The sequence below is a fragment of the Mauremys reevesii genome, linkage group 8 (genome assembly GCF_016161935.1).
Source record: "Mauremys reevesii isolate NIE-2019 linkage group 8, ASM1616193v1, whole genome shotgun sequence".
NCBI lineage: Eukaryota > Metazoa > Chordata > Testudines > Geoemydidae > Mauremys > Mauremys reevesii.
Genome location: NC_052630.1, coordinates 13939441 through 14074734, shown reverse-complemented (window position 1 = coordinate 14074734; position 135294 = coordinate 13939441). Strand labels below are relative to the sequence as shown.

The following is a 135294-nucleotide window of genomic DNA, read 5'->3' as shown; positions in this document are numbered from 1 at the left end:
ACAAAATAAAAAGCTTCACAAGAGGAGGATAACTAGTGTAAATGAACCCTCACCATCCTATACACTCCTGATTCTTAATTTATTGCTTCACATGCTGCTAGTGCTGTGCAGTCCAGTCAAATTAACTCCCTGGCACAGCTGCAGGTAGAGGAATGGAGCTCTGCCCCAATGTATGAACTATAATGGTGAACAATGTTCAGTAAAACAAATTTACTTGCTAGAAATGGTGGCATCATATTCCCATTGCTGTAGCGCAACAGTGAAGGGCCTCCCTTGTGTTGCCGGAGATGTTACTCCTGAGTGCCCATGTTGCTGAGGGGGAAGCTTCCTTGATGGTTTGCCTTCCCACCACCATTGTGAGATGGCATGGTGTGAGGTACGGTTACCACCTGGCAGGTATTTGACCTGCCTGGCTGGGTTTTTTTATGGATTTACCAGAAAAATAATTTAGTCTGCCAGGTTATCTTTTTTAAGGATTTGCCTAAGGATTTGCATTATGATCGTAATACACTTGGATATCTAATGTCAAAAGTCTCTGTGCAGCTAAAGATGCTGCAGTGTTCCCACTTCTGCAGTTTAAGCGATAACTGCTTAAACGTGTTTGAAAATACAGTAGCAACATGCGTGTGTGTGAGAGAGGGTTTGAGTCATGCGAGAGTGATACCATCACGTGTTATCTCTTGGGTGACCATATTTCCCAAGGGGAAAATGGGATACCCCCATCTGCTCGCCCGAACTGCCACCCCCCCGGCACAAGGCCGTTCAGTCACTGGAACCCTGCCACTCCCCCCTCCCCTCCCCATGCAAGGCTGTTGCTGGTCACCTGAACCCTGCCCACCTCCACAAGGTTGTTGGCCGGTCGCTGGAACCCTGCCGGATCTCTGAATGCTGGAAAGTTTCCTTCCCCCGCCCCAGCCCTACCTCCCCCTTGCACAGGGCTGGCATCTCTACTCGCTTCCCTTTCCTCCATATCGCATCCTGCTCTTTTGCAAAAGTGGGCATTTGTCCTGATTGCTCTTGCCAACTGATCAAGTTACCTTGTGGTTGGGGGTTGGAGTTGCAGCAGGCTTGGGGCGGGGTGGTGGGCAGAGAGGGATGGTACTGCGTTTTTTTGCGTTTCAAAAGTGGTAACCCTAGTGGGAGGAGGCACAGGTTTCTTTCTGATGGGTCTTTAAAATTGAGCTTTCAGCTAGGGAAAGGCTGATCTTTGTGCTACAACCACTTAAACATTTTTCCTTGTCTGAATCAAGATCTATCAAAGAAGGACCCTTCCCTGTATTTTGGACATTTGCAAAGCTCTAATACAAGTCCATGACCCCAATTACCATATAAAGCAGTTAGTCTGGATAAAGCCTTAGCCTTCACTGTGGCAAAGGGGAAGCCACTAGAAAGGCAGTATCTCCCCAGTGAAATAGGAGCAGACTCTCTGGAACTACATGCAGGCCTAAACAATTCAAGGAACTTGAGGACACTCCATGAGTCAACAGCCTTGGTGGTTTCTTCCAGCTGAATTTATTTTTTTAATAACTGCTATTAGTTATACCAATCCACACACTAGCATGAGGCTGCTAGATGACCTGGTTTGCTAGGGCTGTGACTACAAACTTATTTTTCTGTATGAGACTGGAGTCCATCAATAGTTTTAATACTAAAAAGCCTAAGTTAAACTATTAATCTATACCTTCCCTCTGAAATTCCATTGCATGCTTTAAAAGAAATGAAATGAATTGAACTAATGAGGTAGTTTTATGCAGTCTGTTTTATTAAAGTCATTTCAGAACAAACAGCTAAAAATACACAGGAGACTGTGTCTGTTACATAATCTCGCTTGTACAGCACGTGTTTATTTGATTTATCAAATGTGCATTCTATGGGCCTGATTCTTCATTGCCCTGCATCTTGTGTAGTCATTTCCATCAGTACAAAATTGGTGTAAAACACTACCATTGTGATCTGGTAGTGTTTTACACTCATGTTACACTGATATAAAGGACTATCCACAGTGCAAGGCATCAGAGCATCAGGTGCAATAGCTTTTTTCTCCTTTAAGCAAATATGAGCTATATTAGGAACCAGTAACTAGTTCCTTAAATAAACAGATGTGTAAAAGAAGCTATTTTCCACTAACCTTTCTCTACAGCATGAATTGAATTTACTTGCCTTTTCCTCTAAAATGATTCAGTCCAACTGACCTGTCCAGACAACTGAGGATCCTAATTTGAATTTATTTATGCTTGTTAATTTTAATACTAGAGGGGGTGGGAGTAGGAGTTGGAAGAAGAAAATATGTACATGACCACACCAAGGTGATGTCAAATTTGGAAAGAATTGGCTCAAATGAATATTTTTCTACAGCCACATCCCAAAAGTGTGTCAATTTTTAAATCTTGGGGAAAACCCTGGGTACATGAACTAAAGCCACCCTCACCCCCCTGGTAATTTTATCTTGCGTAATTAGAACTTCCTCTCCAGATCACCCTCAGCCTCATTAACCTCGGAAACATTAGAAGGGATTAAAACCTCAAATGAATATGTGCCTAAATATGTTCTTTAACGTGATAAGCACTAACATGCTTTCCTTAAATATCTGGCACACCTGTCTTCCTTTTGCATGTTTTGTTTTTTCCTTAAGTGAAAATATTTATCATGGCCACTGCAGGGAAAATCCCAGTGTTCATTAGGTTTGAGTTCCCTGTGACCTCTTTATAGTATCTCAGGGTAATAATTTACGCAGTGTGTTGTGTATCTTTATCTTATTTGAGAATTCCCCTTAAAAACTCAAGTGCCATCAAATAAATGATAGTATGTACTGCTCTTCTCCAAAAACATTTCTCCTCTGGGTGGCTTAAAAATAAGTATTTTCATCTTATCACTTGAAGGTATAGGGGCTGATTCTTATACAAACCAGCGAGAAGAAAAAGTAGTAACTCCACTGAAGTCAATGGAGTTACACTGGTGTGAAATCAGGGTCAGATCAGAATAGGGCCCCTGTGGTGCGCCGATTGTCTGGTCCCCCAAAGATGGCATCTCTTTGAGCAGACTAGTATGTTGAGTCGTGCTACAATTCATTTTCCTTCATAATATGATGTGCTCATCCCCTTTATATAGTCAAAAAAAAGTTTCCTTGGGCCTGATACTATATCCACTGAAAAGATTGCCTCCTTTGCTCATATGAGAAAACCAGATTCAAACATACCTTCAAGCCCAATCCCCTTGAGAGAATGATGCATAGTTATATATGATGTTCTTCACTCAGTATATTTCATAGCCAACATACCTCCCCTGGCCCAGAAACCATCAAAGAAGATACACGATAGAACTCGCACAGCATTGAGTCCTAACCTTACAGAACTGGCAATATGTGTAATTAAGTAATGCGGTACTGAAAGGCAAATGTTCAGGGTAAAATATTTGATTCTATAGTGTACATTATAGAGAAAAAGTGGTAATCCCTTTGCTGCTCAAGTAGGCTTTTACAGTACATTATGCAATTGCTACTATCTCAGCAATAGTAAGGTCCAGTGTCATTACTGCCTTGGGTATGATTTTGCTGCATATAACAAAGTAATTTGTCTTTAATAATTCTTCTAGAATGAAACAAATTGAGTTAATTTCTTTTCCATGTGTGAAAAGCACAATCTTGTGATCTATATGTAAATAAACTCCTATAAGATGAATGTAAACTCAGAAAGAATATACTATTTTTGCATGACAACAGACCACTTAAAGATGTGTTGATGTCTCACAGAAAACTTTAAAAAAACATTTTGAGGGACAACTCTATCAAAATTCTGCATTTCTCTTGTTCTCTTGTTCTGTTATTATAAGGGAACAGATATATGAAAACAGGATCTTTGTTGCTTTTTGGAGTTCTGTTCCTCTTTTCCTAGGGTTCCATTCTTGCAAGAAGTAGAGTATCTACTGTCAGTTGCTAAGCTGACTTTGCTCCTGTCTGGAAATTGAGGGCACTCACCACTCATTTTGGAGAAGGTACTAAAGAACTAAAGCTCTATCAGGCCCATGCTCCTTAATTAAAAAATTATTACTGGCATAAATGGGCACAATTCCACTGACTCCAGTGAAATTGTGCATTACACCAGCAGTAATTTGGGCCAAGAGAATGTCTGTGAATCTCAATTAGTTGCCATAATTATGATGTCACACAGATCATTGTATCTTAAAATGAGGAATTAACAAGAGGAGATTAATTTTTAAGGAATAAAATCCCAGATGAAATTCTGGCCTCACTGAAATCAATGGGAGTTTTAACACCGACTTCAGTGAAGCCAGGATTTCATTCCTGTCTTTAAGAAAAGACTTTAACATTCAACAGTGAGGGGAGAACACCAGAAAATTGTACCTAAGTGGAACTGTTCCTAAACAGAATGTTTTCCATGAGACATCAGAGCCTCTTTAACCCCTTCACTTTAGTATACTATTTTGTTGTGCATTTAAAAAACATAACTGCAACAAACACACAAATAAATCAGACATTTTCCTACGTGTTGCTTATTCGATTTTCAACTGAAGTGAAGGGATTAAAATCTATGACTTATAAATATGTGTAAAAAGGCATCTTAACTGTAATGAAAGATTTTTCAGTTTTGGTATAATAGCATGTATATCAAAAATATAAAAGGCATCTATGTAAACTTTTGTAAAGAACTAAACTGTCACATTTCTCAAAATTGCTCATAAAACATTCTTGTGCATTGACTTACAATAAAATCTTTTATAAAATCTTATTCCAACACTCTGTCCACATGATCAGAAACTAGTCATTCAGAATGTGTGCCTATACTAAACATACAGAAGGAAAGAAAAAACAGTGAGCAAGGGAATATTGGAACCTGAGATAAATATTAGCAATCTTCAATGAACTGGATGTTTCAAATTTCTCCAAAAGATGGCCATACAACAGCCTTTCTGTAATGGTTTCAGCTCACTGTTGTTTTAAAACAAACAATAAAATAACCAAATGTGTAAGCTTGTTTAATAGAATTAACTATTGGGAATGCATAGTATTTTTTCAGAACTTGTGCTTAAAACAATAAAGTTTAAAATTATTCAGTCTCGTTCCAATTTTTGTGTGCATGTACACACTTAATATTACAGCTTCAAAGAATTCAAAAAAATTGTTGCAAAAGTTAGTAAAATGAAATGTATCTAGCTAAATATAATCAGAGTGCTCTGTTAGACTAACGCATTTTGATCAGAAAAGTATTGTAACATAAAAACTTGGATTCAAGTAGCACTCAACTGGCTCATAAGAATTCCAAGCAGTGAAATTACAAGGCTAAGCCTATATGCATATGAATTTATGAACCAAGAACAGTGAAGTGGAACAGAGATGCTGTCCAGACTGTTCTCTTCAAAAGGATCCCTCCCTGCTGGACAAGGCAGGATTCCTCAGTGCAGGCTAAGGGGATGTACGTGCTTTGTTGTTTCTCTGGGCAACAGCACACTGGGGTCCTGGCTAGCACTTCCATGCATTGCTGGCCCTTGAGAACAGGGCAGGCAGGGTATAGCAGTAAGGCTGAACTGAAATGTGATACAAAAATCTATTTAAGAACCCCAAACATTTAATTTAAATTAAATATATTTTTAAGCAAATTACAGTATTTGAAAAAGAGTGTCTTTCATCTATGTGACCCAAGAATTTTGTGCTTGCTGTGCTACAGCGGCTGACATCACATACACCTCAAACTCTACTTTGTTATTAGTGACCCAGAAGAGATGCAGAAACCTACATTCAGGCCATGGCAAACAAAGAGCCTTTCAATTCACCTTTAAAATAATTCTGTGCATGTAGTCATACAGTGCAGGATGTGCAGCTATGGTCTCTTACAGTAAATACACTCTTGGGTGGCCTAATTAAAAGCAATACTCTGTATAGTTAGCCACCACCTCAGCAGCTCTGGTGCAACTCATCTAGATAAGGGTGTTAAGTTCTCCAAAGTGCCTGACAGATACTGAGAGACTGGAGGAAGCTCAGAGGAGAGCAACAAAAATGATGAAGGAAGCAGAAGGAACAACTTAAGATAGAAGCTTTCCGTGACTAGGTCTATCTCAGGAGAAGAGGCCTTGGAGCCTCTTAAACAAGTGTATGTGTGGCTGTGGGGAAGTGAGGGCTCACAAGCAGACTTGAGGTGACACCCCATCATATGTACTTCACATAGGGGCCCAAACAGTCCGGTGAAGCCTAGGTCCAGCCCTGCTGGATGTCAATGATCCTGTTGTAGAGAAAAAAAAACAAGCTAGTTCAGTTATTCCTGAGTCAGAATGATAGTCCCTTGTTTTCAATGAACAAATCAAGAACGTACAGGTCTCTATGAAAAAACAAGGAATTTGCCAGAATGTGTCATCCAATCCATATGCTCTCTCTCATCTTAAATTACACATCTGAATCAACTACAGATTCCTCAGTGTTACGTTTTACACTCACAGGCAGCCGCCATGTATTTTCAGTCTATATTACGTTTATTTTAATTAAGGAATATAGCCAAGAAGTTTGGCATTAATTATGCTACCATCCTTTCATTCTTTACTGGTTACATCCCCTATTAACCTTTCCAAGATTTTGCTCAGGATTGATGTCAGGATAATCAGCCTATATTTATCTGGGTCATCCCGTTTGCCCTCTTTTAAATACACGCATAACGTTTGGCAAGACATTTCAACATAGGCACAATGTGGCACTGGATTTCAGAAGACAACTAGGGTACTCTTTATCTACCCCACTGCACCAGGTTTACAACAAACCAGTAGAGTTTACACCAGTTTTACACTTCTGTGGGGAAGTATGGACCAGCAGATAAAGCACTGGACTGGCTTCTATTCCTGGCTCTGCTATTGGTCTGCTGGGTGACCTTGGGCAAGTCACTTCATCTTTCTGTGCCTCAGTTTCCTAATCTGTAAAATAGGGATAATTATACTGACCGCCTCTGTAAAGTGCTTTGAGATCTGCTGATGAAAACAGCTTTCTAAGACCTAGGTATTATTATTATAACTTCATTAGTTAAAACTCAAGTAATAATTGGTCCCCTAACAATCAAACCCCTTATATTTAGAGATGCAGTATGCAGAAAACAGAAACATACCATCACCCCTATCGTTAGAGTTATTAAACACACTTATGCATCTATCACTACATTAAAAAGTAAATATACTGAACATCAGAATACAATGGCAGTAAAAACTCCTATCAGATTCTGTTGTCATTCACAAACAGTGCAAATCTCTAACATGAATGGATGTCTAATTATTGTTGCTCCACATGCTGAATTGGATACAAAGGCCTCCTCTTCTGGGATGGGCCATTTAGGAAGGGGCAGAGTGGGGAATTAGGGCTAGCAGGCCCTCTCTCAAGTCACTGCTGCTGCACATATATAATTCCATTTTATTACTATTGTCCAATTATACTCAAAAAAGGAGAATTTGAGGCAACGATGACCACAAAAGAGCGCATCCTGAGTGACCAGAAAGCACCATTTCAGAGAAGAATTGCTGATGTTCTTGGGGACAAGAAAAAACAATTACGATCTTTTGGGGGCATAACAGACCTTTCAGGTCAGACTAGCATAGCCTTTTTTTTTTTCTCAGACTATCTCTGGACAAAGGCGGGAATGGGGGCAGGTTGGTGGGGAAAGTCTGAACTGAGTGGGACACAGACTAGTCTTTCACTGCAGATATGAATCCAATCTGTGGTTTGGAATTACAGTCTGTACCCCCAGAAGGGATTGGCTGACTTTGAAGCTATCATAATAAATACATTCAGTTTATTGGCACAGCTCAATTGCCAAATATGCAACTGCACTAAAGTGCACAAGACACTGAACACAGAGCTAACAGTGCCACCTTCTGCCCAAAATCAAAACAACAAAAACAATACCACGTTTCCAAAGTATTGTAGTTTTACCCATGAAACCTTATGCCCAAATAAATCTGTTAGTCTTGAAGGTGCCACTGGACTCCTTGTTGTTTTTGTGGCTGCAGACTAACACCGCTACCCCCTGATACTTAAAGTATTGTAGAGTACCTCCAGCTAAATATTACAATCCATTATTTGGCTACAGTAGTTTTCATAGCCCAGTCACACTACAATAGGTACTTAATTAATGCAGTAACAGAATTACTCACTGCTACTGAAAATCAATAGGAGGCAGGTGGGTTGACGGTGGAAGTGGGGCTGTTGGGAAGAGCGAGAAGCTGGCTGGGTCTAGGCGAGGGGAGTTGTTAGGAGGCTGGATTTGGGAGAGGGTTCTTAGGGGGCTGGGTGGGAGTAGGATTTAAGTAGGTCGGGTGAGGGCTGGCTCTAGGCGAGGTGGGTTGTTAGGGCATTAAGGGCTCTTAGAGGAGGTGGGTTGTTAGGGGGCTGAATCTAGGCGAGGTGGGTTGTTAGGGCATTAGGTGGGGAGCTCTCAGAGCAGGTGGGTTGTTAGGGGGCTGGATCTAGGCGAGGTGGGTTGTTAGGGCATTAGGTGGGGAGCTCTCGGAGGGGGTGGGTTGTTAGGGGACTGGATCTAGGAGAGGTGAGGTTTTAGGGCATTGGGTGGGGGGATCTAGGCGAGGTAGTTGTTAGGGGGTTTGGGGGCTGGATCTAGGAGTGGTGTGTTGTTGGAGTTGGGGGCTGGATTTAAGGGTATGTTAGGGCTCTAGAAGAGGTGGGGGTTTAGGGCATTGGGGGGGATCTAGGCGAGGTGGTTGTTAGGGGGTTCAGGGGCTGGATCTAGGAGTGGTGTGTTGTTGGAGGTGGGGGCTGGATTTAAGGGTATGTTAGGGGTAGGAGGGTGGCTCTAGGAGAGGTGGAGTTTAGGGCATTAGGTGGGGGGATCTAAGCGAGGTGGTTGTTAGGTGTTTGGGGGCTGGATCTAGGAGTGGTGTGCTGTTGGTGGGGGGCTGGATCTAAGGGTATGTTAGGGGTAGGAGGGTGGCTCTAGGAGAGGTGGGCTGTTGTGGGGGGGCTGGATCTAGGAGAGGTGGTGGTTTAGGGCATTGGGGGGATCTAGGCGAGGTGGTTGTTAGGGGGTTCAGGGGCTGGATCTAGGAGTGGTGTGTTGTTGGAGGTGGGGGCTGGATTTAAGGGTATGTTAGGGGTAGCAGGGTGGCTCTAGGAGAGGTGGGCTGTTGGGGGGGGGCTGGATCTAGGACAGACAGGTTGCCGGGGGAGGGGGTCGAGGGGGCGGGACCTAGAAGGAGATCGCTAGAGTGCGCGGCTTGGCAGCGCGGGTGCGCGAGTCCGCAGGTGGGCGGAGCACGGCCCGCCGGCAGGGGGTGGGGCGTGGCGGGAGGCGGATTGGTAGCTGGGGGAGGGCGGGCATTGTGGGCGGGACTGAGGGGGTCGCCTTGGCCTATTGGGCGGCGACCGTTGCTTATAAAAGGAGCTTCCCGGCTCCGCTTTCTTTAACTGCCGCCAGAGGGCGGTTAGCCCTGTGGGTGGACGGGGCGGGGAGCGCTCTCCAGCGGGAGGGGGATTGCTGGGGTGGGGGGGGGTGTGCCCCGTCTCTACCCCTGGGTAGAAATCGGGGGGGGGGCTGTCCCCCCTGTGGTGAGTCTGGGGGATGCCCCTGTCCCAGAAGTGGGTTGGGGGATGGCCTGGGGGGAGGGAAAGGAAGGGGGTGTCCCTTTGGTGGGCAAGGGGGATGGCCTAGGGTGGGAGGAGGAGGAGGGGTATTCCCCTACCCCGGGGCAGGTTTTGAGGATGACCTAAAGCTCCTCCTGACTCTTCTGATTCTCGCTTGCAGGCACTGCTGGGAGGCGAAAGGAAAAAAAGATGGAGTGGTCCAAACTGCGCACCTATGCCCGACGGAGACAGAAGACTGTGTACTGCTCCTCCCCCGTACCAGGGGTGGCTGTATCGGTTCCCCAAGGCAGCAGAAAAGCCAGTACCCTCCAGCCCTGCCGACGCCTCTTCCAGTCCCATGCCCAAAGTAGTAACTGTTACTCCGTCTTGTCACCTTCTCTGAGTTTCCTTTAACATTCATGGACATGTTAGAGGTTTAACTACCACTAAAATGTGTGATAGGCAAAAATATAGTTTGAGGTTGGGTGGGCTTATTAAGATGGTGAGGGATAACCCTATTAAGAGATGTTTACATGCCAGATCCTGGCTTTGGGGAGGGAAGGGGGTTGTCTGTGTCCTCACTAGAGGTATTACTTGCTGCCTTTCACCCTTCCCACATTAATTAGGGGGCTGTGCCTCTCTCAAGGCCCAATTTGATTTTTATGTGCATTTTGGACTTTTTGATGAAATATAAACAGTTTACTTCCAGAATAAAGAAGGTCTAAACCAAGACAGTGAATGCTCTGAGTCCTGGAACCTTAACATCCCCCTTTATCCTATAATGGATCTCTTGTTCTTCAGGGTGCATTCTATTAGATAACATTAAGTGCCAATAGCCAATTTTCCTTCCTGCTTGACAGGTGGGATATCAAGGCATATTTCTCATCTCTCCATTCTGGGTCTTGGTTCCCCATTGGGTCCAACAGTTTTAGGCTCTGATAGTTTGAGATGTGCAAGGAGTGATCTAGATATCAGCTGTGTACATTCCCTGGCCACCACTGCTCTGTTTGTCCTGTAAGCTTCATGTTCTGACTCTCCTGCTAATAAGAAAAGGGAAAATGTAGGCCTGAGTCTTGTCAAAATATAGATGCACATTGAAGTACTGTGCTCACCACACAAAAAAAAATCAGTAAGTTATATGTTGAATTAAAATGGCTCATCCTCATCTTCCCCTAGGACAGTCCAAATGTTGTTAAACTGCTGTTGTAAATGTGTTGTAAATTTTTAAATTGGGATTTAAAAAGGAAAACCCACTTGCTGGTCATGTGCTCTTGATGTATGTAACATCAAGAGTCAGCAGGCTGTAGAGAGGAAAGGGTGTCTTTGTGAGTCTGAGTATTCCAAGCAGCAAGAGGCAGTGCATTCAAGTGTGTGTTTGTGGAAGCTTTAGCTGACAGGTAGGAAAGCATAGTTAATAAAACTTTGCAGATGGGGAAACTGGGGTTCAGTGACTTGGTCACAAGGTGGAGGTGGACCTGGGAATAGAACTCAGCAATCTTGATTTGCTCTCTACTTTAATCAATAGTCAGCTCTTCTAGACTGATTAAAATAGTTGTTTGCTATTCATAGATGTTTCCCATGAAGGGATATAATTTGTTTTCCTTTGCCAAGATGTGACCCTTCTTGAAACACATGACAAACGCCTTAATCACCAAGAAGAGGCACTTCAAAAACTGAATTCATACTAATCCTCAGAAGAGAGTCTCCTTTGAGACTTGGCAGGTCTGGGAGTTACAGCTGGAAGGTTCTAGGGACTTTAAAAATCTGTGTATATAAACATTGACTACAGATAGAACTTAAACTGGAGGTCTTTGTGAGTTGCTTAGATGGGGTGAGATCATGATTAATCAAGATCAGCTGTTTCATTTCCCACAAAAGAACTATCAAGTTTCACTCATTTGAGAAGGAGACACCCTCTTTAAAAGGCAGCTTTTTAAATAACCCTGTGATTGGTTCCTGACTTGACTCTGTTCTGCTGGTTCCCACTCTAATTTGCAGGAGCTGTTTCCATTGGCTGAGCCCCCTTGTACAATGGAGTGGGTGCTGATAGCAGTCATGGAGAAGACCTATAGAGAATTAATATGTTTATAAACTGTAAACATCTACAAAAATCCAGAGGGAAGGGGCTTAGTGGGGAATGATTCTTGGCTCTTAATCCTGTCCAATCCCAAAATCCAGTGAGTCCCAGCCAGGGGCTGCTGCAGAGTGCTATGCAGTGGTTGGTCTCCGTTCTCCTTCCCCCTCGTGAATAGGAAGAAATGGTCTGAAGCTTCATCTCCATGCCCCCTCTTTAAAATGATGCATTCATTAAGAAATGTCTTTACATGTGTCTGAAAATAACATTTTATCTTATTAATGCTGAAATTATCATGTCTAATTTTTCAGGATTTATGTTGGCTGTTAGCTTTCTGTAATATTGTCATCCCCACAAAAAAAAACCCCATATCCCCAAAATCCACAGTGTAAAGCAAACTTGGTGATAAAATTGATGTCAAATTGTACTGCAATGTTTGGAATGCAAGCAATGAAGAGTGGTGTTGATTTTTCTAAGTTTTCAGGATCAGGGATGTATGTAATATCATTGGTAACCAATCTGTGTTAAAAAGACTTCTGACTTATAAATTCAGAATTTATAATGGGTTAGTTATTAAAAATCTAATTGGGCTCAAAGCGTTTGCAAACCCCACAGAAAATGTCACTTCCAAAAATTTTTATTCTGTTTTCCTGTGAAAAGGTCTCACACAGTGAGATTTGTCATACTCTGAACAGCCTGCTGTATTTCTTTAAGCCAGATGGTGTGATTTGTCTCATATTAGTGTGTGAGCAAACAAATCACCTGGGAAGAAATAGCAAGGTAGGATCCTCATTCAGACTTTTACCCCAATATTGCAAACGTATTAAAGATTGATGACTGTCTCTAAATAAGATTTTAACTTGTCATTTGTCTTCTATGACCCTGCCCATTATAGATTAATTTTATAGTTTTGCTAATGGTAGTCTTAGTTCTAAATTTAAATATTCACTTTTCTGTAGGTGCAAAGGGAAATCCCAATGTGAAAGCCTTACCAAAAATCAAAGAAAACTCTGAAGTGATCAAAACAAACAGCTCATCTAATCAGAGGTCTGTGGTAACATGCATTCAAAATATACCAGTTACAATACTTAACTTTAGAACTGCTTGTGCTAAATTCATAACTGTCTGATAAATGTTGGAGATATGCTGACCAAATTCTGATAGCAGTTATCTATTGAGCTATTTGACCACCATCTAAAAGGCTGTTTTTTTAAGGACTTCCCTGGAATGAGCTCTAATTTAACTTTTAAATTTAAAAATTGTAGAATAAGCTAATTTTTTGTGTGTGTAATGCAAGTGCAAGCTTAGTTTTGTTGTGTTTTTTCCAAACATAGTGATCAATTAAATGATGAGAAAATTACAGGTATGGAAGAAAATGAAGACATCGGGGAAAAAAGCACTATGCCGTTGAGGGTATGAACATTTTCTACTCCACCACCCTTTACTAAAATTTGTATTGGCTGGTGCTATTTGGTGGAGGGTAAGATGGTGGGGGGGAAGTACTTGTCTGTTGTGGGCTTAATTCTCCCCTTCTCTACACAAGCATTACTCTCAGCAAAGTCATTTCAAGTCACATGCATTTGTTTAGGGCTGAACTTGGCTTTATGGCTTTTTTTGCACTGTGGGTTTAGGGTGACCAGACAGCAAGTGTGAAAAATTGGGACAGGAGGTGGGGGGTAATGGGAGCCTATATTAAAAAAAATACCCCAAAATCTGGACGTCTGGTCACCTGATGTGGGCTGCCAGAACAAAAACTGGTGTATAACTGGTAAACATGCAGAAATACTAACTAGCTGCTATCTGATCTCGGGCAAGTCATGTCATGATTCTTCCTCAGTTTCTCCATCTGCGAAACTGGGATAATACTTATCTCAAAGCACTTCACAAAGGTGTTAACAAATCAGAAGTACTACATAATAGCTAAATGTCATTACAGCAAAAAAATACTTTTTCTACAAAATCCTTTTTTAGCTCAAACACATCCTATAAACTAAGTCCCATCACTTCTGACTGTAAAATGATTATCCTGAAATGTTACTGTAAAATTTACACGTGGGTGTTCCTTATTTACCCTCCGTCAATTACTTTGATACCTAGGTCCTGATTGTGCAAACATTCAGCTTTATGGATGTGAGTAGTCCCCTTGAGTTCTATAAGACTACATGGCGCATAAAGTTACTTGTGTGTGTTTTACAGCATTGACATCATATTTGTGCAAATCAGTTTTACTTGAAGCAAAAGTCAACTAGAAGGTGTATAAAAAGCAACAGAGTCCTGTGGCACCTTGTAGACTAACAGATGTATTGGAGCATAAGCTTTCGTGAGTGAATACCCACTTCGTCAGACACGTCTATAAGGTGCCACAGGACTTTGTTGCTTTTTACAGATCCAGACTAACACGGCTGCCCCTCTGATACTAGAAGGTGTGTGTTTTGTTTGTTCTCTTGCTTCATATATTTGCACTAGCCTTGCACCTCTTGCTTCCGTAGAAATTTCCTTGATTGCAGAAGGCCTTCAATGGAAGCTATAGCCAAACAAAAAAATTAGGATAAAACCAACTTTTACTAACAGTAGATTCAGAACAATAAGTCAGATGGCAATTTTGCTAATGATGCATGAAAAACAGTAGGATACAACTATATTGGCTATTTGGGGCTGGCAGGTTTAATTGTCAGTAAACCTAAGTGACAAATTTACTGCAAGAAAATCATTCTCAAAGCTTTTCTTTTAAATCCTTGATAACATAAGAACAAATCTGATTACATCTCTTGATCTACATTTGTTACTATTTTCATCTGCATCTTCCCTTGTTCATTTTAGGAATCTCTGCATATCAACTCTGAAAGTAAAGAAAGTTTGAGAAACAGTGAAACTACTTCAGGTGAGTACATTTTAGGCTATTAATATATAGAATACATACAACTTTAAAAATTGGAATTAAAGGACAGTTCTATAAATATTGCTATTACAGTACACCTTAGATTTGACTTGTGCATTATTCCTGTACTAGTTCAGACTGCCCTACATTCATTTAATCGCACTGTTAAACAATAGAATACCAATTGAAATTTATTAAATATTTTTGGATGTTTTTCTACAGTTTCAAATATATTGATTTCAATTATAATACAACACTTCTTTCCTTTACACAGAATACAAGAAATAGTATTTTTCAGTTCACCTCATACAAGTACCATAATGCAATCTCTTTATCCTGAAAGTGCAACTTACAAATGTAGATTTTTTTTTTTGTTCTATAACTGCACTCAGAAACAAAACTATGTAAAACGTCAGAGCCTACAAGTCCACTCAGGCCGCCTACTACTTCAACCAATTGCTAAGACAAACAAGTTTTACATTTACAGGCGATAATTCTGCCTGCTTCTTGTTTACAATGTCACCTGAAAGTTGGACAAGTTTAGCACAAGTAGTTAACATTTCTATCTGTTTGCTCTTCTATTTAGCTGTGAGGGGCTTGAGAACCTTTCCCAGACCTGACAAAGAGCTCTGTATGACTTGAAAGCCTGTCTTTCACCAACAGAAGGTGGCCCAATAAAAGATATTACCCTCACCTACCTTGTCTCTTGAATAGCCAGAGTCTGACATAGCTACAACACTGCATATTACATTCAGAAAGTACATACTGTTTGAATCCAGGTTGGGTTTCTACTTCTGTTGATTCCAACATGTGTTTGGTCAACTTTTGTTAAAGTACTTCTGAGTGGCTTATGTATTTTATCTTCGTTTATGAACAGGACTCTCCTTGCAAAATGGACACTTCTCAGAAAAGCCCTCTTTCTCTGTATTCTTAACTTTCCAGGAGCATATAGGAATGTAATCCTGAAAGTTATGGTTTGGCATTTTAATAATAGTTATTACTTGGCCTCTTAAGATTGGCTGTAAAGATTGTAGTTATCTGAGGCTTAGGTGGAAGAGGTCTACCCTCATCTATTTTGTCTAATTTTTCCCTAATCTTTCCAGTTGCAATCTTCAGTTCAGTTATACCTCTGGTGTAGTCAAGTGTCCCAGACAACAGTATGATGGGAGACAAACCTAAAGTGATAGAATTCTAACCCTTGAACTTGAATAATGCCTTTTGGTGAGTCTCTAAGTGTACTGAAGAAAGCCAACTGAATATAACAGGATGATCTAAGCAGGTAGCCATTATGCTGTACACAGCGGGTGTGCTAGCCCATTGGGGACCCTACTCAGGAATATTTTTGATTTCCCCCCCCATACTTAATAGGGGGCTTTCTTGAGCTGCCTAGGGCCCTAAAAGCAATTGCTTTGTCTGCTTATGCCTAACGCCAGCTCTGGCTGTACCCAAGGGAATGGAGTCTCTTGTGTAAGTAGCTTACTTCTGGGAGTTAATTTATATAGAAAGGTTTTTAGGTGGATAATTGATAATGAATTTAAGCTCTGTGCCAATCTCCAAAATGTCACTGGGAGGATTATCTAGCTACTCTAATAGATTGGTGTCCTTTGTCTAGAAGAACAGTTTTGAGTGAAGGCCTGTTAATCAAGGCTATCCCTACTCTATTGAAAAGTGCCATAGGATATTCATATTCTACCTAGACTTCCATTAGACCCTTGCCAGAAGGGATCTACTGTAGATTTAGTATCTCATTTAAAGGACAGTATATATGACTACACTGGGAGCTCTGCTGCAGTGTGAGCTTGTATAAGAGTCCCCTTTAAGTTGACTAACCTACAGGCTTTTTTCTCTGGATGAATTTTGCATGAAAAGAGTTTGAGACACCTGCTTCCTTTAAAGAATAGATTGTTTCTAGGCTTACAACATAAGCCAGGTTTCAGTTTGCACTTTTTTGTGTTAAAATGTTTTTTTTAAACTACCCATAATTGAAGATATTTAGCTCATTGCAGGATCAGAACATGTACCCTTACCTGATGGTACAGTGACAATATTTCAACCATTTTTTTCCTCTTAAATTACAGGAATGACTCTGCCTACAGGTGTCTCTACCTTTCTACTGCACTGTTTGGACATGGATTCCAGTACAGAGTCTACTGATAGCATGAATAGTTGCCCATCACCTGAAATATTCAGGGATGAAGACAGTTTAGGTAAAACTTAATTTTCAAATTGTGTATTCAGCCTGATGTAGAAAGATATGAGTGTAGAAAGATACATAGATATAATTATACTATTATATATGAATATTTGTATCTTTCACTCATTGGGTCAGATCTCTGGATTGAGCCAGGCTGTGCTCATTGCACGATCTACAGGGGCTTGATCCTCCAATCTAGGGGCTGACTGGCCATATGCATAATTTGAAGTAGTTTTAAAGGCTGGCAGAAATGGTTCGTTGGGGGCTTTAGTACTAGCTGGAGATAGCTGAGCACAGCATGCTCTGGCCACATCCCCATCCACTCCCAAAATGTGTCTGGGATAGGGTGGCCTGAGCAATGCACAGCAGTTAGAATAGGGTCAAAGATCTAGTCCAGTGACTTAATCAGATTTCTTTTCAAGTTCCTAAAACTTAATTAGGGACTAAAACAGGTAAAGTTAGAATTTTTAAAAAAGCAAAGGGAAAGGGATTTTGAACTTGTATACAATAGAAAAACATATGCAACAAAACTTTACTTTTCTATGTATATGTACTCCTTTAAGGATGTCCACTCTGACAGGTGTCAGCATAGGATAGCAGAATAAAGACACTGAACATTTAAACATGGAGCACAATGTAAATGCTGAAAGATCCCCCTAGTTCTGGTGCATCCTGTTCCCTATATCAGAGACACTGCATGGTGCCTTGATGCACAAAAAAATCTGTTAGTGAATACCAAATGTGATTAATAGTCTATCTAGTTAGACTCGTTCTGCCTTCCCAAAGACCATAGCTTTAAATGGTCAAAAGTCTAATCTTTGTTTTGTGGGCATGAATCCATGTTGTTCAAGTGTTGTTGGCCAGAATAAGCCTACAGATTGTGCTTTTTGATAGTCTAGGCCTAATGTTTTAAATGCTTTGAGATCCTGGGCTAAAAATTGCATTTGCAGTGTACACTGACCTACTATATTGCATCAGAGATTTCAGCTGTTCTTATATTAAAAAAAAAAACAAGGAAATTATGGGTTTTTGCTTTTGCAAGGTATGTAGGGAAGAGATTGGCTGCAACAGCTGGCAGAGGACCTCTCACAATGCTCCCTATCTACTTGAGTGCATGTCACGCTAAATGAGGGACTTATCTTACAAACATCACAGGTCTACATTATAGACTAAATTTGGTAACAGAATTAACTACAGAATGAAAGGCAACTTTTAACTGTATCTTCTGTGTTCAGACAGAAATAATTCCAATCCTGAGGAGTTTCTCAAATATAAGAATTCTACTCTCCTGGACACCAGCAAAGCAGTGACCATAGATAAGATGCCACAGCTTTCAAATCTTTCAGAGATATTAGGTAACTCCTTTTTATATTAAATTATTTCAAATGCTTATTTCACTTAATTTAAAACTAGATAGAGTTCACTCTAGAAAGACCCTGTAACTCTCTGCTTTAGTTAATTCATTGGAAAGGCCCTTCAGGGCTGTAGTGAATAGCACCTCAAGTTAATGTTCATGTTTATAATACACTTTATATAAATATTAATATGCAGTAGGATATCCTCTACCTTTCATAGCTATCTTAAATTTAAACTTTTTTGTCTTTTAGAGCCCATATCAGAGGGTCATCAACACCAAAACATTGGGAGGTAATCTGTAAAGCAGAGAATTTGACTTAATTTTTAATAATAAACCTACAAAACACACATGTATCCTTATTTTGTCCTGTGTATGCAAATTAATGTCCTGATCTGCAAATACTTGTGCCCCTGCTTGATTTCACTCAGAGCAGCCCCAATGGCTTAAGTGGGACTGATCAATTAAGATAAATGGGTGAGTAAGTGCTTGCAGGGTTAAGACAAATGTCTGCTAAAACAAGCTACCTTCTTGGATTTTAATTGGCTCCACTACACACTACTTACATTTTTCTATGGTCTTCTGGATATATTTCACTATATAGTATTTGATTTCAGTGACTTTTTTTCTTTGGTTTTTAAATTATAAAATCCCTTCATAGTTTTAATCTACTTGATTTGGTAAACTAATTATTTGACTCATTTGATCAGCTGTTTTGTTTGAAAAATTACATTAGAAAAATTACATTAGAAAAATGTAATTGAACTCCTAAGCTTTTTTGATGAAAATGAAGAGGAAAGTTTAGAGTTATCTGTATGATTAGTTTTCTATAAATATTTTGCTGCCTACATTTTAAGATACTAATAACAGAATTTTAATTTATCAGAGAGTCACCATCAAAATGCAATAAAGATTCTTCTGACTTGATGAGTGTTTCAACAGTTGTAGCAGGTAAAATATGGCCTAAAATAGTTGTACTACTTGCAAATTAGTTGTCTGTTAGGGTAGGTCTATACTTACCGCGCGGGTCGACGCGGAGAGTTCGACTTCTCGGAGTTCGAACTATCGCGTCTAATCAAGACGTGATAGTTCGAACTCCCCACGCACTCCGGTCGACTCTGGAACTCCACCACCGCAAACGGCGGTGGCGGAGTCGACCTTGGAGCCGCGGACTTCGATCCCGCGGCGTCTGGACGGGTGAGTAGTTTGAACTAGGGTACTTCGAGTTCAGCTACGCTATTCGCGTAGCTGAACTTGCATACCTTAGTTCGACACCCTCCCCCCCCCCCCTTAGCGTAGACCAGGCCATAGATTTTTCTTTTATTCCACTTTAAAGTTATTTGGACTCTGCTACCAGTTATGCTGATTCCCAAAGAATTCTGTCTTACTAGATCCTCTCTAACCTAGTGACAGCCTAGCCCTCTACCTTGCAGAAAACCAATAAGGAACATGGCTATTCAAGACAGCAAGTCTTGGTAGTACAGTTAATTGGATAACTGCTTACTTTAATTTGTCACCTAATAATCTCTGCCAGTGATTTCAGTGTGGTTTGAGAGGTCTCAGCACACAGGAAGGATTATTTAGGGAATATAGAGACTCTGAGTGTCTGGAAGGAAAGGGCTCATAAGAGCTAATATTGGTGGGAAAAGGGGTTTGACTTATTGGTTTTATTGGCAGGGGGTAGGTGAGAAGCAGGTCCTTGCTTTTATTTTTGACTGTATTCTACTTCTGGCAGAGAAGTAGCACTGAGGTTAAATGTTTTTTAAAAAAAAATCCGAAATAACTATATAGTTCTTAAATTTCAGAAAAGAAGCTAAAAAGGTCTATTAACAGTAAAATTTTGTTTTTAATAGATCCAATAGACTTTAAGATTAGAAGGGACCATAATGATCACCTAGTCTGACAGTCTGCACATTGCAGACCACAGAAGCTCACCCATAACCTCTGGTTGAGTCACTGAAGTCCTCAATCCTGATTTAAAGACTTTGAATGATAGAGAATCCACCATGTACCCTACTTTAAATTTGCAAGTGACCAGTGCCCCATGCTGCAGAGGAAGGTGACCCCGAACCTGGGTCTCTGCCAATCTGACCCAGGAGAAAATTCTTCCTGACCCCAAATATGGCAGTCAGTTAGACCCTGAGCATGTGGGCAAGACCCCAGCCAGACACCTGGGAAAATTCTCTGTAGTAACTCAGAGCCCTCCCCATCTGATGTCCCATCACTGGCCATTGACGATATTTGCTGCTAGCAAATCTCTTGCTATTTATAAGCAAAACCATAGAAACTTCCATTATATTTCATATGAAACTTACAGCCCAGGTCTCCTTATTAGAACCAGGCTTGTGCCTGACCTGTTATCTCTCTCAAAGCCTGAGCTTTGCTATGAGCAGGAGTGGGAAGGGAACCGAACCTATTTAAAACCCAATCCGTAAAGAGAACTAGATTTCATCCAGAACACACAGTAAACTGTTACAGGAAGCCAAACCCCCTCTGTATACCAATTAATCACATACAGTTTCCAATGAAAAAGGCAATTTCTTACCTTTCCCCATGAATAAATTTTTTTAAAAAAGTTTAATTTAGCCAGGTACAAGACTGCTAATTCTTATATTTTGTGAGTCTTTTTTTATTTTTTTATTTCATTTGTGGTATTTGAAGGTGAAGGCTCCTATTAATATCATGAGTGGCTCCTGATAGCTCAAAATCTGAATGAATTCCAACTAATTTTGCAGTTTTGGCCATGGTCCAAAAAACTGCTTAATTTTTTCTGGTTAATTGGGGTGGAAAATAGCAGCACAGGCAGACCCCATCAGAGGCTGCTTCCTAACTTATACAGTGTTTGCTCCCTGCTCTGTGGTTTGTGTGCAGAGCTGGGCAGCAGCAGAGGGAGCAGTAGGGAGACAGGCGAGCAGGAAAAGCATTCTAAACTTCTCCCACCAAACACTGAACCAGGAATAGAGCAAAATCAGGGAGCAAGAGAAGCAAACTCTGCATATGGATTTTGTGGCATGATCCCTGATTCTCTCTTTCAAGGGATAATTTACAATGTGGGGATGGAGAGCATCTATGCGCCTTTTCTCCAATAAAAACATTGTTTTCATCACAGGGAAACAAGTGTGTAAATTTGTGCCTACTATGGAAAAAACTCCGGATATCAAAATCAGTACATTCTCTTCATTACCTACAAGACCAAAGAGACAGGTGAGGGTTTTAATGATTAATATACCTTGTTGTAATTTGAGCACCCAGATATCACTAGGAGAACTAAAAAAGGGGTAATCTTGACAGAGGCAGTGTTTCCTAAATGTTTTTGAAGGCACTTAGTTTAGCAGGTCTTTGGTAATGGTAACTGTAAAGAACCTGGGAGAGAGTTGTATCTTTTAGGTGTTCTAGCTTGCTGACTGTTACATGGGTGCAAAGAGTTAATTCAGTCCTGTGTGATTTTTGCACAACTGCAAGACTTCAAAGACAATGGCTTTAGACAACCCTGATTACTAGTGCTTAACTGACAATACAGGTGTAAAAACCTTTTGTTGTTTCTCTTGCACTACCATCTCTATCTTGGGACAGAGTGAGGACTTTTCAGGCAAGAAACCTTAAAGTGGACACTGTTAAAAGCCTCAGCCTTGAAGCTGAGAGGCAGAGACAGTTTGCAGAAAGACTGTAAGCTGGCTTCCAGAGGAAGGAGGGAGCAGGTAGGGATAAGTAGGCCTACCCAAATTTGAAGGACATCTTAAGCTTAGGTAAGGCAATAAGGCATGTGGATATCTTGTTTTAACCCCTTTCACCGTGATTGCTATGTTATCCTATGGATAAATAATGCTTGGCTTTGAAGAAACTGTTCCGTGTCACTGCATCTATCTACTGTTCACAGCTCCCAAAGGGAAGTCTATAGCAGGGTCCAAGCCCGGTTGGACCTGCTGAGGAAACATGGTTGGTAAACAGGGGAGTTGTAAGCAGATGACTCAACCTAAAGGTCATGGGATTCCACTCTGAGAGTAGTGTAGGCACTGGGCCTACCACTTGAAAGGGGTGCCCATGGAGAAACTGAGTGAGGGGTCACTCTGGAACCGTGGCAGTAAGTAATACTAGATTTGTGTGCATTATGAGGCAGGGAGTGTGTGCGTGCAGTGTCAATGCAACAGAACCCAGAGCCCTGATTGGGTGGCTAGGTGCTACTGCGTACATTGATCAGTTTAACTGTGCCTAATAACTCACTAGACCTAAGAGTGTGGTGTAAGGCAATGATCTAACTCTTAAGAATCAATGTATTATTGTGCTATCCTTTTGTCTGGCACTTCAGAGGCTGATAATGGGGGTTCATTTTATAATACAAAGTATAATTGTTCATCTCATTATAGCTTGATAACCAAACCGCTAATCCTAAAAACATGAAGTGCCGAAAAAAAGTAAAATTCAGCAGCCTGTTAAAGAGTGAGACATCTTCATGCCATCAGCTTGTATCTCCTGCAGAACGTATTTCAACTAAATCATATGAATTGGCAGCAGAAGTGCTGCCATCCAAACAACCAGACATTGAGATGGTAAGCGTATCTACTCTGCTGTTTACCCATGGAGGCTTAAAATGAGAAGAGCTCCCACAGATAAGTGAGAATTCCACTGGGCAATGATGGAAGCTGTGAAGGTTGATACAAAGCTGCAATCTCAAAATGACATGTGCTTTGGAGACAAAACTAGTTAGTGTCACTGACAACTAGTACCTTCTATCTTGTTTCCTAATTGAGACTGATTTGGAGAATCCAGGGAAGAGAGAACTCTTATCAGACCACTAGACAGGGAAGAAGTGTCTAATCTATCCATTGACCGTGAGATTGAGGAGTAAACTCTCGTCCCTTTATGCTGCAGTAAACTGATTCCATGCCTTCATTTAAAGAATACAAGAACAAAAGTAACATAAATGTAGGATGAACTGTAACTTGTCTTTACCTTTTAGATCAGTTTCTTAGAATTTTAATAGAATCCCAGAATGTGCCATTTTGTATAGGACCCCAAGTTACTAATGAAGGAAATTGCCAAGAGTATTTTTGATGTTTACATGCTCTATTGTATTTCTAAACAGGAAATTAATTCTAAAGTATTGATCACAGAAAAAAATAGACAATTGCTAACAAGCACAGCGTACTTTCAGCCAGAAGAATTAGAGGTGAGATGAATATACAAAACACTAGTGGGTACTATCTTTTTTTTTTAAAATATGGTAAAACAGTTGAAAGCGTTAAAGTTGATGGTTAATCTTTTTTAATGAATTAGGACTGTTTAGGAATGAATTAGATGTACAAGTTGTACACCTCACTTATGCATGCAATTACCTGATTTGTGACACATTAAGTTACAAACAATTGTGAGCAAATCCAGTCAACTGGATGTTTCTTAGAATAGCTACTTGTTAAAACTGAATGTTTGATTTTTAAAAGGATTTTATATAGTTAAATGAACACCTTACAGCTTTACTTGCTCCAACATATTTAAAAAATGTTTGTTGAAAACAAACGCTATCCATATTTAAATTGCATTTTAAAAACCTTTAATTCCTTAGATCAGTGTTTCCCAAACTTGGGACGCCGCTTGTGTAGGGAAAGCCCCTGGCAGGCTGGTTTGTTTACCTGCCGCGTCCACAGGTCCGGCCAATCGCGGCTCCCACTGGCCACGGTTTGCTGCTCCAGGCCAATGGGAGCCTCTGGAAGCGGCAGTCAGTACGTCCCTCGGCCCGTGCCGCTTCCAGCAGCTGCCATTGGCCTGCAGCGGTGCACTGTGGCCAGTGGGAGCTGCGATCGGCCGGACCTGCAGATGTGGCAGGTAAACAAACCGGCCTGGCCCGCCAGGGGCTTTCCCTACACAAGTGGCATCCCAAGTTTGGGAAACACTGCCTTAGATTAATGCATTAGTTGTTATCTTTGTGCAGGTCACATGAGATGAATTGAGACATAACAAACTGCACAGTTTTAGAGAGAGATGTTCCTTCAATAGGAAGACTCCATAATATGGAACCAAATTATTCAGAAGGAAGATGTACTGGCTCTCTCCAGTATTATGTGTTGATATAATAATGCATCAAGCTTTTTCTGCTGAACCTGCTTTAGAAACTCAAATTTATTAACTCTAACAAGCCATGTGAGAGACGTATTAATGTTATTCCCATTTTACACATGAGGATACTAAATCAGAGCATAAAGATATGTTTACACTGCAGCTGGGAGGGAGATTCCCAGCCCGGATACAGACTCATGCTAACACAAGAGGATGTTGTGGCACTGGCTGAGGCTTGGGCTAGCCACCTGCACTCAGAGCCAGGGGATTGGGTGGGTTTGAGCTCAGAAGGCTAGCCTGAGCTTCTGCCAATGCCACAACATCCACACTGTTGTTTTTAGTGCAATACCATGAGCCCCTCTATTGCAAGTCTGTCTGCCTGGGCTGGGAGACTCCTTTCCCAGCTGCAGTGTAGACATATCCTAAATGATTTGCCCAAGGCCACAATGACTCTTCAGTGATTTGGGAGTTTGAGATTCCTAATCCTATTCTCTCAGCACAGGCATCTCTCACTTAAGAGCTAGCCCATTTGAATTCAGTTTTGTTTATTATCTTACTAGTAAATCAGCTGAATTGTAAGTACATATTACTGATATTGCTTATATTTTGGTTGAGGTGTAGTTTAACTTGTCACCAGTGCACAAGGCCTCTTTTGGTGAAGACTTATTCCTAAATTCAACGGGTCCGTATGTAAACTCAGAAGAAATTGCTCCTGCATCTTTGAGTTCAGAAGAAAAAACTATTTATCAGGTTGTAATCTTGAGAAATATATATATTTTTAATTTTTAGCTCTGGCCTAATAGTTTCATGATAGAATGTGTTAGAGTATTACAATATTACACAGTTGGACTAGAACTTAATGATAGAAATATTTAAATGCTTGACTTTAAGTGTCTTGAATTTTTTTGAGAACGGTTGCTATAGTATTTCATTAAATGTACAAGAGTAATCTTAGTTTAATATTCTGTAGTAATATCCCTTGATATCTGTAATCTCTAATGGCTCTATTCCTCCCTCTTTGTACAAACTCATACCTGCTTTAAGGGAAGTTCTTTATCAGTAGATGAGAAGATCACTTGTCAATAGCTGTTATATAATTGGAGTTGCTTCATTCTTCTTTTCAGTCTCTGCATAACAAAGAAACACAAACCAAGAAATCAGATACAAAAAACAAAGAAATCTGCTCTATTATTAAAACTTCACCAGGGCTTAGGGTCTCCATGGTTCACCAAACTCCAGCAAACAGAAACACATTGCATCCCCCTGAAGGAATACCTGAAGGTAATGGAATATATAGAAAATTGTTTCATATGCAAATGATAGAAATACTTGCCTGAGTGAGGAAGTTGTAGTTTTCTTTAAAAAAACCAAACACCTCCCCACACATCTGAGAGATGGAAAAATTATAATAAAGTGGTGCAACAGTGAAGCATTGACATTCTCTGTAAGATTCGCTTGGGAAGCTCAATAAAATGACAGAGCTTTCCTCTTCGAAACACCTTTCACACCTGTGTGGTGAAATCACTGTGCATTATAGATGCACAAGGATGGGAGAGGGTTCAAGAAATTTCCCCAGACTCTAACTGGACCCAGCCCTCCATGCAAGAGCCACAGAAAGTTGCAGTTTCTGCATTTGCTTGTCCACAGAGATTACATGTATCCTCATGGGTACTTTTCACCCCAAAATGGACAGGAAGGAGGCATTAAAATTAGACCTACACAACTTATCAAGGTATTGGTCCTCTATCACACCTTTGTTCTTCCAATGATAAGCCTCACTTTCCCACTTTTCTGATGCTTCGAGTAGCTCTGTGCTTTGGGCCCATGCTGCCCTATGGTTGGGAATACTCCATGTCAATATTTATGAAGCCGCCACCATATCTTTTCTAAATCCTTCCTTAAAACCCACATTTGCCATGATGCTTACAAATCATACTCTGGCATTGGTTCGGCTAGTGGCCAGCTGAGGCTTTTAGTTTCCTGCTAAACTCTTCCTCCTCCATCCCATTTGTCATCTTGTATCTTGTCGAATACACAGACCATAAACTCTGTAGTGTAGGAACAGTTGTCTGTAGTCTGTATGGTTCTTAGGCCCTGATCCTAGATTGGGGTTCCTAGGTGCTACCTTTAATTCAAAGAGTAATATCTCTTACAGGCATGTTGTTCTGAAAATTTAAATCGGGTGCTTCAGCTGCTTAATTTAATAATCTATTCAACACCCTATCTCACAAAATGTTTTGACACAAAAAATACCATAAGCATGAACTTTAAAGAATTGTGAAGATATTTATGTAGCAGAACGAGTATTTGGAAGCACTCAGTTTTGTCTGGTTTACAGCTTATCTTCTAAGGTGTGATAAGCTCACTGGGACTCCACACATGTTCATTTTACCTTCTTTAGAAATTACAATGAAAGTTCTTTTAAAAATATATTTGAGTTTAAGTAACTTAAGTCATAAAAGCAGCAAAGAATCCTGTGGCATCTTATAGTCTAACAGACGTTTTTCAGCATGAGCTTTCGTGGGTGAATACCCATTTCATCGGATGCAAGTGAATACCGACGAAGTGGGTATTCACCCACGAAAGCTCATGCTGCAAAATGTCTGTTAGTCTATAAGGTGCCACAGGATTCTTTGCTGCTTTTACAGATCCAGACTAACATGGCTACCTCTCTGATACTTAAGTCATAACTTATTTGTACCTAATTATAATATTTGTGTTTGCATTTTATTTTACAGCCAGAAGGGACCATTAGATAATCTAATCTGATTTCCTGTATATCACAAGAAGTTGAATTTCACTCAGTGTATTGAGCCCTATAGCTTGTTTTGAATAAATCAGATCTTCCAGAAAGGCATCCACTCTTGATTTTGAAGACTTTTAAGAGATGGAGCATTCACCACTTCCCTTGATAGTTTATTCCAACGGTTAATTGCCCTCCCTGTTAAATATTTATGCCTTATTTCTCATTCGAATTTGTCTGGCTTCAGCTTTCAGCCACTGGTTCTTGTTTTGCCTTTTCCCTGCTAGATTAGTGCTCTTAAGTAACTGGTATTTTCTCACCATGAAGGTACTTATACGCTGTAATCAAGTCACCTCTCAGTATTCTTTCTGATAGGATGGATAATTTCCCCCTCTATGGCATTTTTTCAGTCCACAAACAATGTTTGTGGCTCCCCTTCCCTATTTTTCAACATTCTGTTTAAAACATGAACATCAGAACTGGATGTAGTATTGGTCTCACTAATACTGTAAACTTTTAATCTGCAGATTTCTTGGCATGCCACTGGATGGCATGTCTCTACTTAGCTACTAAGTTTAAAGTCATTTTTCTAGTTTTAAGAATGTTATTTCTTTCAAGCACTTTTTCAGAAAAACTAATTACAGCTAGTTGGCCATTTGGACTATAGCATTATTTAGCTTCAACCCAGAGACGAGACACTAGCACAAAATGGCTCATGGAAGTTTTTAATGCAAAAGATTATATTGTTTATATTTTACCACATAACAAGAATACATAGATCATCTCTAGAACATAGGCTAAGTGCTTTTAAAAATGTGTCAAAATTATCAATAGCTACTCCTCTGTACAGATATAGGAGTATAGTGACAAGGGAGTGCATCTTTTCATCTTGTGCACAATGGCATTAGGAAAATACAGAACCTATTCCAAAATAACTGGTAGTAAGTAACTATTTCTGAACCAATGTTTATTTTAATGGGACACTTGTAAAACATAATGTGATCCAATTCTAAATCAAGATGTACGAGTATTTATAAAGCGTTACAAACTGCTTAGTCATATGAGCAGTAGGGGAATTCTGAGCTGCTTTGCTGTTCTAGTTTTTTGAGCTTTTTCTCATAGCAGAAACGTTAGCAAGATGGTACGCTGGGTTTGCATGTAGCCTTTACCTTGAAATCTGACATCAAATTCTGATCAGGTCACAAGTAGACTTGTGAAATCTTCTTTAAAAAAAAAAAATCCACCGTCCATTATAAACTCATTTGACAGACACTTCCTTGCGGGGAGGTGGTAGAAATTAGTAGTTCTTGGCTATCTTACAGTGGACTTGCTCCTGCAATGGACTGAGCACTCTGGCCCGAGCCCAGCAAAGATGTGCTTACCGTCAAGCATAAGAATATTCCCATTGAAGTTAAGGCATTAAGCATATGCTTAAAATTAACCATTTGTGACTAATTGCACTGATTTCAATAGAAATATGCTTGTTTAAAATTAAGCAGGTGCCTAAATTTTCCTGGATTGCGGTCAGTGTGTTCAGTATAGAATTGAGCCTCATATGTACATTTCTTATAATACCCTACTTTCCGTGAACGGATTATTACGTTTTTTCATATTGTAGCTCTGGCATGTTGTAGCTCTATTGAAATGTTTCAAATTATAAACACTGCACTGGAAAACTCATCTATTTTTTTTTTGAGAAACTACTGTGCTGTATATAAGACTTGGAGAACTGAATGTTTAAACCTAGGTTCTCAAAAGTACTGAGCACTTAACAGCGCCTATTAACTTAAAAGTTTTAGAGACTGATATTTAACTTTATGTAACTGTTACATTTAATGCATTAAGTGAAACTAATATTTACTAAAAACTCATGCTATTTAATCTGTCAGATTTCTAATAGCTGTACAAAAATGTTTAAATCCTATTTGTTTTTGTTCCTCTTTCTGCATACACTTTCCACTTCCCCTCTCTATATACTGTCTACTTCCACTTCATCTATTTCTGTGATCCTCCTTCACTCGCTTTAAATTTCACTTGTGGAGAATCTGATCATAGTTCTGTAGAGTAGATGTCAATTCGTTTGGGGTATTCTGTTTACAAATGGCTCCAGGTTCAGTCCTCTGGTAAATATGTAAAAGGCAAACTTAAGGTACTAAACTCAAAATGTTAGCTTGCTGTAAGCATGTCTTTTCAGGCATTTGTCTTGTTAAGCTATCAGAAACATGGATATACCTAAAGAATTCCTAGAACCATATCCTGAAATTCATTTCCATGTAACTGTCACACACATACATTTCTGCATGTACTGGCAATCGCTGAGAAATACTTATTGTATGTAAACAGTAGCCATTTACTAATAAGAGCAGATCAGGACAGTACTTCTGATCTGTAACTTTTAGGGAAAATGTCTGCAGAAATAGCTGCACAAATTTTAAAGACTGTTATCCAGATGGCGCAGTTGCACATAGTCTTACAAGGTCTCATTATTAGTGAGAATACCGTTTTCTCTGAAGAAATACTTTTTGACATTTCTTTTTAGAGGAGTTGTGACAAGAGGTAAGAGTTTGCTCTGTTCCTTAATCTAACTAGTCAGCTCTTGAAACAGTTGCTTCCTGGGAAGCTGTTTTGGCTGAGATTTTTAAAAAAGAGGATTGCCTTCATGCTATTTGTGACCACCTCTGTCAAGGGCTGGGTATAGAATGTAAAATAAACAAGCTGTATTAAGGATATACCTAAACTTTGCATTGCCGATTTCTCCTCTAACAGGAAGCTGACCTGTAAGGCCCTGATACCACTCAGCAGAGGGCTCACTATACATACCAGTTATGCCACAGACTAAAGAATTTATTGGACTGATATATTTTAGAGAGAGATCATTTACACACCTTATTTTTACCCTTACATTATTTTTCAGATGTTATTACAAGTACCAAAAACTGGATCTACAGTGACCATGGATGAGCTCTTTGGTTTTCTTCAGGAGTCCAATGAAAGAATTAAAGATCCCACTGTAAGGGGAAGAAGTATATGATCACGATATAGAAGAGGAGGCTCACAGAAGTGTAACTTGCATTGCATAGTGTAGTCCATTATCTATAGATGTCAGTTGTTGAGGCATCATTTGAAATAGTGTGTTCATACATGCCTTGCAGGAAGTTCTTAATGATTTGTTGAAAAAAATTGTACAAATAAGTAATATTTTGACTCGGGCAGTGTTCTCCAGGTGCACCATCTATTCAATTAATTAAAAAATTGATTAAATTGTATTAAATAGAAACATTTGGATTGATATGCCAACTTGCTAATATTTATAAAGAAAATTATGAAAACTTTAAAACTGGTGCTCAAGTCCTGATTATTTTTTGTAGTTAAGAATAATGTTCATGAAAGCGAGAAACTTAGTGTTCATGTGATCCAAGTAGACAGCTTGCACAGGTACCTCAGTCCTGTTCCACGGCATCTTATATGATAATTCTGAACAGAGACTAGTTAGTTTATCGTGGTGCTCTTGCCATATGGAAAAATATCTGCTGAAAATCTACATGAAATACCATATTGGAGCCTGACCTTGAAAACCCCTACTCATGAAGTAATCCCACTGAAGTCTGCTCACTTAAAAGTTTACAGGTTGAAGCTTTAGCGCTGCAATCTTGCAAGCAGTATGCATGTGCATAAAATTCAGCACATGAGTAATTGTATTGACTAGGCAGGGTATTAATACTACCATACTCTGACTCTTGTGAAACTACTCACATGCTTACATTTTAATACATGCATAAAATGTACATGTTTGCAAGATGGGGACCTAGTTGTTTTACCTTTGATCTAAGACATTTTCTAATTCTGCAATAAGTTTCCAGATACTATTGCTCAGTTTTGATAGTGAGGGAGGGAGTGGTATTTGTCTAAAACAAAAGTAAGGTGATTAATTCGGAAGGAGTCAAAGGTAATTAGGTACCCACATTTCATTGACTTTCAATCTGATTTGAGTACCAGCTACCTTAGACTCCTTTAGAAATTCCTACCCTACGGGAGCACATCTTAGATTTTTTTTAAAGAACCACAGACAAAGTTGGAACCACTTGCAAACCTGGAAAGAATAACCTGAAAGAAAAGGGATGGAAGTGCTCAGCCTACATCAGTGGGTCATAAGTCTTGGTCTTCCACTGGCTACTCTTCTGTACCACAAAGCAGCTACACAACTTAGCATAATTCATTTCAATTTCCTTAGACAAATATTACAGTTACCTTTTTTGCTATGCTAGTCAGCTGTCCTATATGGCCTAATCCTTTAACATTCGACTGATTCTTAATATCACTAGCTTCCCCTTATGAATCCATCAACCAAGGATGGATTTTTAGCCTTATGTATTTAAACACAGGTGCAGTGCATTTAACCCATTGTGCATTCACTTCAGTCCTATTTAATGAGATGATTAGCTAGATTGCATTCTTTAGTACACCTGATGAGCTTAAAAATCCTAATGTAAAGCATTCACATATTCAGTAACTCATCATTGTTGCAGTGAGTGCTGCTGTCGGTTTCTTTTATAATACTGTAGAAATTTGCTCTCGGATTAATTATCTTAGCCATATTACATTCTGAATCAATTTGTATGTTCCCAGTAGAACTTCCTAAAAGGTAGGTTTTATAAACAAAATAGAGGTTTTTTTTCCACTAACACTCTAAAGGCCACCCAGCCTCCCTGATACTTTCCAAAACACACAATCCAACAAGGTCACTGTTTTATGAGATTCCCCTCTGCTGCCTCTGGAACAGTTCTTCACTGTTGACACAAACACAGTGACATACTTTGAATGACATGCTTCTGATTTCATTCAGGAACCTACACCATGCAGTTTCTCAGTGTTAATTTAAACTTTATATTGCATACAATATAGTAAAGGCTTACATTTGTTCTTGACAAGTCCTTATTTTAAGTTACAAAATTGATTCTTTTGTGCCTTGGACGTAACTGGGCTCAGGGAGTGGGGTATGTAGAGCAGTTCCCATTAGGCTATGTGGATGTCCCCCTCCTATGCACTTTGGGCATCCACCAAGATTTCAGCAGAGGCTGGCCCCATCAGGATTATTTGATGTGCACTGTATGTAGGGGAAAGAGAGGAGTCTAATAGTATTTCCTGATGGCTTCAGAAGAAGGCTCCTTATTTCCCATCTTCTCCAGGACTGTGCAAAGGTGAGCATTCACCTGATTTGCAGGTTAGATTATCAGTCCCATTGATTTAGTCCATAGATTACTAAAGATGCTGAATGCTTCAAATACCATGGGTAAGAGGCTTTTAGAATACAATTTCCCCCATGCATCTTTCTTTTATTAGAAGGGTTGACTTGGCTACCCACAGATTTTTCTGATATTGATGACAACCACTGGCTGTCCCTTCAGATTAGAATCTGTCTGTACGCATACAGATCCTGCTGTTTTTAATAATTTAAACATTGTGTGACTTTCTAAACCTCTTAGTTTATATCCCATGTCATTAGTTTCTTGAAAATCAGAATTTCTTGGGATTCTCAAAGCCAAGCATAACTTTTTTTTACCTATGTCCAACTTTAACCAGTAAAGTTTAGGGCCTGATCCTACTCTCATTGAAGTCATTTCAGTTGCAACTCTTTGACTTCAAAGGATGTATAACTAGGCCCCGAGTCTATATTATAAAGGTTATAGCATAACACTGAAAATCTTTAGCCATTACATACAGTATTAGAGTGTGTTCATATTTGGTAAACCAATTGGTAAATCACTGTAACAAGAAATTGTTCCTAATACCATTATTGCCAGATATCATAAGGTTTTGCTTTGGTCACTGTTACACTTAAACTTTAGAGCCCCTGGAAGGTTTTCTTTTCTTTTCTTTTTCTTCAAGCTGTATATCTGATTTATAAGTTTCTTTTGTTAATACCTGCATTATCTTAAATTTAATTTTCATGACATGATCATCTCTATGCCAATCACTTTAAAAGTGAAGCAGATAAGAATGAGACAACGTTGGGATGACTAAGTCTAGAAATAGCATAACACAAAACTTGAGAGAATTACCAAGTGCCTGAATTCTTATGCATCTGAGTAAAATTACTCACATGGCTAGATGTTTGTAGGATTGGGTGCTAACATCATCTTGTCCCCCACACAGCTATGCTTTTTAAATCATTTTCATCTCTGACCCTGACAAATGCTACTAAATGTTTTACTTGGTATAATTAATTATCAGCCTAGCTCCTCTTTTGCCTCAGGAAGGAAATTCTATTCATGTTGAGGCCACAACAGCATCCAGTCTTGTTCTGTTTTTTTTATGCCAGTTAGGCATTTTCCCATGTTTTGAGTCTAGGCAGAAAAATGACTGCATAAAATTTCCCTGGAAATGGAAAATGGCTCCTCAGTATTAGTGGGGAAAGGTTATAGGTCACAGACAGTCACATGTATAGTGCCTAAGGGCCCAATTGTGCAGGCAGCTCTCATAGGAGCAGTCCTTGTTCACTGAAGTCAAGGGGACTTTTCCGTGAAAAATTTAGGCCAAAATATATATCTGAAGGATATTAACTGTCATTTCAGATTAATCATAGCCTATGTAAGAACTACACTAAAATTATTTATTTTAATCACTGAAATACGTAATATAGATACATGTTTAGTAGAGAGATATGACTTAGCAATTAGATTTTTAAATAGAATTTGCAAGCAAGACAATTAAGTTTTTAAAAGTAATTTACAGATGGTTGCTTTTGATTTTAAGTGCTTCCAATTTAAGGGGGAAAATACTTGATGCCTCCTTTGTATATGTATGTGTAGCTATACACATGTGTTTATTTGGTATAATAGGATTATACCGTCTTTGTGAGTCACTGATATATGCAATAAACTTTAGAGCGAGTGCAAATGAATTTTTGTAATTTCCTAGTCTCTGAAGGCTGGGTCTGTTGTAGACCCCAAATCTGTAAAGCGTCAGCTCCCATTGACTTCAATGGGCTTTGAATCACATCCCAGGTACAGGAGGAAATATCCATTTTAAAAGGACACCATCAATTGAAAGTCTATTCAATCTCAAAAAATGAACTAAAAGTTGTCCCAGATACAACTGTGAAACCATTACAGAATTAAGGAACAGTATTTCCACATTAAAGAATTCTCTCCCTTTTTTGCTGTGTGAAAAATTCATATAAACAACAGGGGAAACTAAGGCTCCTTATCTTAGAAAGGCTTTGGGGCAGAGAACCTCTCTTTCCACATATAGCCCTCTTGAAGTATACACATAGGGCTGTATGTGGGGCAAGGTGCAGTCTGCAAAGAGGTCCTCCTCCTGGACTTGGATATCTGACTATACATAAACTACAAAAAAGAAACCAAGGTTTCTCTCTTTGCTTTTCACTGCAGTTACCTTAAGAGGTTCTAAAAGTGCATATTGAAGGGTAATTAAGGCCCCTGTCACAATAATAGAATATAGTTTAAAAACTCATTCTCTGAGTGTTACTAAAATAAATTGCTTAGATTAATTCAGATAAACACACTCTCTTCATAATCTTACATGTTATTTTACTTCACTTGCTTTGGAGAATTAAATGAGGTGAGTTTCACTTTAATTCGTTTTTATTTAACTTTGTTTTCTGGTTCTGCATTTATACAATGCTGCAATGTTTGCATTGCAGATGCTGATGAGGAATCCTAAGATCCACCCAAAAATTCTTGGCCTTTATTTAAATTGTTAAAAATTGTTGTCCTACATTATTTAAAGATGTTTCCATGACGTATTTACTAATATATTGTGCAGAAACCTCTAGCTTCTTTTGATTTTTGTAAAACCTAGATTTTAGGCTAAACCGGGGTACTTGCTCTAACTGTATTTTCTTCCTGTTTGCAGTGTTGTTATAGCTGTGTTGGTCCCACAATATAAGAGACAAGATGGATGAAATACTCTCTCTTCTTGTGCCAGCTTTTCAATTTTATCAACAAAAGTTGGTCCAATAAAAGTTACTACCTCATCCACCCTGTCTGTTTTTTTCCTGATACATTAATTTGTTGTTACCACTTTAATACTAGTTCGTAGTATTTTGTGATGTTTGTTTACAAACTGAAGCTTCCTCTTCATGCAAATCTCCTTCACCTTCCTTCCCCTGGTATTGCATAGCCTGAACCGCCCACATGCGTCAACACCACTTTTGCTTTCATTCATCTCCCTGCACTGTGGGAGGATCACTTAAATCTCTAAATGACAACTCCCTATGAACCAAAGGAAGAAAAGATAAAAAGCTGGATCAACCTGGCGCCTCCTGTTTTTTGTATCCAAGTCCACAATTCCCATTGCCTAAATAAAGAACAAGTCTAGTTACTGTTCTAAACCTGGCCAATTTCTGGTCCCAGCCCCACTAATTCTACCACATAAGAGCATATATACCATTTCTCTCTTTCTTACACCCAAACAAACAAAACCCCATTGGTCCCTGATGGAGCAAGGTCTAGCAATGCTGGAAATATGTCAATTTGGCAGCTGGATCCTGCCAGGTTCTGGCCTTCCACAAATTCCACTGTCTCAATAGAAATCCTGGTTAGCCACTCTTGTTGCATCTGAGTACCCAGGAATGGTACCATCAAAACAGAGAACAAGTGGCACTTCTAGTAGTGGAAGAAGAAATTTTGGCCCCCAGTAAATCCTGGTAGAAGAAAGCTGCAACGACTCTGTTTCACCTGCATCCTGCTGGAGTTGGTGTATCTATGCCTGCAGCCCCCTCCCCCCCCCCCCCCCAGTTTTACCAATACACGCAGTGCAGATGCAGTTTCTCCGGGTCCACCAGAATAATCCAGATCCCACTGGAAAATGGGGATGTTTCCTAATGTGCTGATACGATTGGGTGGGCAATTCAGAGGCTAGAGCCCAGTGTTTCGCGTCGTTGGGGTATATGAGGCTCGATTGTTGCATCTGGCGCCTATTCTCTACTGAGGCAGGGGATTCATTTATTTATTTATTGGAGGAGCAGCAAAAATTGGGATCTTCTGGACGTCTGAAGCACCCGTTGCTCCGAGACGCACCAGGGCCTAGGGGGTCTTTGCTGGGAGAGGGATGTGAGTGAATCAGGGGGAGCCTGGTTGGATCCGAAAGGGGCTGGGTGCAGGAGGGAGGTTTTTGCAAGGCTGTTGCAATGGGAGCCGGGCGGCCCCGGCGTTAGAGTCGGTGCCCTAGGAGAGGTTAGATTTATTCTGCCTTTGGCCAGTGGGAGCTGGGGCCAAACACCAGCAGGATCCATCCAGCTCTCCCCCTGCCCTACCAAACCCCAGCCGGGCTGCCGGAGCACGTGGTGCTGGGGCCTCAGCCACTCAGCTGTGCACGGCCCCGGAGAAACCCCTCCCGGGCCCGCCTCCCTGCGATCCTCCTCTTCTGGCAGCGCCAAGTGACTAATTTTTGTCATATGACTGTGACACCAAATGGAGTCGGGTTGGCGGAACTAGCTGCCTGCCGGAGGAGTTCGCTGCTCCAGCCCCAGCGCCTCCGCTGGGTGGAGGGAGAGAGAGAAGGAGGCTGGGGGAGCAGCGCGCCCCAAAATGCCACCCACCCTGTTCCAGAAGCTCTTCAACAAGAAGTACGGGCTGATTTCCCCTGCCCGGGACTCCAGGGAGGAGTGTGTCTTCAGGTAAGGGGGGGGGGAGCCCTTTCCCCTGGCTCGCCCCTGCTCCCCAGCTTGGGCCAGGGTGTCACCTTTTAGCCTGTTTGTAACCCCCCTTCCCAGGAAGAGTCCGGAGAGGAGGGGGTCGGGGGGGATCTCATTCCCTTTCTGATTGTGCGCGCTCTGAGGACTCTCGTGTGCACGATTCGATACGCTGCTGAGTTGGCTCCTGGGCCCCTCGCAGCCCCCCTCCCCCGTTTGACTCACATGTCGTTTGCATGTCTCCTTTCTCTTCCTGCCCACCCCCTTTCCCAGGAGAGCCCCGGGGGTGGAGAGGTTTCTTGGCCTGGGTTCCTCCGGCCACACAATAAGCTAGACGGAAACCCCTGATGTGCCTTTAGCAAGGCACTCGGAGGACGCGTGCAACATTGTTTCTCCGGAGAGCTTTCCTCGTAAAGGTGCCCTCGGTGTGTTCTCCTCTGGCGGCGCCCCTTGGGGATACCGGCCCTCCGAGCCCGCCGCTCTGCAGGGAAGCTCATTTTCATCGCCGTCCTGTTTTGTAAAAAGTTGCAGAGCAGAAGTAGCCCCTTGGTTAACGCCCCCCAAGACGAGCTGCTTTCTCCGATCGGGTTGTGACTCTTCCTTTCGGCGTGGATTGGGGTCTTTTCTCCCTTCCCTGTCCCCAAATCCCCCCCCTTTTCCCCGCCTTTGATGCGTCTAAAGCCCCTTTTTTTTAAAAAACCACGCCATTCTTTTGGCTTTCTTGAAGTTGGGAGGCGGTTGCTATCTGGCAAGAGCGACCTTAAAAAATAGTCAGAGGGAAGAGCAAATGCGAAATGTGTGGCTGCCAACAGAAGTGTAGGGTTACTCCTGAAATCTGTCATGATCTAACCACAACAAAACTGAATCCATCAAAGGGTGCCAAACACAACACTTCAAGAAAAAAAACGCTGCCCCCCAAGAATGTTCCTTCCTCTTCACCTCTTACAATTAAATGTTTCCGTTTGACCTGGCTGTATGTGTAATTCCCTCAGTATTTCTGAAATCCTAACGGTCTATGTATGGTTTTTGTTGTTGTTGTCTGGAGAAAGGAGATCCCTAGAGAGGTCCATGGACCCTTGTCTGGTATAAGAACTTTAGTTTGCAGTTCTTTATGAAGACTCCAGTGAAAAGTTAAAAATCAGGGACCAGAACTACTCTTTTGGCAGTTTTCCCATATTGTGACCTATAAAAATTTAAAAAATAAGTTTAAAAGGTTGACCTAGGAAAAGGTATTTTAGGTGTCTATAAAATAATAATAGTAATAGATACACAGAATAGTACCTACCTAGTAGATTGCTATAGTACTAATCAGCTTCCAGTCACAGTTGGAGTAGCAAAAATCTGGTCTAGTTGCAAACTATTAATTTAAAACACAATCATGATTTTGTACCTAAAATGTAAATGATACTTTCTTTGCATTTGTTGGCATGAATAGCATAATCTGAAAATACTGATATTTTAAATTGACTACTTGGAACTGCTCTTCATTTAATACTTTGAATATCTTTTCGAGTTTCATTGTGTGATGTAACAGCAAATGTATAGCCCTAGGGCTGCTCTCTGTAATGGTATATCTGTTGATCAACGTTTCTTTGGTTATTGAGACTGTCACTGCAAACATCTGGGGTGGTAATTAGTAAGCACACTATTCTCTCAACATAGCCATTTTCACAGCATACTGGTTAATCTTCTATGTTCTTAGGAAGTCAGTGAGAACTTTTGGAAATGACCTAGAATCCAACGTTGTAAATGTTGGAATACACCTTTAACAAAGTTTGTTTATAGCTGCCAAAACACCTTCATTTCGTTTTCCTGCTGAGTGGTTCCTTTTTTTACTGACATATTGGATGGTCCACAATAACTCTTTAACAAATATGTGTGTGTGTGTTTTCTAGATCACTTTAATATCTTGCACCTAACTCTCATGACTCGGAGAGGGCTCAAGGGCTGTTCTAGCCAATTATATCTTACCTGTTTCTCATGCTGCTAAGACACTTCTTAATGATAAACTTCTACTGAGGATTTGGTGTATAACTCAGCAGGTGCATTCCACACACTTGGGGATAATCTGAGGATTGTTTGTTGTAAGGAAGAAAAAAATTAGTATATCATCCTCCAACATCTTTTTTTCCCTTTAACACAGGATATTGTGTGCCAGAACTGGACATGTATTTTTGCAATTACTGTTTTTTTCCTGTAGTACAATTAAGATATTTTTATATGCTGAATCTGTTAGTGGTCATACTCAGGTTTTTAAGTTTTATTTCTAAAATATAGTTAAATGGAGACACTGTTAATAAAAAGGTGTCTTCTGTCAATATTATATTTTGCTAAACTGAATTTTCCAATGATAAATCTCTGAATAACAGGCCTATGTAAAGTACCGTGCTAAAGTTAATAATCAGCATAGTAGTTGTATTCTTATAAAAGAAAGTGAAAGCACATTCAACCCTTGGAGTATGCACAGAATTCCTTTAAAGCCATAAAGGTAGGAAACAGGTATTTTACTTTAAATAAGGCCCTGCCTGAGTTCCAAATACTGCATGAGTGCAGAATCAGACTCATATTTCATGAAAGGAAAGCAAACTTCTCATCTGATCTGGGCCAGCCTACTAGTAGCTGGTAAGCACTTAAAAGTCCAGTGCATCCTCCAAATGTTTGTTGTGTGTTGATATGAAATTCAAAGGGGAGGGAGGATGGTCTTGTGGTTAAAAAACTGGCTTCTCTTTATAAGACCTGAATATTATTATTATTTTGCCACAGACTTCCTTTATGCAAGTGGATTAATTTCTCTCTGCCTCAGTTTCCCTATCTGTAAAGTGGGGATAATTCTTAGCTAAAAAGGGCATGTGATGATGAACTTGTCTGTGAAACTTTGGCAGAATGTGCTATAGAAGGACAAAGTATTTATTAAAATATTAGGGATGAGATTTTAAAGAATCGGTGCTTAAGTTAGGCACATAGGGCATTATCTTGCATCACTGAACTCAAGGATACCATTGCCATTGATCTCAATGGGAACAGGATCAGAGCCCTAAATCCTTACTGAGGTTCCTAAGTAAGTGACTTAGGAACCCATCAGTTTAAAGCACCCATCAGTTTCATTTTTGAAAAATTGGGTCACATATTTAAAGGGGAAAAAAAAGTGTTGGTCTGTGTGTCTGGACTTATTGCCTTCTTTGAGGCAACAGTTATTGCTCTGGGGGCATTTAAAAACAAATCTGCAACCAACTGTTAAATAGAACATTTAAGAGCAATTGTCATGCAAGGGTATGGAACTGAGTAACTGACATGTGAGTGATATCAAGGTAACTTGGTGCAAGTTACTCATTCTTCCCTAACTATGAATACCTTTGCATTTGAGTCATGCTTGCAAAATTGTCATGAAAATTTACCAGAAGAGGCACAAATTCTACTGAATTTACAATGTTTTAATGAAAGCAATATTTTACTTGCTTGTTCTCCCTCCAAATTTATTTACCATGGGTGTGTGGAGTCTTGCAAGGCAGAATCAAGTCAGACTATGGGAAATGCATCAGGAATGAGTGTTAATTAAATTAGCAGTTCCAGAGTTTTGTGATTGATAATGTGGCACTCCCTAAAGTAGTAGATTAGGGCCCAGTCCTTCAAACATTCCCACACATGTTCAACATTATTTACACAAATAGTCTTATTGAAATCAATTAGAGTAGCGATGTGGAATGCAGCTAATGTGGGTACGTTGATTACTTGTGTGAGTATGATTTGCAGTGTTTGTACAATATGGTTTCAATCCGAGGACCCAGTTCTGCACGAAATGGAGGAGTAAAATTTTTAGCAGAAGCCATGAAGAAGATTCTGATGTCTTCCTCTTTAACTGCAATATAGCAAGGTTTCTCCTTAGAGAAGTAGCTGCTTTGCCTGCTAATTCATAACTCACTTAAGTGCTCTTAACACAACTCAATTAAGTTGTATAAAGTACGTACACTGTCGCATTTTGATCTAATATGTATTTAAACACCCATATTTTAGCCAAGCTTTATACCAAAGATTTGTTTTTATAATTCATGAAGTAATTTCATCTAGTGAGATACCTAAGTGCGTTCTGTATTAACAGGGAAAAAAGCAGAACATTACTGCAGCCAGCTCAGGGAAGACCTCACTGTGCAGCCGCAGGGTTTAAAAAGCAAGCGAAATGTTAGGATACATATGGAATGGGGGACTAAATGGAGAGTAAAGTAATGCCAATGTATAAATCTCAAAAGGGATAAAGATGAATGAGAGGGGACCTGATAAATAGGTAAACAATGAATGGTACAAAGAAGGTAGATTGGGAACTTCTGTTCACCCTGTCACATACTGTGGGAACTGGGGGATATTAAATGAAATCAAAAGGCAAATTCAAATCTTATACAAGGAATTATATTTTCACACAATGCAAAACTAGTGTGTGGAACTCCCTGTGATCTCACTGAGGCCAGATGCTAAGAAGGAGTCCAAAAAGGATTAGACATTTATGGATAGCAAGAATATCCAAGTTGTAATAGTAATTATACATTAAAAGAAATATCCCTAGGAATTTTGAAAGGGCTATTAACCCTTAACATGCTGTAGGGCATAAGCTAACCTCTGCTATTGGGGAATAGGAAGTAAACTTTCCCTGGGGCACCTTACACCATAACTAACTACTGCAGGGTTTCTTGAACCTTATTCTGAAGCATCTGGTACTGGTCACTGTTGATGACAGAATACTGGACTAGGTTGACCACTGGTCTGATCCAGTCTGGTAATTTGGCAATTCCTATATTTCTGTGTTCCTGTTATTAAAAACAAGTCCATCCAGATTTAAAATAGAGAGTGTTCCGTTATTTATTTTTATATATATTTAAAATAGCCATTAGATGAACCCTGTGCATTATGAATTCTCTAACCAACCTATGTATTAAAAATAAAGCAAAACAAAATAAAAAAAATAAAATCTTATTAAATTAAGCAGCATCTGTTGTTCATCTTGCTAAACTGTCACCTTCACAATAAATCCTAGTTGCGCTGTTTATATTACTGAATGCTGGAGGCAGGGTCAGAAGGTGGGTAAATATGGAATTTTTTTTTTATTTCTAATAGTGCACTACAGTGCTGCATTTAATTGTATGTTACCAGCTACCTCATCATTCAGTTTATTTTTACTTTTTCTGCAAATGAAACATTCCTTTTATTACAAGTCAAAACTCAGGAGTTAATGGGAGATGCAGGCTACATCTTTCTATATAGTTCAAGTATGTTGCTCACTTTGAGCCTTTTAAGACATGGGTCCTCAACCTCATTATAGACTCACCCCACTAGCGTGAAGAAATATAGGCCTATAATGTTTAACTGTGGTTTGATGCACTCTTGTGTCCTGTGTATGACAGAGCCATTGAGCTCCCTTATGCTACACAGAACAGCTCTGTGCACACGAGTTCTCTTGTGCATCTGGCTATCCCTTCCAGTTAACAGGAGGATAGACTGAATTTGAGAGTTCCTTCAGGTCTGAGCTCAATAGGACCTCCCAGTATCTTGTTTGATCTGAGGAGCTCTAAAGAATAATTTTCCCGTCCTGGGTGGTGTTCCATGAATGCCTGTCAGCTTTATTTTGCTCTTGTCAAAGCATCTGTTATAGGGGTACAAATATGTGGGAATTGTTCCAACTTAAAAATAAACCATACAAATTCCTCCTCCTACTAACAGCAGGGAGTATCTCTGCAGACATTTTCCCACCAGATGCTCTTTTTAGATGTTTCTGTATTTGAGGGAGAACACAATTTGCCAAATAGGGAGAGACAGGGAATCAGTTACTTTTGTGTCCCCTGCTTGTGTATGGACCAGACCACTTGCAGCGATTCTGGAAACATACTTTTCCTTGGGGTCTTTCTGGAGCACAAACTGCTTGATTGATAATGATTTGTCAAGTTTCCAGTATATATGAAAGACCTAAGGTTGGCTGTAGAGTAATATTTCCTGAAAGCAGATGAGGCAAGTATCTGCTATCAACCTGGAGTCCCTCCGTCTTCTGTTGCAGTAGCTTTAAAATGTATCCTGAGATTTATTTTATTTTATTTATTTACTTTATACATAATATTGGCAGTTGAATTTATGAAGGGAATTGGAATAAACTTAGGAATGAGAATGGGTAGCATGATACAAGGATGCTCTAGAAGCTAGAGGAAGCAATTCAACTGCATAGCCCTCCCACTCCCATCATAACTGATGATAAGCTTCCTCTACTTCTTTTTTTGAACTTGGAAATTAATGGAAATGAATAAGTCTGAAACAGATTTCTAGTCATGAGGGGTACCTCTCAGGACTGGACGCAGGTGATTTTTTTAAAAAAGGGAATGCTGGAGTAAAGTTAATGAGCTTTAAAAAGGTCTTTCACACTCCTCATCTTTTAGCCAAACAGTTCATCAATAACCTTTCAATAGATTTTCACAGTATTTGTAATCAATAACAACACAAACGACAGGGTGTTGTTGTGGAAAGCCACTTTATGTTGTTTTCGCCTCCTTTTCTTAGAATAGAGATGGTGATAGAAATTTTCTTCTGCATGCCCTTCCTTGAGGGAAAGATGTATGAGGTGCCTAAGAAAGCTTAGAGCCTGTGGGAGTCAGACAGTTTGGAGGTCTTGTGTTGTGTTTGGGCTTGAGCATCCAGAGTGATTTAACCCAATTGATACAGTTATTGCCAAAACCCCTTTTATGGTTACCGTCTGCTGCAAACAAAAAGCCCCACTCCACCCAGTCAAAGGCCTTTTTTGCATCCATCAACAATAGGTGGCTTTGTGTCTGCCCAGCCTGGGCCCAGAGAATCAAACTTATTATTCCATCACTTTAGAAAGCCACTCCAGTTCTAGTGGATAATATGGTTAACAAAAGTCTTTAGTAAGAATATAAAATAACTCCTCAGCTGAGCTATCAGCCAGTCAAGCTGATGTGTCCTCTTTTGGAATTAAAGCTTGTGCAGCCAAGGATATTGTATCAGAAAACTTGTCTGCTTATAAAACTTTTCAAGTCCCTTCAATAAAGTCTTATTAAAACCAGTTCTAAAACTCATCTTGATCAGGAGCCTTATCTGATTTTAATTTGGCAATACCTCCAACAATGCCAGAGAAACTTTAGTTATATACAGATTAGCCTTCCTGAGTTTAGAAGGCTTTAGCTTTGCCAAAAAGCAATTTATAACCTCGTGTCCCACCAGATTCTGATGAAGCTTTTTAAAAAAAAAAATCTTTTTTTTTTATTAAGTTTATCTAGGATTTTGTATTAAACCTTGCTTTTTCTTCTCTTTCTCTTTCTGGCATTTCCCCATCCTTCTTTGTTACAATACGAGTGGGAAAGTCTCTGACCTCTTGGCTTACTAATTAGCTTGAGTTTTGCAAGATTTATTATGTATTCAGCTCTCACTAGAAATCGTGCTGAAGTTGCCCTCCAGCTATGATCACTTTGGCTAGCATTATGAAAGATATTTTTAATGTACCCTAACTACATTTCTGTTTCCAGAACACTTATTTCAGATAGTCTTTCTTTATTTTGCTGAGGCATTTTCTATCATCTGATCCGTTATGTATCCTTTGGTTGTTTAAGTCAGGATTCACCCTTGAGCGCAGAAACAAACAGTATAATAGGTTCAGATTAGCATCCTTGCGGGGTTTCAAAAGTGCTTACACTTTTTATTAAGATGGCCAACATCCAAGTCCTACGTTACACCAGGCCTGTGACAGTCAGTCTGGAATTCCCTACGGTTCTAGGAGTCCTGCATTCCTCTCCAGGTGGGCAAAAATAAGGATCTCGACTAAAGGCACAATATCAATTTGAAAATCACATTTCTGCCTGAAAATGTTGTACCTAATATAGCGACAAGCTAATAAGTAAGATTATGAAAACAAAGGGTGGGGGAGAGAGGGGAAAGAGTCTCATCTACTTTTTTTCAGTTTGTTTATTTTATGTATTGATGGCACATTGTTTATAGTCAGTTTCACAGTGTCCCTGTAAGGTGTGTTAGGGCTAAATGTGGCCTGTGCTGCAAGCACCATGAATGGGGCAATGCATGATTGTGCTGCTCCAGAAAGCAGCTTGTGATACAGCAAGTCACGGGGGAAGAAGATTTTCAAAGGCATAGAGGGTAGTTAGGCACTTAGGTGCCTGGCTGCCCTTTGTGCCTTTGAAAACTGCCCCATGCTCCAGAGGGAATGTTTCCTGAACCAGTCTGATACCCTGTGTATGCTCTACTCCCACTTCCCCTGCATGTATGGGCGAGATTGTAGTGCAGTGTTTCGCAAACTAAGGTCGCCACTTGTGTTGGGAAAGCCCCTGGCAGGCCAGGCTGGTTTGTTTACCTGCCCCGTCCACAGGTCCAGCCGATCGTGGCTCCCACTGGCCACGGTTCGCTGCTCCAGGCCAATGGGGGCTGAGGGACTTACTGGCCGCCGCTTCCAGCAGCCCCCATTGGCCTGCAGCGGTGAACCGCGGCCAGTGGGAGCCACGATTGGCTGGACCTGTGGACAGGGCAGGTAAACAAACCGGCCCGGCCCACCAGGGGCTTTCCCTACACAAGCGGCATCTCCAGTTTGAGAAACACTGTTGTAGTGGTTCTGGGGCGGCTGTCCTCCACCCGCCAGTGATACAAGTAGCACCTTACACTCTCCTTTGTGGGTGTGCAGGATGGTTGCAATCTGGCCCTTTTCAAGGGAGAAACTGAGTAGGTGAAAAGATCCTTCTGCTCCCGTGCTGCTGATTAGAAAATGCCTTTAAACTTTTTTTAAAAAAGGAATTAAAAGATGTGAAATCAACCAACTTCAAAACACTAAAGTCACCCTTTGTTTCCCTTAGTAATGTTACCTTCTTCTTAGTCGGGCTTTTTAAGTGGCCAAGCACTTCTTTTGTGTTCTGTGAGATCAGGTGCTGTAGTAAAGATCACGGGTTTGTTGTGATACGTGCATGTATCAGCCTTCTGTGTTCTCTGCATTATCACTTCCTCATGCTGGGACAGCACGAGTTTTATGAAGAAGGGCTGCGATCTAATCTCTGACCTGTTCCAGGCTGCCTCTGGAGCAGTGTCTCACTGTGTTCCACTCCCAGCATCTTGTCTCTTCGTTAGGATAATGTTATTTGAAATGAAGCTAGAGCAAATGAACTATATTGCTTCCCTTTCCATCTCTGGAATCTTAAGGAGTTTAGAGTTGCCAGCCCTCCAGAATTGTCCTGGAATCTCCAGGAATTAAGTATTAATCTTTAATTAAAGATTCTGTCATGTGATGAAACCTCCAGGAATTCGTCCAACCAGTATTGATGACCCTAGGTTAGACCTATGCGGTCTGATCTCTGATCTAACCAATGTAGTAAAATGGCTTCCACAGTATCTGCTTAGATGGCCTCCTCTTGCCAGCTAATCAGAGATTCTGCCTATGGTTGATTGCCATCTTTTCATGCATTACTCTGATTACGCTTGGCAGCCTTTTTGTTTTGTGTAGCACATCCTGTGAAGAAAGTGTTACATGGATTTCTGGCTGCCCTTTCCTCCATTGGGTTGTCATGGTGGCAAGTGAGCCAGATGTTGTGACCTGGGGGAGGCTGGGGTTTGGTGGGCTTGGGAGAGGAGGTATGGGGTGGGTACTGTTTCCATGGTGAGAGAGAGAGAGGTGCCCTCAGACCCTGCAGATATGCTGTCAGTGTTACCTTATCTGAAAATTACCTCCACGTAATGGAACGCAAACACTTCTCCCCATAGTCAAGGGAGTGTGGGTTTGGTGAAGGTAGGAAGGGCTTTTAGAGGAGTTTGAGGTGCTCTGCACAGCATCCTTCTGTTCCTCCTCCACGTCAGGTCTTAGGTGGAGGGGCTCGAGGGGCGAGAAGCATGAAGTATACAATAGACCCTGAAATTCTCTCTCTGATTTGTTCTGTGATGTGTGCTGGGGGGAGGAAGATCCCTTCCCCACCCCAGCCGCTGTTGGTGTGATGAGTCAGGAACTACTTACGGGGTTTTCAATCCCCTCAATGCTTTTCTTTAGGGGATTTGGCCCTTGTATTCTGCTGAGCTAACACACACTCAGAGCGCATACTGGGTTCAATTTTTATTTTCTTTCACAGTGAATTGTTGGATAAACTGGCCCAAATGAGTTAGAGGCTGAAACTTGATTTTATTTTGCTGTAATTCTGTCTTAGTTCTAAAAATGGCTACTTTATAGCCTATTTTACAAGTGGAAAATAGCATACACGGCAGTTTTGTGCTTGAGAGAACGCACCCTGCCTGTTGCTACATCTGTAACAGAGTATCTACAAAATCACGTTTGTGTAACTCCCAGAAAATCATGTTTGTGTAACTTCCAATGCTCATTACACCAGGGTAAATCCACCATCCAGTTATGGTGGACTTGCACTCATGTAACTGAGAGCAGAATTTGGCTCTTAGTAAAGCTCAAAATGGTTGGGGTATGGTGGGAAGGACAATTTTCTGGAAATGTTGCTGGAAGAAAAAGAAATTACATCAGCTAAATTCTGTGAATTAAAAACAGAAAATAATGTCAGTCATTTGTAAATCCCTGGCTAATGCATCAGTTACTCCACTTTACGCTGAGTAGTAACATCACTTGTATTTAAGAAATATTCCTGTGAAAAACTCATTTTCACAATACAAATGTGAGACTAACTGCTTAAGGGATTCAACCATAAAGATTCCATTCAGAAGGGGCAGTCCCTCAGAAGGATTAATCATTTATTTCTAAAAATAAATGTAGACGTGTGTTCTGTTCCGTAGTCATTATGTAGCCTTTACTGTATCAGCTTCAAAGAGGATTTTTTTTTTAATGATGCATTTTTCTTTTACTTAATGTTCAGCGGAGACTTTTATGTGGGATAATTTGCACCTATGAATAAGAATGATTACCTGGCAACCTCCTCCCCCCTGCCCACCTCCATCGTGAAACCAGTAGCTTGTGTAGATAATATTATTCAGAATACAATGATGTACTTTTCAGAGGTTTAATAATATTTCCCATTGTAATCAAAAGCAAAATACATTCATTGTTGGAACGTGTGAATTACAACAGGAAGTAGTATTCAAAGTACTGCATAAGCCTGTAGTATGTGTATTATTTTATAACGTATACACATACAAGCTCAGAATAGTTCACACTTCAGGAAGTCGGTGCCTCCTTCCCTGGCTCTAGTTCTCTATAATCACATGAGTTAGGAAATGTATAAGTGCCACCAGAATGACTTCTTTCTCTTCACTGTATTGTGAACATGTAATAGCCTTTAATTTTTAGATGCCTATGCTTGGTGACCTCTGGGTGCCCAAACAAAACCTAAAATCATAATTTAGGCTGTCACTCCACGTGGCTTTTGTATATAGGTTGAAACTGTGTTGATAAACCAGACCACATATTTGCCTCAGATTAGAGGGCTCTCTGGATTGAAGTCCCTATGCCACTTAGTAATGAACAGATCTGCTATAGAGAGAACTCATACGCCCCAGATAGTTCCTGCACATGATTCAGCAACACCTTGTGATCAATGGCATAAGCAGCTGATAGTGTTAGATATATCAATATAGCATGCTGTCTCATATCCATTACCCCAGGAGGAATTCTCATCAGAACCAGGAGGAATCCTCATTTTGGAGCATGAACATCATCCATCATACATTAGTGCTATCTCCAGTATACTTCTCCATGATGTTTTCATTATGTCTCCAGCACTAATTGTGGCCTGAAAACAGACTAGAACATGTAAGAGAAATAATCCTGTTCTGTCCAGTTGACCCTAGTATTCCTCAAAAACAATGAGGAGTCCTTGTGACACTTTAGAGACTAACAAATTTATTTGGGCATAAGCTTTCATGGGCTAAAACCCACTTCATCAGATGCATGGAGTGAAAAATACAGTAAGCAGAATATACCGGTATATTCTAGCACATGAAAAGATGGGAATTGCCTTACCAAGTGGGGGGTCAGTGCTAACGAGCCAATTCAGTTAAGGTGGAAGTGGCGTATTCTTAATAGTTGACAAGAAGGGGTGAATACCAGGGGAGAGAAAATTGAATGAAATGTCTCCAATTTTAGGCCAGTGAATTGGCTTACAGTGCTGACTGTTTCTGTTTAAAGGTAGACTGATCTCTGATAGGTGACTAAAATAGTCAGACAGAAAAACATTTTTCATTACTTAAACATATTTCAGTTGACTCGTTACTGGAAATTATTCTACTTTCTTGGTAGAAAAGGAAGTCCTCCTACTGACAAATTGGATGGTTATGAAGAAGCTGAAAAGACTAGAATAAACTTGGTTTCTTAACTACCCACATCTTTTGAACCCAGATCACACACAAAGCACTGATCTTTAATAGGCAAGAGCCACATTTTTGAAACACATACATAGAAAACATAGAGGCAAAGATTAGAGTGGGCTGAAGCAGATTCTTCCGGGGTGATGGATAACATAATTAAGTGTTGCATTTTTTTTAAAGCTTTAACTTTCTGCTTTATATGTTAAGGTTTTCTCCTCCCATCTGAACAAATTAAGTGAACAAAAGCACCACAGCATTATAAAATGAAGATAAATTAGATGCACTGGTTAATCTAAATGTGTTTATGTAAAATGTAAAGATCAGTGTATTAAACTATATCCTGATTAATGAAGTGCCATATGAAGTGAAGTGTGTTTGTGTGTGTGTGCGTGTGCACGCATGCGTGTGTGTGTTTTCTCGGATGAATAAGACTGATTCTTTCAAACTTTGGGGATAGAAGCTGGGATTTCTGTTTCTGAGAATTAATATAAAATGCCATTCCCCCGTTAGCATAAGGAGATGTTTTTCCACCTTCCTTTAGCACTTTTCATTTTAAGGCTTCCCTTCATTTTTGTTTTCCTTTAGTAGCCCGCAGAACAAGTCAGATAAATTGTGCTCATGAGAGGACACTAGTCGGCAACCAAATGGAAGAGGGAGCCATATAAACAAAGTAAAACTCAAGACGTGTATCAGTTACTGAATGGACAGGTAACTAGCACAGAAAACAGGGAATGTAACTGCAGCACAGAAGAAAATTAGAAATAAAGGGAAACCTAAAGGGCTCAATCTAGCAAAGTGCTGAGCATCCTCAGCTCCAATTGAAGTCTACGGGAGTTGAAGCCACTCAGTGCCATGAAAGCTGGGGCCCGGTATGGAGAACACATCAGGGTGAAGGGGTGAGAGAGAGGTCAGAACCGAATGAAACAGGAAGAAAAAGAGACCAGCCAAGCAAGTCAAACTTCATTGCATCGTGACCCCCGCCTGACAACTAAAATTACCAGAAGGGGGGACCGAAGCTTGAGCCCGCCCAAGCCCCACTGCCCCGGGTGGGGGAGGGAGGGCTAAAGCTGAAGCCCAAGGGCTTCAGCCCCAGGCAGGGGGCCTGTAACTTGAGCTCCAGCTGGAGTTTGAAGCAAGTCAAAGCCAACCCACGAGACCCTATTTCCCCAGATCCCCTCCTCCCTGAGTTTTAATTGGATCCATTTGCTTTAATTGGGTACGTTTGCTTTCTTAGACCTTGATGTATGTGGGCACATGCTTAAGTCCATCCCTAATCAGCAAAACACTAAGCACATACTTAGGCACGTCACTGAATCAAGGCCATAAATTGTGGTCTGCGTTGAGTTGTGTATTATTTTTTGTTTCACCCTGAGCAATGTACATTCTGTATGTATATACGTACACAGGGCCTGCTCCTGTAAATGGATCCCGGTGGGTACAAAAGTCCACCTGTTTCCCTGATCAGGGCCATAGTTTCTAAGCGCTCCTTTGGAATAGTAGCTGCTACATAAATATATGGTGCTACGAGGATATTTAAAATATCAACTAGTAAGAGAGGAAAAGGGTAGGGGGAGAAAAGAGGCGAAGGTATTTTAAAGTGATCTCATTTTTTCTTTTGTTCCTTTCCTGCATTTACTAACAATGCACTGGCCAGAGACTGCTCCCTATGGGCATGTCGACACTGCAGTTGGGAGCGATTCCCCCAGCCAGAGTAGACAAGACTTGAGCTAGGCCACCCGACCCCGTAGGCTGGAGAGCCCAAACTCCAGCTGGAGCTCCAAGATCCACGGCACTATTTTTAGGATGCTGCCTCGAGCCCCGCTAGCAGGAATCTGTCTGCCTGAGCTGGGAGGCTCGCTCCCAGCTACAATGTAGAGGTACCCCATGTGCCCTCACTTGTGCCCCTTTGTTCTTTATCAGCAGATGCATGTGCTGTGTCCATCTTCAGCATGTCTGCAGGAAAACGGCAGTAGACTGGATTTGAAATCCATGTTTGTTTGAAAGAAGTAACATTAAAAATGGCACATAATTAAAAACTAAAGTTGCTGTGAATGTTGGATGTAGGGTGGCCAGATGTCCTGATGTTAGAGGCTTTGTGTTATATACACACAGGGGCGGCTCTAGCAATTTCGCCGCCCCAAGCACGGTGGCACGCTGCGGGGGGCGCTCTGGCGGTCGCCGGTCCCGCGGCTCCGGTGGACCTCCTGCAGACGTGCCTGCGGAGGGTCCGCTGGTCCCGCGGCTCCGGTGGAGCATCCACAGGCATGCCTGCGGGAGGTCCACCGGAGCTGCCTGCCGCCCTCCCGGCGACAGGCAGAGCGCCCCCCGTGGCATGCCGCCCCAAGCACGTGCTTGGCGCGCTGGGATCTGGAGCCGGCCCTGTATACACAACTATATCTCTCCCCCCACTCCCCCCCAGAGTGTCCTGATTTTTTACACTTGCTATCTGGTCAGCCTAGTTGGATGTGAAGTGGTAACATTCTGCAACTCCTCTTTCAACCCTGAAAACACAAACTCACTCACTCTCACACACTCTCTCTCTCTCTCTCTCTCTCTCTCAGCCTTCAGGGGAACTACACTGAAATGTGGTGCAACAATAAAGGGGAGGGAGGAGAGACACACATGAAAGAATTAATTCACCTAAATGCTCCACGCACCTCTTTCTTCTGTATTTTCCTTGAATTCTATCTGTTGTTCTCTCTGCTAGTGACATCCATTTTCCTCTGCTTTGGAAAAGAAATTCATGTGTTCTCTCTCTCCTCTCTCTCTCTCTCTCTTTTTTTTTTTTAAAGAAACAAGTGAAGCCAGGTCACTTTCCCCCCTGTTCTTTTGTCCTTTTCCAAATTACCCCCTTTCTTGGAGGCCTGCTGTCTCAGCCTCTCCCTCTTTCATGTTCATTCGGGCTGCCGCACCATCCTGTTTTTGCGCCACAGGCTGCAGAGCAAAAGCTGCTAGGATCTTTACTCGGATAATTTTAAGTGACATACACAATGCCAAGGAGGGGAGCAGGGGACAGGAGCAGAGCAAGCAATTATATTGCCAACAGTGCCTTTAGAAAAGCCAGCCTGAACACTGCCTGGTGGTATTGACAGCTCAAGCCATCCAGCTTGTGAGCCATTCTTTCTAATTGATACAGCAGAATAGATGGCTTCTTGTCATGCTGTTAATGGTTCACAACAGGATATCCGTGGCACCAGCTTTCATAGGGTCCCCCCATCCTGCAAATGTTCACGGGAACTGATTTAATAGAGGAAAAAAGCTAGACAAAAAACGCTAGTGTTCCTTTTTGCGCTTTAGTGAGAGTAAAGCCAAATCTGCTGCTCCCCGGGGAATAGGGGGAACACTAGGTTTTTGTTCCATTTTTTTTTTTAACGGTTTTACATGAACGAAACAAAATGTGCTTGCTGACACTGTGGGTATCCTGCAGTGGATCAGATCAGCGCTACACCAGAAACAGTTTGTTCTGCTACAGCATGATTGTGTCACCAAGAGGCAGACAGGAGTCATTCTAGCCATGCCAGACAAGCCGCTGTGTTGGCCTAGGTTGACTTGCACAGCACTCTGAACTAGTTCATTAGTGTTGGCAACAAAACGGGTGGATTTTATCATATATATTTTAGTCACCTCTATAGAATACAGCCTATCCAACTGCACAATGTAGCTTTTATCAGCTATTTCTGTTGACTCCATACATTGTGAAGGCAAAATTTGATTTGTTTTGTATGTGCTGCCTGAACCCAGTGATAAAGACAGTGCTTGTTCTATTGTGTACAGTTTGAGTGTATTTCATTATGCAATAAAGGTGAGAAGCTCAGTGATTTGAGCATTGGCCTGCTAAACCCAGGATTGTGAGCTCAATCCTTGAGGGGGCCACTTAGGGATCTAGGGCAAAAATTGGTCCTGCTAGTGAAGGCAGGGGGCTGGACTCGATGACCTTTCAAGGTCCCTTCCAGTTCTAGGAGATTGGTATATCTCCAATTATTACCTATTACAAGGTGGCTGCTGCTTCCTTAATTTTAAATTTCTCTGTTTTGAACCTTTGTACTAAGTTTGACCAACCAACCAAAGTGACATAGGCACTTAGGGCCAGATTTTCAAAAGTATTTAGGCACCTGGAGATTCAGATAGTGGCCTCGTGGGATTTTCATAAATGCCTAAGATTAGGTGCCTCGTTCCCACTGAAAATCCCACTAGGTGCCCATCTGCATCTTTAAGCACCTATATACCTTTAAATGTGTGGCACTTAGGAACTTAAGTCCCATTTTCAAAAGTGACTTATACTCTTAGGAGCCTAAGTCTCATTGAAACTGTGGGACGTAGGTTCCTAAATCTCTAAGGCATTTCTGAAAATTTTACCCATGATCTCTATACAGTGTGTGTTCATGGTTACAGTTTTAAAAAATGACTAATGATTCTGGACATCCTACTTGAGACACCTTAAAAAAAGGTTGATTTTCAGAAATTGGGTGCTTGGCTTTTTCTGAAAATCCCATCCCCATTTAGATGGTTCAAGTTGGGCACCCAAAAGCACCTGTCACTTTTGAAAATCTTAGCTATATATATCTTAATATCATTTTTTTTCAAGCACTGTGTATTATTATTTTCAACCTTGTACCCTTATTATTGTACTGCTGGGTGTAGCATAATTTATAAACCCAAGGAGAAAACCACCAATCTAATAATACTTCATTTTCCAGCCTATAAACTCTCCTTTTGCAACAGCTTATAAACTCTCCTTTTCTCCATGTTGCTGTTCACAGTTGGCTAAGTTCAATGAAAGGAGCATATGAGAGAGACAAAAGATGATATGTTGAGTGCCACTCAAAAGTAGATTGGAGAAATAATGTGATTCTATAAAACTTCATTCATAAAACCTTTCTGTGCATACCCCCCCCCCCCCCGCATGTGTTTGACATTTAAGTCAACTGTATATAAAGCAGACCTGAGAAAACTGAATCTGGATTGGGTCTGGGTTCAGTAATTCTGAAAACATCTTGTAATTTTTTCTGTTGAGATGCTGGCCCAAAATGATGTATTGGAACGGAGATTTCAGCTGTACCTGCACTATAAAACAGATCCCTTTCCAGTCTGGGATCTAACTTGATTGACCATGATGGTAGAGATGGGTTTCAGATGCAGTCCACCTTCCCTTCTAACTGCAATGTGAAGGGATCCAGGTTTCAGGGTCTAGATTTGGCCTGTCTTTACTTTGGTATTTGTTTATTTTTTTCAATAGTCTGAATTTGACTAGGCAGTTCCATGCAGCTAAGCACTGATGATGTGACAATGCTCCTTCACCTCCTTCCTGGTGATGGTACAAGGCCTCATCCAGGAAGTGTCTGGGCATTCACTTGTACCCTCATGCTAGGCTGCTGCTTTTATCCTTGTGCTTAGTTTTAAGCCTGTGAATAATTCTGATAATGTCAGTGAGATGACCCGGAGGTTAATAGCTAAGCACATGCATAAGTGCTGTGCTGGATCGGGGGACCAGAGCGCTCTCCATTTTGTAGGATCAAGTTTGTGGTTCACTTTGTTTCTTAACTACCAGGCTATCCACTTTTTCTACTTTTGCAAACCTCAGATGGAGCTGTTCTTCTGTGCGGTGTGTTCAGATGTCCATTCTTTATTTGTCCTGATCTCCTTGCAGTTATAGAATAGTAAAGTCAAGTTAATTAGTTTCTTTCAGTGCCTGCTGTGTATAGGCCTACCTGAAATAGTTTCAGGTCACCTTAGAAATCTTAAATTGGAAAAGCAGTGAGCAGCATCACTCTTGTTATGGAGAATTGAGCAGTCTAGACTTTTTCTTCACAGTACCCACATGACTCTTGTAGTATTTAAACAGACAGAAATGGACTCTCTTGTCTCTTCTGCAAGTTAATTATGAAGGGGCCCATCCAGCTTCTAGACCCAGTAGGGTAGAAACTGAGTGGGAATGTTCAGTACTTGAGTTTGAACTAAGTTGCAGAGAAATGCCCTCATAAGAATGGCCAAACTGGGTCAGACCAAAGGTCCATCTAGCCCAATATCCTGTCTTCCGACAGTGGCCAATGCCAGGTGCCCAAGAGGGAATGAACAGAACAGGTAATCATCAACTGATCTCTCCCCAGTCACCCATTCCCACCTTCTGGCAAACAGAGGCTAGGGACACCATCCCTGCCCATCCTTGCTAATAGCCATTGATGAACCTATCCTCCATGAATTTATCTAGTTCTTTTTTGAATCCTGTTATAGTCTTGGCCTTTGCAACATCCTCTGGCAAGGAGTTCCACAGGTTGACTGTGCGTTGTGTGAAAAAAAAATACTTCCTTTTGTTTGTTTTAAACCTGCTGCCTATTAATTTCATTTGGTGACCCCTAGTTCTTGCATTATGAGAAGGAGTAAATAACACTTCCTTATTTATTTTCTCCACACCAGTCAAGATTTTATAGACCTTTTTAATATCATATCCCCCCTTAGTCGTCTCTTTTCCAAGCTGAAAAGTTCCAGTCTTATTAATCTCTCCTCATATGGCAGCAGTTCCATATGCCTCCTTGAACGCAAACTGCATTATAGACCCACTTGATTAGTTGCTATCCTTAGGAGGCATCGGTATTCTTCAGTACATCTGTTAAAGGATGCACAACTGCCCACCTGCTTCAGAGGTGGACTGTTGTTCTGAACTAAGGAGCTGGTCTGCACACCCTCCGGTCACAGAACTGAAACAAACAGGAGTTCTTTGTACACAGTGGCTTGCAGAATTGGGCCACAATCAGCAAAAGCAATGAAAAGGAGACAGTACCGTTTGAAGACATCTGAAGCCACTTAAGTTAAATTGTCCAGGATGATCAGTTGTCCACTGCCGTTGTCTATCTCTACATCCCCATTAAGGCTAGGCTATAGAGTGCTTCAACATTCTCCAAAGGTTTCTATTACTGTCTCTGTCACTGAAGCATAGGCTCAGCAAGACTGTCTCAATAGTTTTAGGCCAGCAATAGTACTTGTTAGATGACTATGTAAAGGTTGAGGTACAAGAGGCTAGTTGTGTGAGACCTGTTCATATTGGTTTGTGTTAAGGGTGCCCTGGGAGGGATAGCTCACTGGTTTGAGCATGGGCCTGCTAAACCCGGGGTTGTGAGCTCAATCCTTGAGGGGGCCATTTGGGGATTGGTTCTGCTTTGAGCAGGGGGTTGGACTAGATGATCTCTTGAGGTCCCTTCCAACCCTATTAATCTATGCAGGGGGGAGGGATAGCTTAGTGGTTTGAGCATTGGCTTGCTAAACCCAGAGTTGTAAATTCAATCCTTGAGGGGGCCATTTAGGGAACTGGGGTAAATCTGGGGATTGGTCCTGCTTTGAGCAGTGAGTTGGACTAGATGACCTCCTGAGGTCCCTTCCAACCCTAATAGTCTATGATTCTGTGAAACGCCATCTTGGATTGGTCATATCCTCGTTTGTCAGTGAGTGCTGACTTTATCACTATAATGAAAATCCAATATATAATTTAAATTAATCTCCTGTTCAGAGCTATTCTTTTGTGCTTTTGATTTTTAGTAGCAGGTATCAGAACTACTTTTTAATCAATATGAACAATTTGGTTTTCATAAGGATCATTATATACTTTTTAATCATACGACACAGCTGTCTGTTGTATCAACTAAGGTATAAGGAAGATGTATTCCCAGAGACTGGTGGTTTAGTGCCCCTTTGCTGAAGTTAATTACAATTAGACAGTGATGACTGGGCTTAAAAGTTGTAAGTAAATTGAAATTTATCTTCTGCAACGCTGACAAGAAGAAGTTGACTATAGAAGAAAGAGAGTTTAGAACTTGGGAAAACTTGCTTGGCCACAGACTTCCTGGGTGACTTGGGACAAGTTACTTAGTGTCTCTGTGCCTCAGTTTCCTATTTGTAATATGGGGAAAAAGCATCTCCCAGCCTCATGGGAGTGTGGTGAGGAGAACTATCTTACAGACTGGGAGGTGTTCAGGCACTATGGTTGTGGGGACCACCTAAGTAGAAAAGATAAAGAGCAGTGCCCACAAACATTAACCTCTCATGTCTTCTCCATCACAGTGTTGTATGGGAGGCGGGGGAAACAAACCTCCTCAATTCACACCTTCCTGTCTCTTTCCTAGGGCGTCTTATGATAGATAGATAGATAGATGCATCTTTCTTTTATGTCCTGACCCTTCAAACAGCTGCTGCTGCATGTTGCTCCTGTTGCCATGAATATTGTCCGTGACTACCTGTAGTTAAACACAGGTATTGACTGCTGTACTCCGTAATATGTTTGCAGGATCAGGCCCTCGAATTTTAAGTTGTTCAAGGACTTCAGCAATTAAACATCCACCGCGGCCCAGGTCAGCTGTCTCAAGCTTGCAGGGCTTGGGCTGTGGGGCTGTAAAATTGTGGTGTAGATATTTGGGGTTGGGCTGGAGCGCAAGTTCTGGGACCCTACAAGAGAGAAGGGTCCCAGAGCCCAGGCTCCACCCTGAGCCTGACTGTCTACCCTGTAGTGTTACAGCCCTGCAACCCAAACCAGCTGACAAGGGCCAACTGCGGATGGTCAGTTGCTGTGTAGACATACCCTGTTTGTCTTGTGCAAAGCCAAGAGCCTGTTGGCTCTTCACAAATGACAAAGAATCACTGGAAGTGATGAGATGACAAGTGTTGGCCATAATTTATTTTCAATAGTGTTAGAAGTTCATTGGCTAATGTGCAATATGAGTGTATAGGAACATCACCATAGTTTATAAGTGTACTGTATTTCATTCTTTATATCTTAATTTGTTACACTTGTTTAGATAATCAACACCTGTGTTTAGCTTGCAGCTGTTCCTGTGTAACTGAGACTGAATTTTTGGTGCATTCCAAAGACCTTGATTCAGCAAAGCGTTTAAATGCGTACCTTACTTTCAGCCCCTAAATACCGTATTTCCATTGATTTCAGTAAGACTACTCACATGCTTAGAGTTAGGCACATGTTTAAATAGCTTGCTGAATTAGGGCCTAATATTTGTAAGGGAACCTTTATGATTAGAGGGCCCATGAGGAAGGATAAGGCCACAAGTGTCTAAAAATGTTACTATTGAAATAAATTATCTAGTAAAGATTCAAGGTTGTATATAAAGATCCCATGCAGTATTTTTCCCATTGAAATAAGCTGTAGGTATCTAACACATCCAAATGAAATAAAATATAGTCTGTGGAAAAGTCATTAGTTCACCATTACTTAATGTCAGTTTTATATGAATATTTTTATAAATGATCCAGTAACATAATGAGTTAATGTACACTGAGTAACAATGAAATGCTGTGTCAAATAACTGTGAAACCAGATTTCACACTAAAAGTGTTAAAGTATTTTAAGTGTCAATATGTCAGGCTTTAGTTCAAGTAAATACATGTAGATTAATTTCCTCCAACTTTTCCGACTGTAAATATCCACACTGTTTGCAAATTGGTTTACATTATAATGAAAATTGATTTTTTTTAAAAAGAGTCTGTTGCTATAGCAGCTAGGCCCAGTACAAAAAGCTGTTTGGCAAAAGGAAACCCGAGAAATACTGCCGTGGCCAGGATCCTATCCTAGGAAAGTTGCTCATACACTTAAAATAAAATAAATGCTTCATATCCTGAAACAACTCATACCTGGATCACAGAGGAAAGGGCCTGCTCTCAGAGAGCTCTACCTACATTCCTTGCAAGGTTCAGTCTAAAAAATGTAAGAATAAGAATATCCCAGCTGGTCTTAACTTCAGCGACTGGGATAAAATGAATAGGGGACTCTTGGGCATCCAATTCCCAGACCATTCAAATGTTTGTTTCTTAGCAAAAGGTTGAAGTGATTTGGAGATTGGCTTAAATGTAAAGAAATGTCCATTTTGCCTGTCAGAACTGGATGTCCCCTCTCTGCTTTGCTAATATAGAAACTGGCAGAACAGGCATGACTATTTCTTTGGCGTTAGGGCTTGCATCCTTATTTGCTTGTGTCTCATTCGTATCTCATGACTGAATGAATCAACACATAATTAAGTGGTCACATGAGGGATGGAGTAAAATGTTACTCATACCCTGATCATTGTGAATCTTTGGAGGATCGCTGCTGACGTCTGTCTTCTTCTTTGTCTGAGAAATTCTGAATCACAACCAAATACTTCTTTTCTCCAGGATAATGGATTGAATAAACTGCAGGAGAATCTACACTCTAAGAATGATACATGGGGTGGGGCGACAGGGGGGAATGGATGGAGCCGTTGGAGTGGTTGAGCTTATACTTGTGTTTTCAAGACATTGGAGAACTTTTAAGATATTGGTCCGTGTTCCCCCACAAGCTCCCTTTGATTCCAGCTGGAGATGCAATTGGTGGCCAAGGAATGCAGGATGAGGCATTCCGGCTGGTTTGGCATTTGTGGGTGAAAAATAACTAATAGCCTATTTTAATTTTGATTTTTTTTTAATTGCATCAAGTTACAGAGGCTCTGTCGCAATCGCTTTCCAAGTCCTGCTGGCACATACTTGTCTGGAGATTTATTAGGTTCTCAATTATCGCCTAGTCACAAGTGCAGCCACCTTAATCAATTATATGGACGTGGACTATGGCCAAAGAATGCGCAAATCCCCACACTACATGTTCAAGCCATATCACTTTCACACGCAAGGCAGTATTTTTCCCTTATAAGATTTGGGAAACAAACCCTGCAGCGCGTTTTTAAAATATATAAACAGGTTGCTTCATTGATGCTGGCAACCTCTGTCATATACTGGGCTCCAGAGCAGCATGTGTGGATCTTCCGGGGTGGTCACTGGGAACTAGGATTGTCGGGTGTCCAGTTTTTGGTTTTGTGCCATTAGATAGTTGGCAACCCTATTGGGAACCTCAGTCTGCATGAGACTGGCTTGCCTGCCCTCATCCCCTAGAGCTGGAGTCTTTTCTCACACAGTAGTTGCAGGATGCAGATGTCCACCAGGGGTCATCTGTGTATCCCCGGAGCTGGACAGCAGTCCTGTTGAACTTGAGTTTCTTGGTTATGGTCTGTTTGGGTTACAAAGCAGTGCATGGTTGCTGGCTTTGGGGAAATCTGCTCTGCTGGCCAAGAAGTTACAGACCAGAGTGGCCTGGCATGCAGTTTGCTAGTATCAGCAAAGCAAATCAGTGATGCTCCAAATACTATATCGGGGTTCGGCAACCTATGGCACGCATGCCAAAGATGGCATGCGAGCCGATTTTTAATGGCATGCTGCTGTCTGCCAGAGTCCCGCGGGGGCAGAGGGCAAGGGGCAGGGGGCAGAAGCTTGGTCCTGACGGCTCCCCTGCCTCTTCTCGTAGTGTGCTCGGTTCCTGCCCCTCCTCCGCCTCTCCCTCCCTCCCTCCCTCCCTGCCAGCCGATCAGCTGATGGCCCTTGTGAGGGAGGGGGTCGGGAAGGAGCAGAGTCAGCGTGCTCACTGCTCCTGGCAGAGGCAGACAAGAAGTGGGGGCAGAGCCTTTGAGAAGAAGGGGGTGGAATAGGGCCATAGCCCCTCCAGCCCTCTGCCCTGAGTCCTGACCCCCCCCACACACACACCAACCCTCTGCCCTGAGCCCTGTGCCTTCTGCTTGACTCCTTCACACACACCCCATACCCCAGCCCTGACTCTGGCACCCCCACACATACCCAGCCCCCCCTGCCCTGACACCTGCATCCCCCTCACATGCCCCCAATCCTCTGCCCTGACTCTTGCACCCCACATACCCAGCCCCACCATACACCCCCCACATCCCCACCCTAAGCACAAAATGGGAGCTCCTGCACCCCACCCCACCCCACCTTCCCACCTGCACCCCTTGCACCAAATGGGAGCTTCCAGGTAAGTGCCCCACACCCAAACCTCCTGCCCCAACCCTGAGGCTCCTTCCTCATTCTAGCTCCTGGCCAGAACCTTTCCCCCCCCCCCCAGCCCTGTGCTCAGTGCACTCCCACCCTCAGCTCAGTGCAGAGAGGAAGAGAATGGGCCAGAACCAGGGAGAAGATTAGGTACCCACTGTATGTGGGCAGGGCTGGGACCCCAGACTGGCAGTGGGCTGAGCGGGTCCGGCAGCCGGGATCCCGGCTGGCAGAAGCCGGCGGATGGAAACCCTGAGCAGCTCAGCCCGCTGCCGGTCTGGGGTCCCGGCCGCTGGTCCCGCACAGCCCGCTGCCGGTCTGGGGTTCTGGCTGTCGGCCCGTTGCCAGCCGGGGTTCCAGCCGCAGGCCCTGGTCAGCCCACTGCCAGCCTAGGTGAACAGAACCCCAGACCAGCAGCAGGCTGAGTGGGCTGGCAGCATAAGATCAACATTTTAATTTAACTTTAAATGAAGCTTCTTAAACATTTTGCAAACCTTGTTTATTTTACAATACAATAGTTTAGTTATATAATATATAGACTTATAGCGAGAGACCTTCTAAAAAACATTAAAATGTATTACCGGCACGCGAAACCTTCAATTAAAGTGAATAAATGAAGACTCGGCACACCACTTCTGAAAGGTTGCCGACCCCTGTACTATAGCATAGCAGCTGCAGTATTGTCAACTCCATGCATTCAACAATCATGAGATTTGAAAAATACATTTTTTTTTTTTTTTGCCTTCTGGGTTTTGAGCCTTTGTCAAGCTTTTCCCTGCAACCACGCGGGCTAGGTACTTTTTTCTTTTTAAATGAAAGCTGAGATTGTCCCATGATCACCTGACTACCGGAGCTGGGGCTTTAAGAAAAACACCAAATATTGTGAGATTCACAATCAAATTATGAGCGTTGGCAGTACTGATTTGAGGTGGGTAGTTGTGAGAGCAATGGCAGAGAACGTCCCCTTGTGAGGAGGGCGTTCCTATCCATCTCTCTGTCTGTATTGCTGAGATGAGTTCTTGCATTCCAGGGTGGACTGGCTGAGCTGTAGCTGGAGACAGAAGGGAATGGAAAAAAATACACTCAACTTGGTTTGCTGCAAATGGGGAATTCTTCAGGCAGATGCGACAGTTTCCCCGTCATTCTGTCATTTCCAGAGCCCTTGAGTTCTGGGAATAGACACACGCACCCTTACAGGAGAAAACAGATGGTTTCATTTAATGCTCTTCTATCAATTGACCAGAAGGGAAGGAGGAAAACATGGTGCAATTGGTGACCTTTTGTTTGGATCCCAGTGCTATTACCTTCATGTCTTGTGTAAAAGGCAGGGATCCCATATTGCTCCTGGTCTCCTGCTGCCACGATGCCAGCCCAGCGAGGTGTTTTGATATTAAGAGTGTGGATATGTGCTGTATAGGTACATTAGTATTTATAGGTTATGGATAGTTCTATCCATAATCTTTTATAATTGGTCCTTTTTGTTAGGAAGTTACATGACTATTTAATAAAATAATTTACTTTTTCTTGATATAGAAGCAGATGATAGGCAGAATCCTAAGCTGGTGTAAATCAACATAGCTCCATGGAAGTAATAGCAGTGTTGCCAGCTCTCACAAGTTTCATCAAGAGTCTTACAATACTTGTTTTTCTTAAAGCTCTGGCTCCTGGAGGCATATTTTTATGAGAGTGCCAGATTTAATCGATTAAAAAAACCAAACCCTTTTCTAGCCTTGTTGCAGAGAAAAGCTTGAGAACATGACTCCCAAAGGCTCAAAAACCAGAAGAGAAATAAAAAGAACCCAAAGTGTATTATTGTTTTTAAAATCTCATGATTCTTAAGGTAATTTCGTTATTTTGGGGGCCTGATTCATGATTATTGAATGCTGGATATTGACAATTCTCTGATGGAATTTTGCTGATTTATAGCTGCTGAGAAGCTGGCCCACACACCTTCAGATTCAGTGACAGCAGAGATCTTATATTCAGACTCTCTTCTATTGCTAGTAAATGTTTTCATATCTTCACACTGTGCCCTTTTTGAGTTCTTTGATGTATTGGACATATATATGACCTCCAACATTTAAAATGCTAATTCACCGTTTATTCATGTAAGAAATAGACTTCGCAAGTCAGAAACTTAAGCTAGTAACCTTGGTTTTGTTCAAGTACCTTGAGTTGCATTGAGACTGCTTCGTGTCCTGCACTGTGAAACAGCCAAGATTAGTTTTTCATATTAATAATTCACAGTGTTGGGAACTTGCAGGAAAGGTTGTTGCTAGTTTTAATGGGGGAAATCCAACGTATTGTGTGCCAGGTTATTTTATGCAGAAGGTAAATGCAGATGCTTCACCACTGAATGTTAGGTTGTCTTTAAGACTGTGATGAAGGAATGGAAGACAGAGGCAAAAGTTTTGTACATGGGTTTAAGGATCAAAGAAAACATTGCCAGAATTGCACAGAAAAAAATCAACACGTTAAAAAAGGCTCCTTTCCAGACAAGAGAATTTCATTTGCTTTTTAAATATATGACCTAAGTGAAGACAAGTTTGTGTTCCCCACTCGATTACAATAACTATTTGTATCTATTGGGAGTGATTTGTTTTGGGATTTTTTCCCAAACCTTTCCATTAAATACACACAACACTAAACTATTTACTCTTTATTTTTTCATAGCTACAGAGAGAGATTCTTCAGCTCTCTGATTACCCGGGAGTGCACAATAAAATAACTGTTTGGCAGGGAAAAAAATGCCCTGTTGTCTTGCAGTACCAGTTGGTATTATGTAGGTTTGTTTGCTGTCTCATGTCTTATTTATAAGAGATGGCAGTTGGAAACTGGATACAAAACAAACACCAGTGTTCCAGTGTAGCTTAACTATGCATCAGATTCTTTCTCTGATAGTTTAGTTTTACTTTAGGCATCTTTACTTTCTTAATTTTTCATGTAGTTTTTAAAGGGGGACAGCCATCCTGCTCAAGCTCAAACATTTATCATGTGAAAAGAAAGGTAAATCTCATGTGGCATTGCCCAAGGATTCCTTTTGTCAGATTCTTACTTAGGGTCAAGCCCCTCCAACTTGAAGTCTTCTTGACTTGATGTGAGCACCATGTGTAAAGGGTTTGCAGGATTCCTTCCTACGTTAAAGCTTTGTTAACGTAGGAAGGTTACGAAGCTTTTAGATTTTATATATCTATCTAAAAGCATTTCTCATTGGAAACCATAGGGTCTAGTTTTCTTTAAGAAGATAAATCTGGGGGCTTAAGCAGGTTGACAGGATCTATGATTCTATGATCTTAAAAATTTCTCTAGATTGGTAGAAAATACAGCTCTTTCAGTTATCTTGCTGAGGAAATATAGGTTGCCTTCCTTCTTCCTCATTCTCTTGGTTGCTGCTAACTTTAAGCTGCTGGGAAAGCCTGGATTCATATACATATTGATATTTAAGCCCCTAAAAAAACAGACTGATTTTTCAGAGGTGCTGAGTGTCTGTATCCATCGTTGAAGTCAATGAGAAAACATTGGCTTAAATGGGAAATGAAGGCAACTTTCTCTGAACTACAATATTTTTAGAAGTCCTTTTTCATGGAGGCACCTGTCAGTAATAGAAGCTGCAACTCTATCACAAAATTAATTACATGCAAATAGCACAGGGAAGAGGACACAACTGTATGTGGGAAATAACTGATAGTGTAATTAGATTTACTTTTCTAACTCAGGGCCTGATCTTGTGCTCCTTATGGGACCAGAAACTCCCATGGTCCTCAGGTGAAGTGGGGCCCTGTTGCTACCCATATATCTCTGTGGAACAGGATGTGCCTTGGGTAGCCCTACAGGAGAAGGTGGACTGTTTTTGTATGCATGCATCATGGTGGTCTTGTTTCTAACTTATCCTGTGGCCCTCCTGAAACATACAGAGTATTGTCGGTAGAGGATGCGGCAGTTGTTGCTGTCTTTCTACAGTTATGAGGGTTGACTTCACGTAGCACATCTTGAGTGATATCCATTCAGATTTTTTCCTGCTCACTTGTTAGTCTGTGGCTGTGTCCTCTTTCAAAGCTCATCTCTTCAATGTGCATCAAGTTACTGTGAGATAATATGGAAACTTCAGGCATTACTCCTGTAAATAAATGTTTACATAATACATTGGGCTCAACTCCTCACTGCTGCATCCCTAGGAAAAAGGTCACTTTTGACATCATTGACTTTTATAGAGAGCAGCGCATACAGAGCACGTCACATAGATGGTTTTCGAGCAATTTTATTCTAGTAAGAGCAAGCTACTGTATTATTGGCTGTGCCTCTTGGTAAGCAAGAAGATAACTCAGGCTCAAACGTTATCATTTATAATTCCCATTGAAAGGGAGTTCAGAGTATGAAAGGCAGAATCTGGGTTTAAGGCACCAATCCCGCCAACAATTTCTCACATGATTAGCTTTACTCATTTGAGTAGTTCTGCTGATGCCATTGGGATTACTCACTGGTTAAGTGTTAAGTCAAACATACGCATAACTGTTTGCAGGATCAGTTTTGGTCCTTAATTTTGGTCCCTGTAATGAGCGTAACAGATTGTAGTTCTGGATGTTGGATTGAGTTTCTACTTCTGGTATATATATATATATTTCCTGCTCCCATTACAAAGGATCAAAAAGACACCACTCAGGTAGAGTTTTGAGGTGAAATCCTGGCTCCACTGAAGCCAGTGGGATTTTTGCAATTGACTTCAGTGAAGCCAGGAATTCACCCCTAGAGTCCTAACATTCTGCGTGTTCCACGGGGGTATCTGTTTGTACAGGAACTCTGTGTTCTTCAGTGGAATTCACCCTGGAAGGTAGGAAATCCTCTGCAGGACAGGCTCCAGGAATGAAGTTTATGAAGCTATGTATTAGCTCATTCTGCTTCTCTGAAATGAAGGGATTAGCAGTAGCAGTGAATTTTGCGATTGAGGGGGGGAGAGAGAAATGCTGCAGAAAATCCTAATGATGGAAAACTAATTCTGGTAACTCCCTGTGTATCCTAGGTGCTAGCAAAACCCTTAAGTCTCCAGATACAGAGTAAAATTAAAGTGGGGCTCCTCCCAAATTTTTAAGGGTGATGGTCCCCACTGTGTGTTAATTTTCTACCTCTGCATACTTCTTACTGTTTCCTAGTCAAAGATAATAAGAAAATTAATAATATGAGCTATTTCTACACACACACACACACACACACTATTTAACACCTTTTGTCGCATGCTGAACCTCACACACACACACACTCTATTTAACACCTTTTGTCGCATGCTGAACCTTTCTGGATGTTTCACTGTCCACCCAATTCCAAAGACTTTGGGACGAATCCTATAAACACGGAGCTTTTTGCTCTTGTGATGGTATTACCAAACAGCTTCCTTCTATGGCCAGGGGTTACCCCAAGAGCAGTTATGAAACCTTGTTTACAGCTCTGAAGCTGGTCAGGATTTCTTAGCAGGTCTTATTACACATCTCCTGTTTCTAAACTGTATATTGCCATCCGATTGTCTTGACTGTTCCTGATTACTTGTAATCTTAATGAGCCTCTATAGAGCATACAGTGCCTTCTTTGTTCCTGTTGGAGACTGATGGTGGGGAAGGATGGAGGTTGCTGGAAAACATAAAATGTTTCTGTTTTCACTTAGCATGAAACATACTTAAGTTCTGCACTGTAACTGTGTATCAACAATCCAAACCTGTGCAGTAAATGTGAATAATCGTAGGCATCATTTTTGGATTTCCAGTACAAAGCAGGCCCCCTATACTGTTAAACCTTTAAAGGCCTTATTTTAATAGTGAAATCTGTGTGCATGAATCTAAGGCAGAGCTGGGATTGGCTGGCAGGCTCATTGCAGATCCAGGTGGCATATACTGACAGCTCTGGGTCACATGATGGCTATTAGTGCTTGCTTTTCCACTCGCCTGGCTCAGCCTGTCAGCCAGGGTTGGACTGGAGCATCCTGCAGCTTCCAAGAATGTCAAGGGGGAGGTGTCTGAGAGCAAGCTGCTTTGTTTTTCTCCCCTCTTCTTCTATCAGTCTGAATTCCTTACAAATGTGGATCCTGAGGGCTTAGAACTGCAGCCACAGTTGCCAGGGGATTCTGGTCATGAGTCTCAACCCATATTGGATTCGCTAAAGAAGAAGGATAGATTTAAACTGGCATGTACAGCCTACGTTGACTGCCAAAGCAGCATTTAGCTATCAAATGAATTAGACTGATCTTCTCTCCTCCGCAGTAATACACTTGGGGAGACAAAGGAACTGGAAAAACAGACAATGTTTACTTTAGTAAAGATCCTGGACTGGGCAGCAGAATGGAAGGACAGGAGATTGGTTATGAAACTATAGGACAGTGTAGATGGATCCTTGTGCAAAAGCCCATATTTTGCTTCAGGGATCTGCTTTCTTAAAGGCTGGTTTTATGATCCGGTTGCCAGGATTAAGCTTTTTGCGTTGCAGCATGGAGAGTCTTTTGTTTGAGTTAAATTCAGACCTCTCAATATGTCACCTGACAGTCTTGTGGTTTTGGATGAATATGGCTCATTGCTATTATTAACCTGGGTTGGCAGCTGGGCATAACAGGAGTTTATAGGGATTTTGAAAAGTGGAACTGCTTGGGGGACAAAGATGCTTCCCAGGTACGATAAATATTCACATTATTGAAATTATTTTAACAATTTGTTTACTAAATATCTTAACAATAGACTTGCTGCCGTAACGCTTTTTTTGTAGAAATGTCATGCTTTCTAAAATAGATATAGTTGATAGTGCCTATAGCTGTATATAGAGTGGCACTATTCTGCATTTTAAAAATACCTTAAATTAATGCCATCTGCTATAATTTTGCAAAGGCTAATGCTGATGTGCTAAAATAATGAAGTGTTGTGTTCAGTGCTAATTAATTTAATCTAAAGGGACTATTCTTGCTTTTTGTGTGTTTTTATATATTACAGAGTGGTTTTCCAAAAGAACACCTTAGGGAAAGTCTGTGTGTGTTTGTAAATCCCCTAGAAACTAAATGGGTGTTTTCTGGAATGGCATGCATTAAATATGCCCAAAAATCTATTTTGAGGAATTGCTAGTGTTGACTTTTTAAATTTTTGATTGCTGGAAGTCAACTTGTAAAGATGGTCAACAAATTTAATCCTTTTCACAAACCTTCTAGGGGATTTGTTTTCACTGTCTCAAGATGATTTCAGGTTAACATGTTAATTATAATATGGTTAACCAGTCTATACTGTGTCTTTATATTCTGTGTACTTTTGATCGGGGGCCAGCAGAGAAGAACTAAGTCCATATTTTAAAAAGGCATTTGGAGTGTATTGGCGTTTAGAGTGTGAAATAGGCATCCAAGTGAGAGCTGAATGGATAAACAGAAGCAAGTGACTAACAGGTGGGAGTTAAAAATGAAAACAAACTGAAGTTAGTGTAGGTTGCAGTTAGGGAATCAGACAGCAAGTTAGAATTTAGGAGCCAGTAAAGGTGGAAACCAGCTGAAGTTTAGATCCCGGTATACTGTACAGAGTGCAGAACATCTGACCGCTTTCTGTGTGACCAGTGGTACAGTATGTGCACAGTGCAAGCGACTCAAGGATCCCAGAGACTGGCTATTACAGTTACTCAAAGTGAGGATTGCTAAACTGGTAGATCAATGAGACAGATTTATAGATGTGACACAAAGCTGGCATTTGCAGCCTGCAGCTGTGCCCTTCCTCCCTCCAGAAATGTAAAAGAGCAGACTCAGCTTTCATTTACAAGAAAAGTCAGTTTCTAGCCCTCTTCCTCCTGGCAAGCCTTGAAAATGTAACCTTTTCAAACCAATGGCTAGGGTTAAAAGCTTGTCAGTGATCCTGTGTTAGAGATCATTGGTTATTCCCTGACAACCATCCATAGCCACAGACCCTTGATTGCTGGAAGATTCCAGACTAAGTTCACAGCTGTAGGAGGCAGTGTCGACCAGGGCATTAGGGTAAGCTCCCTCCCAATCAGCTGACAGTGACTGTGACCTTTGTCAAATCTCAGAGGTTAGAATTTTCTCTGCGGGATTGAGACGTACATCCTAAAATTCACCAAAATGAACACACAACCCTGCAGTGGCCTGAGACCTTTTAAGGACACCTGTACCTTGCAAAACTTTTCTAAGTATTGGTCCTGTAATTGCACTAGCAATGGAATCTGCTTATCTCCTTCCTCCATCTGCAACCATAAGGCCATATTATGTTGCAGAAATTTAAGTAGACCTCCCTGCTAAAAACACCATGCAAAGCAGTGGTATGAACTGGATTCCTCATTCTTGGATAATTCCTTTCATTTGCATTTCTGCTGTCCCTAGCAAAAATGGCAACATTAAAACTGGAAACACTATCAACATACAACCCATTACATACCTGACGGATTCCAAATTAGTTGTACTCTTTCAGGAAGAAGATCTATGTGTCCTGGATAGTTCAACATACATCTGTATAAATATAGTAGCAGTCAAAACAGTGAGTGAGTTACTCAATTGTGGTGAGAAAATGCTAGAGAACATGGTATGTAAGTCCTGCATTCCTTTTTTGGGGGTGGGTGGGTGGGGAGGAAAGGGGGTCACATCTTCTAAAAAGGCATAGGAAAGGAAAAGATCCAGGAGCACACAGCAGAAATGTCTGGAGGATTGTGGAGTGGGGAGTGGTAAAGGGAAGGAAGTACTTAAGTTGACAAGAGATAGAACAAGATCAGAGGTAATAGAGATAATGTAATGAATAGTACACAGAAGACCAATAAGGTGCTCCTGTTTACTTTCCCCCATAATAAAATAACGGAGGGGATCTCAAAATCAATAGGCAACACATGTACACCTAATAGAATATATATATTTTATGCAACTTGTAGATAAACTGTGTAACTCTTTGCTGCAGGATATTTTAAATGCATATAGCTTAGAAAGATTTCAGAAATGGATTTCACCTTTAGACTTAGAATCTAAGCTCTTCAGGACAGGGACAAACTTTTTTTGTTATATGTTTGTTCAAGACTTAACATAATGGGGTCCCAGTCCTGGACTGGGGACTCTAATCACAACTGCTGTACACACAATAACAACACTCCTCTAAGAATAGCATCTGCAGGTAAATTAGTTAAAACCACAAGGGCTGTGAATCCCCATGCTTCAGAATGTAACTGATCACCAGCTGGGCCAAGAAAAAATACCGGCCCCCCCATACATAGCATTGTACTGCTAGCTGTGTTATGAAGCATCCGGCATTGGTCATCATGAGAGCGAGGCCACCAGTCGAGATGGACCAGAGGTCTATTCCAGTATGGCTGTTTCTATCAACATTCTAAAAAGGTGCTAACATGAAAAACATGCAGAACAGATAAGCTGCTGTAAACTATAAATATCATTTGCGTAGATGCTTTTAAAAATAGTTTGAAGTGATTCATCACTGGGCAGTTTTCATACCTATGGGTAACATGATGTTGAGAACAATAATTTGACTGATAGTTTTAGCTTGCTGTTTGGAGAACTGGCCATATCTTTGTTTAAAGAGGTTTGGCTTTTTGGTAATTGTAAGTTACAGGTTTCTGTTTATTTAGTGTCTTGATTAGTTTGCTCTGAGTTCATTTGTACTTCAAAAAATGTTGTGTTAGTTATTAAAAAGTAACCTAGTAGTGCCCCAAGTCATTTAGACATGAAATCTTATTCAAGGTAAAATCTTTGCCAAGAGAGAAAAACCATCATTAAGGTAATTTCTTACTGTGGTGGAAAAAGGTTCCATATATATATAAAAGAGGGGGGGGGGTGTGTGTTTTCTAGTTAAAAAAAAAAAAACTTTTTTAATGGAGAGAGCATGTGTGTGTGTGTGTCATTTATTTTATCCATATAGATGCAACATCATCTATCATCTTAAGATCACCCCATCACCACCAAGAGAAATATTTGTGGTAGCAACAAATGCTGTGTGTTAGAGATATGTGAGAAAATCCTTTATCAGAGGGAATTCAGAATGGTGACTTGTATACTGCTGAACAAATCTCAGCATTGGTGTTTTAAATCGTTTTGCAAACAAATTACATTCAGTGGGATTCAAAGAGGGGAAAGGAAGACCAAAGAGAATGTGTCTGATCATTGAATTTCCATGAGTGGATGTTTACTTCTAACAAGATAACAAGATTTTTGTGACTTTTTGAAATTTTTGTTAATTTTTGGTGTATTATGATGATGTAGTATTCTGAATTTCTTTGCCCCTTATTCCCCCACTTCCACCAGAGGTGCAGAGCAGATGATGATGACCATGAGAAAGAAAAAAAGGTGATGAAGTTTGTTGGTTGTGTTGTGTTTTGTGTGTTGTGAAGTTTTAGAGAGAGATCTATTGCAGGCAGGTTCATTCAACGTTGCAATGTGATATCTGGAAGTCTACCTGTAGAACCAAGTCATTCTTCACCATTTAGGGGCCAGGCTCCAGCACTTCATTGCTAAGATCTAAAGAAAATGACTTACATTTCTGAGTTGTGTTTTAAAGAATCTGTTTATTTATATAACCTTTTAAAGAGACTATTTTTCTCATATTTCCCATCTTTAAACAGCCATGTTCTTTTACATATTGATTGATTATGGGATTTTTTTAAAAATCTAAAATATTTTGTTGCATGTGTGTGAATTCACCATATATTAATTTATTTATTTATTACCTATGGGAATAACTACAGTACAATCATACAGGGTGTGGTTTATGGTGCTAAATGAAATGGTCCACCCCATCTTCCTCTGTTGGTCCTTCAGTGAGGTCAGGATAGTCAGAATATATGAAATTGTGACATCATCATCCATCTATCATCACACAGACTGTATCACTTTAAAAATCAGCTCAAGAGGTAGCAGTAGTAGTAGCAGCTAGCGGCTAGAATTAGAAAAATTAGCAAAGATTTTCAGATTCACAGGTTTAGTGGTATTGGGGCTTTCTTTCATTAACATGAGACATGAGTCTAACATCTAGAATGAAAGAAAAACCTGTGAAAACTCACACAAAATATCAATTACGTGGTACCATTTAAGAAAAGAATAGATACATATAGCTATATGGGGAGCTAAGGGAATGTATTTTCCATGAATCTTTCCTCTCACTCTCCTCCCCAAAGAAAAAGTTTTCTCTGCGTGTTACCGTAATTTCCCCAAAGGTTGTTATGCCACACAAGTGAAATTGCCAGCAATAGAGGTGCATTATACAAGGCCGTCCTTTTGCATCCTTTGAGTCTCAGGTTAAGAGCTAAATGCTTTTGCTGACAGCTTTTGCTTGCCTTGCCTTTAGGTTAGGTAGCGCCAATTATGGTAGTATCAAGGCCTTTAGTATTAGTATATTATTCCTCTCCTCACTCTCTCAGGAGAGAGAGAGAGAGTAACCCATTTTACAAATGGGACAAAGAGCAAACGGCAGTGAAGTGCCCAAGGTTACACAGGAAGGTTGTGGCACACAGGAAACTGAACCTCAAGTCTCCTCACAGTGCTGCTCTAACTTCACCATCATCATCATCTTCTCATCTCTAGAAGAGAAGAAGATGGGAATACAGTTTTCTTTTACACCAGTGACTGTCTGTCCCAGAGTATTGCCCTGCAGTATTTATTTTGGGAGGGCGCACTACATATAGCAGACAGTAGTTTGTGTATTTTCTCCAGATGCTCTTTTTAGATGTCAGCCTTACAATACTTTACATCTGCTAAACAGGAGAGCAAAACTACCCTGTGTATCCTGTTTCCTGCTAAAATGTGTGTCTGAGCATGTGTCTACACTGCTATTAGGCACCCACTGCTGGCCCGTGCCGGCTGATTCGGGTTTGCGGGCTTCAGGCTCTGATACCCTCCCACCTCACAGGGTCTTAGAGCCCGGGCTCCAGCCTTCGCCCGGACATCCACACCGCAATTAAATAGCCCTGCGAGCCGGCACAGGTCAGCCATGGGTGTCTAATTGCAGTATAGACCTACCCTAACTGCTGACGGGACAGGTGTGAGTTAGAGGGGCCAGCCTGCCTCTGTTTACTGTCTGTCCTATTGAACCGTCTGCTAGTACTCTTCAGTTTCTTCTGATACAGGGAACACTCCAGTACTGCCAGAGAATATTTTGCAAGGCTAAAGCTGTGTGTTAGAGCTATGTTATGTAACACAGATAACACCTAACTGGGACTATCACGAATATGATTTACAGTACACGTTGAAGAATTGTGTCAAGAAAGTTAAAATGACATGTGCAGAAACGGAGAAGCAAACAGGCTCTTGTTATCTTGATCAAATATGTTGCAGAATGCAGCAAGGGTTTTGTATTTAGCTTACTTTCCTCTTAGTGTGTAATCTGCTCCTGGAGCTTGTTATGAGCAGACTTTCCTGAACATCTGGAACGGTTCCTGCCCTTCTTTGCCAGGATAGTGAAGCGATTTCAAAGTCGAATGTCAGAAGTACTGACTAATAGAAGTCCTGCTCTTATTTAAGAGAGAAGCAAATTCAAATGCATTGAAGGAGTGGGGCAAATGAAAATAATGTTTTTGCAAGCAATGGATTATTATTAGTACATGTTTATAATAGTGTCAATGGCATAGCTTCTGAGAATGGTTTCTAAACTTTCCACCTACTTTACCTAGGGGTAGGAGATGCCCCAGCCATATGTTCCGACTGGGGCTGTGAATTTGAGATTATCTACTAGCCTCGCCTCAAGAACTAGAGATTGGGTGTAGGGGTTTGGCCTGGGGCCAAACATCCCCAAATGTAGTGGTTTGGTGTCTATCTCAGTTAAATAACCCTCTTCTGGTGCAATCCCAACCAATAGTTGTGTGGTTGTGTGTCACAGTAAGTGACACTTATCCTCTCCCATGAAGCAGATCTTGAATGGATTCTCACACCAGCTATCAGTCAGAACCTGTTTAGTGCTGCAGAGCCTGCAGTGTTAATGGGCCAGAATCTGCTGCTACTGAAGTAATGGCAGAATTCCTATTGATTTCAGTAGGCTGCAGGATTGGGCCTGCTGGTCGGAGATGCAGGAGAAGGGCAGAGGACCAGCGTTGCTTGCAAGCGCTGTACTCTGACTCTGTTGTGCCATTTTAATAGCTGTTCTAGCAAAGAGTTGTACTTGGTCTCCTTTTGAGGTATGCAGCTTTCATTGAGGGTAACTAGCTTGATGTGCGTATGTCAAGACAAGACCAGGCTCTTACACTCAAACCTCTGGACATCAACTTATTTCAGTTGTAAATTGCTCAAGTTTTCTCTTATATTTTTTCCCGCTTACTGTTTGTTGCATAGCATCCTGTCTGCAGCTTCTCTTTTTATCCTCTGTTGCTAAATTATGGGGCTAAGCTGTTAGGAAATGGACTTCCTCTCCCAAGAGGCCCAGAGAACCGTATTTATTGCTGCTGCTTAAATTTCCCCCAGGCTGAAACTAATCTAGCAGTAACACTTATGAATATTTTTTACAGGTTCCTAGTATTTTTAGTTACTCCATAATACAGGGTTGCCTCCCATCCGGTTTTCACCTGGACAGTCTGGATTTTGGCTGGCGTGTCTCGGGTGCCATTTGTGTCTGGTTTTTCTTTAATCTGTGGGGAAGAGGTGGGGCTTTGGAGGAAAGAGGTGGAGCAGGGGTGGGGCTGGGGGAAGCGGCAGAGAAGGGGGTGGGAGCTAGGGGGGAGAGGCAGAGCAGGGATGCTCTAGTTATTGAGGCATCAGAAAGGTGGCAACCCTACCATAATAGTTTGTTTGTTTTTTATTTGGATTGTGGAGTCTCAGTGCATGGCCTCCTGCTCTCTTTAGGCTGCAAAGCAACCTTTACTCCACACGCTAAAAATATAAATAACATTAAGTTTATGATGCAGCCATAAAAGCAGTACCATCTGTAGTAAGGTAAAAAGTACCCTGTGGACCTGACCCCTTGCAATCTATCAATTTGCAGAGCTCACACTAGTTTAAGTCACTGGAGTCCTGAATGCAGAAGGCCTGCAAGAGGCTCACCAGGTTACAGGAGGAATTGCTGGGGATAAGTGTGTCTTCAGGGGACCCAGAAAGCACAATCTCAATAAAGGCCCTGTCTAGTAACACAAGATCTTATAATGCCGATGATGGTGGCCCGAATTGTCTCTCCCTGCGTCGGAATGCAGCAATTATAATAATTGGAGATAGGCCCAAGCCACATCCAGCTGTGGACAGTCCAGTATTTGGGGTGATTCTAATCTAGGGGTTTGGTTTGAACCCATCTATAGTAACAACACCAGCGTAATCATGTTTTAACACAAACATTCTGTCATTTCACAGTGTTTTGGGCCCTTATAAAAGGGGAGGGTGAGTGGCTTCTCTGTGTATTTCTTTTCAGTTGTGCAGTTAAATGCTGATGGATCAACCCCAAGCATTAAAAATCATGAGGTTTGGCTTAAAAATCATGACATTGGAAAAAAATGTTGGGCTCTCTTTATTTGCCTTTGGATTACTGAAGCTTTAGGGTGCATTCACTTCACGTTTTCAAACTTTTCTCGGAAACCATGAAGGATAAAAAATTACTACCACTGTGTTTTGTTTTGTTTTAATGAAAGCCAAGTTTCTCATGCAATCTCTTGATTCCAGCAGCTGGGGCTTTAAGAAAAAACACTAAAAATCACCAGACTCGCAATAAAACTGAGAGAATTGGGAACCCCTTGATCCTATGATTAATACTGCTATCAGCTGAGTTAAACCAGTTTACACCAGTGTGCGATTTGGCCCTCCATCTACATAAGCATGATGCTTGCCATAGGTTCAACATGTTTAATAAATTGCCATTGCATGTACTGGATTTTATTTTTTAATAAAGTCAGGCATACAAAAATTGTAAAAGCAGCAAAGAATCCTGTGGCACCTTATAGACTAACAGATAATTGTAAAAGGAATGATGTAATAACTCGTGGTAATAGACACTTCTGTCCTTTTTTGTTTTCCACTCAAGCTGGCCTTTGCCCGAGTTTGACCCAAGTCAGATCCGACTGATTGTGTATCAGGACTGTGAAAGAAGAGGGCGAAATGTCTTATTTGACTCCAGCTCTAAAAGAAAAACCGAGGATGTATCCATGTCGGTGAGCATTGCAAATCATTTAATTGATACTTGATTACAGTATAGTGTATATCTTTTAAAGTAGCACAAAATTAATACATAAAATGCCTCGTATATGTGTTCATATTTCAAACATAAAGATCCACGTTATGCTATTTTAAAATAAATATTGTGTTGCAAAGTATGTGAGCTTCAGTGATTCCCTCCAACAGTGGTCTTTTTATTCTTGGACTTTTTAACCTTTTCTTTCAAAGAGATGTCTTGCTTTCTTTGGCCTGAGCAATGCCATGTATGGTGATGGAGAGACAGTAGAAAATTTCTTCTTCTAACTATTGTACCAGTTCTTTGGTGGAAAGTCACTTGAAAACTTTCTCTTTTTGTTTTTTCCTTTGATCAGCAGAATAAACTGCTGTTTATTGATCTGTGAATTTGCAGTGTAATTGCTATAGCAGGTTGAAGGAGGATGTTCTTGGGGGTAGGCACAGGAAAGCTGAGTTCTAGGCCAGCATTACCGTAGACTATCTGTGTGAATTCTCTCTGAACCTCATTTTCTCCGTTTTGTAAAACGCCTGCAAAGCCATTAAGATCTTCAAATAGAAGTCATTATCTGAGTGCAAATTGGTGGTCATGGTTAGTTTTGCATTAGGATCTCACATACAGCTAAGTTCTATAAGTGGAACAGTACAATACATTAAAACAAAACCCCTGTCTTCACTTCAGGTTTGAAGATGGTCCCGCCTATTGAAACCCTGCTGCTTCTCATCCCATTTCTGATTGCCTGCTTCCTCCAAATACCTCCCTCTAACTCTGGGAAGTAATTTGTGTGGCGTTGGGCATGAACTCTCATGGCTTTCATAGCTGAATATATCAATTTTATATCCACAGTTCAAGACCCAGATTTCCTTGTTCTTCCTGGGAATTTAGGTGTTAGGTACTTAACATAAGCTTAATTGCAGTAACAGTAGCAAGTGCCACTGCGAAATGGACCAATTTAAATGTCCAAAGTACATAACCAACAAAATATATATTGGATCTGCCTGTGCTATTGCTGTGCTAGTTAAGCAAAGCTTTGTGTCTGTCTGTAATAGGGACCCCCTTGTCCTATTCCTGTTGATTTACTGGAGTCCTCAAAGCAGATCTAAAAAGTGTCTATAATTACACAGACAATTTTCCATCATTATTGGTTTAATTACTGATACATAGTTCAGCATGACAGCTTGGTAGCTACAGAGTTCCGTTAAAAATAGACTTGTTTCACTAGAGTGACAAGCATCTGAAATCACATCACCACAGTCTCTACTTTTTATGCCATTTCTTAACAGGGAAGAAATAGGAGGTAAGGACGCAGGGGAAAAATTGTTTCCAGCTTGCAAATCTGGAATGCCCAGTGCTAGCCACTAATGACTACATTTATTTTATTGTTGGTCACATTCTTGGTATTTGAAAGGGAATTTATGATGATACATTTCTTGCCACGTTCCCCAACTTTCAGTCTGACTTTAATGAAATGATTCCAATACTGGTCATCTCATGCAATCTTCCTTCTTTCAGCAAATCTTTGCAAGAGTTATCACATTTTGCAGCTAAAAATGTGCACCACAATCCTTAACTCAGCGTGTTGCTAGTGCAGTACAGACTTGTATAGTTACTAGTACGTATTGGAAATTTTCAAGGAATTGTGTTGGTTTGATTTTTCTCTCCTATTTATTATGATTTTAACAAGGATACTCCCTGCATATATAAAGTTAGATCTTGGCTCTAAGCACATTCCAAGGCACTCTTGCCCTTTTGCAGTAAGACATTTGTGTGGGATGGGCGCTGTCCACTGTGAAAGAGTATCTGTTAACTGCCTCTCCAAAGGCAATGTCCTCTGCTTTTTTCCCTGGATTTCCTAATGTGATTAATACCTCTGTGCATTTGCAAATACACTAAGGGGAAAGATCTGCAAAAGCACTCAGCGCTGGCCCAACTGCTCCTATTCAAGTAAACCGAGTTAAGCCGGTTTTGAAAATCCCACCTTAAAGCAGCACATTATCCTAGAATGCCCCTTTTTAATATGTAGCTACCGGTGTAAACATTTTATATCCCTGATTTTCTGCTGTGAGTGAAAAGTATAATGCAACTAAACACAACAATGGTTTAGTAGTAGTGTGCTTGCAGCAGTCCAAGATGGACTCAGCTGTCTTTTGTCTGTGCATCATCCCCTGCATATATCAGAATTGCATCTGATGAGCCAAGGGTGAATGGTTTCAGAGTAGCAGCTGTGTTAGTTTTTTATTTACAAAAAGAACAGGAGTACTTGTGGCACCTTAGAGACTAACAAATTTATTTGAGCATAACCTTTCATGGGCTAAAACCCACTTCATTGGATGCATGCAGTGGAAAATACAGTACAAAGATATATATATATATATACACACACACAGAGAGAACATGAAACAATGGGTGTTACTATACACACTCTAACGAGAGTGATCAGTTAAGGTGAGCATGTAGCTCAGTCAGCTTAAACCCTATAAAGGGATGAGATGGTTATGAAATTTAAAGCACACCAGGGAGGCGCCTATTCCAGGCAGGAGAATTTGGTTTAAATCAATCAGTTGTATGGATGCTTGGCTTTACATTTTGGATAGATGAAGAATTTAAAAGCTGACCCTGATGGTCTTAAATTGTCCAGCAAACTAGCAGGATCCTCTTTTAGTGGGGCCTAATCTAACATTACTGGACATCCTAATAACATTTTTTGTGTGTGGGAAATGTTTATGTATCAGAAAGAATGTCTGATGAAATCCTTAAATAATTCTCTTTTGCCTCTTTGCCCCCTGATAATCCAAAAAGCCAAATAAATGAGATTTTGGAATGCTCACAACAGAATTACAGTGAAGGCTAATGGGTGATAACCTTCTATCTGAGGTACCATAGGATTGTTGCTATGCTAGATGACTTGAGGGGAAGAAATATATAAACATTGTATGTTAAAATTTGCACTTGACTGAGGAATTAACTAATTGCAGACATTATGACTTTGCAATCTGAAGTCTGCATAACAGTCTGCTATCACCGCACACTGCAAAAAGCCATCGTTCTTTCTTGGTTTTACAGGATTGAGAAAATGAAGACGATTGAAAGAAATAAATGGAAATACAAAGAAAGGGACAAATAGACACTCTCCTTAACGAGTGACTCTGTGTGTTTTATTACTTTGGGATCATAGTACAGTTGATGGCCATGGTGAAAACTGCCTGTTGTTCAGTTTGAAGGAGAGCTGTTACTTTTCCTGAGTCTTATTGGGTATGTCTACCCAGCCAAAAAAAAAAAAAAAGACCTGTGGCCATGGGTCTCAGCGCCCAGATCAACTGGCTAGAACTGGTGGGGCTCACGCTGCAGGGTTAAAGATAGCTGTGTAGACTTTCAGGCTCTGGCTGGAGCCTGGGCTCTGAAATCTGGCAAAGGAAGAGAGCCTTGGCTCCTGGGCTCCAGCCCGAGGCCCAGTGTCTACCCTGTCATTTTTATTCCTGCAGCACAGACCCGAGTTTATTGATCTGGGCTCTGAGACTTGCTGCTGCAGTTTTTTTTGCTGGGTAGACATACCCCTAGAGGGTTAAACTTCTGTGGTAAGGCTGAGAAGGGGCCGCGTGGCAGGGACTGCAGGCTGCAGGAACCGAGAATGTTGGCTGAGCAGCGTGCCAGGCATTGTCACTTAGATGTGAGATCCATGTTAGACAGCTGTGATGCCTGGGCACTTGGCATGTAGGACAGGGCAAAGTGACTTCCTTTTGTGTATCCTGTGCCTTTTTTGGTACTAGGCACAACAGGTTCTTTCCCAACTTTATGGCCCTACTGATTAGTCAGCCTTCTGTATCCAGGGGCCTTACACAATTCTTAGATACTGTGCTGGAATTAATTGATGACTAGTCTCTTTCCCCACGAGCAGCAGCAAGTTAGACAAGGCTTCTTCCACTTTGGTTTTGCCAGTATCTCAGGAGAAAGAGACTGTGTTTTTCAGCATTGTGACATCAGATCATGAGAAGATGTATCAGAACAGGAATCATTTGCATGCAGAGTACATGAGGGCAGAGTGTGGTGAAAAGGGCAGACATTACCAATGCCTTAACCAAATAGCCACACATAACACCTACATCTTTCAGATGTTATCAGTAGGGCCCTACCAAATTCACGTCCATGAAAAACACATCACAGACCATGAAATCTGATCACATGTGCTTTTACCCTATACCAGGGGTTCTCAGACTTTTGTACTGGTGACCCCTTTCACACAGCAAGCCTCTGAGTGCGACCCCCCCCCTTATACATTAAAAACACTTTTACATATTTAACACCATTATAAATGCTGGAGACAAAGCGGGGTTTGGGGTGGAGGTTGACAGCTCGCGACCCCCTGAGGGGTCCTGACCCCCAGTTTGAGAACCCCTGCACTGTACCATACAGATAACACATTTCACGGAGGAGACCAGCGTTTCTCAAATTGGGGGCCATGACCCAAAAGGAAGTTGCAGGGGGGTTGCAAGGTTATTTTAAGAGGGTGGCAATACCGTGACCCCTACTTCTGTGCTGCCTTCAGAGCTGGGCGGCCAGAGAGCGGTGGCTGTTGATGAGGCTCCCAGCTCTGAAGGCAGCAGCGCAGAAGTAAGGGTGGCAATACCATACCATGCCAGCCTTACTTCTGCGCTGCTGGCGGTGGCTCTGCCTTCGGAGCTGGGCTCCCTGCCAGCAGCCACCACTCTCCAGCTGCCCAGCTCTGAAGGAGGTGCCACTGCCAGCAGCAGCGCAGAAATAAGGGTTGCAGTACCACAACCCCACTACAATAACCTTGTGACCCTCCCCCCACAACTCCTTTTTGAGTCAGGATCCCTACAATTACACCACCATGAAATTTCAGATTTAAATAGCTGAAATCATGAAATTTTTACCATTTTTTAAAAATCCTGCGACCATGAAATTGACCCAAGCGGACCGTGAATTTTGTAGGGCCCTAGTTATCAGTCAGTCAGGTGTTGGAAACAGTCACAACACTCCTGGCAGCTTTGTAAATCTGATCTACTTGCCTTCATAAAGATTTCAGTGTTTGCACTTCATACAACTGTGAGGCTTGTTCATAATGGCACCTTTATTAATTTATTTTTAGGGGATAATGTCTGTCTATCACTTTAATGCTTCCGGGTAGCGTCACATCTGAACCTGCACCTTCTCCCCTAGCATCCTTTCCCTTATTACTGTTTCCTTCTATCTGCAAGCCCCAGAGATTAGTTAGAAATGTGCCTCCTCACTGGGTCCCAATGACAATTTATGTACACACGAGCAGGAAGAATGTTCCTTAGAAATCCTTGAAAAACTAATATCCGACCTGGTTTGAATTTGGATGCAAATATGCAATGGAAAGACAGATTTCTCACCCCTATTTTAAGGTATAGGCCCCAGAGGACAGAGCCAATGCTGAGCTCTCAGCCTTCACTCTGTATTTTTCTGATGTTTGAGCTGAGTGCTTGACTTCCCAACCTTGACACTGCATTTACGTTGGCCATTTGCAGGGACCAGACAGTTCTGTACTCAGCTATTATTGTTCATTAATTATATAGGATCATGAATGTGTATGGTATGTAAAAACTACCAGCAGTGAAAGGTGCCTGCCCCAAGGAGCTTACAGTCAAATTTGATAAGGACACAACAGAAATGATGCCACAAAATGGAGGCGAAGGAGGAGGTCAAAGTAAACGCTAGGAGGGGAATCCTGCATCAGTGCTTTCCCCAGAGGACAGAGTGCATGTGTTCTGTTTTTGCCATTATGTCTTGTTAGTTAGGTTTTTGCTTTGTGTTGTCCTGTGGTGGCTTATGGCTCAAAGATTAGTGGGTGAAGGGCATTCTCAAAAAGGGATTTGTCTGAAAATGGTTGCTGACTGGCACATGAGAAGTGGGAGAATTTTCTAAGCATAAGGAGGTGTGTAGCGAAGAAGTTTAAAGAATGATAATGGAGGGAGAAGGAGGAAGAGTCAGAAGGAATGAAGGCAGAAACTGAGAAAAGGAGTTTGCAGTAGACAAGGCAAACGGGAACCAAGTTGTTGAGCAGTTGTGTTGGGGAGGAAATGGTGGAGCTTAGCAATGCTGCAAAGGAACAAGATGCGACGACAGCTGGATTGGATTTAGGAAGGAGTAAACGAGAGTCTAATGTGACACTAGCATTAGGAGTTCAGATGATGGACAATGGAGTTTGTCACAGTTTCAGGGTAACGACACCTGTATCCACCCCCCCAACACACACACTCCAGGAATGCCCAGTCAGGTACCGGGCTTCCAGCCATCCCCCGTTTCTGGGTAGGGATCCAAGCCACTCTCTTCTGATTGGTGCCATATACTATGATATTCCCAGCAAGCCAGTCTACCTAAAGGCCAGTGCCTGTGCTTTCCTTTCTTTCCGAGGGCTATGAACAGTGTATTGCCAGGAGTTACTCGTAATCACACAGTTCTTTCTAAGCAGCATACATTTATTCTTAGGGTAAAAGCATTACAGAAGAAACATATAAAAACAATAAAGGTTCCTACATGCTTACTAACGTACCAGAAACAGCCCATCAATGTTATGGGGTCCTGGTAGATCAATGCCCTTCCAACCCCTCACTCTAGGGTTGGGTCCTCCTAGGATCAGTGGTCCTGTCTGTTTGTTGAATCTAAAGAAAGACCCTAAGTCTATTTATACTCAGCCTTTATATAGCCCAAGTTTTCTCTTTGTCCCTTGGTCTCTGAGAAACCCAGCTGGAACAAATATATGCAAACTACCACAGGGGTGGAACCTCTCTGGGGTTGTTTACAGTTTCAGTGATGTGCCTTAATCAGCCTGCCACTGTTTTTAGTTCCTGGAGGAGCTGTGGTAACCCTCCCACACAGAGCAGAACACATTCATACCTAAACCATTCATACATTTAAATTCAGTGGTCCCCAAAGATACTGCATGGGGTTGCATTATGTGTCACAGAGTTACTCACAGGGCTGGGAAGAGCAAGAGGGTTTGGGGAGCCGCTGGGTTTCATTTTCAAAGTGCTGCATAGGCCACTGTTTCTGGTGCAGTGACACTTAACCAAATGCTAGTGCACTCCGTGACCTCCTCATGTGGAATCTTTGACTCCAACTGCCACACTGGTTAAAAAGCATAAAACGGCACATAATTTTAAACAGGCCAGGATTACCCACACATTTGATTATGCTTAAGCATAGGGTAAGTGTTGGGCATTAAATTGCTCAAGGGATTAGTAACAGAATATTGAGCCATTTGCCTGGAGGTGACCTGTGAAATTGAGATGATGGTCTCAGACTGTTTCCTCGTGGACAAGTTTTCGGGGAGCAAGAGACTACTGTTACAGTCGGCATCTCTGCAGCACGGAGACTGAATCCTGCCCTCTCAGTATTCCCTTCAGTCAGAAGTGGAGGCGTATTGATGGGCCAGCAGAGGGATGTCTTTCCCGGTCATTGCTCCTGCTTGTCTTGTAAATACTTGCAGGAGTTAGACAACCCTGAGAACAAAGCTGACAACTTTCAGGAGTGCTACATTCACTTTAAAAAACACCTGGCGGTTGAAAAAATGTGCAACCATCTAATATTCTGGGCGGATGCACTAATATTTTTATAGCCTCAGTTCAGGACATCAGCAGCAATTCAGGCTGTTGTCCATAAACAGTCATAAACTCAGAGAGTTAATTTCTCTAGATCCATTTTTCATCAGTGTGATGGTCCCCTTGTTTCTGAAGATTCGAGTAGCCTCGCTGTTGGATGGATAGTTCTCAAGCGATGGCAGCTTAGTGTTCTTTTTTGGTTGGTTTCTTACATTGTCCCCATTGCAGTGAAATCTGAGCACCTACTATGGCAGACAAAAGAATAAAACGCATGATGAATGTTTTTTCTCTCTCTCTCTCTCTCTCTCATGCACGCCCACCCCATCACACTGCTTGGCTTTGGTCCAATACCTTAGGTCCCCTTCAAATGGGATTTTTCTACTCTACTCTCATTTTTGGTGCTTCCATCACCTGCCTCAGGAAACTCGTCCTTCCTGCAGTTGCTGAGAGTCTGACTTTTGGAGTCCTACAGCCTTCCAGAGTCTTCTCCCTGTTTTCTTTCACAGACTTTCTCTCTGCTTTATTTCAGGCCTCTCTAGTCAGTCAGGATGCAGCTTACTCCGGTGCCAGCCTGAGTTTGGTTACGCTCCCCTCTCCCAGCAGCTCTGTTACTTCTGAGGTGTTGGAAATGCTAGCTCTTCTGTCCAGTCTGAGCTCCGTTAATGGAGACCTCACTTCTACAGCAATTCTCCTTTGGGGCATGGCGAGACGTTTTATCCACATGAGGATCAACAGCTCAGAGACCAGAGTCCCTTACCCGCAGGAAAAGAAACCTTCCCTCACACTCATTTACCCTGACCTATCCATGTGTGTTTGCAAAGGGTTCATCCCATTGATTCTGGCTTCCCATAACTTTAAAGATTCCATTATTTTCATTTTAATCTTGTTCTGTTTAATCCGTGGTAGAAGAAGCAAAAGTGCTGTTTGTGCCCTGCCCATACAATGAAGAGTTTCTGGAGCCAGTGACAGTCCATTGTAAAACCATCAAGGGGTTTAGCAGGATCAGGCATGGCTAGGGCAGGTTGGGGAAGACGATTTAGGAAAGAGCCTGCTGCAGATGTACGTGGTAGAAGCCCAGAAGCAAGGCCACTGGGGTGAGAGCTGTTTCATAGTGGGTCTTTAGTGTATATCTATCTGCAGCTGAGTCTTGTCAGCAGTTTGTGCATAAGAACTCTGGCCAGGGGATGCAAAGACCCCCTTTTCCAGCTCCTCTTTCTGGCAACTTTGTGCATGGCAGAGATTTGCCAGCAGCGTTTTATCTAGAGACTCGATTTGCTGCACTATGTGCATTTGGGAAGAAAGAGAATAGGTTTGAAACTTCTGTTTGTGCATCTTATTGAATTCTGAAGTTACCTCTTTATTTTGGGAAATATGACTTGAAAATGCTTGGAATATTATACTGGAACACAAGTGGGCCTATTCCCTTGTTGCATAATATCTAGCAATTTTTAGCAGCTAATATTTCATTGACATTCAAATTCCATAACTACAGAGAGGAGGCGCATTACCGATACTTGATCTCATAGCCCAACGGGTTATACATAAGCACATGCTGGATTCTAAAATTGCATGTTCCAAAATTTGTCAGTGTTCTGCGTTTTACAGATGATTTGCTACTTGTAAGCTGCTGACAGATGGTATCTGAAAGATCTTGAACATTTGACCTCTTTTACTTCACAGGTTCCTTAGTTCATTTTGCGTTCCACTGCAAAGATCAAATGTCTGTTCCCCTCTAGTATTTAAATTAGGAAACTCTAATTTCAAGACGGATCTCATCAGCGGATCTGGGAAAAGCTACTATGCTGAAAATATTCAAGTGCTAGTGAAGGGAAATGATTAGGTTTTGCAAAATGCTCATTTCATACACCGAAGTTTTTCCCTTTACATAAATGCATTTAATATACTTCTAACCTGAAGTAAGCCTTGTTATTACCACATCTTCTTATGGGAACTTGCAACATCTGATGGAAAATGTAAAGCTGAAATGTGGTTTGCCTGCACAAGCTGCTGTAACCCTGTGGATTCAATGTGGTTTTTTTATCACATGATGCCTAGGACATTGTTGTCAGAGATAAAATGCAATTCTAGTTCACGAGTTCCTACTAAAGTCATATGATTATCGTTCACATGTTCCAGGCATTGTGTTCTAGGCGTAAGCCAAAAATCTGAGCCACTAGCAAATCTCCACACTGCATGATTTCAGCGTGCTCCCCATAAGGATTAGTGTGTCATAATGGGAGGTGGTTCCTCTGAGACGGAACTTGTGCTAGTGGGTAAAGCACAAGCCTAGGGGTCAGGAGAATGGGTTTCCATTCCCAGCTCTGCCACAGACTCACTAGTTTGTCTATACGTTTTTCTTTAACCTTTCCCACTGGAGTAGCTTCACTACTGGTAGCACAGTGCAAACACTAGTGTGGGCAACTTGATGGAAAAATGTTAGTGAGCGCATGAGCTCTGTCTACATTTGGGGCCAGATTATCGCAAACTGGTGGCCTACATACACCACGACACATGGAGCCCCACACTCCACTTGCACTGGCCTCTACCCTGCCCAGGGAGGGAGGGGCAGAGACATGGTGCTCCTTTCTCCCTCTGCTTCACCTCCCCTCCCCCAGGAGCAGCAGGGGACCATCTTCTCCCTGCACAGGGCCAATGGTGGGAATAGGAGTGGCAGGGACCTAGTACTTACCCTGGCAGCTGGCATGTATCTGCTTGGATGAATGGGCTGGGCCTCCCTGCACTTTTTTCTTTCTGCCAGCTGACACATGCACAGAGCCCCCTGCTGGGGTGGTGTTGGCAGGATGCCCATCCCATTGAGATGCCTGGGGCAATTCGCACCTCTCAGAGCTATTGTTTCTGGCCCTTTGCAGACTCTGCTTACACTTGGGTTGCATTTTCAGGCTTTTCTTCACAACCATTAGGGTTAAAAAGTTGAATTTTTAAAATTGTCATCTGAAGTGCTATGCCAACCACAAGACTGTATAAACACTTACTAGTATGTACGTAAGGTGGGGAGAAGGCAGGTGGAATCTATTGTTCCTCTCTCTGTATTCACCCTTTTCTCTGCCACCCAATCTCCTGCTCCTGTGCCCAGTAATTATTCTCTGTAAAACTTCAAAGCAGCTTCAATGCCTGGAGTTTCTTAAGAAAATGAACAAGGAGCGTTGTATTAGCTCCCAGTTCAGTTTTCTAAGGAAAGCAGCCCAGCCTCCTTCCCTGTAGCCAGTCTGGAGGAGAAATAAATCCTCGTTCTGCTTACTGTTTGCCTTGGCATATAACCTTTTTGCCGCTAAATACGCTTCCTAAACTGGGAATACAAGACCAGATCGTTCCAGTGCCATTAAACAATGATTTTAGGGATGTGAAAACTAATGACAGGCATGTGGTCTGTGTTTCAGAAACTCTGTAGTGATGCTCAGGTGAGAGTCTTTGGGAAATGTTGCCAACTGAAGCCTGGAGGAGACAGTTCCTCTTCCTTGGACAGTTCCATCAATTCATCTTCCTCGTCTTCCGATACGAAAGACCAATGCCCAAAATACCAGGTGAGAATCCTTTTATATTTCAATCTTGTCAAATTTTGCAACAGATGTATCGAATGTTTTAAAATGCTGAAAATTAGAGACAGCCTGAGGCAGGAGTTTTTCTTTAAGGTTTAGACTAAGGTCGCAGTTGGATCGTGAATCGAGACTAGGGGTTTGGGTTCCAGGGCACTAAAACCTGGCAAACTGTTCTCTCAGGAGCGCTGCCTTGAATGGCAGAGTATCAGAGGTCTGCCCTTTTGGGCCATATCTGAACAGGACCTGGAGAATAAGCCCCATCTGTGAAATGAGACTTGCACCCATAATGGTAGGTTGGGACATTTTGTTCCTTTGAGTATTCGGACCTGTATGGGCCCTTGTCTAGTGACAGACCCTAGGCTTCATGATATTTTTAAATATTCTGAATTACACATTTATTTAAAGTCAAATGTTCTATGTCAGGGGAAACTTTTTTTTTTTAAAAAAAAGGTAATGTGGCAACATACAGCTGTAAATCTGTAGATGAAGGATATGTAACAGTGCTATCTTACTTGAGTTAATTTTTACAAAAGTGTGGAGGTTTTGGTTACAAGAGTAGCCAGAGTCATCTGACACGGATATATTTCTGTCATCTCAGCTTCCATGGATCACAAGCATTTTATACTCAGCCATCCTAAAATAGAACTGAGCCTTTATACTCTTTGTAATGAATTAATTGCGTGTTTGAGGGAAGTTGCCCCTTACACATCTTATTTTGAGGTACAGCGCTACTGATGTCTTAACCCATCGGTGATAGAAATGAACAAACTTTCTGGATTGATTTTTATCCATCATCACATTAGCTGTTGCTATATTTGACCAGAAATGTATTCCCTTTGTCTTTTCTTTCCCATACAGCTCTTCTCCGTAGTTTCAATAGGGTGACTGAAGTCCTATTTGCCCTTTTGCCCTTCTTGGAAGGGTATTTTGTGTGGTTTTGAAAGGAAGAGCTGTTCCATTTCTCTTGGTGTGCTTCCTCTGGCACAACATAACCCCCACAGTGTCCTATGTAACCAAGAGAACATTATGCTCCCCAATGTATCGGCCTACAGCTACTTATTTCTCTTGTCAATTGGGCAGGCTCTGTAGAAACAGTGATTAGCACTGGAGAATAAAGGTGAGTGTGAGTGTGAGAGAGAGAGAGATCAGAATTCCACACAGCAACCTGGGACAAAGCACCATATTTCATCTTCTAAATCACCTACAGCATAGTCCCATATATTTAAATAAAGCTATTCTAAAACATGCTATTAGCATTATGTTATTGGGACTTCCACTTTCCAACTGCAAAGGTTGCACATAATACATATACAATAACATAATGCTAATAGCACGTTTTATAATAGTTTTATTTAAATATATGGGACTATGCTGTAGGTGATTTAGAAGATGAAATATGGTGCTTTGTCCCAGGCTGCTGTGTGGAATTCTGATTATGTCCCATCTAAAGCACTCACAGATGTCACTAGAATACATTCAGATGCTTCTAAAATAAGGTCTGATATTGCTAATACTTGTAGATGACTTCCCACAGTAGAACATACTGTACCTGGTAGTGTTCGCAGGATCTTGCCCTAGTATTTTTTTCTCACATCGAGGCTGAAGGTTTGTTTGATCATGAGACCTGGGTTTTACAACTGTGTTGCAATTCTGTTTAAATGTGTAGAAGGTTATTTTGTGCAATATGTGCAGTAAGCAGAAATTTAAAATGCTATAAATTTACCAGTCAGAAATGGGCTTTCCAAGTCATGCAAATATTACTGACTCTAATATGCTAATGTGTAATTAGAAACACTTGCAATTTATTTAGGATCTGTTTTTATGTGAGCTCAGAAATTTGAGCAAGGGAATTGGTTTGTTTCCAAGTTGTCATTCCCTAGAATCATGCCCTTTTGCCATACGCTCTTCAGTTATTACTCATACGAGTTTTTAATTTTTAACCCCTTTTCTTGGCTGATCGCACTTCACTTTGGTCTTTGGTGAGCTCTATTTTCTAGAACTTGGAGGCCCAGGTGGTTGAACAGCAGCAAGGTTCTCACAATAAATGTAGGGATCTGTGGTAATGCAAGGTAGAGTCATCCTCATTAGGCACGTATGAAGGCCTAACCAAAGCAGGGCATCTCATCAGGATCTTTGTCTTTGGCAGTGCCTCTTCCTGATCTTGCAGGGGAAAGACAAACCCCCTGTAATTAGGTTTGAAATGAGCAGATTTTCACTTTTCATGATTTTTTTATGATGATGATAATAAATTTGTGTCTAAGTATTTTCCCCCCAGTTTATATTGACTTAAATTTTTACACTGGCAGAAAATTAAAACCAAACAAATGCTCAAATGCTTTATACTTATTCAAAACATAAGAACTCCTGCAATTTATATCCATAGATAAAAATCATCATAATTGGGCCTAATAGTTTGTAATGATCATTATTCAGTGTTCCATGTACAAAAGTACTTTGTAAAGAAGTACTTTTCTAGAGCCACACTCACTTTTTTTTAAGGCTCTTGGGTGATATTTACTGATTAAAATCTAATCTTTCCTAGACTACCTACAATGCACCTGGCCAATTAGGCAATATGATACCATGGGAGATGAGGATGGGAATTTATCCAGGATCTTGGTAGTGATCAGTTTTTGCTGTGACACATGAAGATTAATAGTCCTTGTAATTATATCTTCTTTTTTATAGTGGTAGTTGCTATTTTTATTCATGCCCCATCTTTTTTGGGCTCCTGGGGTGATAGTGAGTTGCAGAAGTTAGATATTCTGTTAAAATATTATGACCTTAGTAATGGATCCTTTTTGCAAACTGCTTTGATTGAAAGAGCTAAGCAGCGGAAAGTGTTATGTTTTAAATGAGTTGTCTGAGTTTCATGATATCTCCTTGTTTTTATTTTGATGGGTAGGGTAAGTAGAAGAATCCAGTGGCCTTCTTTACATATTCCTTATTTCTAGGGAGGATCTGGAGGCCTGGATTCTGTTTCTGATTCTGCCATTAGCTCACTCTGTGACATTGGGAAAGTTGTTTAGATTTAGGCCAAACTTGGTTGTCACCTAAATAATTAGTCTAACTTTTCCCAGAGAGTGTGCAAACCCCGCTCCCATAGATTTCTATAGGAGCTGTGCATGCTTAGTACCCTGTGAATATCAGCACACTTAAGTATCTAATTTTAGGCACCCACATTTGCAAATGTTGTTCTAAAGTCTTTGCTCCGCCATCTGGAGTTGACAAAGTCAAAGGATGTGGCTTGTTGTTGTTTTGCCTAGTGCCCAAGTGCAGCAGCTCTGAAGTGTCTGAGCTCCAGGAGTCCTTGGGGCATTTAATTTAGTCAGGGTCAGGCACAGCTAGCCGGGAGCCAGAGGAACTGCCGGCAAAAAAGAACATGAGTACAAAAAGTGACCCTGCTTACTTATGAATATGATTGGAAAGACAGCACATAGATGAGAGGAAAGAGTGGCATGAGTTTCTATCAGCCGCAAGAACATCTTCGGTTGATTGGCCTGGGTAACTTTTTAATTTTAGTCTGAAGATTTTTTGCGTGTTGTGTGCAGTACTTTATCTAGCCTATGATGTGATGTGACATTCCTCCTTTGTGCTCAATCAGTATCACTTATGGCAAACTCTCACCAGTCAAGTAACAGGAAATGCATGATTACTCATGGCGTCATGTGCTCTTCCCTTGCACTGAAGGAGGCAATCAGCACAATAACAATAGACAGAAGTGTGTCAAATGCAAAATATTAAGCATAGGTAATTGAGTCAACCCTTAACTTGTCAAGAAGCCATTGGTCCAGCCTGTCCAAAATCCATGATCTCTATAGAACGATCAGCAGTAAACACATAGCTCTTCTCACTCTGATCACATACAAGAAAAGTTTAGGCTCTAAGGCCCTCATTCAGGAAAGCACTGAAGCTCATTCTTAACTCCGGGCATTTGTTTAAGTCTCATTGACTTCTGTAGGGATGCTTTTTGGTTTGGGACCCATGACCTGATGTCTGCGTCTTTATACACATGGTATTACGCCCGCAGAGATGGATTATGGCCAGGCTTCTGTTTGGATCAATGAATTAAAAAGAATGTATTTTGAAAACAGCAATTAATTATTATTTTCAGATACTCACAATTAATCGGGCTTTTAAATACCCAAATACTTCTTATTTTGGAATATTTGCAAATATTTTAACTTATAGAAAAACCCTTTCAGTTCCCCTTTTAGAATTCCTACTTCATTTTAAAATCTTATTTCCTCAGCATGTGCCATTCAGGGGGCACCATATTTGTCCTCTGAACACCCCTCTGCTGGAACCTAGAAAAAAACAATTGCTCAAACCCCTAAACATTACATATACAGTAAAACCTCAGAGTTAATGAACATCTCGGGAATGGAGGTTGTTCATAACGCTGAAATGTTCGTAACTCTGAACTTTCGGTTCCAAATGAGGTGTGTGGTTGACTGGTCAGTTTGTAACTCTGGTTTTCATAACTCTGAGGTTCTACTGCATATTGTGAGCCTGATCCAAAGACTCTTGAAGTCAGTGGAAAGACCTCATATGAACTTCAGTGAACCATGGATCAGGCCCTAAGGAAGCAATTGAACAAACTCTGTGAGCCTTCACTTTTATATTTGGATTATTTGGGAATCAAGAATTAACATCCCTTGATTTCTCTAATATGCAAAGAAGGTAAGTAAGCATCCCTACTCATACCACACTGCGAGAACTTCTTTGCATGTTCCGTCTTCATCTTCGGCTAAAAAAGATTTTCCAAACCCACGTGTTTTTCAATAAGTACTTGTATACTGTGTTGCTATTGCACTTTCTCCATAGGATAGTCCATGGTTTCTTTATTATATTCTATAATTCAGTTTGTTTTTCCCCATGCATTGACAGACATTATATCTGGTATTACTATGGTGTAGGCTTGTCTGATATTAGTGAAGTGTTGAGATTTGTATGTGATATGAAATTATATTTACTAAAAGTAATTTGAGGAAATAATTTCTGTAAAAGACACACACACACACACACACACACACACACACATTTAGAACAGTACTCAACCCCCTCCTCTCATCTTCCTTCCTGATGAGGCTGAACTTAACCCTGATGAACCCGTTTAGATTAATGTTAGTGAATGCCATTGCCTGCTGCTTAATCATGAAAGTGTACATTATCCTTTATAGTGACACATTCAGCTGGTGCCAGGTGATTTAAATCTTTCTTAACCAGGTGTTAAATATGTGTGAAATTCTGAACTGTGGTATTTTAAGGCAGAAGTTGCCAAATAAAGATTAAAAGGAGATGGAATGCAGCAAATCAGAGCTAGTCAAATTATTTGTTACAAATTTAGCCCAATTTTCATAAGTGCTCTTACAGTTGTAAATAATTTAAAATAATTTATATTGCAGTAGAGTCAAATTGTCCCAATTAAGACCTCATTGTGCTGGGCAGTGTACATGATTATTGTTATTAGCGTATAAGCTCTTTGGGACAAGGAAGATGACGAAGGGAAGTCTAATACTATGTGTTTGTACAGTGCATAGGTCAATAGGACTTCATTCTTGGTTGGCCCTTTGGTACAACATAATAAACAGGATTAATAATAATTAACTGAACAGTTTGTGTTTCAGGAAGGTTTTACCTGAGTGGGACGCAAATCCAGCTGCAGAACCCAACTCTTTTATCTGAGCGTGGGACTGGCACTGTTGCTAAGAGTAGCAGAGTTAACCTTACTGCAACAGAAGCAGCTCCGTTAAGCCATTACTTGGGGACTGTAGGTGCACATAGAGCTCAAAACCCCAGTATGACAGATCTCGGTGAAAGCCAAAAGGAAGCTGAGAACTGGAGACACAGAATCCTGACCACCAAATCTGTAACAAGAGTAGGCACATCGAATGTATTTACTATGTGTAGTACGGAAATGTTGGCAGAAGTGGCACGAGAGATGAAAAAATACCATCTGAACATACTTGGTGTCAGTGAGATGAGGTAGACGCGGAGTGGCAAGATGGTGCTATTATCTTACGCTGAGGAGGAGGAACCCATGAAAGAGGTGTAGGAATTACGCTGGGTAATATCACAGCGAAAACCCTGCTGGCTTGGGAGCCAGTGAATGACGGAATAACAGCCAGGATGCAAACAAAACATATGTACAATAATCCAAGACTTTGTCTATACTAGAATTTACGTCAGTATAATTTTTGTCATTCAGGGGTGTGAATAAGCCACCTCCCTGAGTGATATAAGTTACACTGACCTAAGTGTTGGTGTAGACAGCACTACATCAGCAGGAGAGCTACTGCCGTTCGTTGGGGGTGGATTAATTAAGTCAATGGGAGAGCTCTCTCCCCTCACCATAGAGCATCTGCACTGCAGTACTACAGCTATAAGCTCTGTAGTGTAAAATGTAGCCCAAGTATATGACCAACAAATACATTAGGCAACAGTGACAAGAATACATTCTACAAGCAGGTGCAGCAAGTATTGGATGACATGCCTAATCAAGACCTCAGTTTGATGGTAGGTGACTTCAATGCACAAATTGGCAACAACTCGATTGGCTGGGAACGTGTCCTAGGCACAGCAGCAGAAAGCTTATAACTTATAATGATGAATGTCTCTTGAATCTCTGTGGCTCAAACACCGTAAAGAGAGGCCATGTGTGTTTATCTAAGAGGTGAGCGTCGTCTTTGAAGGATGTCAGAGTCAGCAGAGGAGCAGATGTTGGCTCGGATCATTATCTCTGAGAGGCCACATTACCACTTAAACTCAAAAAGACCACAAAGATGGACAAAAAGAATACAGCAATAGAGAAGTTCCAGGACAAAGAAATGCAGATCAGATTGCATTTAGCAACCGTTCCAGTATTTTACAGACTGATGGTCAACCTGGACGAAGACGGTAGTTGAGACAGCAGAGGAAGTAGTGGGCCTCCGAAGAGGACAGAAGTAAGGTGCATAGATTATTACATCTGAAACATGGGCAGCAACTGACAAACAGAAAACCCTGAAGGCAAAAAAGGAATCGTGCAAGACACAGGCAGAACTCTTAGAGGCAGATGCAGAGGAAAGGACAAAGAAATAAAGAAGAAATTCAGGCAAGATAGAAATGTATGGTTCAGAAGAAGGCTGCAGAGGCAGAAGCAGCAGCGCAAGAGAGGAGATTTCAAGTAGCTCTATAGAATAGTGAAAGACCTCTCAGAAAGACTAGGTCATCACAGGTGATGCCCGTCAATGACTGTCATGGACAGATGTTGAAAATGCATGAAGAACAAGCCTGGAAAGAATATTTCCATTCAGATTAAACTGTCCAGAGCCAACAATCATGCACAGGTTTGAGTGAAATGCCAGTGCTAAGTTAGAAATTGAAGAGGGACCAATAAAATCCAGTGAAATTAAAGAAGTCATCAAAGGCCTCAAACAAGGGAAACGCCTGATGTTCACAGAATTCAAGCAGATGTACTGAAGGCAAGAGGGAAAATTCTGACTGAGCAGCTAATAAAACTAATGAAATATGGGTAAAAGAACAAGTGCTACAGGACTGGAAAGGTGCTATTATTGTGGCATTATGAAAAAGGGTGATCTTATTCAGTGCATGGTATCACCTGGGAAAAAGTACCACAACTAGTGAGTGACAGTAATCAGTGGAGAAACTGAGAGCTTACAACCTAAATATAAGACAAGAGACAACAGGTGGATACAACAGATGTGGGAGGAACACAAGATAACAGTGACACAATTATTGTTAGTGTAATAAGCAGCAGACACAGCACACCCACTGCCTTGCCTTTGTCAAATATCTGGTAAATGGCAGAGTGAGATTTAAGGAGAGCCTTTGAAGCAGGACAATATAGTGTCTGTTTGGATTTTTACAGGGAGCTCCTCCCAGTGCATAAGGGGTGGCCTGGGCAAAAGCACTCAGGTGATTGAGGGACGATTGGACTGATGAGTTAAAGGCTGCCTGGCATCATTGGCAAGGCAAGGGTGGAGGGTTGAAGGCTTGATTGTACATAAAAGATTATGGATAGGGTGGGGCTAATCCATGAATGGCCTTAAAAGTGAAGACCTAGTTTTTGTTTGCAGTGGAAAAGGGAGAACCAGGGGAGGGGGAATAGTCTGTGACCACATTTCAGCTGACTGTGATCTGTTTTTGTTCAGCAATTTACTATTCATTATTCAGTGGTCACTTTAAGTCACCTGATTTTTTTTTTCTGTTTCTTGTCTGGATAGTTGAAACTTTTTAAAGGGGAAAATAATGAATTACAAATAACTTTTACTGCTAGTAAAAAGGTTCAGATGGAAAATGATTGATTGTTACTAAAGTTTGTGAGACTTTCGGTATTTGTGAACTGTTTCACAAATACCAAAGTGACTTTCTGAATACTCCTGAACAACAACTCGTAAGATTGTACGAATAACTGTGAATCAAACTCATCAATACTTTATTTGAGCATAATTACAAATCCCTTTTTGCATCACTCAGTCACCTCTAGAAATGCTTTCTGTACTATTATGTGTAATATTGCACAGACTACTTAGGTCTTCTAATTTTCTTTATAATTACCTATGTTGCAAACAGGAGAAATCTTAATTGGGAAAATAGGTTGTATAGCAGTCTGTTGGAGTTGTACATTTTTGTAAACAAGTTGCATTTCATACAAACCTGCCTGTGGCTGTAGAATTCTACCCCTTAATCTAGGCCTTGAAATTGGGGACTGATCCCTTATCAATTCCTGAGAATATATCACACTCCACTCCACCCTTATGACTCAGCTGTGTCTTTAGTAACAACTGCCAGCAGCCAGTACAGAAATGCACAGCACCTCCCATAGAGATAGGTTTGTTCTGTTAATTGTACTGATTGGTTCAGTCCACAAACCCACCTTAAGATTGCTTCTTGGAGTAGAACTTGTCTCAGCCAATCATAGGCTTTTAAATGGCCTACAACATGGTATGTTGCAAATGTACCTGATATTTGCATCCATCAGAGCAAAGCATTTTTTAATATTTTTTCCTTGTTTCTGTGTGGCCTTAATTGAAAACATGCTTTTGAAATGCTCAAGTGCATAACAAAATAATTAACTGATTTGTTCTGCAGGGTTCTCGATGCTCTTCTGATGCCAATATGCTTGGGGAGATGATGTTTGGCTCTGTGGCCATGAGCTACAAGGGTTCTACATTGAAAATTCACCAGATCCGGTGAGACTCATTCTGGTTGTTATTTTTTTATTTTTTTTAAACTGATGTCCTTTTCACAAGATTCTGTGTTGGGGTAAAATTGTTATTCAACTGAATGTTCCCAATGCAGAGCAGAGGCAGTTTCTAGGTTCAGGTACAAATAGTATTTATCCTAATAATGTTTTTAGACATATAATAATGCTAGGCTAATTGTCGTGCTGTACATTTAAGCCTTTAAAATCTGAAGGGATGTGAATGGACAAAAAAGGAAGTCTTGGGACAATATTTCTGTACTGATCTCTTCCTTTTTTGTCTCATAGCTCCCCTCATCAGCTCATGCTTAGCAAGGTTTTTACAGCTCGAACTGGAAGTAGCATCTATGGAAGTCTAAACACGTGAGTACATTAGAAATAGTATCATTGCATCTGAGTAACTCAACCTAAGCACTACTTGGAAGAGAATTCTGATCATGTCAGGAGCCTCAACATTCTTTTTTCTACATCACAAGGAACTTTGTATTATTTCCTGTGGCTTGCCTCTCCACTGTTTGCTTGTGGTCATCTCCGCCTCACCTTGCCTTAAGCAAAGGGATGGACTGTTCCTTCAGCGCACATGCTGGCACTTTGGCAATTGGAGACTGATCCTGCAAGGGGCTGAGCACTTTTGATTCCTCCTGAACTCAATGAGAGTTGAAGGCACTCAATAATACCTGTTGGGAGTGAGGTGTTCCGGAGTGGGTCTTTCTTTGAGCTACTTTTTTGTTTTGTTTTTGTTTTGTTTTAGACGGATGTTTTATTGGAAACTTTAAATATATTCTGCAGATACGACACGACACCCAGCTGGGGCCCTGGGGAGCTGGGTGGGGATGCGGTGGGGGAGAGGCATGACGGAGCCAGTGGCTCATGAGTGCTCCTCGGCCAGCTTGTCCGCCTTCGCCACGGCCTCCTCGATGGGGCCCACCATGTTGCTGCTAGGTTTGCATGTGCTAACTGTACAGCTGGCTTGGCTTTGTGAACACTCTTAGGTGGTAGAGGTTTTTCCACAACTTTAATGAAAGCCTGCACTAGTTGCTAGTCTGTTCCATTCAGGCTATCAATGAAATCAGGCAGCACTGTACCAAAAATGTGAATTACTGATTTTGTTGGGTTTTGTTTTTTTAGGTTGCAGGACAGTCTTGAGTTCATTAATCAGGACAATAATACATTAAAGCCAGACCATAGTACAATTATGAATGGACTCCTTGGAAACATAGGTAATTAAAAGCTTATTTTCTTTCTTAGTATCTTTGTTAATTGAATAAGCACTAGATTTTCAAACTGTTGTGAAAACTTCCATATGTGAACATTTATTATGCAGCTAGTAAAACCCACTGAAACAGTAGCAAGGGATTTTATAGAAGGAAACCTTGGCATGGATTTGGTGAGAGTAAACCATACAGCTTAGGTCTTGGTAATGGGACACAAAGCATCTTTTCCCATCTTGGTTAGAGGTTTAAGTTCAACCTATATCAGGAAACACCAATATAAGCACCACTTTCCCCTAATTAGTAAATTTAATTTTCAAGCCAAGTTTCTATTGTAGTTAGAATAAAATTGCCTGGAAAAAGTTAATTTTAAAACGTTAAGTGATCAGCTTCCAAGATTATCAGTGGACATACATACTCTTCTGCTCTAGCATTCAGACCTCTGAGGCTAAGTGAATGTCGTGTTACCACAAAATGGGGTTTTGGCTTCCAAATAATGGCATTAGTTCTTGGGAACAAGGGTCCATCCATGTCCTCATGAATCTCAATGGAATGACGTTGGTGCTTAAATTTAAACGTGCTTGAGTGCCTTGCTAGATCAGAAATTAAGTAATTATATTAAAATCAATTTTTATAGCTGAAACTGCAGAAATGAACCTGCTTTAAAAAGGTTCAGAGACATTAACAGATGTTTTTTCCTCCTTGTTGTGGCACACATTTCTTTAAAACTTGCATCATCATTTGCAAGCTAATTGAGGTATAATAATGATAATAGGCTTGTGCTACTTTTCTTGCCAGTAATTCATTTACAAGGGAAGCCTTGTAAAGGGGTTTGAAACTGTTGTCCATTAAATGCATCCACGTTTACAAAATGTGGAAAGTCAAAGTTGTACGTCGTCCTCATTACTCAGTATTTCCTTTGGGCTTTGTGTGAGATTTTTTAAAAAGTGCCTAAGTGAGTTAGGAGCCAAACTAAAGACGTTCCTAACTCAGGCACATTTGCAAATCTCACCTTTCCTCTGCAATTTGTAAGACAGTGGCTTTTGTCTGGCAAAATTGTTAGTATGCCAACCCCCACCTTCCTGCGTCCCCCCCCCCAAAAAAAAATCCACAGGGAAAATTAAAACTTGGACATTGTCACTGTTACGATTCAGTGATTTAGGTGTAGCAAAGCATCATAATGATGGCCTTCTACAGCAGCAAAAAGAAGGAAAATAGCTCTCCTAGTGTGCTGCTATAGGAGGTGTCAGTACATCAATTGGGAGTCACAGAGGTACGCGGCTAACAAATGACAGAGCATTTCAGAAGAAGAAACAAAAATACAGAGACCGCAGTGAAACCGCACGAACTTTCAATCCTTTCATCAGTGTTTGTTTACAGTTCCCACTTCAAGGCAGAGGGAACAATGGGCAAGACAGGGCCAAGAAGTTAATCTATAACTGGCGCATTTGTAATAACTAAATTAAATTTGAAAAAAAAGCTTCTAACTCACTGACTCTTGCCAGCTCGTGATATAAAAAAGTTTCTGTGTGTTTTTGCTGGGGACTGTTTACACACTGCTCTTTTCATACATGCCTGCTTTTTTTTTTTTTTTTTAGCTAGTCCCTAAGTCATTTAAAGAGAAGGGAAGGGAGCTTTAGTTGAAGTGCAGCCTTCTGAATTTTTTTAATCAATTCACATAGAAAACCTTGGGTGCACAATAGCTTCCCAAATTCAGCTTTTTGTTGCAGCTGGCAATTAACTAATTTAAAATGTCAGTATTATGTTTTATTTTATTACGTACGTAGAACAAGTATAACATATTTCCCTGTTGTAACTTCCCGGTCAATAATGAATTTTTCTGTGGTTTTAAAGTTGTTAACGTTTATTTTCTGTTCACCATTCTTGTGACTAATGTCATGTATTGACTCTTAATTTTCATGAGCAGTTATTCTGACTTGTAATTTTTCTCACCACTCTATTAAACTTAATTTATTCAAGCTTTTTTTTTTTTTTCATCTTCTTGGGAGGTGGAATACCCTAGCCACTCCGTCAATGGACATATTAAAACAAATGTTTTACATCAGGCTAAATTTCATATCTGTGAATCAAGCTAAAGTTTTGAGCTAGTAGGTGTTCCTAAGTTACTGCATAAATTAATTATTTGTATTTTAAAAGTCCCTTTTATGGGAGGTAATGTAAAATTGGATCCTGTTTTAAAAAAATAATAATATTTGGAAATACAGTGTTTTAACCATAGGTACTTCAGCTTGGATTGTAACTCTTGCTGAGCGTAAGAGCTGTATTCTTCTGTATCTGTTGGTCTGCATTTATGTTGGCTTATATCTTTTTTTTTCCACCCCCTACAGACTCTGCTCTGCTTTACTAACCTCATTCTTTCATATGTATTTTACGTTCTGCCATGTAGGTCTTTCACAGCTTTGCAGCCCTAGGCGAGCGTTCTCTGAACAAGGTCCGCTCCGCCTGATCCGGAGCGCCTCTTTCTTTGCAGGTTTGCAGTGTGCTATGTGCATAGTCTAGTTTATGTAACAGAGATGTGTGGATTTGTAGTGTAGCCATGGAAATAAGATACGCTTTAAAAATACAGTTGTGAAATTGGAGGGCACGGGGAAAATGTAAAGTGAGCAGAGATGCCTGCTTTTTAGCTTTTTATCATTTGTGGGAATTTTAAGCACATATCCTAGAGAGCAGGACTGATGCTTTAAAAGTTCTGGTCTCTCTTAATGAGTTTTGTTTTATAGACATTTACCCATTTGCATGGTGCATATCTATTTTTGGAGGCAATATTTGACACTAGTTGCTTTCCAAACTAATTTAGATGTGGACTTGTTTTAACCAAATTTATAAGAATATGTGTCACTTTTGGTTCATATAAAATGAACAATTCTTGTTTTCAGTGGCTGGGTCTTACTTCCATGGACGAGTAGCTTGTGTTTCACAGATCTGTAAAATATCACATTTAAGGTTATGATTGAGACACTTTTTTGATCTTCTGTACACATAAGGACTGGCTGTGAATACAGATGCTGCTCAAGGCTTAGTTGAACAAGCAATTCACTATATACAGTTTTAATAGTAATCCTTTTCCTCCCTGACTACTTTTGTAAAATATTTTGGAAGAATTATTAATTACGTGGTCCAGACTTGTATATAAAGCTTTTATTCAACCTTGCTGGTTTATACACATCTAAAATCTATGTTACTCTTTTTGCCTTTTACAAAGGGCTTTAGCTGCTTGGCTAATACCCTTTTGGTACATTAGAATTTTACTCCAAAATCTTTTTGTCGGAGAGAGAATGAATGTGGGTCTGGTTCTTTTTGTGCTTAAAATAAAGAGGCAGACTTCAGAAAAATATGTAAGAGCTTTTCAAATAAATGTTTTGGCTTGTTCAGCTTAACAGCATCTCTTGGTGATGGTCTTGCACAGTATGTTGAAAAATATCTAAATTAATGGAATGAGATGAGCATGATTTGGTTTTGTTAATTAAATGGAACACTAAAAAGAGGGACAGAAAATGTATATTCTCTTGCTAATTAGTATGCCTTATTTTACAGTTCACAGCAACCCTATGGACATGCCTGGAAGGGAGCAGAATGAGGATAGAGACAGCGGCATAGCAAGATCTGGTAAAACCCAGCACACTAGAGAACACTAATGAATGATTGCTATTAGATATCCATCTATCCTGTTACCTAAGCCACTTTCTGTGTTGCTTGGTGACGTCTTTAAAACCAGAATCCCAGAAATCTGATTTTCCCTACTATAATGATCTGTTTTGAAATGTATGTATTCATTTATTTATATTTATGGAAATGTTAGAGAAAGGCATCTATCCATATACTTTAGGCACCCTTGATATACTTAAAAATACTCTGAGTGCCGTAGTACAATTGAATACAACCCACTCCCAATGATCTGGGCAATTTAAAGACTCAAATCAAACTCATAACGTGTTCAAAAATATTGTGCCCCATTATTATTGAGGGCAATAATAATCTCCAGCTTTTAGAATGGGTAATTTCCCCCAATAAACTCAGGATGCTGGGCCTGTTACGACTGGGGACTTGCATCTAATAGCCATCCTTCCCGTCTGTTTCTACCTCTGCTTTTGGAGAGCGGTTAATGGATTGAAACTCCCAAGTTTCTTATCTTTTGAAGAAGAATTTTCTCTCTCACCCTTGTGGGGTTGGAGACACAGTGCAAGGTATCTGCATATATATACAGTGCCTGTGCTGTTTATTACCTCTACACTGGAGGGTTTAAAGTCTGTTCCAGCTCTGATGTGCTGGAACACTTTGCTGGTTTTACTGTAAACTGGACATTTTTAAAATGTGTATACCTAGGAAGGATGAGTCAGATGTAGGCAACCGATGGCACGCGCGCCAAAGACAGCACGTGAGCTGATTTTCAGTGGCACTCACACAGCCCGGGTCCTGGCCACCCGTCCGGGGGGCTCTGCATTTTAATTTAATTTTAAGTGAAGCTTCTTAAACATTTTAATTCCCTTATTTACTTTACATACAACAATAGTTTAGTTATATATTATGGACAGAGACCTTCTAAAAACATTAAAATGTATTACTGGCACGCGAAACCTTAACTTAGAGTGAATAAATGAAGACTCGGCACACCACTTCTGAAAGGTTGCCGACCCTTGCTCTAACTGCTACCGTAATTTCCCCAATATTCTTTTCTTTTGTGTGCCTTAGCTATGTAGAAAGTGTTTCATTTGGTTTTTCTAATTCTTACAGCATCTCTTAGCAGCCTGCTCATCACTCCATTTCCCTCCCCGGGCTCTTCACTTACCAGAAGCTGTGCCAGCAGTTACCAAAGACGCTGGCGTCGCAGTCAGACCACAAGCTTGGAGAATGGGGTCTTCCCTAGATGGTGAGCTGGAGATGATAAAGCTCATTTTACCTCAGACTCTTGCAGATTCCTGTAGTCTGATTCTGCTCTGGCATACGCCAGCGTAACACAGTACGCAGTGGCGTATTTATATTGGTGTAAGTGAAATTAGAATTGGATCTCTGGTGCTTTTTATGGTTTATTTCTTCATAGTGTTTACTGTTTTTTCACATAATAGAAACCGCCAACAAATTGCAGGTAAAAATATGGGTTGAAGTTCTGAAGAGAAGGAGTCCTGAGATCCTAATAAAAAAGCAAACCGTTGGCAAAGATAAGTGTGGAGTTCGGATCTGGTATTTCAATTCACAAACTTTCAGCTCTGGACTTTGAGATTTAAGGCCCATCTTTCAATAATGTGTCATACTTTTATAGAATGACAACACCGTTGTTACCAAGGAAGATGATTTAACAGCAAATGCAAACAAAAGGAGTTAGATTAAGTTAAATGTTCTGATATTTAATTACATAGAACTCAAACTGCCATTTAAAGCAATGAATTCCTCAAGCTTTTTCTTTTCCCCCTTCAAGGTCCGTGGAGGAAAGTTTTAATTTGTCAGATGACAGCTCTGGTCCCAGCCCGGGAATTGTTAGGAAAAAGAAGATCGCAATTGGTGTGATATTTTCACTCTCAAAGGATGAAGATGAAAATAATAAATTTCATGAGTTCTTTTTCTCACATTTCCCTCTTTTTGAGAGTCACATGAACAAACTGAAGAGTGCAATAGAACAGGTAAATGCAGTCTCTTGGGATTCTTGTGCTTTTTCTATTAGGTTTTTCTTTTTTTTTCTTACACTAGTAAGATGCAAGAAAAAAAGAATCTGTAATACAGTGGGCCAAATTCCTCACAGGTAATGGAGTTATACCAGAGATGATTTATGCTCAGTGGGTCAGATCTTTGACCATGCTTCCTACTGACAGCATAGGGACTATGTTGGGGATGGGGACAAAGCATGCTGCATTATGCTGCAAGGTTCACTGGAAGCTAGAATAGTTCTGAGGCTGCTCTAACTTGCACTGGAGTTTCAGCTCCCAGCCAGCTCTGATATCAGCCAAGGTTGAAAGGTGGCTTAGCACCTCCTTAGCCTCTTTCTCTCAGCTACACTCTAGCAGATTGCTTTGCAGGTTCAGGATGCTTGTGTGGGCTCTAAATAACTCTAATATTTTTGAGTTTTGCTGATTCCTAATCTTGTCAGATTTTCTAAGAATGAATGAATAGTTTTACATATAAAGTCATCTCAAACCCCACTTCTAGGAAATGCTTTAGCAGTGAATGTATGAAAACTCTGAAGCCTTTTCTAACTTTAATGACTGAAAGTGCGGAGGAGAAAGAGACTGCAAATACATATAACTCTCCCTACATATGAAAGTTGGCAATGTGCCATCATTTATCACGTTTAAAAAAATGTTATTTGCCTGACTGGTTGCATAAAAGATAAAGCCAAACACATGACTTTGTTTTCCATTTTCTTTACTTCTGTTGCCATGTTTGGTGTTCGTTATCTGTTTAATGATTGTTTTCAAGGCTATGAAAATGAGCCGTAGATCAGCTGATGCCAGTCAGCGGAGCTTGGCGTATAACAGAATTGTAGACGCCCTAAATGAATTCAGGTGAGTATTTAGTCTTAAATCTTTTAATGCTGTTTATTTTTATGTGCTTGAGTTCTTCCAGATCCTTTGCAGTGCAGTGTTTCTCAACCCTTTCAGATTGGCAACCTCTTATTCAAAGTAAAAAATGATTGCTGACCCACTTACCTTTACTGTAAAAGTTGGGGTGAAAACTGTATTAATGCTACCATTGCAAAGCCTGTATAATTTACCTGGGTGTGTGTTTTGAGAGGATGTCGGAGACTACTTGACCATGAAAGGGCAGGGCTGTGTGGGGAGCAGGTGAGCAAGATTTTCTCTGCTTTACATTGTAATAAAGTTTTCAATGTCTCACATCCCCTCTGATTGCCTTTCATGGTCTACCCTGCAGGTCACGACCCACTGGTTGAGAAACACTGTTCTAGTTCATCTTTTCCTAATCTGTGAATAGAATGTAACCTTTCCCCCTCTCAGATCTCTGAGGGGAACCATAGTTATTGCTCTGCAGGAATTGCCAACAGGTAGAGGAGGAGCATCTTTCAAAAAACGTCTAAGCCTTTCTTCTGACACCTGCATATTGGAGAGGGGCAATATCAAAATCTAGCCTCTATTCAGTTCTGTTGAGAAATAACACAGATGAGTACATTGCTGGCATTTTCCTTCAGTAATACAAGTAGCGTGGCGGATGGAGGGGGGAAGAAAAGACAAATCACTAGAAACAGACAGATTTCATATCACTTAAGTAGGAATGGCAGGATGCCCCTAAAAAGGGAGACTAGAACTACATTTAACAAGCCCTGTAGAAGGCAACATTATATTGTAAGAGAAGTAGTTAACCTTTTGCTTTCCACTCACAGGGTGTTTTTCTTAGCAGTGAAAGATCCTGCAAGACCATTCATCTGGAAAAAAAATGACTTTTCAGTTTAGTTTCAGTCAGCAGAATTACAGGAGTGTTACTGAATAGCCATGGATTATGTGATATTTAAGGGCAAACGTAGCACAGTTGTTATATTTTCCAAACATCTCTCATCTCATAATGAGCCAAAGCCTCAGTTCTTCGTGCAGCTGCTCTATGCTGTCGGCTGTCTGTCCAGGATGGAGGGATAGGCCTGTAATGCACAGCACTGTGAGCCTTTTCAACACCACCTGGGCTGCATATGCTATCCTGGTGGCTATTTCTAGGAGCAGCCTGGCATCAGGAGACTTGGCAGGCTCAAAGGTGGCTTGAAGCGCTTTTAGGCTCCCTCCCTTAGGATGCAAGTTCTGTGCTGTGCTTCTGCAAGGCCCAGCACAGAAGAAACTCACCCGTGGGTTCTTCCCCTCTAAATAAGTTCTGTTTGGTTGTGCTCCAGCTGAAGTGCACAGTTTGAATAGAGAAGTTGAAGGTTCTCGTCTGCATACTTGTAGGGTGAAAATGCACGTGGAAAAGTAAAATAAAACACCCCACTTTATAGGGCAAGATTGACAGGCTTGTTTTCTGAGGCTTTAAAGTATTGTCAAACGTGATTATTCACACGACACTTGGATTGCGTAACCCTCAATGCTCGCGTTTGTGCACTACAAGTTTTATGCAGCCTTTCCATGATGCTGTAAATATTGTTCCATTGCAGCGTAACTGGGTGAAGTAAATCCAGTATGGATTTCCTGGGGCTGCAGCCTTATATTTTAACTAAGTGTGTTAATAGGCATGTATGCTACAAATGCCTTGCAGCTTTTGGCAGCCTTCTAGAACCTTATTTCTCTGCACTGTACAGGATAGTAGTGCTGTATTGTAACCTGCGGACTATAAAAAGTGCTGTTATGGAACAGAAAAATACTTGCTTTTGGTTTGGTTTGTTTTTTATCAATAAAGTGTTTGTAACGAAAGAGGTGCATCTTAATGTCAACATCTGGATTATTGAGTTCAAAAATCCATTTGGGGTTAAATGGAATATCTTCTGGATAGGCACTTTGACTTCTGTATTATTCAGCAAATTCTTTTGCGCATGTGTTTATCGAGGGGGGTGTGTGAAATGTTAACCCCACCATTATCCCCATAGTGATGGCATTGCTAGTATATCCCCTTGCTAACAACGAGAATACTACATTCTTGATTCGATCTTCAGCTGGTATAAACTAGCATAAATTCACTGAAGTCAATGGCACAAGGTTAATTTATATCTGCTGAGAGTGGGGCTCCCTGCGTTACCACCAAGGAGTTGAAAGACTAATTGATGTACTTCTCTGAGGTAAAGTGATCATGAGGATGGTCCACCCGTGGCCCTCTCCTTGCCAACCACAAAAATCTGTTTTGGGCAGCAAGTAGGAAGGGGAATCCTGAGGGGATTATTCTTCTCACCATGTGCGCAGGCAGCGTCCATTGTTAGATTCTGGGAACTGCCTTGTTTTTTCTGAATTCCCCTTCCCCACTTCCCCCCGCCCTCCAGCCTTTCTGCATGAGCTTAATTCTGCAGTAAGTAGCATAATTCTGCATCTCGCAGCCTGTGTTTCCTCCTTTCCCACGGGACATCTAGTCAATCACCTGCAACATCCTTGGTAAGCCTTGGCCACGCAAATGGGGATTCCCAAGAGACGTTTCCATGAATGGCCCAGACTGAAATTTTTTTCCTGTTGCAAATTGTTGATATTAATAAACGTGTTGCAAGTTCAGCATCAAACTCTAGATCTACCTTGCATTGTTGTACGCTTTTAAAATATTTTTAAATTGTTTAATCTACTAATGGATTTAGCTGGTAACACTGAGGCTGAAAGCTGTCTTCAGATCTCAGATACGCAGAAACGTGCTTTGTAAAATAAGCTACTGTGCTTGCATACACGTTCAGATGCTCTCGAAACCCTAAGGGCCAAGCCAACAGAGTGCATTAATAGTGCTGATTATGCATTTGAATAATATCCATGTGGCATCTTCGGGTGTGGTAAATATGCAGATAGATGAGGAAACATTAAAAACATAACAAGGGAAACACCTCTTCTAACATGCTTGCACCAGACTTAGGCCTATTTCATACCAGTGATATTTAAGCAGATTACATTACTGACTTCAGTGGAGAGTTCTGCTTAAAAATTGATGGTGCAGTGTGGCCCCTTACATTATGCATAACTCAGCAAGGTGCATGAGTCTTGCATATTGCATGGGCTCTCCCAGAGCAGCAGACGGTATGGTGACAAAAAAGAAGACACCTGCTCCTAATCCAAAATTCTGCATTCTGAGTGTAATATTTTCACGTCTAAAGAAAATGCCCATTTTATAGAGGAAAATAAAACGGAGTGGGGGAGGGAAAATGTAAGTGTTGGTGAATTTTGCAAGCCAGCAAAATTATTTTAACATAAAAGAAAAATACTTTGAGTATCTTTTAAGATTTTCACATCATAAAATAGTATTTTAAGAACACTTTTGCCTTCAAGAACCTCAGAGCTTTACATACAGTGATGAAATAAACCTCTCTGAAGTATTATTACTGCCCATATCACAGACTGAAAATCTGAGGCATGGAGAGAAGTCCTTTGGGGGCATGGACCATCTTTTTGATCTGACTTTGTGCGGTGCCTCTCCCAGTGGGGCTCCTATATTGCTACAAGAGTGTAAGAATTTGCCCAGGGTGTCACAGTGAGTGTAGGGTAGGGAAAAGATTCATAGTCTTTCGCTCTAACCAGTAGTCAACACTGCTGCTGGATTCTTAATAAGCATTATGGTTATTTGTCTTCTGGTAGCAGCCAGGGTGTGCTAGGTGCTATCTGTACCCACAGGCACACGCAGCACAACTCTCCGAAGGCTTTGTGTGTGTGTTTGTGTATGTTTTCAAAGCTGAGAAGTCTATTATGAGAGATGATCTTGTCTTTAGTGTTTCCTGTGCTGCCAGGGACATGCCGGCCAGCCCACCACACCAGGAGTGTCTGCGAGTTCTAGGCTAAAGTTCAGACTCCCCTACGCGTTTCTATATCCAAACCATTTTTAACGTACTTGAACCTTCACAAGAAAAGAGTGTCTTACGAAGTGAACTCTCCCTGACTTGTCACTTTAAGGTGCTGATGTGCATACAGAATTGGGGAAGTTCGGGTCTGAATAGCGAAGGGGAGGGGGCTGGTCTGTTAAATGCGGTGTTTGCTGCAGATCACAGCTGATGATCGATGAAAGCAGGAATATTTGTTAGTTTTGTTTGGAAAAATATTTCTGAGAAGTTAAAGGAGGGATTTCCCCCCCGTCTGCAGAGCTGCAACGCAGTTAATCCTTGCCCTTGGTTTCTGTGCCATTACTTACATGTCTGGTATTGAAGGTTCCCTTTACTGCAGTCACATGCCTGCTGGCAGGTGGCCAGTGGAATCTGATCTGTCTCTGAGGAAACACTATCAGTTGCAGATGCAGCCTCGGTTACCAGAATAGTAAATAACAAGTCACAAGACTCAAGCTCTCCTTTCAACAAAAACAAATATTTTAATATCTTGGTTTTAGTGTAGAAATAGTTTATTTTTCCTTTGAAAACAGCTGAACAGCTGCATAGGGCTTGATTTTGTGTTAGTCTGTACTAACGGAAGCACAGAGGGGTTATTACATGTTGAACTCTTCGATTTACCTCTAGCTTTTTAAGATCAGCTGTGTCTCACAATGTAGAGTCTGATACCAGTTTTAAGCTCTGTCATATTGTCACACAGTCCCCGGGCGATGCTCTGGAACTGCTCCCCACAAAGCCAGTCAGGACTTTGAGGAGCCTCCTCTCTCTTGGAGCAGACTGTCTTCAGGGCAAGAAGCTCACACGGCTTCACCTCCTGAGTCTGACCTTGGAGCATTCAGCATATGCCCCTCCGTGCGCTTCCCAGAGCGAGTCCGCCCAGGTGGGGTCCTGGGGAAGCCAGAGGGTCCTGCACACACCCCGACTTGGCTTCGCAGATGTGACTCTTAGCCAGCCAGTAAAACAGAGGTTTATTAGATGACAGGAACATGGTCTAAAACAGAGCTTGTAGGTACAGAGAACCGGACCCCTCAGCCGTGTCCATTCTGGGGTCCAGCGAGCCAGACAACCCCATCTGCCCTCACTTCCCGTCCCCAGCCAGCTCCAAAGTGAAACCCCCTCCAGCCCCTCCTTCTCTGCTGAGTTCCTTTCCCGGGCCAGGAGATCACCTGACCCCTTTGTTCTCCCACACCTTTAGCATCCCCTTGCAGGGGGGAAGGACCCGGGCCATTAGTTGCCAGGAGACAGTGTCAGCCAGAAACTGAGGCACCCACACAGTATTCAGAGGAAACATTAAGAACAGTCCCACTTTGTCACACACATGCATTCTGATACTCAGGATCTCTCCCACTCGACTAGCCAGATGTAAAGACCACTGAAGAGAAGGGGCTGTGAATCAGGGCTGGTGGGAGGCTTTCTTTTGATAATTCCGTTTCTAGCCATAACTCATAAGTGTGGTGATTTACCCTGGAGGCATCAACTCCCCAGTGAACTGAAGCAGCAGCACTGTGTCTGAGACCTTCAAGCTCTGATGCCTCAGCACAAACACACTCCACTCCTTACCACCCCAGGCCATGCACACAGCCATGGCCACAGCACACTGTCCAGCCACTGTTCTTTGCTTCCCAGAGCCCACATGGAGCCATGAGGAGCAGAGTGTAAGTTAGACCAGCCTCAGGGCACTAACTTAACTCTGAGGGCCACATAGGCTGCCCGAGAATACGGTGAGCACAAAGGTGGCTTTAAAGCCATATGTGTTTCTCCCCTCTGCCTCCCATCCCACTGCTCTCCTGCCACAAGTGCAGGAATGGAGTAACTGAGACTCGAGCTCTTACTGTAGAGATTTTGGCAAGGAAGAGAGGGACAGTTCTGAATGTTACTAACACCGGGTGGAATTTGTTTTTAAAAATGAAAATCAGTAGAGCAGATCGTTTTTAAAAAGAGAGAAAAAGCCCTCCCCCCTCCCCTTTTCTCAGACTGCTTTGCCGAACACTGTACAATATGTTGGAAGTTTTGACAGGCCCTTTGTGTTCAGTCTGGGCAGAGATTTTCCATCTGCTCTGAGGTTTCTGGCATTGTGGGGTTTTTTTTTGTTTTGTTGTTTTTCTTTCTTTCTTTTTCGCGGAGCCCAATTGCCTGGGGGCAATTTCTGTCTTTGAATTCTGCTGTCATACTAGAATATTTTCCATGGGCTTGTATCGCAGCTGCTCTCCTCCAGAGCTTCTCCACTTCTGAGAGAACTTCAACTAAATCTTCATTTGTTCAGCTTTTTTGGCAGCTGCTTCTTGAGTGCATTCATCTTCCCGGCATGCATATCCGTCGGTTTGCTGGTCTAGAAGTGTCCGTTCTGAGCAGAGAATAAGTTTGGGGCCAATACACTGATTTTTTGGAGAAGACCATTGTAAGCAAGAGATTTGAGTAGGCATGATTTACCAGGAACTGAGACATGCACATCTTGTTAGATGAAAGATACTTGTTACTCTATTCCTCTTCTTTTTATAAAAAAAAAAAAAAAAAAAGGTAGTTGTTTAGTTGGGGAAAATCCAGTTGAAGTGGTCAGGCATTTCCTTTGACTTCTTCGAAGTTGCTGACAGCATTGGAATGCTGGTTTAATATTTTGTTTAATGGTGCTGTACTTAAAACAGAACTCCTTAGGATGAGGGATGAAAGCTGGGCAGTAATCTGAGAGATTTTAATCTGGTGCTTTAGCAAACAGCCAAAGTTCTAATCATATATTTACTGTCCTCTGTAAGACTAAAAAGGCATGGACAGGTGCAGTAAACCTTCAGTCCAGTAATTACCGGCAGTAAATTTACATGTAAAGAAATTAACTGGTGTGTCTCTCTGCAAATCCATATACTCATGGATTTGGTGGAGATATTTGTTGATTCTAAACGAAGCAGCAAATCAAAATACTTCATAAATTATGCACACAGAAAAACTGCCATATTCACCAAATAAGTCAGACTTGGGAAGGATTTATGTGGCTTGAATGTCATATATAGAAAGCAGGACATTTATTAAAACAAACCAAAAAAGGAATGCTGTACTAGTTATTTGTCTGGAATCCTTCATTTCCTTTGCATTCTAAATAGGGAACCTGTTGAATCTTGACAATGAGCATTATTGTGTTTGAGATCAGTTCAGTTTGAGAAGGAGTTTCTAGCGTTTTAACTCGCAAAGGTGGAAAGGTGAATTTGGTGTATTTAGTGAAAGGTTCATTGTTTCTGTGGAGTTTTGGCTAATAGTTGATAACACAGATTTTACGTTTGACAAAAATAGCCACTGGAACTAAATGTTGTCATAAATTCTTTACCCACATGACCTCTGCTTCTCAAATTTCTTTTAGAACAACTATTTGCAATCTCTATACCATGCCACGTATTGGCGAACCTGTCTGGCTTACCATGATGTCGGGGATCCCAGAAAAGAACCAGCTGTGCCATCGCTTCATGAAGGAGTTCACTTTCTTAATGGAAAATGCCTCCAAAAATCAGTAAGTTATTTAGTTTAGTTGTTTTGTTTCTCGTGCTGTCAGTGTTTAACATAAACAAAGGCTGATGAAATAGCTAGTGGGAGCTAAAGGTATGTCTAAGCTGCAAAAGACGACTTGCAAGGTTTGTGCTATGGGGCTAAAAATAGCAGTGTGGATGCTAGGGCTCCATCCCGAGCCTGAATGTCTACACTGCTATTTTTAGCCCAGTATCAGGAGTCCCTCGAGCCCGAGTCAGTTGACCTGGGCTCTGAGACTCGCAGTTGCAGGGTTTTGTTTTTACGTTGTCAACGTACCTGAAAGTCCACAAACATTCTAGTCTGCAAGACAAGAGGAAGAAACAAAAAGTCTCTTCTTAAAGACTCCTTTCCCAGAATCTCATCAAATCCCAACTCAAGAATAAGCCTTCAGAAGTTGACTATAGGGATCAGGGATGGGCCCATGTGTGTATGAGGGGAAGAGGGAAAACATCCCCATGAATGCATTAATCTACCTTTCAAAACCAGTGAATAGGAGAGCCAGAAATTCAGTAAGAGCCACATGGGTGGCAGAGTCTGATCACAAATTGTTGTTAGCCTGGATTCCACAAAAAGCCAGGGCCTCATGAAGAATGAATGAGGACTTGTGCTACATTAGAACCCACCACAGGACCCGAAGGAGTAAAGCGTTTAGCAGCTGCTAAGAATTCAGAATAAAAAAGTACTTGGTTAACTCAACTGCGGAATCTTATAGATTCACTCTTTTGTCTTCTCTTCATCCTTTTCCTCCAAGGCATAAATATGGGAGATTAAAAAGTGTTTGGCTTCACTGAAATCCTAAACCAAGCACAAATATGTGAAGTCTGATTGAGAATAGAACTGCAAAGCAGCTCTTAACTCAAAGAAATGGACAGGAGAAGATCCAGCAGCTGGTCAGTGTTGCTCGGGCACCCTCAAAGGAAAATGTGACTCTGCTGTTCCTCAGAGCCTTTTACTTTTGCCTCTGAGTGGTAATTTTGCAATCCTTATCCCCCTGACAGGATGGTCACAATTACCGTGCATTATGGTCCACTTCCTGTAAGTAGGGGATCTCTTGCAGCAGTATGAGTGCCAGCAGACGTCAGTGGAACATGAAAACCCTGATGATTTGTAGAGGGAATTTAAAATGTTTTTCCCAAAATAAGTTCCACCAGGGATGGAAGCATTTGGCCAAGATTAAACTCTTCAGCCCACAGTCATTCTGAACTGTACACACTAAGATATATTTTCTAGTATGGTTTTGTTTGATTTTTGTTTTAAACGGGGCAGGATGGTTTTGTCCTTTTAAATGCTCCAGTGAGGGTATTAGCAGCATCGAAGTCTGTGGGCCTGATTCTCCACTCTGTCACACCAGTTTTACACTGATGTAACTCCATTATTTTCAATAGAAATGCTTCTAATACACGTTGGTGTGGAAGGGGAATCAAACCCAACACCTGTAGGTTTCTAGTTTAGTTCCAAATTTCCATTCATTTATTCCACCTTAGTTTCTCCAGCCAGCAATCAAGAGGGAGAGGACTAAAGCCTTTAGGTTTTTAAGATCTTCAAAACTGTATTTAAATAGACTTTGTTCTATTCAGGCCCAGAGGGATTTGGGGGTGTTTGGGGTGGGGTTTTTTTTTGTTTGTTTGTTTTTTTGTTTTGTTTTTGGCAGAGGTACCTGAAATTGTAGTCAGGCCAACCATCACCACCTGTTGGTCTGAAGAGGAATCTTGGGGTGCCAGGTTCTTGGTCACCTCTCTGCAAATATCTGTAGGAGAAGTGGAGTTCTTAACCCTTTCTCCAGCTCACTGGCCTCCTGCAGCTCCTTTGGTTAGCATTGCTGGGGGGAAGAATGTGTGGAAAAATAATGTCCAAACAAAAATGCCACTAAAACTCAGAAGCCCTATGAGGTGCTGCTTCTCCTTTAAGATTTGCCAACAGTTGACTGCCTAACAGGTGACTGCAGGAAAACTCTGACATTTTGCAGGTCAGAACTTCCCCGGATCCGTCATATTTGTCTTTCCCCACATATACTTTCTCTCTCCCCAACAAATGGGACTTTTAAAATGTTAAATATCCACTCAGTGTACAGTTCTCAACATAAGAAATTCCTTTCAGTTCAGTTCAGCAGCGGGAATCTGTGCAGAATACTGCCTACAGAAAATAATTCAAACAGAAGTAGTTTACCTTTTCATAATGCTTTAATAGATCAAGGGGTTCTGCTCCACTGAACTCAGTTTAACCTTACTGAGCCACCAGAAATATGGGATAGGGATAGAGTCTATAACCCACTAACACTTCAAATTTCCCATCTGGTTGGATTAGCTGTAGATGCATCAGTGTTGTTTATTTGGAGTGCCATAAGCATACAAAGCATTTCAAACACTTGCAAGATACAGGGTCTCTCTCTGTCCTGAATGACTCTGTTTACCTTTAATATCTCTGCAAAACAAAGGCCTATGGAAAACGCAATTTGGTTGAAATACAAATGGACAAAAACAAAGAAAATGCTTGGAAGGAGGGAAGCACATAATTTTGTCTTCCCATATTTAGACACAGCAAGGTGACACCTTGATGACCTTTAAAATACTTTAATGTAGTGTTTGTGCATAAATGCACATTTAAAATTTGGTTATCATATGAAGTATGTTGCTTTGTAGGTTCTTCTGTCATTCCTTGATAGAGTGAAAGTAGCATACAATGATAAATTCAGATCTGCTGTAGTAAAAGTCCTATTTCAGATGAAGAATTGTTTGATCTCATATTTCAAAAGGATTATCTGAAGTCTTCCCAGTGATTGTTATTCAATTTATATTTGAATGTGAAGTTGGTATCCGTTCAATATCAATAACCATGTTATATCATTACATTAAATCTAGTAGTTCTGTTTTTCAAAAAGTTTTTTCACCCAACTTTTTAACTTGACAATTGAAAACTGTTTTGCCTGTTAGAGATGCACCTTTCCTGGCTGATAGTCACAGAGCTATGTGTTGATGCCACAGAACTTGGAGCATTTTTTGAAAGCAAGTGACTGTATCAGTTTGAAATTGCAATTGAAGCACAGAGACTCTGTTTTCAGGGTTTGATAGTAACTATAAAGGATCCGTCTTTCCTGAGATGTTCTTTTTCGTAGACTCACAGATTTTAAGACCAAAAAGGATTATTTCTTTAGATGATATTCTCATCTGACTTCTTGTATTACACAGGCCGTAGAATTTCATCCAATTTATTCCTGTAATAAAGCCCAATAACTTGTGTTTTGAGAAGATTTTTTTCATACTTAAGAACTACTGGACAGTGAAAGATTTACTAAAGTGGAATGTCAAAGTAATTAAAACCCACTCTTTACTTTTAGATGCAAATTCTATAATATGTTTCGTGTTTTCTAATAATAACTGGACTTACAGTTCGTTCTATTGGCAGTATGCTACTCTGTGTACTATTAGGAAATATATTCACCAGATCTTTTGGTTTCACAAGAGATTTTTAGCACAATCTATGGCTACAATAAACAGCTTGCTATGCATGGAATCATTGGTGAATAGAAGTCTCATAATATTGCTAAACTGAGGAATTAAGATGCCCATAATATGGAAATGTTTTACAGTTTTAATTGTATATCCCTTCCAAGAAATGCCTCTCACCTTGGGGCAGTACATTTTCTTTTCCAGCCTGATGCATAAAGAAATCCAAGCAGGCCGAGTGGTCTTTACTGTCTCTGCGTTCTTATGAGGAAGCTAGCATTCCTGCGTTTTGTAGATTGTAGAATTGCTGTTGCTTTAATGCTATGAATGCCTGATTGGGAAAAAGTGACACTGAGTGTTTCATTTTCAGATTTTTACCAGCCCTTCTGACTGCAATTCTGACTAACCACCTGGCCTGGGTCCCGACAGTCATGCCAAATGGACAGCCACCTATAAAAATCTTCCTGGAAAAGCATTCCTCCCAGAGTGTGGACATGTTGGCCAAGACTCATCCATACAACCCACTGTGGGCACAACTAGGTATGACTTAAACCTCACCAAACTATCTGTTAGAGCACCACATATATGTGTATGAATACAGTGACTTCTGCTGACCAATCCCATTGATCATTTACAAGTAAAAACCTGTGTCCTCAGACCAAGATACAGCTCTATAGATCAAGCTTACAGAGAGACACTGCATTTACTATGTAATTACTTTAAGCGCTGCCATTAATAAAGCTGCAGCAGAAAAATACAAAGTCCCTTTTAAGTTATGCAGGGAAGGTCTTAATGTGCCTTGATGGTGATGGGGGATTTTGGTCCCCTTGTGGATCTCTTTAGGGAAACTTTCTAGCTGCTGGGATGCTGTCCCTGACAAATCAAGTTGGGGGGGATGGCAGGAAACAGGAAAATTACTTACTTAAAAACTTAATAAAAAGATTAATTTTAATAAGAAACAGTTGTGTTGTCAATTAAAGGGACCGTGAATGGTAAGGTGCAGTGAATGATTAATGCAAAAAAACCCATAGGAAATGCTCTGGCTAAGGACCCGTTCCAAAGCCCATTAAAAGCAATGGAAAGCCTTCAATGGCTCAGACCCTGGGTGTGGTTATTCATGTCACCATCTCATGGCTGGCAACAGAGAGGAGGATTTAAGACTCCTACAATTCGGTCATATTGCCCCCCTCCGGCAGAAGGTCCCATGGAAGTGGGTTGGTCAGGGGAAAGGAAGACTTGGGTTCCCCTCATAGAATTTCTCCCACTATGGTAAAGGCAGGGCTGGCCTGCGAGAGGAATCTGCTGGAAGCCAGAGCCGTTATTCGGGAGGTGCTGTGCCTTTGCAATGCCCTCTGGCTCCCTGAGAGTCTTCTCCACCTCCGAGCACCTCTAAAACGGCCAAGCCCCCACTCGCCTGCACAAACAAAACAACCAGAGCAGCTCTGATAGCCCAGCAGAACTCCTCCCCCATTGCAGAGAGCTGGGTGGGAGGGACGAGAAGGCTGCGGGGTAGAGCTGCAGCTGTGCAGTGCTTCTCACAGTCACCTTGTGCACTGATTCATGGCACAGGTTTCTTTTTCCCTCAGCTCGCTCTCCTGTAGGTGGGAGTGGGGTTTCCTCCGGCCTCGGGGGATGTGGCTCTTTACGGTCGTATCAGGAGCAGTCTCATCCCCTTCGGCAGGTGCTGCTGACCCAGCTTCTGCATTTGTCTCCACCCACTGCCTTGGGGGTACTGCCTGAGCAGGGGGTGGGGCTACTACCTGTGAAAAGAAAGAGGAAAAAGAGAGGATCCATCTGGGGCCCCTTTTGCCGCCAGAATGACCAGAAAGAGGAAATAAACCATCCCTGGCCATTTACTCTCCTTGATCCTCACTTTCATAACAGGCGACAGCCGTGAGCAGAGCTGCACTGTAAACACGCTTGAATGAATTTAGTGCTCATTAAAGGTGCTTGATAGAGAGCCCTGGAGAGCAAAGTCCTCGGAATCCACGGAACAGGTACAACACAGGCTGTGGCAGCACAAGTTTCCCGCTACTGCCCTGCCAGTGACCCCAAACCCTGATCTGGAGGAGTCTCCTCTAGAAGGAAAAGTTTAGCTCAGTTTCCGTGATCGCTGAATTTTTGGCTTCTCTACTGAGCTTGCCCGTTGGCTTTTGTGTTGTAAACGCCTGCTCAGCAGGAACTGAAGTGAGAGTGTGAGACCCATCTAATCATCATCCACAGACCACTGAAGTGATAGCAGAGGTTAAATTTCAGTGGCTGTAAATCTGGGCCAGACTTGAACTGGTGACATAGAGGTGAAAGGTTCCCTTGCCTATGGACTGTAATGGTGAGACAGACGTAGTAACCCCTTTCCGGTGTACAGTTTCACGGTTGCTGTTAAGGCTGTTGCCCATGGAAGGGTCCCTCTAAAAATAATTACCCCTTGAAAAGAAAACACACGTCTTTCCCTCTGAACTCAATAGGGCAGCTCATGTGTTCCTCTGATCAGTGCGTCATCTTCTGTATGAGTCAAACAGCACTATTACAATTCTCTGTATTCAACAGAGATACACCTGGCAGAACTTGTCATTCTTTGTAATTTTTTGTAATGTTGGCAACTAATATCAATTTTCATTTTAAGCATGTTTTTAACCATTTTAATTTTCATAGTTGTGGGAAATTAAGGGGGGTAATATTGGGGTTCAGATTAGGGCAGTGCTGACAGTGCGGTGTCAGAGGGTTCCCAGAACTGATGTCTGGGCTGCAGGGGACTCCCTGTGCAGCAGAGGGGCACAAGGCACCTGGCACAAGGTGCGAGGAAGGCGGTCCTAGTCCAGGGGAGCAGAGATCCTTGACCAGGGCCCCGAGGAGAAGCTCCTGGCCACGGGAGAGGCCACCCTATGGCTGAATGGCTCCTGCCTAGGAGTGGCCTCTGGGCTCCAGAATGTGAAAGTGCAGGGCCATGACAGCAGGGCCAGTGGCACTAGATCCGTGTGGGTGCTAGGTGTGGGGGAGCTGCGCTTGCCAACTCTTCGTGATGTTTTCATCAATTTCTGCCATGTGAAATCCATGTCTATCAATGACTAACAATTTAAAGTCAATCCTGTCAAGCCTAAATACAGAGACGCTCAAGCCGATTGAGGCAACATTAACACTAAAAACTTTTTTGCTAGTGTAAAAATATTGATTAGGAGTGTGTGGTTTTTGTTGGGCAACATTTCTATACCAGCTAAAGCGGTAGTGTAGACACAATTGTACCAGCAAAAGCACTTTTTTGCCAGTATAAGCTGTGTCTGCACTAGGGAGGTTCACTGGTCTAGTTCTACCCACAAATCTCATCTATTGTTGATCTGGCTTAGAAAACTAGCATCTGTATAACAGCATGAGTCGTTTAAAGCTGCAAAATATTTATGCTTGCTTTGTTTTCTGTTGTAGGAGACTTGTATGGGGCTATTGGATCACCTGTGAGATTAGCAAAAACAGTGGTGGTTGGTAAAAGACAAGATCTAGTCCAGAGATTGCTTTATTTCCTCACTTACTTCATAAGATGCTCTGAACTACAAGAGACGCATCTTCTAGAAAATGGGGAAGATGAAGCCATAGTAATGCCGGGAACAGTTATTACTACTACGCTGGAGAAAGGAGAAGTAGAGGAATCTGAATATGTGCTCATAACAATCCACAGGAACAGAAGCAATTTGCTATCTAGTGAGTCTGAAGAAATGAGAACTCCTAACTGTGGCTGTAAATATTGCAAGTGTCCACTTCTTTTTGGGCAAAATACAGAAGGTGTTTCACATCAAGAGAGAGAATATGCCCCAAATGCCTCTAAGGTGGAGCAGGAGACTTCTTCAGATGAGAGCAGGACAACTTCTGCTGCTGACTGCCAAGAAAATGCTGCTGACATTAAGCAGTGCAAGGATAAATTGATATCTTGTCTGGACGCCAAATTGGAGACCGTAATCTGCACGGGGTCAGCGTCAGTGGACAAATGTGCAATGGCAGAGTCGGGATTAGAGCCAACAGCAGGAACGTGGAAGATTGAGGAGTCACTGGAGTCTGGTAACCAGGCCAGCAGAGTAACAAGATCAACAGGTATAGCAGTGGAAAAGAAGCCTCCGGATAAGCTCTTGTCTGATGCATTTCCTTGTAGTACCGCTGAGGCTCAGACAAAGGTGACTTTCCTGATTGGAGATTCCATGTCTCCTGATTCAGATATTGACCTCAGAAGTCAAGCAGTCGTGGAACAAATTGCTAGGCATCACAACCAAGCAGCAATGGAGGAAGGAGCGAGTGCTGCTCAGAACTGTGAAGCAAAACAAACTGTTGAGGACCAAAATAGAGGCTGTGGGACAGCTGAACCGTTCCCTCGAGTTGCCAGCGAGCATCAGAATTGGAATCCGAATCCTTACAATGCAGAGAGCATGAGTCTGTTTGATGAGTATTTTACGGATGATGGTTCGATTGAAACCAGGACTATTGATGATATTCCAGTGCAAGCAGCTATAGAGGTTCTAGATCATGGCAGTAGTTTAGAACTTTCTAAAAAATTAGGTACAACGAACAGCAAACTACCCAGTGAATTTTGTAAATTTATGGAATCTGTTCGCCAGGAGACATGCAAAAACTGTTTTGCTGAGCAGGACCAAAGAGACAAAATCTCTATTTGTGTCCCCCATGGGGATAAAGAGAATTCAGAGAAAAAAGTTGCCCCAGGATCTGATTGGGACATTCCAAGAAATGAGAGCTCAGATAGTGCTCTCGGTGACAGTGAAAGTGAAGATACAGGTCATGATCTAACCAGACAAAACAGTAACTACTACGTAGGAGAGCACGAAGATTGGACAGAAGAAGATGAGATCCCTTTTCCTGGGTAAGTATTTTCAACAATAACAGACACCATGGCAAATATAATCTCTTCTGCTCATTCCCCCACACACATGACTTGAGGTACTGTAGCCTATTTTTGCATCAATGGTTGGAAAGATTCTCTTGGGCTTGGTGGTTGTAAAAATGAATTTAAAGAGAGTGGTGATCTGGATATTAACAGTATTAATTATGAATTGCAACCTTGGCTCATATCTTGTTCCTCTGCCATATTTTATGCACAGGGCTGAATACTTTAAACTGTCTTTGAACTGAAGTTGCTTTTTAAAATGTAGTTGAACAGCTGATCACATTTAGAGGAGAGATGATTGGAACTAAAATGTCACACTTGCTCAAGCTGAAATGAGTAGAAATCAGTGCTAGTTATAGTACATGTCCATGATATACCTTTCTTGCAGGTCAAAATTAGTTGAAGTGAACTCTATCCAGCCCAGTATTGCCAATTTTGGAAGGTCCTTGCTAGGTGGCTACTGTTCATCTTACGTACCTGACTTTGTTTTGCAAGGAGTAGGAAATGATGAAAAACTGAGACACTGTTTGGTGTCGGATTTGTCGCATGCGGTGCAGGTAATTAAACTATATCCAATTAAATGTATCCTTCACAATAAAGAGAGGCAAATATTTCTGAACTGGCAAACCTGCTGGAACTGGAAATATTTATTGTCACAGCTCCATTCTAGTTTCCATAGTCCCATTTCATGAGTTTGTCCTCAGTGCTCTCATCTATCAGTTAGTGCTCCCAAGTAACATCGTTATATTTATCTGCTCCAGATTTGCACTTTAAGGTCCTGTTGAAGCCAGTGAAGAAGGATCCTGCCCTAGGAGAAGAGAGACATCCATTTTAAATCTTAGAGAAATCATGAAGTCTCTCTTCTTTTAGGTGCTGCAGCAACCCCATTGATAGATAGTGATTATGAGGTATGGAGTCCAAACTGCCATACAGCCTTCCCCATTCATGTCTCCCCAACAAACTGCTGGTGTCCCGAGTGTCTGCAGAGCAGAACTTACAGTGGTGAAATTAACATTCAGTCCTCAGAAATACTGGGATCTCCCAGTACTGTTATTTCTTTTTCATAGAAGGTAATGACCCAATGGTGCTGGCTTTGTGGGGAAAAGAGAGGCAAACACCCCACCCCGAGCCACATGGGGAGCAGGACTCTCTGCACTCTGATCTCCCTTTCTCTTCCTACTCTTTCCTATAGAAAGGGGACTCTGTGGAACTGTTTCTTCCCCAACAGAGTCCTAGCCACATAATCCGGGATCTGCACTGGGGGAGAGGCTGGAAACTGGGCGGGTTGGAGGGAAGAGTGTATGGGGTGGAAGTGCATCATTTCCTACATTTGCCATTGAAGGACATGATCTTGCTTCCCTGTAAGTCAATAGCTTAATTCAGTGGGAGCAGGATCAGTCCCTAGCAAAGATAAAAGAACACTTTTTTCCATGAGCAGTAAACAGGGCCTCTGGCACGATCCCTTCTGTAACAGAGCCCCAGTAATGGCACCATTTTACGTGCAGCAGGTTTGGCTACCCATATCTGTGGCTATTTCCATAGTTTTCTTCCCCTTCCCTGCGCATAGCCCTATCAGGTGCTTATCAGCCACTGAGTTGCCCTGCACACCTGGATGGATTTCACCCATTTATAAATAAAGCCCAGCTGAACTTTGAGAAACGAGTTCAGTATCTCAAAATGAATAGTGGCATGAAACAAATGCTTCATTCTTACATCCCACAAAATAAAGAGAGTTGTTTTTTTTCCCCTAACAAACTTCAACTGAATCGATAACATCAAGCGCTGGCAGGATATATAAAATATTAGACAAGATTTTACACACTGGCTTTCAAAGAAAATCCTACTGTTCCATAGCACCACATATGGTGGTGCTCTGGGTAAAGGGATATTTTCTCAAGCAGTTAAGCCAAAAATCTAATGGGAAAAGGGCCAACAGAGTTCTAAATATTTCTTTTTAAAAAAAAATCCATTGCAGAGAAATATTTTGTAAAGGCGTTGCTTGAAGGCACTAGAAGAGTTGAGTGTGGACATCCTTGTTTGCTCCCTCTGCTGGTTCTGCAGCAACAGTTAACAAACCTTATTCCCAGAGCTGTTGCTGACATTAAGAAAAATTGACTAGTAACAGGAGTGAAACTGACCAGACTATTTAAAGTGTCCAAACTGAGTGAAATACAAAAAAGAAATAACAGCATGCATGGTGATTTTTTTAAAATAGGATTTTAACCTACATCCATTTAACTTCAGCTCCATTCAAACAGGACACATCAATATTTATTGAATGCCCAAGGGGAAAATTTGTAGGCCCTGAAACATATTCATTCTTGGAAGAAGATATTTGATACAATAGAGGATAATAAAAAGAAAACTACTTTGGAAAATGTAGGATTTTATCCATTTAAAACTGTGGTAGCTTTTCTGTTATAAAGATCCATTTTTAAGGGATTGCAGTGTATGTAAAAATGCCGTCGCTATTCAGGAAGAAATTATTTTTGGAAAAATTGAGTTGTCTTTTGTTACTCTCAGACTTAAACTATTGTTTTTCTGTCTTTTTTTTTTTTTTAAAGCATCCTGTTTTGGATGAACCAATTGCAGAGGCTGTTTGCATTATCGCAGACACGGATAAATGGACAGTGCAAGTGGCCAGTAGCCAAAGGCGAATGATTGATAATAAACTAGGAAAAGAGGTGTTAGTCTCTAGCCTTGTCTCCAACCTGCTTCATTCCACTCTTCAGCTTTACAAGCATAATTTATCTCCAAATTTTGTAAGTATGGGTGAGATCTAAAGGGTTGAATATGTTTTGAGAATATCATTTAAATTAGTGTGTTAATGAAGATGCTGTAAGTTGATATTTCTCATACTTCCACATAGCCACAGTTGATCATATTGTGCATTATCTAACTTCCAGTTGTGCCCATTTGAGATATTCAGTTAAACTTTGTTCTGTAATGAAGATAGCTGTCTTTGGTCCTGATTTGATATGCAACCAAAATTTCCACTGAAATAGGTGAGAGTCTTGCTAGACTAGGACAGTAAGATCCATCCTTTACGTAGAAAATACTTTTCAGAACAGAAATCTAAACAAAAGTTTGCATCACTCTAGCTGTGTGTCTTCCCCTGCTATTGCCAGGTGCTTTCAAATAATTATTTACTTTGATATGGCCCACTCTAGAAAATAGAATTATGGGGACTGTGCTGTTCCCCTTTGGAATTTGGCTGGTATAGGGACTGCAAGGTGTTTTGTTTCTGATGTGATTGTTTTCATGTGTTCCTAGTGTGTTATGCACCTGGAAGATCGGCTGCAAGAGCTGTATTTCAAAAGCAAGATGCTGTCTGAATACCTCAAGGGCCAGATGCGAGTTCATGTCAAGGAGCTGGGCGTGATACTGGGGTATGATCACAACATTGTTCAATACAGTTTCCACATGTGTTTCCCCCACCATAAATCCTCTCCACACCTACTAGTAGGGTTGTCACAGCCACAGGGTCTGCGCTAGTGCAGTATCAGGACCCTTAGTTTGACATGCATTTCCCATTCTGGGGCTGTCTCCATATCTTCTAAGATCCCTCTCCATTTCCCCTGCTCTGGACTCACCTCTCCAGAGTTCATTAGAACCATTTTTTAGGTGGCCAGTCTCTGTTGAATAACACAAGGCACTTGATACCTCCAGGGTGACATTCCCCACATGGCAGAGGGCACAGAGAATGCCCTCTGTATCACGTACGCCACATAGCACCTCTCCATGGGAATGGGGCACAAGCAGAGAGGCCATTTAACGGAATCTAGGAAGGCGGTCTCCACACCAGCTCTAAATAGGCCATTATGCTTGAAGTGTGGGTGGGTGGGTGGGGCCGGCCACAGGCTGAAGTAGTATCTGCAAAGGGACGAGCTGCTGCACAGTACCATGGCTTGCCTGTGAGTGGGGAATGAATGAATTCCACTCCCTCCTTTGCGCCTAACTTGTGCTGAGTTCCCCACAGAAAGCTCCTTTACTCAGCCATGTGTGTGCAACGGGTAGGATTAATTCCTCACAGTGTATTCCCTTGCCAGCATGGTTAGCTCAGTGACCAAGAGAGCAGGCAGGAATGGAACCCAAGTTTCCTGCATGACAAAGAAGATCTGTCAGTGAATCACCAGGCAGATCAGGAATTAATTTTGATGTCCGTTTAAAAACGAACTGATTGTTCCTGTTTTTAATAACAAATAGCGATGTTGCCTTGACTTCAGAAATGCAAATGTTTTAATTTTACATTTAGAATGACTTGCATTTTAAAGCTTTATAAATAAAATAGAGAGCTTCTCTCCTTGAATAGTCCAGCTGCAAGAACCTCAGCTTGGCATGGATAATCTAGCAGTTAATGCACATGTACATTTTGGGTTAGATTTAGTGTTTCTCTTCTTCCTTTTAGGATTGAATCCAGCGACCTCCCTTTACTGGCAGCTGTAGCAAGCACTCACTCTCCATATGTTGCCCAGATACTACTTTAAAATGCTGGAGGGCATAGAGATTAACTTTTTTTTTTTCCCCTGGAAATGAAACGGAAGACAAGGAGACAGACATGAAACACACTTGTCCTGGTTCCTTTTCGCTGGAGGCAACTGAACTGAACAGCTTGCTGAGCTGACTGAGTCTCAGTCATTGACTGCATATTATACAAACAATTGGAGAGTTCTTTTTTTTTTTCCCCCTCTCTCCTATTTGGCCATTCATAAAAAAGAATTTAAACTATAATAGTAATTGAAAAGCCCGAGTTTGAGGTTACTGAAGAAAACCCAAGATGTTAGAAAAAGCTGAAGAACTGCAAATGGTTTGGGCAGTTTCTGCAAGGAGGCCAATTATGTACAATGAAAAAACAGGGAATGCAAGGAAGAACTGCTTTGTAATAATGTACAGTGCTTTTGCTGATTGTAAACTTTAACAGGAGAAGAAAGCAGCTGCCTTGAGACTGGTGTATACCTATTAGGAGTGTATTAAGATCTTTAACTCTCAAACTGCAATGATTTGTAACAACTTCTACTTTTTCACTAAATAGTCAAATTGTGGATATTTCTCAAAGGAAAAATGATTTTTGTAAGCAGCTTACTAATGACACTCAGCTAAAAATGTATTTGTACTCTTTTTTTCAAGGGGGGAGTAGCCAACAAACAAACTGGCAAATGTGACTCTATTTCCCTTTCTTGGCTTGGTGTTGTAACAGGTATTCAAAGGCTATAATGTTTAAATGTTGCTTTATAGTGATAACTTTGTTTCATGACTTATGAAAAATAGAAGAAATGCAATTTTGAAACAAAACAAACGCTAAAGAGAGAATGCTGATTGAAATTTCCCTGTGGTATCCCCAAAATGCCATGACTATTACCTCTAATATTTTTACAGTCTATAATATTCTGGCAATATATTGTTTTTACAGCAGTCAGTCAGTGAGTGAAATAATGAGCTAGAAATAATTGTACCAAAGCACTGGGGGAGAAAAAATAGACTATTAACCTTAATTGCTCAGGTAACTAATTGCTATATTTTTAAAAAAAAAAGTTCTACAGACGTGGATGCCTGATTATGCCATTGCATAGAAATATCAAAATTATTTTTAGACAAAATATCTCGATGCAAGTTCTTGTAATCCCTTTTCTACTGACTTGAGCAGCTACCATTCTCAGCATTTCTCCTTTATTCACTCATCATTGTTTTGCCGTCATATATACAGCACAGTAGTTGTAAAAATAGCTGATGTGGAACCAATCTGCTGTAAGTAATGTAAATGTACAGTAGGTGGGTGATTATGTTTCAAAAGGCTCTACTACCTCAGTTTAACTGGATACTGCGTTATATGCTACTCTTTGCTTTCTTGTCCTAGCAGCCAATTCATGTAGCTTATTACAGTTATTGTTTTCATTGATCATCCTCAGTATACCGGAGTTCACAGACTAGCCATAATAAAAGTGAAAGGTACTGGTTCACTAGTTCACTAAACTATCTTTACCATTCTATAATAGCTCATTCTTTCTATAAGCCTTTTTTCAATCATGTAACATGCTCTCTGTTGTGATTTGCAGATGTTGTTTTAAAAACAAAACAATTTCCCCCACCCCCCATTCAAACTTGAAAACAATGGGTGAAATCCCAGCCCGGCTGACATCAATATCAAAACTCTACTGACTTCAACAGGGCAAAGATTTCACCCAGTGTGTTTTGGTAGTACTAGTATAAAAAATCATAACTTTAATCTTAGGACTCCATTCCTACAAGGATCCGTATGGACAGAGTTGCACCTGCACCATTATCCTTGTAGGATTGGGATCTAACTTGGTAAGTAAGCCAAACTTTAATATGGGCAGTGTGTCCTGAAACTCTGTCTGCATACAAAATCTAATGCTGACTGCTGCAGGGAAGACTTTCATATTTAATACGTAGTTTAAAGATGTAATTTGTCACTTTGCTTATTGTTTAAATGTCCTCTTTTAAGCCCATGATTATATTACATCTGGGTTTTGGAATGAACACAACAAATGTTTAAGGGCTTGATTCTACGAACACACATCAGTAATGTAGGATTGCGTTCTAAAATACGAATTTTAAACTATTTTTGCTAGAATACAGTATGTAGCCAATAATTACAATTCTGAACATTGTACATATTTTTCAGTTAATATAACCTGATCGCAATAGTGCTACAAGACTCAGTACTGCAATGTATTGAGCACTCTGGCCCTGATCCATCAAAGCACTTAAGCACGTGCTTAACTTTAAGCATGTGCTAGTCCCATTAAACACAAGTAGTCTCACCTGGAGTCAATGGTACTAGCACATGCTTAAAATTAAGCACATGCTTAAGTGCTTTGATGGATCAGCACCATGCTCAGCACCTTGTAGGATTGAGCCCCTAATTAATTATTACAAGAAAATACTATGTTCTCTTCTGTTTACTCATCACTAAGAAAACTCTGGACATTATTTTGAAATTGGGGTTGACTCTAAGAAACACATGGCCTCTGCCAACATGAAATGAATTACTTGAGAGAGGAAAAAATTGTCATTAAGATGAATCATTTTCCGCTTTCTTCTGCCTAACACAGCTCCCTTAGACCGTTTTAATGCAATCATTTGTTCAGTCAGTCCTAGACTCTGAAAGTGGCCACTCTGCCACCACTGTGGTTATCAGGTCACCGATGCTAGCTCCCCATGTGAGACAAATATCTGAGCTTTAGGTCTAAAATGTAGGGACACTTTTCCTAACCATATCGCCATTGTGGTAAATATGCAAATTCAACTTTAGCATGATGGGCAGTGTTCCTGTAACTTATCTTTTATGGTACATGAGAAATGTGGTACATGCACTTTTTTGATGAATAATTTTTAAAAAGGGATCTTTAACAACACTGTAGTGTTGACTTTTTAAAATGTATCACACCTTTTTTTGTGTATAGAAAACTAATCTGTTTGATTCTTTTCTTCAATATTCTCAACCTCTATTAATATGTCTTAATTTTGAGGCTAAAAACATTAAGTATACTAAACATATATACTAGCAAATTTATTTTGTTGCAGTTGGAAAACACTGGTCTGCTAAAAACAAAATACTAACTAATAATAATAAAAAGAACAGGATTTTACACCTTGCATACATTTTCCCTGTTAGTTATGACAGATGTTTTATGACAATTTTTTTGCTTTCTCTAAATTATTTAGATGGTGGTATGTGTAAAATGCTGGGTAAAATGTACATATTTGTTATCTCTCTTGTTTTTTGTATATATTTCCCAAGATGTGCACTTGTATTATAATAACCATTCCCAATTTTAGGGGAAAATTGTGCAATAAATACAGTATGTCAGTTTACTTGCTGGTGAGACTCTTGTTTTGTTTTGTTTTGTTTTTTTAACTTGTGGGGGGTGACAATACAAACCATAATGACCACGGGTTTGAAACGTGGGTGCCTAATATCAGACACCTGAAATCCCTACTTTGGCACCGAATTAAATCTTATGATTATCAGAGGTGCGGAGATCACTTAATTCCATGCCTGATTGGGATTTAGGTGTCTAATGTTATGTATGCAAGTCTGAAAACGTTGGCCTCAATATCAGTCTAAAGAGTTGTATTAAGATTATCCCAGAAGAAAGCTGGCCTGATTATTCTTGTTGCAGTGTTGTTGGAGCCATGTTGGTCCCTGGATATCAGAGAGACAAGCTGGGTCAGGTAATATCATTTATAGGACCAACTTCTCTATTCAGTTTCAGGAGACTTTCAACCCCTTTGATTAAGGGGTTCCACTTTTCTCAGATGTACAGGAGATACATTTACTGAGTCAGAGCTCTTGTACATCTGAGAAAAGTAGAACCCCACAGCCAAAGAGGTTGAAAGTTTCTGGAAATTGAATAGAGAAGGTGGTCCAATAAAAGATATTCCCTCATCCACCTTGTCTTTTGGATTATTCTTAGCAATCTTATTTAAAAAAAAAAAGAAAGACAAGTGCATAGACATGAGGTTTTCAAACACTGGTCCACAGTTCATTTCCAGATTATCTGCAGAGCTGCTTCTTTTACAAGGGTGATGCATGAGTGGTTGAATCAAGGGATGGTTCTGCCATCACAGAAAGTGTCAACTGTGCATGCACAGTGCCCTTCTATTCCTAGAGCTCACTTCTATGCCTGTGCCTCTTTGGGTTGTTGTGCAGAAGCAAGATCTGTTGTTAAGTTTTTCCTTTTTCAGGTTTTGCCTGGGTGTAAATTCAACCACGATCAAATGTGGCACTAAAGCAAAAATGGAAGGGTAGTAAACACACACTAGGACAGCACAGAACTAACCAGGAGAGATTGTACCAGTGAGGGTTCAGGGGCATTCAGTACTAATCAATGCAAAGTCCTACATCCTCCAAGAGGAAATAAACCAGCACAGATAAAAACCGGGGAGGGGGCTGTAGCCACGTAGCCATATTTTAAAGTGTATTTGCTTTTCCCTCTGGTCTCAACACTCTCCTCATATCTTCTTCATGTAACTAAGTCTATTGCTCATGCTAGCTATGGATTTGGGATTGGGAAGGGAGGTTGTTCAAGGGAGGATTTCCCTTAAGCAGACCCCAGGCTGAATGGAATTTAAGAACAGCTAACATACACAGTGGAAACGCTGTTAAGCAAACCAGTGTATTTTAGAGCAAAAATCATTAGAATATTTTTTGCTAGGATTTTGAATTGTACATGCCACGGCCTTCACTGTAAGGTGGTATCTATTAGTGTGGGGGGTTGTACATCTCTGGGAGGAATGAAAACAGCAACAAAACACGCCAGTGTTTTTCAAGCATCACAATAACGTTATGAAAGCTTTCATGACAGCAAGAAAAGAAACTGATTAACTGTTCATACTCCATTCTGAAATTCCATTTCTCCATTTCCTTCTCCTGAGCAGCATAGCAAGGATCAAATGACTTAGTGTTTCATTTTGGTTAGGGCAATGTAAAAGCAATTGAGCAAAGAATCAATGGGCTTTTTAATAATCACAAGTCTTGAGTTTACTGCTTGGCACACAGCTTGTACAGTGTGAGCTCGTCTTGATTCAAGATGCAGGGGCCAATCTCTGGCACAACTGTTAATGGGAGTTGTGATGGGTTCGGTCACAGAGATCCCCTTGGGACTCTCACCTGATGTGCTGAAATTACCTTTGAGCCCATTTTCCCTGCCAGCTTGGGACTCCAGAACCCTGCCTTGCTGAGCCAGACACACTAGCCTGCTGCAATACAAACCCAGGTTCTGGGCCATGCCCCCAAAGGTGCAGACTTTAATTAAAAACAGCTCGGTAGGTTATTTGACTCCAGCACCCAGACATCTGGCTCCCAATGGGATCCAAACCCCAAATAAATCTGTTTTACTCTGTATAAAGTTTATACAGGGTAAATTCATAAATTGTTTGCCCTCTCTATCACTGATAGAGAGATATGTACAGCTGTTTGATCCCCCAGGTATTAATCACTTACTCTGGGTTTATTAATAATAAAATAACTTTTGTTTAAGTATAAAAAGTTGGATTTAAGTGGTTTCAAGTAATAACAGACAGAACAAATAAAAGGAAGTTCTTCACGCAGTGCACAGTCAACTTGTGGAACTCCTTACCTGAGGAAGTTGTGAAGGCTAGAACTATAACAGCGTTTAAAAGAGAACTGGATAAATTTATGGTGGTTAAGTCCATAAATGGCTATTAGCCAGGATGGGTAAGGAATGGTGTCCCTAGCCTCTGTTTGTCAGAAGATGGAGATGGATGGCAGGAGAGAGATCACTTGATCATGACTTGCATCTGAAGAAGTGGGTATTCACCCACGAAAGCTCATGCTGCAAAACGTCTGTTAGTCTATAAGGTGCCACAGGATTCTTTGTCACTTGATCATTGCCTGTTAGGTTCACTCCCTCTGGGGCACCTGGCATTGGCCACTGTCGGTAGACAGATACTGGGCTAGATGGACCTTTGGTCTGACCCAGTATGGCCGTTTTTATGTTATGTAACAACATTAAGTCACCAAGCAAAATAAAACAAAAACACGCAAGTCTAAGCCTAATACATTAAGAAACTGATTACAGGTAATATCTTACCCTCAGAGATGTTCCAATAAGGTTCTTTCACAGACTAGACTCCTTCCTAGTCTGGGCTCAATCCTTTCCCCTGGTCCAGTCCTTGTTAGTTCCAGCAGACATCTCAGGTGGTAAGCAGGGGTTTTCTCATGACTGGCAGCCTCTTTTGTCCTGCTCCACCCCCTTTTATAGCTTTGGCACAAGGTGGGACTCTTTTGTCTGTGCTTGTCCCCACCCCTGCCTTCTAAATGGAAAAGTACCAGATTTAAGATGGATTTCATTATCAGATGACATGGTCACATGTCACTGTAAGACCCCTAGTCTCCATTCCCCATGGGCTGGCCCACACCTATACAGGAAGGTTTGCAGGTAAATAAACCATTTACAACCAATTTTCCTAGTCAATGGGAGCCATCAAGATTCTAAACCACCACTAATGACCCACACTTTGAATAATTACAATAGGACCTCAGAGTTCTACTTCATATTTCTAGCTTCAGCTACAAGAATGATACATACATACAAATAGGAGGGATATATTCAGTAGGTTATAACTTTTATGATACTGTGCAAGAGACTTTTTGCATAAAGCATATTCCAGTTACATCATATTCAAACTCATAAGCATATTTCCATAAAAGATATGGCATGCAGCATCACAGGAGTTTTTCCTGAATAAGGACTGCAGTATTAGGTCTGAAGTCCGAGAGCATAATGAGGTGCTTAGATTTTAGCTAGAGCAGTATGAGTGGTAGTAGAGTTCTACTACAGTGTATTGGCGCATATGCTTGTGTATTATTGCCTTATATTCTATGGATTGTCCGACCTGCTCAAATGTTTATCAGGTCCCTGAACTTGTTTGGCCAGTAAAACTGCTCCTCTAGATAAACGACTAGAAAGAAGCCTGTGTTACCACAGCAGATAATCATGAGTTTTTCTCCTGCTACTGCATGTATGAGGTTAGCCAACTGGCCTGGAGTCTGTGTGGCTCTTTGGCAAGAGATCGTTATGTTAGGAGTAAATTCAGTAATGTTCTTAGTGCAGAATTTAGAAAGCACTTATGTTAACAATACCTAACATTTATTTCATTCTTAGCTCTGCATTTAAACGTTCTTTGGTTGCAACACTTGCTGTCCGGTATTTTTAAATCTATTTTGACTTCCTTTTTAATAAATTCCTACATTTCCCTGAACACAGAAGAGTCATTAATTAACCCCTTTTCCTAGTCAGTGCCAGGGCAGCAGTGGAAGTGCAACAGCTATCGATCAATACCTTCTTTTCACCCCTGAAAGATTGTCAGTATTCCCATGCTCAAGTGGGTGCAGCAAAAGTCTTTGTGATCGCAGTCTGTGTGGCTTAGCACAACTGACCATAAGACTACCTTTAAAACCTATGGGATGGGAGTAGCCAGCCAAGTCTGTACTCTCTGTACATAAGGAAATTGCTAACAAGTTTGTTGCTGACATACAGCTGGTATTTATCTCCTTTATGCAAGAGCCTAGTATGTTTCAAACTCAACTTTTATCATTGAGAAAAATTGAATAGCTTTGTAAGTAAAAGGAAAAATCAGCATGTACCCATGAGACAGGTAGGCTTTTTTGTTTAGATGTTTGTTTTGAAGGTAACACCCTCTACTTATATGTGGGTGTGTGCACTCTGTTTAAACCATCAACCCATTTTTCAGATTCAGTGGGAACACTGAAGGAGTTCAGAGCACAAATATATTGTTTTCCTTATGAGAAAGCAAAGTAGGGTGACCAGATGTCCCCATTTTATAGGGACAATTCTGCTAGTTGGGGCTTTGTTTTATATAGGCACCTATTAGCTCCCATCCCCTTACTGATTTTTCACACTTGCTATCTAGATACCTAGAGCAAAGGGAGTGAGGGAGTTGCCTGCAGGGGACTTGAAGCCTGGATCAGGCTTGCTAAATGAGGGACTCTTAAGCAGCTGTGTCCTTATAAGATAGCTGAAGCAGTTCTTGAGGGAAGCTGATTCTGGAAAGTTTATAAGGGAGTCGGCTCTGAACAGGGTAGTGGTAAGCTGAACCATAGAGCAGGTCAAAGCCTAAGAACTGAAGCAAGGCCCCTATGAAGCAACTGTTTTGGTCACCCAGGTTCTGAGGTAAGAGCCATGGCATCAGATAGACTTTTGAGTTCATTTTGCCTGAATCAACCCCACTCGATGATTGGAGGGACAAGCAAGTGGAGTCCGTGTAAAAGGACCTGGAAGAGGGATGATAAAGAAGGCAGCAGGGCAAAGGCACCCTGGCCACAAGGGGATGGCTGGTTTGTTTAAATTCCTTGGCTACAGAACTAAGCTTTAGGTTGGAAATTCATTGAACCACCTGTACAAATTCTGGCAGACTCAACCCAGGCCTTTATCCTTCTGAGAGAAATCTGATTTCCAGGCAGTGTATTGTGTGTAGGGTTTTCTTAAAAGAACAAATTAAAGAACTCTGTTTACAGAAAAGCTACAATACGGTCCAGTGTCTCAGTTACCGCACTGACGTGCTTCTACCTTTCCCTGGAGAGGGTGGCTGATCTGCATTTCACCAAGTTTTTTACCTGCACAATTCCATTTGACAGATGCATTGTGGGAAAGTTCTAAACTTGCTCTTTTTAGAAGCAATTGTATATTAAAGGGTCAAACCCTGCCTTGGCTGGCATAGGAAAGAGAAGAGATGCTTCCTGTTGTGTTCTCAACAACAGGTATGCTACCAGCCAGGGAAGGATTTCTCACAGAGATGCAGGGTCAGGGAATGGTGTAGGGGTCAGTACTTCTGGATAGTACTAGTAACCGAATGCAACATAGACACACCGCACAGCTCAAACCAGACTCCTTTGGGGATATGTTGCCTGGGCCAGCATGTTTGCTGCTAACCGTCCTATCCATCTTGAGCACGATGGAAAGATCTTGCCCTGTTGCTCTTGGTGGAGAAGAGATTCCTTATGTCCTGTACTCCCACACCTTCACTTGTGCATCAGAATGGCTCAAGGCAGCACTCACATCTTCCCCCCCGCCCCATGCACACACATGGCTCTTATTCCTGGATTTTTATTACCAAAGATAGTTGTACAGAAGTGGGATATATTTTGTTTCCAAACCTCCGGCTGCTTATTCCTCATTTGAAGCTGTGAATGTCTCCTGGGTGAAGTTGCAGAGAGGTGATCCTATCTTCAGCTGGGTTCATAAGCAGCAGCAGCAGCCATGAGACTCAAGCATATTTTTAATGCACCTCCCTAGTAGTAATCACAAAGAAGAAAAGGTTCTATAATAATAGAAATATAAATTAGAAGGTGAATTTTATCAGTTAGTTGTGAGACGTGAGCAGCTATTTGAGGGTTGCATGAGAATGGCTCTAAGTTTTGCAGAAAGGAAGCCCTGTTGAGTGGTTAAGGTTGGGCTCCAGAGATCCAGGTCTCTTGAGTGCCAATGTGACTTTGGGCAAGTTACTCTGGGCCACATTTTCACAAAACCTCAGGACCCAAAGCCCTCTTGAGAACCTGGCCACCTACACTGTCACCTAAATAAGAGCCGAGCACTTCTGAAAACATGATCTAGGTGCCTTAGCTCTCCATCTGGAAAGGGGGTTACCCAGGGCGGGTGCAAGGATGTTTCGCACCCTAGGCGAAACTTCCACCTTGTGCCCCCCCCCCAGCCCTGTGGCAGCTCCCTGCCCCCGCCACCCTAAGGCCGCCCCACCCCCAGCAGCTGCTCCTCCCAGCCCGGGGAGCCGTGCGGCAGCTCCCTGCCCTAGCTCACCTCTGCTCCCCCTCCTCCCCCGAGCACGCCGTCGCTGCTCCGCTTCTCCCGCCTCCCAGGCTTGCGGCGCCAATCAGCTGTTTGGCACCGCAAGCCTGGGAGGGAGAGAAGCAGAGCGGGGCAGCATGCTCAGGGGAGGAGGCGGAGCAGAGGTGAGCTGGGCAGCGGTTCCCCTGCGTGCTGCGCCCCCCACTTACTTGCTGCAGGTGGCCCTCCCCGCGCCCCCCTCCCCCAGGTTCCTCTGCCTAAATGCCGACGACGACCGGGGCGGCCGAAGATCTGCCCGCCGCAGTCGCCGCCAAAGGACCCGAAATGCTGCCCCCCAAATGCTAGCGCCCTAGGCAACTGCCTTGGTGGCCTAATGGATTGCACCGGCCCTGGGGTTACCATACTACCCTACCTCACGGGCATTGCCAGGAGAACTGTATTAATGTTCACAACATGCTGCAATATTACACTGATTGGGGTCATATAAGTACCTACCATAGGTTGATTTATAGAAGGCTGTAGAAGTTTCTAGAAATTTCAATTTGGAGAAAACTCTTGAGCTTTTCTAATGAGATCCTCTCAGTAATGCACTTTTATTCTGAGATCTTGCATTCTTTACATACCTCTTCCTCCTCCTCACTCAAGGCGGGGCTGGAACAACAAGCAGGCGGCAGTGGAGGAAGTTCCCTGTACGTGCTATCCTTTCCCTATCACAAAACAATTACCTTATATGAACAAAGAGAACCATGTTGCCTCTGAAACCTAACTCTGCCCACATCCAGTTCAATTACACATAGTAAAAAAAAAAGTCTGATATCATCTTATCACTTCCTTCCTCTTTCTCTTAAGAATTTCAATTCTTTATCCATTGATCTTTGTCCCAAGTTGTATTTTAGTGTGGGATTAGTTGCAACCACTAGGGGTCAGACTTTAAACATGTATTTAACAATTACAGTACAGTCAGAGGGGTAGCTCCAACTCCTATGCTTGTGCTGTTAAATTACAGCTTCTGATTATGGAGACATAATCTGCTTTTTCCATCAGATGCTGAATTGTTATAGACACAGTGTTTGACTTTGGCATTGGAGTTAAGTGTTTTAGGGAGGTGAGGGTTGTTCTGTGCAACAGAAAATAAGGAACTTTCTGTGACCAGCATGTATATTTGGCTGTTCTTTTTGTGCTCTGTTTCTAACCATGTACCCACAATGTTTGTTTAATTTGGAACTTACTTTTCTCTTTTGTTAACTCCTTAGCACTAGTTTTGATATTACCAGGAATGTCTGTGGAACAAACTCACTTTTCCCCCCATGAGAAATGCTTAGATTACCAAATAATTAATGTCACAGTGCTCTACTTTGACCAGGGCTTAAATTAAGCTGGAGCTGTCTGGAGCAGAGCTCTGGTAAATATTTTCAAAC

At 41.3% G+C, this 135294-nt stretch overlaps 2 protein-coding genes and 1 long non-coding RNA gene across 8 annotated transcripts; 2 read left to right on the top strand and 1 right to left on the bottom strand.

The window, feature by feature from the left end:
• The first annotated feature begins 9386 nt into the window (after positions 1-9386).
• MEIKIN (meiotic kinetochore factor) lies at positions 9387-30193 on the top strand. Of its 5 annotated transcripts, none has more exons than XM_039483269.1 (15): positions 9387-9431; positions 9744-9929; positions 12596-12683; positions 12971-13049; positions 14457-14517; positions 16593-16721; positions 17944-18063; positions 18316-18355; positions 18949-19013; positions 21172-21266; positions 22427-22609; positions 23146-23229; positions 24735-24863; positions 25238-25394; positions 29771-29845. In XM_039483269.1, exons 2-15 carry the CDS (start codon positions 9773-9775, stop codon positions 29815-29817), a joined length of 1434 nt encoding a protein of 477 aa, XP_039339203.1. In that variant the 5' UTR covers positions 9387-9431; positions 9744-9772; the 3' UTR covers positions 29818-29845. The 5 variants fall into 5 exon arrangements, with proteins under 5 accessions (XP_039339203.1, XP_039339206.1, XP_039339207.1 ...); XM_039483271.1 differs by having other exon boundaries at positions 9420-9435; XM_039483270.1 differs by lacking the exon at positions 9387-9431 and adding an exon at positions 9441-9547.
• Positions 30194-36274: 6081 nt separating this feature from the next.
• Positions 36275-127414, top strand: FNIP1 (folliculin interacting protein 1). Its single transcript, XM_039486061.1, is given in 19 exon segments — positions 36275-36367; positions 36369-36496; positions 75592-75718; positions 86717-86860; positions 95972-96072; positions 96372-96446; positions 97212-97303; positions 99702-99785; positions 100850-100921; positions 102047-102182; positions 102729-102930; positions 103724-103809; positions 111082-111228; positions 115059-115228; positions 118106-119543; positions 119956-120124; positions 122132-122329; positions 122841-122956; positions 123976-127414. Coding segments are annotated over 19 exon segments (3657 nt in total). The 3' UTR covers positions 124055-127414.
• LOC120370831 lies at positions 63352-82859 on the bottom strand. Of its 2 annotated transcripts, none has more exons than XR_005583975.1 (3): positions 82695-82859; positions 69046-69116; positions 63352-64766 (listed from the first exon to the last, which is right to left on the bottom strand). It is a non-coding gene; the product is annotated as an uncharacterized LOC120370831 (long non-coding RNA). The 2 variants fall into 2 exon arrangements; XR_005583976.1 differs by lacking the exon at positions 63352-64766 and adding an exon at positions 65860-66268.
• Positions 127415-135294: the final 7880 nt, after the last annotated feature.

What these genes read in the sequence shown, in the direction of transcription:
- MEIKIN (XM_039483269.1), top strand. Translation starts at nt 9,773, where the DNA reads ATGGAGTGGTCCAAACTGCGCACCTATGCCCGACGGAGACAGAAGACT. An exon ending in AAAGCACTATGCCGTTGAGG is followed by an intron (nt 13,050 to 14,456) that starts GTATGAACATTT and finishes TGTTCATTTTAG; the next exon opens with GAATCTCTGCATATCAACTC. An exon ending in AAATCTTTCAGAGATATTAG is followed by an intron (nt 18,064 to 18,315) that starts GTAACTCCTTTT and finishes TTTGTCTTTTAG; the next exon opens with AGCCCATATCAGAGGGTCAT.